This window comes from Typopeltis vanoorti, chromosome 6, assembly GCF_054136105.1.
Source record: "Typopeltis vanoorti isolate ZY-2024b chromosome 6, IOZ_Tvanoo_1.0, whole genome shotgun sequence".
NCBI classification, from domain to species: Eukaryota; Metazoa; Arthropoda; class Arachnida; order Uropygi; family Thelyphonidae; genus Typopeltis; species Typopeltis vanoorti.
In genome coordinates this window covers 95,959,199-96,103,377 of record NC_143554.1, presented here as the reverse complement: position 1 = coordinate 96,103,377, position 144,179 = coordinate 95,959,199, and the positions used below count along the sequence as shown (strand labels likewise).

Here is a 144,179-nt window from a genome sequence, read left to right as displayed (position 1 = left end):
TAAGAACATAACGAAACGAAATTAAGAATCAGACTAGCACCACTAACACATGTAGCATAAATACGTGCAGCAACTACAAAAATTAGACACATCAATGAAACTACTGAAATTATTTTAGCATTAAGAAAAACTGAAGGCATAAACAAAATCCGGAACTCACAAATGAAAGAAAATTATAAATACAGCCAATAAACGATTATATCCAAAAAAGGAAAGAAGAATGGAAAAATCATAGAAAAGATGGTTGATTGATTTTGAAAAAAGCCACTTCAAGCATTTATGCTTAAAAGAAGAAGGAAAAAAAAGCTTTGCATTATTATGATTGAGTATTAAACAACTAAAACATGCGTTTCATTTTAATACTCAATCACAAAGGATAAAGTGCAAATTTGTAATTTTTTTTTGTGTTGATCAAGTGTTTTATTATTATTATTATTATTATTATTATTATTATTATTATTATTATTATTATTATTATTAAATGAAAAGTGAAATGAATGCATTTATCATTATCTATTGCATCTTAATAAAAAAAAGCAATTGTTAATTTGAATTGCGAATAAAAATGAATCGTAAAATTAAAATGTAAATGACAAAATGCAAAAGTAGCTGTTTAACTGTTTTAATGTAAAATTGTACATGTAAATTGTTTTTGTCGGATTACTATTAATTTTAATATTAATTATAATATTACATCGTCCTAATCATAATAATTTTAATAACATGTAACAAAATGTACCCTACACTCGTGTAATTTCTTTGAAAGAAAATAAACTTATGTTAAAAATTATTATTATTATTATTATTACCGCTCTAAACCGGCACACAAAGACAATATCCATGCAATGTCCCACATAAGAAAAGCGACAGAAAATAATAATAGACGAAGAAATAGTCAACCACGAAATAAGAAAAACAGACTGGGAACACCTGGCATCAGATTCAGCAGATATCTTATACAACAACATTAAACTCACACTGGAGGAAATATATAAGAAAGCTACAAAGAAAGTCAGAATTCGTTCAAAAACAACACAAAATCCTTGGATAACACAAAACTTAATCCTAGAAATACACAGAAAGGACGCTTTATGGAAAGAATTAAAGCGATGTCCAAATAACACAGCTTTATAAACTGAATATAAGATGACAAGGAATCGCCTTATAACACAAATCAGAAATGCAAAAAGAAGCTACTACAGAGACAAACTAATCTATGCACAAAATAACATGAAACAAACCTGGCATCTGATCAATGAGATGCTAGATTGTGTTCCCAACACCACCGCCTCCGAAACCATAAAACACAGCTTCATGAGACGCAAAACCTATCGAACAACTAGCAAATGACCTTAACCAATACTTTGCAGACTCCATCCAAGAACTGCACAGAAATATTCACCCAATCACAAAACGTGACCCCTCCACTTGGACCACAATCAAAACAGACATTATGGTTCCCAGCCACAAAAGAAGCAGAACTTCTCTCTTCAATACATCAAATCAAACCAAACAAAGGCCAGGGATTGATGGCATAAGACCTAAGGATATCAAGCAGCATGCAACTAGCTTAAGTCCTATCCTACTAAAATTAATAAATAAAATATTTAAAACAGGACAGATACCAAGTATGCTAAAGACCGCCATAATCACACCCATATACAAACATGGAAAAAGAAATTTAATCAGCAATTACAGACCCATAGCAACATTACCAATTATCAATCAAATTATGGAGCGGATCATACTGAAGAAACTCACAGCATACACAGAGACCTTTCATATTATTCCCAAAACACAATATGGTTTTCAGAAAAATAAGGGGAACAACATCTCTCTTGGAAGACTTTACAGACGTAATTAATACCAACTTAGATAAAAACAAAATTGCCATGGTAATCTTTATTGATCTAACTAAAGCATTCGATACACTCACACATCAAACCTTAGAAAAGCTGAGGCATGTTGGAATAGACGGGCCTCTTCACAGGTGGTTTACAAACTACCTACAAAATAGAAAGCATATCACACGTATCGGTCAAACCGAAGCAGGGAGCTACCAGTAACCTGTGGAGTACCACAGGGAGCTGTACTCTCCCCAACTCTATTCAACATTTACACGCACGATATTAATCAGCTATCTCCCAAAGGTAAGATATTCCAATACGCAGACGATACAGCTATAATATCCATCCATAATAACGCAAGCATAGCCCAAACAAATATGCAACATGACATAAATCTGATGATATTCAGAAATCCACTGACTCGACCAGTTGATAACAAATATATAACCATCCAACATCCACTTTCCAACATAAAAAACACACAGAACAGCAAATCGACTACAATCACTCAGGTTGAAACAATACGATACCTTGGAATTTACTTCGATGCAGATATGAACTGAAACAGACACAAAAACCATCTACACAATAAACACCGAACAATAAGTGGTAAACTCTACAGGTTAGAAGACATAGTTTCCATACGCCTAAAAATACTAATATACAAAGCACTATGCCAAAATATACTAAGATACGCTATAACAACGTATGCTTTCTGTGCACCCTACAAATTAAATAGATTAATGTCGCTACAGTACAAAATGATAAAACTGATCTTTTGGGAACAAAGAGACAATAACGACTTTATATACACTACAATGTCAGAACACAAAATACTGACAGCAAAACATTTATGTCACTATGCAGCTTTGCTAAAACATTATTTCGATGCCAACTACAAGAGAAGCAGAAATACATACCGTATAACAAGATCTCAGACAACTAATTATATCACATATAAATACAATAATCACTACGGAAAGGCCACGCGAAACTTCTACATCCCAGACATGATAAACAAATTACCTTTTGAATACAGAAATCTTACAAACTACAATAGCCTGAAAAGAGCTCTAAGGACATACTATGCACAAGAAACACGCATCCAAAATACCATACAAACGCAATGAAACACAATATATTCGTTCCGGCGTCCAGTTCAGCGATGCATCAAGACATTCCAAGTTGTCGTGTGTTGTGTGTGTGTTCGTGCGCGTGCAAATTTCTCAATCAACGGCTGCAGTGGAAATCAAGCCAATTAAACATAGATTTGATTTCATAGCTTCCCAGCACAGCAAATAAACCAATAAATAATAACTGGTGTCATCCTCAGATAAGTTCACAAATAATATTCGAGGATGAAAGCTGAGATAATACATCTCATCTCATCCAAGATAAAAATAAATAAATAAAAATAAATAAATAAATAAAAATAAATGTATCATATATAATCAAATGCATGTAATGTACATATCACATGTAAACAAATGTATGTAATGTTATATATACCTAAATAAATGTAAGTAATGTTGTTTCATATGTAAACAAATGTATGTAATGTTGTATCATACGTAATCAAAACTATGTAATGTATGTATCATATGTAATAAATTATTATATATATATATATATATATATAAATTACTTGAGACCTCCAGAGAGTTCAAGGACTCATCGAGGAAGGCGATACATCACTCAAACCAGCTGTCATAACTTCCCTTAAATTCATTCATACGAGATGCACTCACTACCCCTAAAGGCACAATATTCCACTCACTCACTGCTCTGTGAGAGAAAAACCCAGCTCTTATCCTTTTCTTGACTATGAGAAACTTAACTCTTAACTTCCATGGATGCTCCCATGTTCTCTCCCTACCTATAACGAAGCATTTCATAAAACAATATCCTATAACTCCCATTTAGAAGTTTAATAGACTCCTGTCATATTACCCCCCCCTCTCTTTCTCCTGTTAATCAGAATCTGTAATCAACATACATGCAATCTGTCCTCATAATCTAAATCCCATAATCCAGGTATAATCTTTGTAACTCTTCTTTGCACCCATTCCACAACGTTTTTATCTCCTTGGAAAACTCGGGAATCCAAATCTGCGCAGAATAATCCGGGTGCGGTCCTATCAAGGCTTTATAAAGAGGTAAAATGACTTCCTTATCCTTACATGTCGTGTCAAGGTTCACCTCAATATCGCAATTATCCTCTGAGTTGTATTTGCAACCTTTGCTATGTGAGCTTTGAACTTCAAATTCCTATCCACCATTGCACAAAGATCCCTAGCCTCATCAGTTTCTTGTAGCATAACCCAGCTAATATAATATGCCGCTAGAAATATTATCACCAAAGTACATAACTTTACATTTACTAGCATTGAATTGACAGCTATTTTCGTTTGCCCAAATTTCCAGAATGTTCAAATCATTTTGTAAGTGCTGGATATCAGTAGCATCCTTGATTGCCCTGCCTATCTTCGCATCATCGGCAAACAATTGCACATCTTCTGTTATACCCTTCCTAATATCATTAATGTATAGATTGAACAATAACGACCCAAGGCCTGAACCCTAAGGTACACAACTGGTCACTTTAAATGTGGAAGATTACACCTGCTTGTACCACTTTTTGATTACAGTCTGTCAACGAACCACTGATCCAAGTCAAGGGTTTCTATTCCAATTCCATAATCGCCAGTTTATGCAATAACTTTTCGTGTGGTACCTATCTGATGCCTTAGATATTCTTATATTATCTTATATCTTGTATTATCATAGTGTATCCATTCATTTTATCCAATTCGGCCGTAAGATTGTTATAAAATATGAGCAAATTGCTAAAACATAACCTTCCTTTAGTAAACCCATGCTGCTCCTTGCAGAGTATAGCTTCTATATGCGCATTCTTACCAACTGCTCTAAAATCTTCACTACCACAGCATAGATTCCTTTAGAAAACGTGCTGATATTCCATTTGAAAAATACTTATCCAGGTTATGCAACAGCTCTTGAACCTCATTTTCCTGTCCCTAACTTTTCATCCAATGCAGCAGTAGCACTGTGCACCATGTTACATATACCTGTTTGATATATCTTAGCGAAGTCAGCACTCATTAATTGAACAATCTCATTAGTTACCTACACTAGAGTACCATCTGCATTCAATAAAGTTATTCTTTCACATTCATTCTTTCTTTTGCTTGCGACATAACGATACAATTCTTTTGGATTGTCTTTATCTTGAATGGCCAATTTCTTTCCGTACAATACTCGTTACTTTTAACGAGTTAACAGGAACTGAAAGATGCACTCTTATAACAACCAAAGACCACTCCAGGAATAGACAAAATAAGACGCACAGACCTTATAATACACTTTGAACAAATAAATCCAATACTTTTGAGACTCGTGAACACAATATTCGACACTGACATTATTCCACAACAACTAAAAACTGCAATAATTACGCCAATTTACAAACATGGTAAAAGAAATGATACTCAGAACTACAGACCAATAACTATCCTACCAGTTATTTCAAACATTCTATAAAAAATAACACACGCCAGACTACAGAATTATAACATCATCTCACAAAACCAATACGGCTTTCAGAAAACAAAAAGCACCATCACTTTATTAGAAGACATCGCCGAAGCAATAAACAAAGCTCTCGACAAAAAATAAGTACGCCATCCTTATACTGCTTGACTTAACCAAAACATTTGATACACTTGAACATGACATACTACTCACCAAACTATACTCAATAGGTATAAGAGGAACACTGCATACATGGTTCAGGAACTACCTCTCAAACAGAACACAAGTAACAAAAATAGGTATATATATCACAGCCGGGGTATACAAATAAAACACGGTGTCCCTCAAGGCGCCATATTATCACCCACTCTATTCAACATATATATTAACGATGTTCATAACATGGCCATAAGAAGTCAAATATTTCAGTACGCAGATGACACCGCACTACTAGCAATCCATACAGACATCAACACGGCTCTCTCCAAAGCACAACAAGACCTAAATGAAATCACAACATACTTCTACCAAAACGCAATTGCAATCAACAGCACCAAAACACAGATGTTGATAATACACAACCCAAGAATCACCCTCCCCGCACCACTATCGATACACTGTCACACATACCGCTGCATTAACAACAAAAAAACCTGCCAATGTCCCGAAATCAAACCTGTAACACATGAAAAATACCTTGGTCTCTACATAGATTGCCACCTTAAATGGACAAAACATATAAAATATCTATATACCAAACTACGGATCATTGCAACAAAACTCTTCCAAGTAAAAGATATTATTCCATCCAAAATAAAAAAAAAACTCCTATATCACGGTATCTGCGAATCCCTACTCAGATACGGTATAACAGTCTATGCAAACACATAACAGCCACCTAACAAAATTAGAAATATTACATAGGAAAATTGTGTCAACAGTGATTGGACACCTTATACGCAACAACCAATATCCGACCAGCACATGGCGACACACAGAATCCTGAGCATTAAAAACCTGAAACACTACATAACATTAATAAGAACTTACTTCAACATCACCTATCGAAACAACGGAGACACATATCGTATAACACGACCAACAACAACAACTCTCTACATCCCTACACCCCTCAACAACTCATACGTTTCTTTTGTGAGATCACATCAGATACCCACGCAACTCAACAACCTACCAAGAAATTTAAAACACATAGATAACTACAGAACATTAAAACACGAACTCTGAAAAATATACCAACAAAGTTAATATACCAACAAAGTTAATATACCATTAACACTAATATACACATCACAAATCACCAGCATCCAATGCCTACATCCCATCCATAAACAGTAACAACAACATAAATACTGAAGGCTAATCCCACTCTCTTCATAAAAGCTAACCCAAGCTTCGAAGTAGGTGGGATTAATATGCCTCACTCATCCACACGTAATCCTCATAATCAAAGACTGCAGATTATGTAACAAAACAGTCAGTAGGGTGTATAACAATAATGAAGATACTGATAACATTAATCAGATGCAATATAGATGCAAAAAAATATTATTATCAAAATTTAATTCAAATGCAAAGTAGAAAAAAAATCGTATATGCAGCACTAAGCGCTGAATTTTGCAAAAATTACATTTTAGAAATCAACATACTTACTGAAAAAATATTTCATTATTATAAAAAAATCTTTTTATCTATTGTAAATACAGCATTGTAAATACATTAGTGGAATTGCAAAAAAATGCAGCATTCATTACAATTTATATATGTTTATATATTTGTACTTAATCTGAATTATATATTTGTAAATACTCTATATATGTATATATGAATGACAATAAACTTATTCTATTATTATTATTATTATTATTATTATTATTATTATTATTATTATTATTATTATTATTATTATTATTATTATTATTATTATTATTATTATTATTATTATTATTATTATTATCTCAGTGTGTTGTTCTAACGATGAAGTATACAAGAGAAAGTTAATGATCGGAACTTGCTTTTCATAGGAGGGATTACGTGTATTTCCACACGCAGGCATGGAAACGCGCTACTGGGTTTTATGTTGTAGATAATTTTGCATATTCTATATCGTGTCAATTTTATGGTACTCACCCTTACACCTTCCAGTACAATAACGTTAATGTTCAAAGCAACGATCGTAAACAAGTGGTTTGAAGAAAATAACATTGAAACATTGTAATGTACAGTACATATACCAGACCTGAACCCAACACTACATTTGTCTGATGAAAACTTGAAATCAGAATTAGGATACAGCCTTTAATACTAATTTAAAAGAGGAATAGCGAGCAATACCATCCCACTATATTGAAAATTATTAGAAAGCTTTCAAGTCTTCCATAACACAGGGAAGCAATTATTAGGACCAAAAGCGGGACAAGACTTCATTAATTTCTATCACTAAACACATTCATTGTTTATATCTTCATGTGTCATGTGACACTTGGATAAGACAGAATAGTGTATTTTGATAGGATGGTGTATTTTTAAATGAAAAGAAGTGAATTTTTATACGGAAAAAACTTAAAGAAGATCATGCATACCGAAATACGTTTTCTAATTTAAAAAATATTAAAATTAAATACAAGCTTATTTCCACATTAGTTACAATTTACATTAAATTACATATTTAATTAATGTAGAATTTATAGTAATTAAATTTATATTAATTAAAACATCGAGATTTTAATTATAAATTGTATTATACAATTTTATTATAATTTTTGTATTGATTAAAAGAAAAAAAACAATTAATATAGCTTCTTCATTGTGCCAATGACATCTTTATGTTTACAAGAAAAACGAAATATGGGGATAAAAACATATAATAAGCATTATCGATAAGCATATAATAATATCCTTATCCACGTTATTATTTAGGTATGTAATAAAATATGTAAAAAAAAAAAGGAATTAGAAGTATCTTAGCATTAGTGTAATCGAGTAACAATATAAAATCAGTAAGAAAGTAACCTAGAGATATAAAAGAGATTTGCGTTGTAATAATAGTGTCGATTAAAAATAATTAAGAAAACTGTATAAGCTAAAGCTTAAAATACAAATGATGCCATATATTAAAGTTTTTACTTCAAGTTTTTAACCCGTCATCAGAAAACAGACAGTTTCTGATGACGGGTTAAAGGGTTAACTGATGACGGGATTTCTGATGACGGGTTAACTCATACATTCTACTTTTATTATTTGAAATATTATATTATTCATCTATCGTGCCTTAAAAGACATGTTTGTCTTACTAAATTTCTAATACACATAAATGATGCAGAAAGGAGTCTTCCAAATATTTAGATCTCTTCTGGAGAGTGCGTAATTTTACTCATACATCACATACACCGATGCGAGTCTTTTTTTTAAGTACATTATTGCATTTGTAATCCTTTAGAGATGAATTCCCATACAACTGCATCACACCCATAATTCCTCACTTGTTTTCTCTTTAATAGCACGGTTCTCAAGTGGCGAGTTTTTTTTTTTTTAAATTGTTCATACTCTATAACGCTTAACGTGCTTCGAATAGACAACATGGACGCTGCAGTTTCGAATGAAACTACCATTATGGATTTATTAGAACAATAAGGATTATCGTCCTATTTTATGGATTTTCAAGATATTATATAAATCGTTTATAATCCATCAAGACAAGAAACAGCTGACTATTCTTTCATAACCAGCTTGGGTTAAATTCCAACTGATGAGATACTGAAACAGGAAACCAACTTAAAAACTTTGCATTGATAGCAAAGACGTGCTGTCCAAACAAGCTTTCACTTGGCTATTGCAGTTTCCGCGTTTATCACGTCAAGATATAATGCTTCTGACCTATGAAAATATTTTATTACCGTATTCAAATAGTAGTTTCAAGGTGTCTGGTATGGCGACTACCATTTGGTGAAGTAACAGTAAAAAATTAATATTAAAAAAAAAGCAAACAGATTTTGTCTCAATGTTCTGAAAACTAGAGAAGATGATCAGGTTGCGGTACATTGTTAATAAAATATTTGATAAGTTTATAAGGAATTATATCTCCTCAGATAGGTGATATGATTCTGTATATACAGTAAACTTGCTTAATTGACACACGTAATTTGTTACGCACTTGCTAAATTGATATTCCTAATTGTTAAATACTTGCTTAATTGATATTCGTATGTGTCAATTGCTTGTTTCATTAATATGCATATCTGTTAAGTAGATCTATATAGTCCCCATCTTCGGGTTTACAAATTTTCTTTCCTACAGATGATTTCCATATTGTCCTGGAGGCAATATAATGATGAATAGGCGGATGATAAATCTAAATATTGCGACAGTATGTTTCACTTGAGGCCAATCTATAGATGAGATGTGAAAAGTATTTCGACTTCTCTCTATCTGTAGACCGAATACTGCAGATGATTTGTGTTCTTGTGTAAAGAAACCGAATCCAGAAGTAATACCTCAATGTCAAGTTCGGAAGACCGCCTAATTTAGTATTAATTGAAAAAGCTGTATGAGAAGTTTTAGCCAAATTAGTAAAAGGAATCAATCTGAAATGATTCCTGCATTTTATCCCTTAACGTCATAGCATTCTTCAAATAATAATTGTATTTACATGAATCCCGAATGAAAAATATGGCATACAAATATGATGGGAACAAAAAAAAATCATAAATTGTATTTATGATTTTGTATGCATATATCATATTGTTAGCAAACAGAATCATTAGTGTATTATTGGCTGCTAATGTAATATTTGTAAAATGTGTGTATTACATAAAACGTAAGTTTGCTTTATATCTAATCAAAGAATTATGCAAACAGAATTGTGAAATTAACAAAATAATTAGAATTCCTGATTTTGAGTAATGTAAATTATTTCACTGAAGATCTATGGACATCCTATTTCCAACTGGATTCACTTTCGACTTCTTTCACATCTCTATCATATATCCTGCGTGCCAGTGTTTTCAACAAAATTATGAATTATTTAAACAGTAATGTAATGTACGTTTTAAATAACAACTTCGGTTTTAAACTTCTGAGTGGTTGAGATAAAGCGATTTGTTTTGCACTATTTAATCAAAAATGCTTTTAAAGAAAAAAAGTCATGTTTCTTTTGATATTCTTTAAAAAGCGCATATGGTCATATATAGATCGGTTTGCTAGTCACGGTTCAGGAGTTTACTTTGCATTAGTATAATGTTAAAAGAATCATCCACAGGGCAAGATTCTTTGAAGCGTAAATAGTTGAATCAATACCACCTGGTCTACATAAAGCATACAGGAGATTATAAATAGAAACGCCGTTAATTAATATGTGTTATCCATATTTTTAACTGTCCAAATTATAACCTGTAGAAAATCCTTGCGAAGAATCAAAGGATAAAATGTACTTTTAAGAAAGAAGGAGGTCAAGAGCAAACTGCGTAGGTAGAAAGCCAAAGTGCCTACAGGTAACAGGATTATTAGAAAGGAGACAGACAACGAGATGAAACCAGAAGGGAGTACGTGGACCTTGTAAACTGTTTATTTTCTGCGCAGAGAAACTAGAAACCATAAACGATTGTTATATGATATTGATAATCATCCCTGTGTTTCTGCGTACTTCTTAAGTTTCCTGCCAAGTAGATTTTACTTTTACTCCCTATGGTTTGTTGTCCTTGTTATTTTTCTATAAAACTCCAAATGATCCAATTTGTTTTATTACTTTTGTAGCTAACGGGGGAGCGGAATTCTCACAGTACACGTGCGCGGAAAAACACGCCTCTGTTCAAATGCTGATAACGTCCTTGTCGGCTGCCTTGAGGAAAGGACACGAGCTTGCAGGCGCCAGAGAGAATGCGACGCGAAAGTGTATAAGTAATTATGACCATTGGGAAATGAATTTAATCTGGGACCCACCCCAAATTCTTACTGTTTCGTGTCAACTTATTAACATAATCTGTAAACATGAGTCAAAGTTTCTTGAGATATCTAATTTATCTCGTAATTGTGTCTATGGCAACTGTGATATAAATTATTACGAAGTACATTTATTCAAAACGTTCATAGTAAAGAAACAGGATTGGAAATGAGTTCGCAAGAACTTATTGAAATCGAAGTAGGCATTATGAAACAATTATCACCATGCAGAATATTAAAGGAGAAAACACACACACACACACACACACACACACACACACACACACACACACACACACACACACACACACACACACACACACACACACACACACACACACACACACACACACACACACCAGACAACCCGGAAGAAAATCAAACCTATAGGTTTAGTTGATGATGCATAGAGCTGAAAATGAGAATTGTTGTCGGAGTTTATACCAAGGATTCGGAATATTTATTTAGTCAAGAGCACGTTAAAATAGCTTTAAAAAATCTGATGGCTACAAATCATGCATTTTAAGAAAAATAAAAGCATAACGTATTTTAAATTTTAAAATTAGGGCTGTTCTGTGCGCCAGTCTCGACGTAAACTCAAAAATGACTAAACTTCATACTTAATGACTTTGCAGTAAATATAACGACTATGAAATGTGCTTGACATCGAATTTATATAGGTGAAGAAAATATCGGAGCAGAAGGAGAAAATTATCCCCTAAAGTGCAGTTGAAACTCAACTAACTCAATGCTGGGGGGGAAATGCACACCAGGTAAGAACCATATACTCGAGTACTAAACACTATGGGTAAACTGACTTGTGTAATTCGAGTTTTACCACTATACTTATAGTTAGCTTTGAATATATTCACACTCAAAGCTTAGCAAAGAGACCAGATAAAGGTTCCTCATATCACTGATGGGAATCGAACTCGGGTCTTCCCGACCAAAGGACTTCGTCTATGCTGATTGAGTTTTGGTGGCTCTGGTCTCAATCAGATCGTGTTTATTCGCAGAATGATTCGAACTGCTATTTATAACTCTACACTGGATGGATGGATGAAATTTAATGTATCATAATTTGTGATTTTTATAAAAATGTCATTTGGGTTTAAACTGGATAATTTTTCTATAGTGAAGAAATCAGGTAAAATGTAAAACCGGTAATCACAGCGTGTTATGGTAGAGTTTTTCCACCAAGGTTGGAGCCTCAGGATTCTATTCTATAACTCCCCCGTCTTAACCCCCCCCTCTCTCTCTCTGTAGTAAAGCCTGTTTCATCCGAGTGCAACAGACGCCTGCTAATTTAGTTAAAGTATATACCTCAATTAAATCTCATTTCCGTTTCCTGATAAATTCAGCAAATTACAACCAACTGATTTTTTATGAATATGATGATACAATCCTTTCATGTCCTTAGTAAATACTTTCTGAATATCTTCGATACCCTTGACATTTAATAAAAGCATAAATGTGTAAAGTTATGCTGTTATGCGTGAATAAAGACTTTAATTAATTACAGTATCGTCATTTCCTTTCTCCTACAAGCGGAGTTTATTTTAATTAAACCTAGTCTTCTGAGTTCTGCTAGGTGCGTTACCAATATAATTACAGAATTTAAATTACCGAGCTACCAAAATGTCCAATGTCCAAATATATATATATATATATGATTTTTTTTTATCTCATCATGGATAACGAAAAATATAACAAAAATGAATAAAAGAAAATCTTCAGCGCCAAAAATATTGTGATACAATACCAATTATGTTCTCAGCTCGCACGTATGCGAAATTTCGGTGGGCCACTTTCTGTGAAACGTACCCATTTCAGACGGCACTAAGTTGAAAGTAGCGAAACTCTACGTTCGATATTTTGTATTTTCTTTTGATTTGTTGTTTTATGATTTTAAGTAACGAAACGAGTAACATTATTATAAAAAAAAAAAAAAAGAATTTATCTATACGTAATATAGTAAATGCTTAGAGCGTGTGTGTATGTATATATATATATATATATATATATATCCGAACAGTGACGATGATCTTCTGCGGATAAATAACTACTGTTTGCTTGAATCTAATAGAATAATCTTTTATCAAATTTTACTTGACTATAGTCTATCAGATATCGTTAGAGGATTAATGCTTGTGCGTGCAATTAAAATAAAAAAAAGGCATTATATATAAAGTCAATATTTACTTAATACCTCAAACACAGCATAATAATACTTATTGCAATCATTATCACATTATGACCAAATCCTTGTATTCAACAACTTTTTCAAAAGCCATTCAACCTGCATTCGTCTAATAGTAACCTTCTTATCAAACAGCATGCAGCTGCATTGTGGAAGTCTAATAATAATAATAATAATAATAATAATAATAATAATAATAATAATTCATTAAACTACAGTAAATCAGTAAATTAATTGGGGATTTTTTCTTGTTCACATTTTTATATGCCGCATTATGTGTAATAGTGAAGTATCTTCAATATTCAAATAATGCCAAGGCTCAATAACTTGCGAGGTTACATACATTCCTGTTATCATGTCCTTTATCTCCTTTTATGTCTCTTATTTGTGTAACTGAACAGTTTGTGAATGAGTATTAGTACTGAGCAAATAACTTCTCTCAATTGTAGGAGAAAGTATTAAAGAGCCTAAAAAGTGTCATTTGTTAAACAGCTGTTTTCTTTCTTTTTTTTCTTTTTTTATTTGTTACTTTCGTGACGCCACATCTGCATCATAAATATTCTCTTGCGCAAATTGTTTGTATGAATTTTAGTCCCTTTAAATCTACTTATTAATTCCTGAATTAGACCTACCCTGGCCTGAAAGCTAAAAGTAATCGACTTAAATAAACAAATTAGGAAATTATTGTTAATACCATAAAATCGCATTTTGCGTTGTATCATAGCATTACTTTAGCCTGACACTAATCATTATCGCAACATAATCATTATGTATTGTAAAACATAATCTTTATGCCTTTTTAAAGCCAAAATCGAAATGATTCGATAAATTTTAGCAAAGCTCCGGTCGTATCACGTCATTCCAATAAAAACATTCAATTATAGTTAAAAAAAAAGTTCATCAACCAGTCTTGAACCTAATGCCAAAAATTGTGGCACTGAAGCGTACAACCAAAATTACACTTTGTGTAAGAAATTTTATAATAGTTTACATGCAATGTAGTTTCCAGTTGTTCACAATTGGAAAAAAAAATTGTAGGGCACGGTTTATGAAACTTCTATCCATTTTTAAGTGCACTTCACAAAATGGGTAAACGCTACGTGAGCACTTATTAGATTCCTTTTGTCCGTCCGTACGACTCTCTCCATACGAGTTATTGGAATCAGAATAAAAATAATTAAATTAAATTTGGCGTTTGATTTTTTTTTCCGGAGCATTTTCAGGGGTATCAGGGCGGGGAGAATGTATCGAAATTATATGATGTCAAATTTCTGGCAACTGGCTAGATGAAAGTTAATAAAATTGATATTTATGATATATGTTATAATATGTACACGTATTATAGTATTTTCAGTTTTGGTCTCAATCCTGGTTTTTCCTTTTAGTCGTTTCTAGCCGTAGGTGACTATGTAGGCATTGCCCACAAAGTATTCTTGGTGAGATTTTTACAGGGTAGTTCACCATTGCTTCCCCCCCCCCCCCAATTTTACCTAGGCTTGGGACCGGCATATAGCTGGGGCGTATTAATGACTGTAATCCATGTGTGTTCACGGGGCCGATTTGCCTGTTCTGTGGGACGAAAAACCCGAGTTTCAGGGTGAAAAAACCTTTACCTCCGTATAAGACCGACTAACTGACCTTTAGTTGAAAGATACCAGATAAATTCCTCGTATCACTGACGGGAATCGAACCCGGGTCTTCCCGACCAAAGGACTTCGTCTATGCTGAGTGAGTTTTGGTGGCTCTGGTCTCAATCAGATCGTGTTTATTCGCAGAATGATTCGAACTGCTATTTATAACTCTACACTGGATGGATGGATGAAATTTAATGTATCATAATTTGTGATTTTTATAAAAATGTCATTTGGGTTTAAACTGGATAATTTTTCTATAGTAAAGAAATCAGGTAAAATGCAAAACCGATAATCACAGCGTGTTATGGTAGAGTTTTTCCACCAAGGTTGGAGCCTCAGGATTCCATTCTATAGCTCTCCCGTCTTAAACCTTCTCTCTCTCTCTCTCACTGACCAATAATTTTATCAAGTTTATCTCGTGCCAGTACACTCCATTTCTCTTCTCATTTGGCAATATATGCAATGCATAAAACAATTCTCCAGTTCACTTTCCCCTTACCGTCAATATTGCACCAATCACCAGAGAGGATCAGATCTCTCTTCTTCAATAGAATGATATCTATTTCTATCCTTTTCTGGCATAAACACGTCACATCAATAGTTTCCTTATCCTCTAAGCATTAGGCAGCCTTCTCAAGCGTTACCTTAGACCCCATCCAGCTACTAATTCTGTGCGAATGTCAAATCACTGCTCAGACTTAGAGAGTTTTTATCATGTTTGGCGTGGAGCACCAAATCCTCTCTAAAATTTTTGATTCCGTCCAGAGGTGGGCAATTCGATTGACAGATGATTCAATGACTGACTTCACCCACTATTTTTTAGAGAATACACAGAGCTGAAACTGATGTTCTGTTTCAACTCTCTCTTTCTCTCTCTTCTGAAAATTTGATTATTACAGATATACCCTATTCATTTACCATCTATTGTTGTAATAGCCATGAAGAGAAGCTACTAAACTGCTAAAAATATTACCCAGCGTAGTGACTCATTGTTTTGAACAACCAATAACAAAACCTTACGAATAGGCAATCCATCTAATAGTGACTTCCGAATGTTGGTCTCTAGAAGACTAATAAAAACAAAGAAAATAATAATAAAAACTTCCCATAAAATATCTGCTGCTTAATTTTGTGATAGTAATTTTCTTGATCAGATATTCATAGCAGCTGTCTTCTAATTGACATCTATAAAATGCTTTAGAGGTCAAAGAACACGCTAGAAAAGAAGACTTTACAGTGATATCGTAATCTTGACAATATTTGTGTGGCACAGTCTTCATTACGTGCTGTTATGCAACTCAATTCGTTTGGCCAAACGAACCCGAGGGGGAACTATTAGATTGGCATGCTTCTGAAGATCGAGAGCTCGTTCTCAGGATTTCCATCATATTTAGCGATCGGCAATAAATCAAAGCAGGAGTCTAAACTATTTTTATGGCCACTTTGTGTCAGTGAAGTCCGATTCCCGATAGGACATCCACTCTCTTTGTTGGCAATTAGGAACGCTTGGCATTCTCGCTGACTTTGTGTTCCAGAGCATTCGTTCTCATTAAATTCCTAAATTTTCATTAATTCTTACTAAGATGGCTTTAATGACACTTGTTGAGAGGCGAATGAAAGAAAGGAAAAAAAAAAAAGAATAACCTACTGGACTTGTAAAATGTTCCCATCTCTCAAGCTTCGCAGTATGTTACTGGTAGATATTCAGCTGATGGAAATACATAAAAAAATCTGGTGAAATAACTTCGCGTGAAACCCAGACTCCATTAATGAATCCGGTTCTGGCTAGAAGCATAGAATTCGTACCACGTCTTGCCACTAGTCTACAATAAGAGATTTTTTTCCTTTATATACAGTATATATATATATATATATATATATATATATATATATAAGTCATCATCATCATCCACAGGAGCCTATAGTAAACCATTAGCTTGGGTAGACTTATGAATGCTAAGAATTAGATAGAAATAAAGTTATTGAACAGTTTCTTGAAGATACGACTGAAGAAGCTACTTTTACGGATGTAGCATGGATTAATGATTAAGAGAATACGTAGTTACTAGGATAAGTATGGAATTTTATGTGAATATTTATGCTAATTGATTGCTATTCACATTTTCACAGTTTCTTAAGAGAATAGAACTACTGTACATGTGCTTGTTTAACTTATGGAAATATATGTCAAAGAGGCAGAAAACGAATATCAGTATTTGTACTCCTGAATGGAAAGTTTGTAAGAGACATTAAATAATAATTAGACTGTTTTCTGTTAAAAGGAGTCTAGAATTTTTAAACAGGTTTAATAGGTTTCGAGGAGCACCTTTACAGACACGGGGAACAATATTCTTTACTAGGACGAGTTTGGTTATCGTAGAGTAAGAAATTGATCAGATAAGACATCCCGTCTGAAGCAGTGAAGAATGCCCAACACTTATAAATGCTGAGAAAGCTATAAAGATGATATGATGTATAAAAAAGAGGAAAGCTTTCACATGAGCAAGGATAATCCATACGTCCTTAAATGTTTTGATTCTATTTTAGACATTAGAGTCATGGACAGAAGCTGACCCATCTCTCTCTCTCTCTCTGCTAGCAGAGACTAGTAATTAGCTCAGCTGATTAAAGGTTGAGTTGGGATGGTTGGAAGTACGTCCAAATCCACTGAGGCTATAACGTCAGTGTATTATAGCTGTTAATTTCATATGTTCTCCAGTCAAATTGACTGTTCTGAGTGATGAAGAGTCCTAGTTGCTGAGAAGCCAAACTCTACTACCACCGTATAAGACTGACTAATTCACCTTCAGATGAAATTCTCTCATAAAGATTCCGCACATCCTCAAGGGGGGATTCCTCAAACCCATCTAAGATGCAAGAAGTGACTGCGCTACAGCGGAGCTCTGATTAAGGACAATGCTTGTATTTAAAATATCTGTGAAAGCCAAGCGACAGCTTTCCCGACTTCAAGTATCTCAAGTGTTTAGAGGGAATGTATATTAATAATATGAGAACATGGTAATATCTATATTTTCATTTGATGAAACTACAAAAAAAAAAAATAAACGTTTTACGAGTAGATGGAAACCTACAGCTCGCAGCACATATTACAACTATTAATTTTGTGGCTATTTCGCATGCTTTCGTTTAGGAGTGCCCCTTTGGATTTTTTTTTCAAATTAATTCTCCCACATTGCCTCAAACCCCCCCCCCGCTGTAAAAATAATAGTTTTTAAGAGGAGTAAAATGGGAATTTTTCCAGAAATAATACTTACATATTACAACTATGGGTGAGTCAGACCAGAGTTTTTTATACTTCTTCGCCAGTAAGAAAGTTGGTGGCCTCACACAATGTGATCTGTACGACACTAATCATTTTCTTGTGTAATTTGATCGACATTCTTTTTTAACTTGTTATATCTCTTATCATTCCATTCTTGTTTCATTCATCTTCTTTCCAAGAAAACATAATTTGTAATCATGTGTTACATGAATATAAATATAATAGCGCGTTGTTGATAATATTTATGCTCCACATTTTGTGCGGCACATATATTATTATGATCCCTTATAATTACAATTCCTAAATTTCAGTCATCTATATTGACTAATTCTACTATCTATCAAATTTATTTTGTAAATTAGATAACAAAATGATATTATGGGGCACATCTATCTGGGATGTTGACCAATGAGCTATTATATTTATAATAATAAAATCAACGTGGTTGATTTCATAACTACAAAATATAAGAGTTGATTAATCAGCTCTTATATTTTTCTGGAGTACAGAAATGCATCAATTGTTTTTATTCATAATACATTTCGACCAATGAAAGTTTATAATTTTGAAATTAACCTTAGGGCATGCTGACCATTCTGAAATTATAGTTTCTTAAAATAATTATTACAAGTTAAGTGAACTATCCTGTATAATCTTTGTCTACCATATTACAGATAACCTGGATGAAAGGATATTTCATCGAAACGTTCATTCGTCTATGACACTGATAGAAATGTTAACGACAAACAAAGACTTCGCATACAAAAACTTATAATATACCCGGAAAGAATACCGTGTTCTTATTCTTTCCAAGAAATTTGTCATTTGTCATTTTAAATGTATTGACGATAAAGACTTTATTTTCTGTAAGTTAATCTCCAATACTAATGATGCTTTCTGCGAACTACTGAACTCTGTGTGTGTGTGTGTGTGTGTGTGTGTGTGTGTGTGTGTGTGTGTGTGTGTGTGTGTGTGTGTGTGTGTGTGTGTGTGTGTGTGTGTGTGTGTGTGTGTGTGTGTGTGTGTGTGTGTGTGTGTGTGTGTGTGTGTCGCAATCAGAATAGACAAACAATAAACTTCCTATAACCAGCTTTGCTCTGTGAGCACAATACACGGAAATGATTACAGCTTTGTCATTTGATTCAAGATGGTCCTTGGCATTGAATTTAAGAATATGAAATATGAACAAGAAAGACATACAACCCCCCCCCCTCGGAAACAAATCGAAATCTTCCGTTGTCATGAATACGCATAATATTTTTTTTAAAGTTAGTTTCTCATCATCAGTGGAGTAGTCGCATTAAGAATTCCAACTGGGAAGTACTATTACAAATCAATCCATCGCTCAGTGTTAACTAACAGCGTGGATAATCGAAAGGCACAATGACAGGACAACTTTAGGTGACAAAAACTGGACGCAGTTGCCATGACGACCTACTGACAGATGTTACTAAAGCTTTAGACAGCCGACGGTTGTTGCGTGAAAGCGAAAAGTAATATGTAAGATGGATGAGACAGGGATTGAAAATAAGACATGGAGAGTCCAGTAGGACAAATTCACGAAGAGAAAAAAAAAAAAAAAAAAAAAAGTCGCATAAATAAGATCGGAAAGCGGAAAAAAATAAGTAAAAAAAAAAAAAAATCAGTAAAAAAAAAAAATCAGTTAAGGAAAATGCAAAAGTACTTTCACAGACTTCGTAGCGTTCTTTGTCTTCTCTCTTTTGCCGGACAAGTGAAGTCACGAGCTACGAGGTGAGCAACAGTGAGCAATGTGAAATGCTCGCTGAACGAATTGAAAGAAAAGAAAATGACAGTGAAACAGGTTGGAGATAATATAAGATGATGGATAAGGAAGAGAGAAGTCATGCTTTAGAAGCGCCTGTTGACCTCGACCAACAACAGAAGGATGACACAGAGTGTAAATTGAGAATTGAATGAACTGACAGAGAAAACAGGATCCTTAAGACCCCCATCACCCCCAACAACAGTCTGCACTCCCAAAATCTACAATACATCAACGAGTCTGAGAATTATCACGCGTGCGCACGCACACACATTCGAGAAAAATGCAGAACCCTAAAAGATTAATTGCACTAGTAATCACTAAGTGAGATGCGTGTGAATAAAAGAAGGAAGAAACAGCCGTACTCAAGTACTAGGTTGTAATTATATATTTACCGTTATAACGGCTTTAAATAGTATTGTTATTTTTTAAGGTTTTCTTATTAACCATCCATAATTACGCTTGTATTCAGTGGTTGACTTAGACAACAATACACGTTGTAGGGCGTGGGTAAATAGAAATATTCCCATAGTCTATTTCTGAGACTAGTAGCGAGTCTCGTAAATAGACGAGAATCTCTAATTCACAGAATATGTATTTGCCATAGTTTTAATTAAGCAGCGCATGCATTATTGATAGTTCGCGTACTTATTTACAATAATCATGTGAACTGCCAATAATGCGTGCACAGTAATATATTTCAAAAAAAAAATAGTGGCATATATTTGAACAAATTATTAAAAAAAATTCCCCCGGGTATAAATATCTATAGTTATTCGCAATCACATTCTTAATCTCATCTCATCTTAAAAATTAGATGTTTAAATGTAGAAAAAAAAAAAAGATTTTCGAGACGTTCGGAGGGATACTGTCCAGACATAACTGATGATTATTATATATGAAATATTTTCTTAAATAGTACTAATATTGCTATATATATATATATATATATATATATATATATATAATAAGTAAAATTTTACTTATTATATATTTTACTTATTATATATATATATATATATATATATATATATATATATATATATATATATATATATATATATATATATATATATATATATATATATATATATATATATATATATATATAATAAGTAAAATACTTTATATATATATATATATATATATATATATATAAAGTATTTTACCCTGGGTATAATAAATATTAAAGATACCAAGCTATTTTAAACCTGATTTTCCTCCATTTTCCCAAGTAAGCAAACACACAAACAAGTCAAGCTTGCACCTGCTGCAAATGTTGCAAGTCTAGCTGATCCTGCACGTAGTGCAAGACCAAGGCAACTGATGGTAAAAGTAGAATAAGCTCTGATCACTAATCTTAATATTTACCCTTAATGCAAAGCACATCTCCTGGAGGAGATGTATGATGCTTTGTATTAAAGGCAAGGGGCCACTACCCAGACCGGTTTCGACCTTATGAATAAGTAAAGCCGTCTCTAAAAATTCGGACGATCCCTAGGCCACTCAATTGTAGGCGAAAGACGTCCATCTCAGCGTTGGCTCCACTCAGTGATGGCCTTCCACCCACCACCACCACCGAGCAGAACCGCTCATATTCCGAAGAAAAGCATTCACCGGCAAAGCCCCTCACCGGGCCGTGCTGGAAAACACTTTCCCCGGAGACTCAAATTGCTCCCTTAATGCAAAAACCTTAAGAGAGCGAACTCATAATAGCCCCCACAGGTTTCGACCTTTATTGAGGTCTCATCAGTGGGAGCCAGGCTAGAAATACCAAGATTTTAGTAATACAGAGCTTATAAGTATTTTACCAGAACAAGTTACCATAAGGTGTTTTAACCTTATTAAATAAAAATTTCAAGAGAAGATATAAATGCAGAAAGTATTTATTTAATAAGGTTAAAACACCTTATGGTAACTTGTTCGGGTAAAATACTTATAAGCTCTGTATTACTAAAATCTTGGTATTTCTAGCCTGGCTCTCACTGATAAGACCTCAATAAAGGTCGAAACCGGTGTCGGTAGTGGCCCCTTGCCTTTAATACAAAGCATCATACATCTCCTCCAGGAGATGTGCTTTACATATATATATATATATATAATAAATAAATAAATAAATAATAAAATAATAAATAAATAAATAAATAAATATATATATATATATATATATTTATTTATTTATTTATATATATATACTTATATATATATATTTCCCAAAGTCAATATATATATATATATATATATATATATATAGTGATTCTATTATAGATCTACGTAGTCATTCTCATCATTTCCCACCACAGAAACTTGGAACTATATCTACCTTAGGACACAGAGCACGCTCTCTTTTGAATGAACCAGATGCACTCCAGAAATAAAAAAATCACCTCTCCCTTATCTTTAAGCAAAATGGATACTCCGAAAAAACGATTACGAAATTTCTTCTGGATCCTCCTAGGCAGTGCACCACAGAAACTATTAATTTTAAAGGTAACATCTCCATTCCTTACATTAGCACAGTCTCTAACAAATTGGCTAAGGTCCTTAAAATATACAACATCAGGACGTTCTTCACCACACTTCCAAAAATCCGTTCACTTATCAGACATCCAAAACCTATTCATCACAACCTAAAATATCCAGGTGTATATAAATTATGGTGCGATTGCAATATCCCTTATTTTGGACAAACCAACAAATCTATTGAACAACGTATAGAGGAGCATAAGAGAGACATCTCCTATAAAAGATCACGTGCAACTGCGTTATCCAGTCATGTTCTTTTTTCAAACAATCCTAGTGATGATCTCCGAAGTCTCTGCATTTGCTGGGATAAATCAGAAAATATTTTTCGCTGTAGTGATGAGTTCGAGAGAAAAATTTTAGAATCAAGGGAAATCATCCTGAATCCTGAACACTTAAACAGCAATTTGAGTTATAACATCCCATATAGCCATACCGCAGTTATTCAATATATTGGCGTTCACCAGAGCCTGCACGCTTACATGCAATAAACAATAGCGCGCCAGTTAGAACAACTTAAAAATACAACGTTTTTTGTTTCAATTATGTGTGGCAATTTTTACCTGTAATTCCCAGTCTTTTAGATACTTCAATGTTTATTACTATACTCTTCATGAATACCTGATGAAGGCTGCTATAAGTCGAAACTAGTTGTATTATTCTCATTAAAACTTTATAAGTTATATCGGTTTAAGTCATTAAATCTTTTTTAATATATATATATATATAGATTAAAAGTTACTGAATCATTCCAATTTTTGGTTTTTACGGAAAATTTAAACTCTTCAAGTGCGACAGCTAATACAGACTAATCATCATTATAACCCCTGATTTTTATGTATTTATTGTTTAAAGTCAGTTTACAGTTTATTGTTTACATTTTAAAGTCAATATCTTAGTTTTTTTTTGTGTGATATAATCTGAATTCAAGTATTTGAAATGTTGTGATTCGTTTTATTCCAAGAGAAGCTACCAGATAAATGACAAGTCATGCGGCACACTACTGTACTCAGTACTCAGTAAAGGAAAACAATTTAAAATCAGTCTGTCTATACGTCCCTATGATAACAAAAGGGGAAAAAAAAACGTTGAAAAAATTGGCACTCTCGTAGAAATATATTATATCTACAAAATCAGTAATTAGTAACTTGCATATTACACATCGCACTGAGTATCAGCATGTCCTGCACAAAAAAACGACATAGACAAAGCGCTTTGGTCGGAAAGACTTGGGTCTTATTCCCGTCAGTGACCTGAGGAACTTTAATCTGGTCTCTTTCGACTAAAGGTGAGTTAGCCGGTGCCGTATGGAGGTAGGGATTTTTTTCACCCAGAACAGGCAAACCGGCCTTGTGAACACATATGAATTATAGTCATGAATATGTTCCAGCCACATGCCGGTCCCGAGCCCAGATAAAATTGGGGGTTTCGGGAAAGCAATGATGAACTACCTGTAAAAATTTCAAAAGGAATACTTTGTGGATAATGCCTACAAAGTCACCTAAGGAAACGACTGAAAGGGAAAATCAGAATTCAATGTAAACTATATGTTTCATAAATGTAAAACCAATCACTGAATATACCCATACTGAAACTCACTATCTACTCATCCAAACAATTTTTTAAATTAAAAAAAAAAGGGTCTATAAATGTCACAGACGCGTGCATCAGACTTTGCAGGCCTGCACAAATGGAGTGTGCCTTCGCTCTCTAACCTTTTGATTGTGGGTTCAATTGCATATGGATGTGTGCAAATGTGTTTGTGTGGTAATAAATTTCATTGTTTGTTGTGGGGAAACACCACTTGGCTTGTTTGAAGTCTGAAGTAATCTGAAAAGGTTCAACGTTTAGTATCTAGAACAGTGCATTCGAATGATCTAATTCAATATGGTCTCTAAAAATGAATTCAGGGGCAATATTTTAATAACATTCCCCATGGACAAATATATAGAGATTATAGAAACAATTTATAGGATAGACTCGTATATATATATAAACAATTCATAGAATTTGTATTCATTAACTAACCGTAACTCGACTATGACGCCAGATTTGAAGCCCATAAGACGGTTTAAAATTATTGTTTTTAAATGACAAGCCCACCCAAAAATGTTACAGCATGTTGGTACCGTGGGTGTGATGAGTGTAAGATAAGCCGAAGAATACTTTTTCAAACTATTTCAGATTTCCAATCTTTTTAACTGAGTTGTAGCTTCACACCGGAGATGAAAATTATCTACCAAGTAAAGACATTCACAAACATCCATGCGAAAGTTCGATTTAACCTTCAGCCTGTTTTTTTGGAAAGTCTTCCAACAAAAAGTCCTCCTCAATGAAAAACTGAAGTCTCCTCTTTAGAGTTCAGTTTCCCACACTGTAACTGAGAAAATAATGAGGACTAATAGCAGCTTCACTGATAAAGAATGCATAAAAAAGGAAGAAGAGATGTTTGTATAATACCACATACATTATAGAATAAAAATACTCCATTGTCGGATCTTTATCGTTCTATGTAATATTTTAAATGATTCTTATAAAATTTGTAACCATTTTTTAACTTCTTCCTTTGGAAGGATGCAACCCACTTTAAGAATCTCTGTAATAAGACTTTATTAAAATGACTACCGTTAACTAATTCATTGAACATTATTAGAACATTATGAATATAGAGCTTATTTTGCCTCTTTGGATAGAAAACCGGTATATTTCAGCAGCTGGTTTGAAGAATTTGAAGAAATTTGAAAAATAACTTGATTAAATTATTTTTGAAGAATAAATTTCTCAGTTTGTTTGGACTGTGACGAGAGTCGAGGAATTCGAAACAATGCTGTCCAATTATTATATATTATTATATATATAATATTATATATATTATATTATATAAATTATATTTTGAAGAATAAACTTTTCAGTTTGTTTGGACTGTGACGAGAGTCAAGGAATTCGAAACAATGCTGTTCAAGTTAATGAAATATTATAAAAAGAAACACTAAACATAATAAATATTCAATCCTCAAGGATCGAAAACACATTCCTTAGGGATTATCTCGTTTATTTAGTACAGTACCAATGTAACTTTTGGCCGAGCACGCTCTATAATACTCACTTTCAGAAACTTTGTTGAGAAGAATGACACATGGCCATAAGTTCAGACGCGACCTGGTTTCGAATAATGTGGGATAGGCAACGCATTCGTAAGAATTTTGCATAAGAATTGAAAATTCTTATGCAAAGATGGGGTAAGGTGTTTCATTTTCAAGGTGTTTCATCTCATAACGTCAAGTTCTTCTCCTTCCTCAGTAAAACTGAAAAACCAGCTAGACTAGAGAAGCATGCAGTTAGCAGACAGTACACTTGTCTCACAGCCTTAGTTGTCTAGCTTAATTGTGAACAGTATTGTCAAAATGTTTAGTTTTTCGAACAATCAGTTTTCAAAATAACATCTTCTGTTTTTGTATAAGCTTTTCTTTTCTATATGTAATTTTAGCGAAAATGAGATTTACCTCTTCTTATAACAATCGGTAGATTATTTAGCTTCACTCTGCTGGGTAAATCATTCAACCACGGTATTTTTTTTTCAACTTATCATACGCTATATATGAATAATATTGCATATAATACTCATAATGTCAGTATTACTAGAACAGTAGATTATATTTTATTACTCACAGTAATGAATAGTGACGCAAGAATTTTTCTGTTGCGATCTAATGCAACAAATCACTGCCATCTAACTACCGCTCTATCTCACTCACTTCAGTTCTATCTAAAATAATGGAGAAAATCATCAACTCTCAACTCCTAATCTACCTTGAAGGTAGCCGGCTATTAAGAGTCCACCAGTACGGATTCCGTCAAAGCCATTCAACAGGAGGTCTACTCTCATAGATCACCCATCACTGGACAAACGCCATGGAAAAATTCGGTGAATCCCAAGTAGTTGCACTTGATATCTCCAAAGCCTTTGACCGAGTCTGGCACAAAGGCTTACTAAGCAAACTCCCATCATTTGAACTGCCCCAGGACTTCTGCAGATGGATTGCCAGCTTCCTGTCTGGACGCACACTATGTGTGATGGTAGACAGCTCCCTATCCTCTCACCATCCAACTAATGCTGGGGTCCCACAAGGTTCAGTTCTCTCACCGACCCTCATCCTTCTATATATCAATGACTTACTTCAGTTGACCTCTAACCCAATATACAGTTTTGCAGATGACAGCACATTACATTCCTCTCTTTCATTTGACAAACCCTACTCTACACAACTCACCTCACCCCACAGAACATCAACCACCACTGCCCTTAATTCCGACCTCCAAGCCATCCGCCAATAGGGGCTCAGAAAACCTTGTCAACTTCAGTGCTAGTAAAATCCAGTTCTGTCTTATTTATCACAAAAAAAAACCATCTCCCCCCCCCCGGCATTGTTTTCGATAACACTCAAATTCTCAAATAAGATGAAATTTCTCTTCTCGGAATTACCTTGACATCAAGCCTCTCCTGGCATAAACACATCACAACCATTGCATCCCCAGCTTCCAAAAACTAGGTTTTCTCTTTCGCTCAAGACGCTACTTCACCTCTAAACAGCTGTTAACAGTATACAATTCTATAAATATTTCCATGAATATTTATAGAATTGTATACTGTTAACAGTATATATACAATTCTATAAATATACTGTCAATAATTCCCCCACCCTGTACTAAGCCAATTGGAACACGTACAGCTGCCGCCCAACATCCTTTCACAGTACACCTCGAAACCCACAGAACAAGTTTCTTTTCCTCCTCATTCATCCCTGCTACTGCAGCACTGTGGAACAGTCTCCCCCCAGACGTATTTACCAAGGAATACAACATACAGGCGTTCAAATCAAATGTAAACAAGTTTCTCCTTTCGCAACCCACCACCCATATACTAACGTATTATAGGTTGACCAGCCAACGTCCTGTATATGGGCCCAACATAAAAAAAAAAAAAAATGCAATTTCACCGTTCTGGGAACTGATTGCCATTAAAATTGTTCATATATTTTACATTTTTAAATATTGATTAAGTTATTCAATTTTTAGTTTCAGAAATTATCCAATTTGTTCCTTTGAACTCTAATAGTCTCAACTAAGCTATCCGAGGTAGAGGGTTTTTTTCTCCCGGAAATTCGGGTTTTTCGTCCCTCAGAACAAGCAAACCGACCATTAGAACACACGCAATTAACATACATAATACATTGTCTGTAGGAAACAGCAGTTGGTCCCCTGCCGAGGGGGCCGTAAAACCAGGAAAGAAAACCAATGGACAAATAGTTCAGCGGCACCCACAGCAGTGTACTGGTTAAGGAACCAGCCCCATCCAGGCACCAGTTAAAGGATATATTAAAAAAAAAAAAAAAAACCGGGAGACGAGCTAATAAGCATATGCTACTTGAATGATATCTTGTGATTCATGTTTTGATCTAGTGGTTAACTGATTTTATCTTTTCTCTCTGATGATGTTCATGTTACACTGGATGAAATACATTGGAGTGCTTAATAAATTGCATATTTTTCTACATATATGTTTGCTGTTTTCTACATAAACATTTTGTTGTTCAACAAAATGTTTATGTATTGAACTAAATACGGAGCGTAGAGTGTTAGTTTTTTGTTTTTTTTTTTCATTCAAAGAATTTATAATAGGTCTGCGGTATGGAATGGAGATCGGCCATCTAACAAGTATCAAAGAGTGATGTGGAAGAGCTGAATCTAAAAGAACGACAGTGACTAGTGAGGTACCACAGGGTTCTTTCCTTGGACCACTCCCCTTTAACTTTTATATTAATGGCATTGGGGATAGTCTGGAAGAAAACATTCAATTATAAGCGGATGATGCAAAGTTTCGGGTGATAAGACGCATATCTGATACGGAATACAGGGATGACTGGAGCAGACTGATTCTAAGGGCAAATGTTAATAAGTTCCAGTTTAATGTTGCTAAGTGCAAGGTTATGCATTGTGGACTAAATACATTGCAGACTGAGTATTATATTAATGAGAATTTGCTACAAGTAGTTGATGAAGCTAGAGACCTAGGGATAATGGTGTTTCGATCTATCCTACAGAAACTCTCTCTCTCTCACGAAGATTACGTCCTGCCTTCTTCACAAGTATCGCTATTATTTTTGCGCACTTTCTCTAGCGATTACTAGATCACAATTGTTTACAGATAAGAATCCCACTCTTGTAGTTCGTGAAATAATCTCACATACTTAGGCGAAATTCTTCTGCTTTTATTCCTCCTCCTCTTAATTCATTTGTCATCTTATAGTATTTGCAGTTTTTCTGTAACTAAAACAGTTAAAATACTCGAATATTTACAAAGGAAAACCTGATTTATAAAATTTATATGTTGATTATCCTAGTTTCTAAGTTATATTATATAACTTAGAAACTAGGAATGTAGCTAGGATTCGGTGAGAGCAACTCACGATTTTTTTTAATAGTTTTTTTTTTTTTTTCATGAAGTTGGAGGAAAGAGTGGTGGATGTTTTTTTTTTTTTTTTTTTTTTTTTTTTTTACAATACTCACATTTTACTGCTTGATTTCGCCTACGAGAAAATAATGGAACCCATGCAGTAGATTTAAGAATATAAGGGGATAACCATTCTCTCCTAAACACTACCACTTATGGCGTCAAAAAGTTTGATTTAAATTAAAATTTTGAACAGAACTTTGATTAAAAAAAAAAAACTAGTTATCAAAGGATAATTATATTTTATGAAATAGAACGGCTTTACAGTTTCCAGTTAACATAGAATTTCATATTTTCTTTTCCTAGTGTATTACAAAATTTTTTAATCTTATAATCAAACAGCCTTCACAAAATCGGTGATAGTATTTTACCAATATGAATGAATCATGATTGGAAGGGATATGTCTGACTTGACGTGACAATTAGGTATATGCACTATTTCAAAACGGGTAGTATTTCAATTTTAAAGATCACTGATATCAGGTCAACATTTAGCAGCAGAAGAAGAACCTAGAATGAAAATTTATAGTTTGAATGAAATAATACTAAACTAATATTGCTTTGATTATTTCTATATCAATCGCGAGAGTAGTCTGGATTTATTTCATGGAAATTACTAAATCAATTTTAGAAAACTTAATGAACCGAAAACACTGAAAAAATTTTAAATAATGTTTGAAACAAATCGGTCTTTGAAAAGTAACCAAGAAATGAATAAACAAAAACACCCTGTGAACCTATATTGACATTACCATTCATTTTAATGGACCAGAAATGGATATGAATAATTTCATTCTGTTTTTCTTATTTTTTCTCTCTTATACTTGGATTTTATGCTTGTTACGACAGATCCCAAACTGTGTGAATAATCAGCCTTTTCATCTTCTCTTGGAGACGATGAGAATGCATTTCAGTGTTAATTAGGCAATCAGTAACCCTGTCTTCTTCTTTCGTCCTTCCCAATCTTTGCTAGGGTAGGCGTGTTAGTTCTTGTACATATGTTAATTCTATCGACTTCCTGGCCTAGCTTATTGCTGGGCACCGTATACTTTATGTATGTAGATGTGTGTCCAGGGCAAAGTTGCCTATCGTGGGATGAAAAAAAAAATAGTATATTATTTTTAAATGCTTCTTTCAGTTTTATTTCATTTACTTATTTTAAGCATTCAGTTTTTATAGACCATGATTCAAGCAGGCAATTGTTTCTTCATGTTACTATTTCTTCAATTCCACAAATCAAATAATAGTCTTAAAAACATATACTGGCTATTTAGTTGATCATTCCTAGTTAGAATCCACGCTTCCAGTATTCAGCACTGCATTACTGACTTGCACATAAAATTGCAGGTTATTATTATTGTTTGTAATAGAATGCAGTCTGTCATTTTACTCTTAAATTCTTGTATTACTGTATTTACGCAAATATTAAATATAGGCCACAATATTACCTAAACTTTGACTTGTTAATTAAAGTGGCTGTGATTGCTCTACCCATTCTTTTTATGAGTAATTCATTTTAATTGTGTATGCTTTTTACTTTATTTATTAACTGGAAAATAAAGTACATTCCTAATGAATTACGCCATAGAGCAATTAGTATAATAAATAACTTTTTCAGTATATGTGGTCATACTGGATCTACTTAACATGAATATATAACCGCATTTCTCCATTTTCCACAGTATTTTGCTGATCAGGTTATCATACAAGCTTCTTATAATCAACATCTTCTTGTATTTTACCTTTTTTAAAAATCACATATCCTGGTTTCAAGTGGTTTTTCTGTTATGTTTTATATAGTTTCAGAAAAATAAAATCGACTTCGAGCAGTACGTGTGTATTTCCAGGTATAAATATAAATTTGGCTAATTCGTTGCCACCCTAAATGGATTTATCCCTTGGTGGAAGGCCGTTAATAACTATAATAATAATAACGTTTAAATGTTACTGATGAAAGGTATGCTGTTTACGCACATTTTGTTTTTTTTTCGTGAGTAACCTTACTCAGTTCTCAGTCTTTGGTATATACTAGTTCCACCTTTTATTCAATAATGAAGCTGTTTATTATTTTATAAAGTTATATATCTCTTCTTCTTCTTTTTCTATATATATTTTTATATAGACTCTACATCAGTTGTCCAACCCGCGGGCCGCGTGTGGCCCTGGACTGTTAGTAATGCGGCCCTATAAGATCTTAAACTTTTAATATTATTATGTGATGCGAAAATATGCTTTCATGGTTTCAAGATTTCAGAAAAAATTATCATTTTTTTTGTATATTTGCGACTCCATTTTCAGTCGACATAAATACATTACCTTCGAATTTTCAAATGGAATGTATAGAGTTGCAATCAGATATTCAACTCAAAGTAAAATTTGATCATTTCTCTTTGTTAGATTTTTTATAAGACCTATCTTTCCAGATAAAAATATCCTTCGCTTGACAATCACGCTTTGTTCATGTCACGACTTTTTGGTAGTACGTACATTTGTGAACAACTATTTTCAAGAATGAAGCATACGAAGAGTAAAATTAGATCAAACATTTCTGACGAGAAACTTGAGAACTCACTACGAATTGCAATCGCTTCCACCGAATCAGATATTGATGCATCTTTTTCACGTAAACAAGGACAAATATCTCACTAGTTTTGTGTTTATGCTGCCCTCTTTTTTCTAATGTTATCATAAAAAATTTTTAAAATAAAGGAAGGTTTGTTACCTATATACATTAACTATGTTATGCATTTTATATGCGGCCCAAGACAATTCCTCGTCATTCAATGTGGCCCAGGCAAGCCAAAAGGTTGAACACCCATGCTCTATATCATTCTAAATTGCTTCTAAAATAGTTTTCCTATTTTAGAAGAAGATACGTGGTGCACTGTATTTTCTACTGTTATTTCTCATCCTGGACTGGAGTATACTAACTGTGCCATACCTTCCTTCATATTATATGAAATTTAGGCTGGCGACGTACTTTTACTTCTAATATTTTAAATGCAAGTCTCTGCGAGACAGTCATATCGCGCTTTCTGATACACAGGTCCTACAATTTACACTGTGTGGCCAGTTTATTAGTATATTCTCATGACTATGGAACTCATCGCGTCATTAGAGGCAGTGCTATACAAAGTCTAGCACTGCTATACAAAGCAGGCACTGAGGGATTTTGTGTGTGTGTGTGTGTGTGTGTGTGTGTGTGTGTGTGTGTGTGTGTGTGTGTGTGTGTGTGTGTGTGTGTGTGTGTGTGTGTGTGTGTGTGTGTGTGTGTGTGTGTGTGTGTGTGTTGTGAGAGAGAGAGAGAGAGAGATTCAGTGCGATAATCGACAACAGCGAGAAGATCTGGGTTTCTCTCTTGTAGGCTAAAAAAACAAGTAGCAGCTACAGGTTACGAGAAAACAGTGGGTATAGGAACACTCAAACTAAATACTTCAGAAGCGGAAAGGGGAGGTATTGTCCGATCCAGTATGTTGAATCTGGCAGTTCCAGTTGTTTCATGATAACACCGATCCAGGTTGTGATGATAGCAGCATGAATTAATTAATCCATATGGTGTGGGGAGTATTTTCGTGGCACCAGTTAGGATCCTGATACATGGAACGATGTTTCAGAGAGATTGTAGGCTAAAACAGCTAAGACTATGAGTCTAGTGTATTAGGTCTGTTAACTATATGTTTCCGGCCGGTAAATATATGTTTTGAGGGATAAAAATAAAACAAAAATTTGGGAAAGAAACCTATGCCACTTCCCAGGAGACTGGTTAGGAGCAAAGTCTGAAAGCTCTAGCCTACTTAAATTTTCCCAAGTGCATCCCTTATGCTCATCCAGCTGGTAACGTTTACTTCCAGCAGTTTAATGGACTAATCAGAATGAAGGACATAATTCAAGAATAGTCCTAGGAAGATGGAGGACGACATGATCATACTTCACTAGCTTGCTCATTCTTCTGAACCTAGTTGAGGATTCATCGAATCAGGTCTTAAGTCGACTGTGGAATGAGATCAAAGTCTCCAGAGGCCAACATTCCTAGTCCGTTTCGGTTCCTTATGAAGCCCTGAAGAGGATGTTACTCGTTATTAGGCAAACGTGTCGAATCAACTGGTCACCTCATGCATATACATACAACAGATACGGTGTGGACCAGTGGTGGCGCACTCAGGATTTAATCTTGGAGGGGGCCGAGCACTCAAGATTTAATCTTTGGGGGGGGCGAGTTGAGTAGACGATTTGAGAATACACACTACGCATTGCATACGAGCTAGACTGAGCATCTGCAGTGATCGCCAATACATGGTACCCGTGATCTCCTCTGGCCCGGCTCGTGCAAAAGAAGTAGCGCCCGAGCACTACTTCGTTCGCCTTGCGTTCACAGCGGCCAGGATTCCCGAGCGCTATAGGGTATTCCCACCTTATGGGACCGCTAATTCATAAGCAGCATAGAAATAGAAGACACGACACAACATAAATTTAAAAATAATAATAATAATTTTAATTAGGAAAAGGTCTTTGGAAATTTTTCTAATTTTTTCCCCTTTTTCTTTTGGAGGGGGCCAGGGCCCCCTTTCCCCCTCCCTGGGTGCACCAATGGTGTGGACAAAATACTAGATAATCCATACCAGCTAAATTAATGCTTGCAATGTTATTTGAAAGTTGTTTACTGTAACTTCTATTAGAAGGCCGACATCCCTGTGGATCCATTTTGGTTCGTTTCTTATGGAGTCCATGCCTTAATGAGTTGGCTGTTTTTAGACCTGGAGATGATATTATATCGAATCAACTAGTCACCTCATGCATATACATAGAACAGATACGGTCTGGGCTATATACTGGATAATCCATACCAGCAAAAAAAAAAAAACAACATGAAATTAAATTTCAAACTTTTTATTTTTCTATTCTTATGATTAATATATTAATAGAATGTTTGAATGAATATGCAAATACAATGTTTGATATATTCAATGATTAGAAGTGACATTCATATTATATCTTTGTTGAACTAGCCCTCTTTCCAATTCCGTTACTTTGGTTCATTATGAAATCACAGTGCTAAGCGATTAAATATGCTTAGTGTTCACACTAAGCATATGTAACACCATGTACAACAGATCGATTGCCTAGATTTAGTTATATATGAAAGAGGGAGTACGTACAGTTAAAGTAAAATATTATATACATTTAGGGCAGTGAATATCCACTATGAAATTGAGTTTTTGCTTCTCCATGAGAGTTTGACACAGATCTCGTGTATCAGCAGGAATCGATGAATGCTCCTTGCACCTTCCTTAAAAATTATAGTATTCGAGTGCAGAGTATCTCTTAGAGAACATGGTCAAATAAATATTAGTAGTATAGTAACCATCATGAGTTAGTACAAGTGCAATGTGAGATAACATCTGATTTTTTTTGATAGATTTTAAAGCTTGAAATGTTGTTTCAAAGACGTTTGCTGTAACTTCTGTTAGAAATGTTTTTTTTGTTTTGTTTTGTTTTGCTTTTGTTTCAGCCAAGACCTTCTCGGGACCGTTCCCTGAGGAAAAGGAAAGCTTCGTTCTTAATTTGGCATTATTTTAGTAATGTAATGTCAGTAACTCAAGCTTTTACGAATGTGTTTATTAACGGAAATTTTAACAATATTTCTCTATTTCTAATGATGTAAAATACAATGAAATTTCACTCTTAAAATTTAAAAATTCTGTTTAAAAGTTAATTTATTTTAATCCACAAAAAAGAAAGGAACGTATTGAGCAGAAAATTGGGAAATGGAGAAAACTTTGAGAAAGTTTTAACCACAAAAGATGATACCTTAGTGTTGGTTTATCACACACACACACACACATATTCAGAAAGTTTGCTGCAAGTGTGACCAACTACCTGCCACCACTCCACACAAGTGTCCCGATAGAGCTAGCTGTTCCCTCAACAGGCGCCACAAGCTAGTAGGCTCGCTCCTCGCCAGCAACAACGTCATAGCTCCGCCCCTTTCCTTGAGTAGCGGCAGGCCATGGCCTCTATTGACATTCGGGTCTAACTTGTCCCGGAGTTTTGAGCGGACTGTTACTTGTAGCCTTCCGCGCGGTGTGTGTGCGTGTGTGCGATAGAGGCAAGTACCTCTTGGGTCTGATATGACCCCTTGATATTTGTTAAAGAAATTACTAATCAAATGCTAGTGAATTTCGTTAGGAAGAAGACGAAGTCAATGTGTTCAGTGCGCGTCAAGAAAGTTCTCAGAAACAGGTAACAGAACAAGGCAAACCAAGTTCACCTGAGAAACGAGCGGCAAGGTCGGCATACTAGAGTGGTATGGTTGCCCCGAGGTGAGCTTCACGGGCTGCAGGCTAGCCCGGTTTCGCCAGTATACAGCGAGGTATAGGTAAGCCCAGTTGTCGGGAGACAGTCGGCAGTGTTCTGTGTGTATGTGTGTGTGTGCGTGTTTTGGGGAACAAAGATTGAAAGAGAACGACACGGATTTTTGTAATTTCGCTCCATTCAAGCAATCTACTCTTTGTCATCGGCAGTAGTTTTTCGTGTTATCTACAGGTGTGAAGATGGAGATACTGAACGCTATAGAGGAATTTCTCAGTGCCCTCGGAGATGCAACAGCACCGGATTGTGACTCAGGTGAGTTTGGCTGTCCTGTGTACAAATGAGCTAACAAACTAGACAAGCCATAAAAGGCTGAGGTTTCTTTTATTATTATTATTATTTTCTTCCTTTTTTTGTGTGTGTGTCCTATGATCTGGGATTACCCTGGTAGAATGTGTAGAATGTGCCACAGGAACGAATACAATAGTGACTTTAGGTTACGGACTTTACAAGAGAGGCTGATAATGCGAATATATAGTGGAGAGGATTATTTATATAAGTCATTGAGAGTCCGATCATTTTCTAGGACACAGTTAATTGTGTTGACTGTCTTGCTTTTTCTCGTGCACTTCACGCAGGGGCAGGGTCCTGGGGCGTATATTGGCGGTGTTGTAATGCGCTCCAGAGAAGCAGATATGCGGGTACAATTTGAACTCCCTGAAGGCCAACCTTCAGGAACCATAGTGGGAACCATTCCTACTAAACCTAATTTTACGTATCGATTCAATGAGCGACCGCCAGAATTTCATTTAAATGGCACCACTGGAGTTATAACTACAGCAATAGAGCTCGACAGAGAAAGTTTATCAAGTGAGCGTTTTGACCTGGTAGTTTTGAGCAGCCAACCTACATATCCCCTGGAGGTAAGGATTGTGGTTCTTGATATCAACGACAATGCTCCCTTATTTCCTGAGCCAAGTATCGAAGTGTCATTTTCAGAAAGTGCCAACGTTGGAACTAGGGTAATCCTTGATACTGCCACCGATGGAGACGTAGGTATTAATGACGTCACAACCGATTACAAAATAGTATCTGGAAATAATGAAGATGGCAAATTTCGTCTGGTAGTCACCACTAACCCTAGTGGAGAAACTCCTTATCTGCATCTGGAAACAACAGGAAGACTTGATCGTGATATCAAGTCTTTCTACCAATTGAATATTTCGGCTCAAGACGGCGGCTCGCCACCTCGATTTGGCTACTTACAAGTTAATATTAGCGTCCTAGATGTTAACGATAATCCACCAATATTTGACCACAGTGACTATTCGGTGAGTCTCAATGAAAGTGTCCCTCCAGGAACTAGTGTTCTCCAGGTGCGTGCCACCGACAATGATATTGGCGATAATTCCAAGATCACATATTTTCTAAGTGATACCGAAACACAATTTTCCGTTGACCCCCAGACAGGAACTATCTCGACTCAAGAATATTTAAAGTGCCAACAGAACTGTCAAACTCCAAATTCTTGTCCAAAGAGTTGTGTGTTTACAGTGTTTGCAAGAGATCATGGTTCTCCAAGGCAAGATGGTCGAGCTTATGTCACCGTCAACTTACTGGATGCCAATGATCACGATCCTATCATTAAGTTTCGGTTCTTTCCACCAACTGCCAGTTATGCCACAGTGGATGAAAATGCCAAAAATGCATCCGTTGTAGCTGTCGTTAGTGTTGTCGATCACGATGAAGGTTTGAATGGTGATACATGGTTAGAAATCCATGGTGGAAACGAACAGGAACATTTTCGTCTTGAATCAGAACCCGGTTTTGAAATTGTACGAGTGAATGGTGTCCTAGACAGGGAGCAAATTAATAAATATAATCTTACTTTAACAGCGACTGACAGAGGAAATCCACCAAGAAGTTCCACAGCGTTTCTAATTATTCACGTGAATGACGTAAACGATCATGAGCCAGTGTTCGAAAAGAATGACTATTCTGCTGTGTTGAGCGAGCTTGTACCAGTGGGATCGTATGTAGCAGGTATTACAGCAACTGATGAGGACACGGGCGTTAACTCGGACATTTACTATGCTATAGTATCGGGAAACGAGAGACGGTGGTTTGGTATTGACAATCAGACAGGACTTGTGACTACAATTCAAACTCTTAATCGAGAAGAACAGGATTACGTGGAATTAAATATATCAGCGAGAGATGGAGGTCCTAATCCTAAATGGGCGCATACATATCTCAGGATACAGCTTCTGGATGAGAATGATGAATCTCCAGAATTTCCGGAGTTTTATATAAACGTATCAATAGCAGAAAATGCTCCAGAGAACACTCAGTTAACCATATTGTCAGCTGTGGATAATGATTTAGGCACCAATGGGAGTGTTAGTTATGATTTGCATCCGGATACTGATCTTGCATATCCTGGTTATTTTTTTGTGGATTCAACTACAGGACAGGTATCTGTAAGAGTGTCTCTTGACAGAGAAACCAAAGATGAATACATAGTGAAGGCCATAGCTATGGATCACGGCCAACCGCGGCTGACTTCAACTGTCAGTATACATGTGACAGTAATAGACATGAATGACAACAAACCTCATTTCTATCCCAAGTATTATTTCTTCACTGTCAAACAAACTGACTCAGCAGGAACAGCAGTTGGTTCTCTATCTGCAGTGGACTACGACCTAGGTGTGAACGCTGATATTAGGTACTCTATAGTGAGTGGGGGTGATGGTAAATTTGAACTGGATGAAATGACTGGCGTACTGAGGACGAATGTACAGCTTGGAAAACAGCTGAAGTCCAAGTTTGAAATCATAGCTACGGCTCGAAACCCCAACGATCACGAACCTTCTGAACAAGCTACAGTTATCGTGTTTGTATCGGGCAGGGGTCATGGAGGTTGGCAATTTGATAAAAGTCAAGGTTATAATTTCATTTTGCAGGAAGATCCTGAAGGCCAAGAACCTAACATTGGACGTGAAGTCGGTCGAGTATCAGTAGGTCGATCAGCAAGAGTTCAAGGTGTTAAATTTGCAATTGTCATGGGGGATCCTCATGAATGGTTCTCTATAGAAGAAACATCGGGAATCATCAGTACTGTGAGCCGAATTGACCGCGAGGTTAGTGCAGAATGCATATTGCAAGTTGTTGCATATGGATCATCTAGCTATCTCGAAACAACGGTTGAAATAACGATCACAGATATCAACGACTATCCTCCAACCTTTATATCACCACCCACCACTGTGGAAGTCATGGAAGACTGGCCAGTTGACCACGAGGTGTTAGTAGTAAAGGCTACCGATCTAGACTACGGGGTGAATGGCAAAGTTGAATACCAACTATCCAGTGAGACGGATGACACTTTTGTGATAGATAGCAACTCTGGCACGATTTACTTAAATAGAGCTGTACGGAATGAGGCAGGGAATCAATACGAAATTCAAGTGATTGCCAGAGATTCAGGAGTGCCGTCACTGTTTTCTCAGCTCCACGTCACAATATTAGTAAAAGATGTGAATGACCGCACCCCCGTGTTCGACCATTTTTCCTATGAAACGTCAGTACCGGAATCTGCTCACGTGAACGATCGATTCTTCATGCTTCGAGCTACAGATGCCGATAAAGGACGAAATGGGATGGTGTCGTATGAAATAGCGCAGGGAAATGATGAATCTAGATTCGGAATATTTCCTGATGGTTATTTATATGTCAAGCGTCCTCTGGACCATGAAACCCGAGATTATTATGCACTGACAGTTTTGGCCAAAGATAATGGAACTCAGCCAAGAAGTTCGGAGGTCACCATGGTGATTCACATCATAGATGAAAATGACAACCAACCTCAGTTCGACAACCGAACTTTCGTATTTCATTTGCCAGAAAATGAACCTCCAGATACATATGTAGGAAGACTGTCGGCGGAGGATGCGGATAAAGGAAGAAACGCAGAGCTTACATATTCCATAATGACAAATCAAAATGACTTTATGGTGAACCCGAAAACCGGTTTCATCCGCACGCTACAGTATTTTGACAGGGAGCAGCTGATCGAGCTCTCTGGCCATGACTATATCGTTATGGAGGCTGCAGTGGTAGACGGAGGAATCACTAGACTGCGAGATGAAACTAAAATCACTATATATATCACTGACATCAACGACAACGCTCCGCAATTCGTACGCACTCCGTATCATACAGCGGTTTCCGAAGGCGCTCTTGTGGGAATGCAAGCGATACGGGTGAGTGCAGTCGATGCCGATGCGGAGTTGAACGGTAATGTGCTATATTTCATAGCGGACGGAAATGCTGACGGCTGCTTCCACATTGACGAATTCTCTGGTCAGATAACCATAATAAAACCTGTAGACAGAGAACGAACTTCCCGCTATTTGCTGACGGTAGTGGCTCGCGATACGGGACAAGATGTGTCTCACTCAGCTACCGCCACAGTGACAGTGGATGTGTTGGACGAAAATGACAATCCTCCCCAATTCGATGTGCCCTACAAGCACATCAACATCTCCGAAAACACTACGGTGGGCTCGCAGGTATTCCAGTTCTCTGCAGTTGACGCTGACCTTGGCCTCAACAGTGAAGTGACTTTCTCCGTGGCAGCAGGTAACATCAAGGAGACGTTCCGGATCGATCCTATATCCGGGATCCTGTACCTGACTCGACCCCTTGACTACGAAGAAAAAAGTACTTACAGCCTGAACGTGACCGCTAGTGACGGCGGAGCTCCGCGACTCTCATCCACATTACAGTTCACTGTACTGGTACAAGACATAAACGACAATCCTCCACGCTTCTCCAGTACGGCTGTGGTTCGACAGATTGACGAGAACATCCCCGTAAAAACTGCCGTTGTCACGTTGAATGCCCAAGACCGCGACTCTGGGATCAATGGAAAAGTTGTGTTTAGGATTTCCGAACAGGATCCACCAGGAAAGCATTTTGCTATCCAACCAGATACTGGTGTCATTTACACCACGCAGCCTATTGATCGTGAATATAGCGACACCTTCCGGATAACAGTTGTAGCCACTGATCAAGCAAATCCGAAAAGTACAAGGCTATCTGCCGAAAAAACAGTGACGATTATTGTCGAAGACATTAATGACAACGCTCCAACATTTGTGTCCATGGATTCCGGTGTATTACCAGCTGGATCAGAAAGAGGATATATCGTCATGACTCTCTCCGCTATTGATCCTGACGCGAATAACAACGGAATGGTGGCCTATGACTTGGAAGGAGAAGAAACAGGGTTATTTGCGGTGGACAGAACTACGGGTGACGTTTACCTTACTCAGGCTGTTGAGAAGCCAGCCGTGGCGTACACATTCACTGTCAAAGCAACTGATCAAGCTGTCGTTTCACTGCGCAAGACCTCAAGAAATAAAGTCACTGTTATTGGTACAGGAGGCGACGGTCCTATGTTTACTGCTCCTGAGTACTCAGGTTCGGTGCTGGAAAACAAACCTGCTGGAACAAACGTATTAAGTGTCCGTGCACAGATCACAAACAGCCAATCAGACAGGCAAGTACATTATTTTTTAACAACTGTGTACTCTGATGGGGCGCTTCAAAATCGCGTATTCGCCATCAATCGTTATAGTGGAGTGATATCAACAACTACGGTACTGGACAGAGAAAATGGTGCACAAGTATATGAAATGGATGTATATGCTGTAGACAGTACGGCTACTTCACCAAAGACGTCGAAAGCAAAGGTAAGGCAGCTTTTTATTATTATTATTATTATTATTATTATTATTATTATTACTAATGCTTATTTCATTTTACGATTCCATACCACAATATAAAGCACTTAATAAAAGTACCATATATTTAACCAATGAGTAATAGGCAAAAGACTGACATAAATAGAATTGACATATTACGACTCTCCTGCAACATGAATTCTTATTATTTAATGCAGTCACGTGGTTTTTGATAGAATGAACATTGTTATAAGTACATGGAGGATGCAAGTTAATTAACTGACTTTCTCTTACTTACACTGGACGAATCAACGTCAAGTAGGAGGTCTAAGGGGATGTGGCCTGCGTTCTTCCCCCCTTTAATCAGATTACTTAAATAATCATACCTGAATGTCTACTACAGCGGGGACGGTGATTATGTTCAGTCTTTTTGGATTTTTTTTTCTTCTTTCTTTCGTTCGCTCTTTCTTGCTTACTTTTCTGAAGTACGAGGAGCTATGAAATCAATTTTGATATTAAGCCTTGAACTTCAGTTCAAGGTTAATATCAAATGATGTATTAATAATATAAATGAGTTGTTTAGACTGCGTTATTTTCTGTTCTAGGAATAATAAAATAAATTGGTTGATATTTACATAGCGTCTGTTAATACGTATTCGTTACTTACGAACTTATAAATACTCGTCATTCTGGACCTACATCTGCTAATATTATGGACGACACGAGATTGTATTTGCTGGGATTTAAGACGTGAAAAGAAGGGGGGGGGGGGCGAAGAGTAAGCGAAGTTCCAATACTCGGTCGCTATACTGCATATAGCCTGTACGATTCTGATATTCGTTATCACAAAATTTACTATATCTCTATAGAATTCTATATAATATGAAACTGGTTATCTAACTCTGCTATACAATTAGCTGGTAGTCACGATTTGAATCCCCACAAATTCTTAATCGTTCTAATTTAATTGGTTATTCTTAAAGGCAGGTTTATAACTTCTAGATACCGATTCTATTTAAGACATTAAAATAGTTAAAAAGAAGAATATTCTGCAAGAATATCAAGAGATGAACTGTGATTAAAAAAACAGTTGTTAATATGTGTGACTCAAAGTTTACTACATTGCAAATAGAGTATATACGAGTATTTTACAAATCAAACTTTCATTCTCTTTTCTCAAGATCATAAAACATACCAGCAAATCGACATCTTTTTCCCGTTGTAAGTTAGTCCCTCCCCACAAAAAATTTATTGAATGAAAGATAAGTGTTCCAAGTAGTTGTTGTGAATTTATATATCCGCCTATTTACTTCGCATCTGAGACGTGGTTTAAAACAGGAGTCAGCTGTGATAAGTTAAAACGACAGAACTGATGTCCTGCGAAAATGGATAATTATTTTCAAAAAACAAAACAAAAAGTTCTTTCGTATTTGAAGCATATTTGACAAAAGTGATAGGCTAGTATGAATGTCATTAGAGTTTCCTCTGGAAGCATTCGGATTGCTTTGAAGTTATGATTCCAGTTACGAATAAATCACTTAGTGACGTAAACGTTTCAAATTCAGTTGTTAGAGTTGACTGCAGAACAGCTGATCCTGAGAGTGATATGCGAAAAATAAACAGAAAAGAAGGGCGGAGACAGAAATATTTCGCTTCGTTTTCCGCCTTTGGAATCAGATTTGTGTAAGGGGGTCAAGGGTGATTATGAAAAATTTGGTTTCTTAGGGATAACAGAGTGACAGCCCACCTTGTGCTCATAGCTGAAGCCTGACCTACATTCCCCCACCTCCACTGTTATCCTAACAACTCACACGATCACGGACCACTTATTAAGCTAAAGTGGAGCGTCTGGTATGTTGTTATACAAACTATTATCTCAGCTTGCCACCGCTACTTTGTTTTCACCTTAATTGACGTATCCCCGAAAGTTATCAAAAAATCAAGGCACTCCAAGGAAATTAGCGCAGTCCTGCCTACCACAAGGCGTGCACTAAGGAAATGCATACTTTAAACAGGACTACATGGAACTTTAAACAGGACTACATGGATAGTCGCGTGCTAGATAAGGTTAAAAGCAGGATACTTCTCTCTCTTTCTGACTGACAACCCGCTACTTTTTTTTTTTATTTATTTCCACAAGCAAGACGATGCAGAAAAAAATATTCAGTGCACTTCTTTTTCTTATATATATATATATAATGTAATATGTGTCTCAACTCGTTATAATATCTTTGGTGAGTATTATTACACTAAAATAAGGTAAGATAAAAAATAATAATAATAAATGATTTACTATTATACAAACAATATTATTCCCCTACAAATTTATATATACTATAAATGTTACCTATGACCTTCAGATATATTTTTATGATTGTGAATCTTTACTGAAACAATAGCTGCACACAGGGACACGCCAAGGGTATTTGCCGCCTGGGTGCAAACTTTTATCGGCCGCCCCTAATACTGCATTGTATAATTTAAATTAGATATTAGCTACATAAAATGTCGCCCTATCAATGTTGTCGCCCGGGTGCGGTGCACCCCTTGCAATCTCGGGTTGGCGCGGCCCTGGCTGCACAGTCTAACAGTTTGATATATGCTGTTGTCATAGACTTGTTCTTTCATGGAATTTAATATACTCTGTGTTGTCTATATATAATGTACTACTATGCAAGTGAAGTACCAGCCTACTAATGATGAGCGGGGAGAAAAACAGTGTTCGGAGAGAGAGAGAGGTGTAATCAGTCTTTCTGCGAATGTTCAGCTGAATTTCCTTATTGTTCAAACAGTCAATAATTAAGCAGCGACAGAGCCATTTGAGATCCAAACAAAAGACTAAATTAAATACTGTGTTATATCACTGTAGACCCAAAACTTTATGTGTCTATACATGGAAGTAATCGAATACAATGTTCCCAATTTTATAACAAGTTCACAGAAAAAAAATTGTTTTATTTTTAAAAAATCATAATTTTGATATTTCGATAGCTATGTAATAGCATTTATAATGATCTACCTACGTTTTAGGAGTTACTGTAATAAAAGGTGCAATTCATCAGAGGAACCCGCATATAGACTTTAATCCCTCCCACGAATTACATCGAAGTTTTCAGACCTAAAACAGTAGCAAAAAAAAGGGATTGCTTTAGAGAGAGATTTTTAGAAACATTTCGTAGAAATCTTGCATGTTGATAAATTCAACATACAAGATTTAGATTCAACATATAAGATTTTAGCCATTGATGACAAGAAATTCTTGTCTTCAATAGCCAAAATGCGTAAAATACCGCAGGTTGACTAGAACAGGTTTTCTTAACAAATGCGCGACTTGCAGGTGTAGGAACAAAATTGCAAAACATATACCCTTTTTATACCGAAAGGTCTTCGTTGCTACTTGATCTAGATCATGCAATACAAAATACAGTATACATGTCACAAAAGACCAATATAATATCCACGAGAAGTTCTTAAGCTAGCCAGGTTGTTTGCAGTGATTTGTTTATTGTTGCATATTTATTTGTGAGTTGAATATATGCATTTCATCTAGATTTAGCTTAGTTCTGATTTATCATGACTATTTTGATTCTTCGTCCTCTTCCTCGTAATTAGTAAGAATCCAAACAGTAAGAATCACATTTATCATTTTTATACAGGCTTATTCAGGGAGGGGAGGTCTCCTCGAGGCAGGAAACGGGCCTTTTACAGATCACACGATGCCTAAACATTTATCATATCTCTCTAGAAAAATATTCACTGACGATACTCTCACAATATCCACTTGTAGCTCATTTCACACTATGAGAAAAACCAGATCTCACATGTTTTCTAACCACACCCTTACTGAGTCCAACGATGACCCTTAGCTGTCATGAGGTATAACATCTAACTTGTGTCTATACTGTAAATCCCATAAACAACCAAATTTTTATCATCCTCTATCTATTACACAAATTTTGAAGACCACATTCCTTCAATCTGTCCTCATATGCGCATGCCAGCTATTATGTTGGTTATCCACCCCTGGATCTTTTCAACTATCTCCCCCATCTCCTCTGAACCCAGATGACAATATTTGAGCATAGCAGTCATGATGTGGTCTTATTACAAGCCAGCCTTGTACAGCGGAAGAATAACCTCCTTACATCTACCAAGTTAGCGTCTTAGTGTCCTTTTCAACAATGATATTATCCCATGTGATGACTTAACCACCTTAGCAATATCGTTAAATTTATGCATCTTTCTTATACATACAGGCATTTGATAACCAATACCATCGATTTTAGAATGATGGTATTATCTTTAATATTGTAGAAACAAACGTTAGCAACAATATGCGCAGCGCAACTTATATCTGAAAAGAGTAATGAATCGAATATAGTGACTATATCTTAAGCTATATTTTATAGGTATACATATATAACAACGAAACTGCTACTGGCAGATTTATCGACAAACAATCTTGGTAAAAGAACAAAATAATCAGGAAATGATATTTCTTTTTATATATACATTTAAAATATTATTAAGGCAATAAGCAGATAATGGATCATACGCAAAGAAATTATGATTACTTTACACCTTCATGGAGTCTCATCTTGGGAGGCCACTTCATCTCCACAATCCGCCCAGCTCCATTCCTTTCATTATACATTTCTCTGTGTTAAATACGCATGTGTTTTCCGGCTAGTTGATCTATTTTTGCCAATGGGAAAAACACCACCGCCTTCATACGAGACCGATTAACTCATTTTCAACTGAAAAATGTCCTTATGTCATGGCGTGATTTCTAAAGTTTCACTAATATGATACAGTTTTTACATTTTCTTTTGAAAGGCAGATTAAATTAATGTGACACCTTTAATGATGACCCTCACACATACGCACACAGAAAACTTCGCTGGACACAATTCATAACTAGTAACAACATATTTAACCCAAAATCCACCAGCAAAAAAGTTATCCAGTATTTTCTTAGTTAATATTTAAAACATTAAATTTTAAAAGTATTCATTAAATTGTTGAACATTACCAAGTTGAATCATTTGGTCAAGTACGGACTAAGGATAATTATATATCAAATGTTACTTTAAAAGTTTATGGTATCCACACATAAAAATTACCTTAGAATGATGTAATAATTGAGACCGATGAAGTTTTAAAATAAAAGTGAAAATAAACAAAATAACTTGAGTAGTAAGCTAAACTTTCAGCATTGATTGATGAAGATAACAGACATAATGATGAGTGAAATATGAAAAAGAAAGGTTGGCTATTTAACAGGTATGAAATATATATTGTGAAATATTGGATTTCATTTCAGTAATTATACAGCCTTAATCAATTAGCTAGACAATCTCGACACATTTCAGATATCGTTACTGAAAAAATACAAGGCGAATTTTTGAAATAAATTTAAACACTTAACTCAATAATCAAGAAGCAGCATCTTTTCTGGTTATAATATCTGTTATATCATAATAAATTTTATACCAATAATTATTGAATCTATAGAGCAATAGCTTGGCTCGCGCTCCAAACACATTTAAGCTACAAAATGCAAAATGAAAGTACTTAATGATTATCAATATAATGACAAAGATATTTTCACACTAATGCCATCGAAACACAGGTCTGCTCAACTGACTTCCTCATTATATTTAGAACTATATTACAGGTTTCGATTTACAATAAGTCTTCTGTACCTATTCTTTACTACTCTCCTTCTATACCTAACGGGCCGTATTACTCAGCTCATTTTTATTAAAGAATTTTACTAACATTTATTTTAAAATTTTCGGGATTTATTTAATTCTATAAATAAGACAGGAGCTCTATAATATACACAAGGAAGCTAGCTGACCTTGTATACCGTATTCAAAAAAAAAAAATCCTTAACATCAAAAACAGAAATATCTACACGGACGCATTTTTGCTTTTCACCACTAATTGGATTAGACAACTAATGTCAGGATGTGGTCTAAGATATAAGGTAAAACATTGAAATAAACTGTCAGAAAAAATAAAGTTATCAACTTAATTACATTATAATTATAACTTTTATAAATATTATTATCTTTTATAAGCGTATATTGGAATATACTAAATATACCATTACTCATGTTAGTAATTATCAGATATTGTCCTATTGAAAATATGAATAATATGCGATGGATTTTCACTGTAAATAATTAATTCAAATCATTACACATATTCGAAATCGAGAAATGTAAAAATGCATAGAATCAGATCTCTAAGATCACTCGAATAATATAGATACAGATATTTCCAAGCTAGAAGAAACTTCTTTCCAAGACGAAGCAACATTTGTGATTCCTAAAAATGCAAATATGTAAATACAAATATTTGCATAATTTAAAAACAACTAGGGATGAGCGCATGATATCTTAGCTTGCCTTCATGTCAAATTCTGAAACGGAAAATATTACAAAAGAAATGAAATTGTGGAAGAACCACTTAAAAAAGTAAAGTAACAGGATGGTATCATACAAATAAAGTTTGAATCAATGCTCTACCTACTTATACTCCTCGCTGTAGCACATAAGGCTGAGATCCATCTTCTCCAATTACCCTGTGTTTCGCACTTAATTCTGCATCTCTCTCTCTCTCTCTCTCTCTCTCTCTCTCTCTCTCTCTCTCTCTCCAGCTTTCTCAACCAGCTATCTTTCATTCTTTCATCTTTCATTCTGATATTCTTTGCCAAGTTAGTTTAAGCCTTCCACTTTTCTTTCCCAGGTCTATGCCAAAGCTACCTTGGTCAGGCAGTGTATTTATTATACTTTCTGACTGAAATAGTAGAAGACTACAGCAAAGTGCTAGAAGAGAAATTTATGCAAAAAATTAGGGAGACATCAAAATGATATTGATTTTTTGTTTCTGCGGGATGTTTTTAAGACCTAAAAGACAACATGCAACAGAAACAAAAAATCAATATCATTTTGATAGGGTAGAATGTTAATAGACAATATACATAACTGGTCCCAATATATAAGAGAAAACTTATATAAATCACCGAAATGTCGATGTTTATCGTCTCATAAAAATGGTTAAAAGATGACGCACTCACTTTCAGTACGAGTGGCGACAATAAACATCCAGAAGAGTTACCACAGAGTTTAAAATATATCACAGAAGAGTGGAAAAGACAAGTGGTCAGCTAAATCCAGAGAGTTATCTTTTCTGCAAAGATAAAGAGGGTCAGAACAAAAGAGAAAGAACTTTTTTTTTTCATCAAAGATCAAAAATCGCGTCAATCTGGCATACTGAACAGGAGAAACCATATGTACAATATTGCATTTTCCCAGAAATGCTTAAGTGCTAAAGCGAATTGGGGGGGATCATTCACCGCATTCCTTCACATCTATTAAAAATAATAAACAAAAATAAGATATATTACCATAATATGAAAGATAAAACCTAAATTATAATTTAATGAAGAAAATTATAAAAATTCAATCAGTATGTATATATATATTTTTTATTTATTTTAATTTTTTTTTCCAGCGTCGTAAAGCAAACATGAAATTTTTTCTTTTGCTGAAAAGCACAAAATCACAACTCTTCCTTAAGTCTTGATTCTTTTTATGACTTTTAATTCAAACCTAATCTTTCAACTCCACATCGCGTGGGATTCTGCTATATACGCGCGCTTGTGTGTGTGTGTGTGTGTGTGTGTGTGTGTGTGTGTGTGTGTGTGTGTGTGTGTGTGTGTGTGTGTGTGTGTGTGTGTGTGTGTGTGTGTGTGTTAAATGAAAAAAAAAAGCAACCCGGAATCCCAGTGGAATCAGAACCATTTTATTTTACTCATTTACTAGACTATATATCCAGCTGGGTGTTTATTTATAATGGCATCAAAATAAGCCGCGGATTCCCCATCTCGAGTGCGAAACTCTTATACACAAGTCACATGAGAATATTATGAATTAGATATACTAACATTTCTGAAGTGAAGACAAAATGATATCACTTATGTAAAATTATTTAATATCACGTAAATCGAAATCCTACAGTATTACATATCTACCTCTGAAAGTGATAGCTGCTTTCAAGTTGATAATGCAGCTGTTTGTCAGTGGTTTGAAAAAAAAAGATGAAGTCAATCGTCTTCCCTGTCAACCCAACTGTAGCACGCATCAGAACCCGGTATAAAGAGTATTGAGTGTGCATCCCTCAGTCACTTTTTCAGGACTTGGAATCTTTGCTACAGGAAAGGCTTCGTTAATTAAAGTCTTTCATTTCAAGAAGAATTTGATTTCCACTTGTTAAGGCCAGTGAAGTGTTACATAAAACTGAAATAGAGTTTATAATTTTCGGACAGTAGTGTATATTCAAAGGATGAATTAATTTCAAATGTATTCATATGCAGCTGCAAAATGTCACTCTTCTTTCTTTTGAGCACAAGAAGAAAAAATATTAAAAGAAATGGCCACATTATTATTTTTCCCTTGTTCTTTCTACCGTTTTCTTTCGAATTACATTGTATTCATTAGTCAATTTCGGAGAATATCAACTACAGAACAAAGTAGTACTAACTGTAAACAAACCAACTAAAAGCAAAGAAAGCAGGGAGTAGTGAATGCACAATAACGAAAATTCTTCATAATCTGACTTCATAAAACAGAATGAGTCAATTTTATAAAGAACTGTTGTCCACTCGTTTAAGTAAGACTCTATTCATTTCTCTCTCTCTCTCTCTCTCTCTCTTTTATTTATATATATATATATATATATATATATATAATATGGATTATTAGTTTTACATCTGGTGCTGGTGGAATTTCTAAAGAACTTTAATTTCTATACTTTTGAATTCTTTTGCTATCTTTGTTCTGAGTTACGTGTTTCGCTTTCAGTTTGATATAATGTTATTTTTGTATGATGGTTAGTTAGTAAGTTTAGTGAATGTAAAGCTACCTAGCATTACCAGCCTGGAAGGCTAATATATCTAGAAATATGGAATACTAAAAATAGCTTTAAAGTAGGGAAAAATAGAATCTACAAATCAACTGTTTACAATAACTTAGTATTTCTGATGAATACGGTTCATGCTAACCAAAAACCATCTTTAAAAAAAAAAGGAACGTTATGCTTCAAAAAGTTGATGATGATTATAATGTTAGGTTAGCTCTATATTCATATGCCTTTCTAACCAAATCATTAAAAAAGGAGCTATTGAATATATGCTTCAGAGATACTAATTTATTTTTGTACATTTTTCTGCACCAGAGAATAGTTTTATTTTTGTTCGGCCATTTTTCATAGTATTTGACATTTGATTGTCAAATGATATATATTTCCATTTTTATAAGACAACGCTTTCAGCACATTCTACATAATGCGAATGTGTTCATTTGGCTTTAATATTTTCTGCCTACTGTAGCATCATAAAGTTTGGTATGATGCAGTCTTTAATACGATATCCTCTAATAGTGACATTTTCTTGCGTCATAATATAGCACCTATAGGACGACCTATGGGAATAGGATAGATTAAAGGAGTAGTAAATTTCTGAAGGAACAAAATGAACAAAAGCTGGGGAAAAAAAAATCTCAGAGAACGCATAAAGTAACTTAGGTTAATGTTATATTAGCATTCGATACCGTATCTGAATAACAAATATGCCGTCGTCCAATATGCTTGTTTTTCAGTAGGTGACGTGTATATTAATTTGTCTCCACTTTTACTAAGTAAAAGTAGAGTCAAAATCAAGAGAGCCAAGAGTCAGTGATGACAAAAGTCAATAAAGTGGACTGATATTCATGATTTGCTCAAAAGAGCTCCTTAATGCTTACTTGCTATATTGTTCTAGATGGATATTCCAAGAAAGGGTAACAATATCCAAAAGAAGAACAATAAAAGAGATATGAGAACATACTTCGTACGTTATTGTGGGCAACGTGCTATTTTTAGTGCAGTGAATTATTCATAAAGATGTCAGCATTATAATGTTTTTTTTTTACCTTTATTTACTAACCAGCACATCTGATCTAAATCAGTGAAGGTGCCAATAAAAAGCACTTGCTGCATTGAAACTTTACATCTTCCAGTTGTTTACATGTTGTCCATATAAGTCAATTTGTCTGAAGTAATTGATCAAACGCCTTGTGGTAGTCAATAAAGACAATGTCTCTTTTTTCGAAATTTTCTTTTTACAGTTATGAATTTTAAAGTGAATACTGGATTTATGCATGATCACTGTTTCTAAAATTCACTCTCTCTTGTTTACATTTTTGTCTACAATTTTATCTAGCTTTTCATTTAGGATTTTTGCATACCATATATAGTAATCCGCTTTCCGTAGGCTTGTTGTGTCCTTCAACTGTAAATTCATCAATATCATTTTTATTTCCTTTTAATTTTTTTTATATAAGCAAGAAAAAAGTTTTTAAATTAATCCTGTTTAAATTAAACAAGAATAAATACTCCTGTTGAGTAATTATCCGTTTTTTTATTATTTCAAATTTTATTAAAGTCTTTCTGAATATTTGAATAATTCTTTATTTAGAGTACTTTGACTTGGAATTGTGCTATTTTCCGACGTTTCCAGACTGACTGTTCATGTTTCATTCCTTAGTTATCAACATTTTCTTACTCATTTTTTAGAATATCCCCCACCCAGACGTTCCAAGCATTCCAATGTTTGCATTTTTTCATAAATGTGCATAACCTCTCCCCCCCCCCCTGTAAAACTAGTTGGCCCGTTCTTAAATTCCACGTACTATATATTGACTCATATTTCTCCACCATGTGGACATCCGTCTTTATTCGTCTTCATTGATGACAAAGTCTATTACCTAATGCGGCCTCGTTTTCGAGACTGTACAGCCCACCCGTCATTTTCATCCATTCATAAGAGATGTGAATAAGTCTATATACGCTCCCTTACCACAAAAGTAGGGGGGAGGACTGCTGTGTCATCTCTGTTCTGTTCATTCAGGGCCAAACAGTGCATCTTGATGCTCTCCAATCCATAAAAGTGTTTCACAAAAATACAGCAATGAATAGCAAACACTTCCTAGTGGGAGGTCAGATTTCCCACAAGAAATTTCTTTTATTCAGGATATGTCTATTGAACTGAATATAGTCAATGAAAGAGTACGACATTGTTAAAAAGAATGAAAAGTCTTTCACTCACTTCACTTAAAATTGGAGAGAAACAGAATATATATTTTTGAATGGACATCTAGTATTCAGTGACGTAACATGATTTTTGGATCTCTCCGCAGAAATTTAAGTTTCTCGATTATCTACCATAAAGTCCATATAAGCTAGTTTTCATTAGGTATAGATATTTCACAGAACTCGCAGTGTGAGAAACAGCGATTTAATATGATATTCTTGCATAATGCGCATTAGGCAATAGAATTTTCATTGTTAGATGTAAAACCTCCTTGCTTGTCGGAGATCTGAAGTGGGGATAATCCATGTTTTATTTACTTTAGAATGAGTTTTCTGGTCTTCTTTTCGCTTTCATATGAGGGTGCAGCAAAAAAAAAGTAGTTCCATCCGCTCGCTGTCAGTGCATGCACCAGACAGAACCTAACAGTAACGCTTCGGTTTTGAACCAGGCAGTGAATATTCTTCTTGAAAAGTTATCAACCACTCTTTCAACATTTTTGGGTGGTCCTGATTGGAGTTCCAAAAGTCATGTGTGTGAGGGACAGGCTTTTATTTAAAAAAAAAAAAAACTCAACTAGATCTTCCGCAAATAAAAAAAAGAAACAAAAAATACCTCAGAAAACTGAATATCCACTTTACCATTATTGCCTAAATTCTAACAATTATTATCTTCAATCCTAAAAATTTCACGCATTGTTACTAACCAACGCTGATATAATCAGCGCTGATATATGTCATTCTGTGCAATTCATTTGCTGCATTCGTCAAGCTTACATAACTTTTTCTTTCTTAACATAAACAAGATCAGCCTGCGATCCAACATGCCGAACGGTGAAGTTATTTCCTCCGCGGCTTTAATCTGCATAACACTGAATCCCTCAATTGTCTTGGTTCCAGCCGTTGTAGATCCAGAAGCATTTTGCTTCTGGAGATCTATAAAATAGTGTGCACGTATCAACCAAATGCTTCTGAACTTGAACACATGTGCAGCCAATATCTCTTTCATTGACGAAATCTTTCCAATTAATTGCTAAGATAAAACTAACTTCTCGGTCACTTTTATCTTTTGAAGAAGCAACAAAATCATTTTCTTTTTTTCTTGCTTCTTTTTTTCCGTCCATCTCACACACTCCTGCGTCAGAAATCAGAGAGAATCTCTTTACACTCTATGAAGTACTTTATCAATCCTCCCTCAACATTTCGTCGGCGATATTTTCGAAAAATTTTAAGCAACCTACTAAAGAAATGCCTGTAATCCTAGAAGTATCCATCCAACTATTTTTCCAAAACTGTGTTGAAAAGCTAACATCTTCTCCAACAACAACAAAAATGGTAGAGAAATATCTGTTATCCAATTATTGATCTAACTGCTTTCCAAAAACCAAGGAGAGACATTCAACAGCTAAATTATGCACGATCTGGAGGTCTTTCACCTAATCAGTAATCGGTAGTGCGAATTCCACTAGTCATGGATAGGGTACGAGAAGCTGGAGGAGCTGTTGTTCATAACATATCAAGTCATTCGATCAGCTGTTTCAAAAGCCTTACACTAAGGTTCCATCCAAAGGTCTTTCCACCCCTGCATTTTGCAACCGGGTATCCACTTGCATTCCCTCCCCCCAAACAAAAAACCTACCATTCTATCCAAATGTAGGGAAGCGAGAAAGATAGAGGGGGGGGGTAAGAAAGAGAGACTTTATCTGTGATGGAACGCCTCAAGGGTCCGTCCCTTCTGTAGATTGCCAATCCTTTACTATTATCAGCTGCTCTTATTCATAACGTTGCTAATGATATCATCCTGTTACCACTTTCTAAACGTGGACAAAAACTAAATGTCAAAATTATCTACACATCCTTAATGCCAATGGGAAAGCCCATGCTTCCAATGGGATGGTAATAGAGTGTAATTAAGGCCCCCTCTAAAATTCATTTCTGTCATTTCGTTTCTCTAAGAAAAAAAAATCTGTTCACTCCAACTCGGTTTACTTTTGATATCGTCTGTATTTTCAATACAGAAGAGATTTTTCTTCTTGAAATAAGAATATTAAGGTTTTCGTGGCATAATGATCTTGCAACTACAGCATTGAAAATGTTTCTCTTCTTTGATATTTGATATTTCATGAAAAATTAATATTTCCCCATAATATTTCCACATTATGGGGAAATATCAAGAATAGTGATCGGAACTTGCTCCACCCTTACCATGAGTTGCCTCAGTGTTGCACTCCCTAAAGGGTCAGTTGTAACACTATCCAGGTATTTGCTTACGCTTGGACTCGCCGAACTTTATATATTTACTATATTCGGCATGAAACTCTTTGAGTTTCTTATTCGGATATGAAACAATATAGGATGTAATATCCCTTAACTTAAACAAGAACAGCTTATCTTCTATGGAATATTTTACCCATATCCGGAAAGCTCTCTCAGAACTTCCTTAAAATTCATTATAAGAATGAATAAATTCTCGCCTATTGGTAAGGGATAAATAATCCCTTACCATTCTGCTATATCCCTTGCCATAACAGGAAGAAATTATTTAGCACCCAGCCTTTAAACTCGAATTTCGATTTTAACATTATACTTATTTTTAAAATTAAATTTTGAATTTAAAATCATCGTATAAGTTAGTTCTACTCATTCATCCTATATTTTCAGTTTTATAATTTTTATAAAATACAACTATATATAGATTTTCTTTTTTAAAAGAGAATATGGGATGTATAATTATTACCCGAATAGGCTGTCCTGAGAACATAGCATTGCTAAATAAGAATTAATATTTCTCATATGCCAAATACTACAGCCGTTATACTTAGTTTACAACTTTCATGGATAAGTCGGAAATAATTACGTGCCTGCATTAAAGTTCTGCTGATTTATTATGCAAACTATACAGTACTGTAAAAATTATATAAGCGCTAATGTTTCATGCATCCTTTATTTTTATAAGCCTCGATTACACGTTGGTCGCAATTACAAATGTTACTCTCCTAGGTTTACCACTAATTGTTGATAAATTGACAGGTATTTTGGTCCCCTCCAAAAAAATAGCAGTCAGTTTCTTGTGAAGTCGAATGTATGGGACCTGTCTTCGATCGACGTTCTACTCCTCCTTTCAAAGGTACCCTATAAGGTTCAGATCTAGACTCGACTCTGCTGGCAAATGTAACCTTGCACTTTTAATTTCTCAAACCATATCATCACATTCCCTTATATATGATAAAGTGCAGTATTATGTTGATACTTAACTGTCGTTTCCACAGAACCGCAGTAGCACAGACGACAACACATTATTCAGAATATTAGCATAACATGTAGCATCTATTTTTCCTGGCACTGTCATAAGAATCTTGGTGTAAACAAGTATACCTACTGATATTTCTGGAATATGAAGTTCTCCTGGCGGTCTACTGTTTTGTCACGGCACAAATGGAATCATAGTTTTTTTTTATTATCATTATTTTTTAAGAATGCTTGACTTGCACCAATTCTGACATGAAAAGAGACTAAGGCTATGGAATTTAGTATTTAGTAAGTAATTTGCTAACCCAAATATCTATGGCTGTTCAGGCTTGTGTCTGAGTTTCTCTGTGAAGATCAGTGGATTCTCACAGAACTCGTATCTCATTTTTTTATTTTAACCATTCTCCATCAGTTTATGTAGTCTTGATAACTGATTTTGTATATGTAGATTTTTTTCACTGCTACATTTCTATTTTTGATAATGACAGAGCCACAGTTGATGTTGTAACTGTGCTGCAATAATACGAACCGATTTTTGAATATGGCAGCCTCTTATAACTCAAAGCTAGAAGTCGTTTAACTATTTGCGCCCCCTTTTCTAGTACCTATACAACTCAGACTCATTTAAAGAGAAATCCTTGCTTTTACTGACTATTTTTCGAATACTGTATATCAGTGTGCTATTGGCATCAATATTCCATAAAATGGGGGGATGGAATATTTTTGCAATGTATATATAATACCAACTACAATAACGAATGATGCAGAAACCAATTAAATTAAAAAAAAAACATATGAGTGAGAACTCATTATATTCATGTTAAATAATGACAAGTTAGTCAGGTAACTACTATTGATTTTTATTTATTTATTTATTTTACTGCTACAGTGTCTAGATGTCTAGGGTGGCACCTCTGATGATAAAATAGAGTAAACATGACTAATGCTATTAAATATATATAATCACTAAAAATAGAAACGAAATCTTAGTCCATCCAGGTACGAATGTATCGTAGGTTTACATATAAATCTTTCGTGGGTGAAAGCCACATAAAAAAAAAAAAAAAAAAAAAAAAAACATTGTTTCGAGCCTTTCAAAATTTAACAGTTAACAGCAGTGTAGATGGAAGCGACTACATCATTAAAGATAAAATTACCAACAATGAGCTGAAATATTAGCTAAAATATCTTAATCCGTAATATGCTAAAAAATTTTAAAAAGTCAGCTTTTCTTTTAAAAAAAAGTCAAATTAAATAGTCTGGATGCTTTAATACTTGTGCTGCCGAAATAAATACAGAATTTGACGGATACATAACAGCAGATATACAAAATAAATCTGTTTGAATGAGTGTAACCCAGTTAGGTGTTATGATATATATAATGTTAGTTTATTAATAAGTAAAAACTATACATATATTATCTAAAAATATGCAGAATTATAATTCATTTAGAACATCATAATAATCGTTTAAAATCTTATAATTAAATCAGAAATTTCCAAACTACAGCTTACAGATTGTATTTATCCAGCACAAAGTGGTAGAGGAAGAATAATTACGTAACACAATTTTGCGAATTTTAATCTTTATAAAAGTTTTTTTTTAATACCAGAAGTTCCGTAATTAGCCCATACGATCCTCGTTATTTTCTAAAGTTTGTTAATACCTACTTTAAATCCAATCCAAACATTAGCTTTCAATGCCCCTCATTATTTCTCCGAACTGTTCATCCGAAGTCAGTCTCCTTATTTGAGGACCCACAAAAATTCCTTATTTGAGGACCCACAAAAATTCCTTCTTTAAGGTTCGCTTCTAAAAGAACAAGGAATTAACTACAATGATACTTGAAACATCTCCTTTTTTCAGGTTTTACGAACTACTTCTTCAGCCCAGTTTTATGTAAATATGACTTTTTTTTTTGAGTATACTAAACTCTCATGTTGAAGTTTTTGGAACTTGGAATTAGTATAATTGTTCATTGCCTTCTATATCCAATGCTCATTGCAAGTTCTTCTATTCCATTTGTGCATACAAGAAGAAAACAGAATAGGGAAGTGCATCATCGCAATATCTGTCCAATGTAGAAAAATGAAAACTTGAAACACCCAGAGATTACAGAGTTTTGCTTCAGCAACATAAATGGTCTTCTTTTATTTCTCCACAAAGCAATCAACCATGTTTTTCTTCATATGAGATCTTATAAGCAGACGTTGGAAATGATTTTTTGCAAACTTTCTTCAAGTGAATAACCGAACGAGCAATCTAAATCGTATATAATGTCTACAAGTTGCTATTATTGAAGGAGGAAATCTCCTTTTAAGACTTCTGCTTCGATCGATAACCACGTATGAAATACTCAGTTATGTAAAAGTAAGCAATTATGAAAAATCCGTATGCGGTAACGAAAACAGATATATCACATTTTTTAGAACTAGCATGCAGAAATTATTATAGAACAGGTAAAATAGTTAATACTTCTCTAAAGTACTGGAGTAGTATCGAAATATTATACAAAAGGAAGTCATAATTTTCAAATTAAACTGGACATGATAAAAAGAAAAGAAATAAAACGAATTCAGATAAAAAAAAAAAAGAAGCGTCATCATTCGATAATTTGTTCAGATTAAATCGATTAAAGTCAATCAAGAATCAAATTAAAGCAATAACTTTAAATAGTTTTTTGTTGTTGTTGCTTTGCCCAGGCTTATAATAGGAGTATCCGCTTTTTTACGATTTTGATATAGTTTTGTAACGTCAGGTTTGGTTTAAGAACCTGACTACTATATATACACCGGGCTTATGAGAAACGGAGGTTCGAATAAACAACTTATGAATCAACTTTGAGAAATTAACCGATTAACAAACTCGGAGAGGCTCTTTGCACTCATGTGTATCCGAGGATAGATTTTATTTTGGTTTAATACGGTTAAATGACCAATCAAATGAGCATTTGCAGCATAATACCGCTAGTACTGAACAATAACTATTTAAAGCGATTAATATGATAGCTAGAAAGATAATATTAATTTCAATTATAAAAAACAATAATAATAAATAAAAACAGCGAAGCTTCGAATTTTTGTTATAGATATCAGTGTTTTATGTATATTAAATCCCATCGTCATGTGGATTACAACTATTGCACACTGGGTGAACTAAACGATTTGTCATCACCAGACTTTAAGGGTACGTGAGCGATCTCCGATATCTTCATCCAATTCAACCACCTAGGCTTAACAGATCACTGATATATAATGATCAGTTTGCTTTAATTAAGTAAACGAATATAATCAGGTTTAAAAAGATTATGAGGTCCCGAAACACCAGCGATGAACATAAATGTCAGTTCCCACACATTACAAACAACAACGTGCGGTGTTTAGTATAAACACTATTTGCATTATTAATCCTGAAGAATAAGATTGGTGCTAAGGAGCAATAAGTGGAGCATCTATCTCACGTCCACAACTGAAAAGGCATCGATTTAAAAAAATCTAATTTAAAAATGCGCTGAATTTTCCTGTATGAGTCAGAAAGCTTAGCGCAAAAGTAGGTCTCAAATTAAAGTTCTTTATATATATATATTATCTATGTTATATTGTTATATGCATCTTCCTTGAAATTTATATGTATATTATTGTTACTTGGATCTTCTATGGATTTCTTTGTCTTGCATATAAGTATATTCATCGATGGGGCGCTGAGTAACTATTTGAACCAAAAATCCAAGGAATTAGAGACATTATATTCATCGTAAACATTATAACCTTGACGAAAGGCAATGATGCAATTATTAAATGTGCTATTATATATCTTTGGATGTGTGTAGACGAATGGGTATATGCCCTAACCTGATTTAAGAATCTACCTTTCCTGTGTATCTAAATATCTTAACTGAATAGTACTGCAGAAAATATTATCTGAATAAGATCAACCTAAGAAAGTTTTAAAAAAATTAGTATATATTATCTGATTCTGCGACCCTTTTTTCTTTGCTGTCTATCAAGAAAAGGAGATTTTCTTGCAATTATAAAACATGTTGCAACCCTAAGAAAACTATTAATAGTAAAATAAAAATGTATTTGATTTGGATGGCTTGAGGAGATTGGGCATTTTGAGTAAGTCAGATTAAAAACCGATCTATTTTCATTTCTATCTGGCCTTTTTTTTCAAAAACAACAAAAAGCTTTTATTTTATTTTCCAAGGATATATTTAATGCAGAAAACAAAATGACAATTCGTTGTACACAGTTAATACTTTAGTTTATTAAAACTTAAAAGCAATGGTATGTTTGGAAAATAAACATCCTAAGTATTTGGTGTAAAATGAGTAGCAAGTGAAAAAATACAAGAAAAATTGTGAAATGTTATTAGTTTTTATGATATGCAAACAGGTAACAAAAATGTATATTCATTTCAAGGCATATAATTGGAATCCTCTAAATAAATAACAATTCCCAATAACATTTAACCCATGAAACACAACCAAATCTCAACAAATTCGTACCCCCCCCCCTCCGTCACATACACACATTTCCCTCTCAAAAACTAGTCTTTCTCACTCACATAACAGTGAACAAAGATATTTCGCCTGATGGAAAGAGCGGCATCCAAGTTCAAGGTCAGCATGAACGTGGAGCATTCTCCAGTCTTTGTTCTAACACTTGAGTGGAGCAAGCTTTGTTTGGGTCCAAAATTATGCAGTATCTGTGACTCGTAAAAATTTCAATTGTTGCCCCAGTCTGCTCATCTTCTTCTTGCCCTGTCTCCGTCCTCCCAACCCTTTTACGACTTTGTCTACATATTCCACATTGAAAGAATCAAAAGTAACACTGAGAGGCTTGAAAATGTAGACTTTAAGGAATGAAACCTGAATAATAATAATAATAATAGAAAAATGCTAGTATAAAACAAAATCCTAAGTAACTTTTTTGTATGTTTTGCTTGTTTCTTATTTGTAACAGAGCGCATTAAAAAATTGTTTCTTCATTAATTTTTGCTGTTTATAATGCGATTAATAAATTCTATACTAGAAAAAATATTTACAAGAACAATCTTCTATTTGTGTAACTTTTTTTCCCATAAAATATTATTTTTCTCTATTTTTTTCCGTATACATTCATGTAATAATCGTTTTGTTATTACAGAGAGACTGTTTTTTCAAAAAAGTAATATTTTATGATAAAAAAATCAGTTAGTCACATTTGTAAAGATAAGGTTTTTTGATTAATTTTCGTTATCTCCGAAAATTGCAGTAATTCTTATAAAGTCTTTAAAACATAATGGAAATCTTTGCATTGTCCTTCTAGAGTAAAATATGTTCGTATTCTCGTGTAAAGTTAAATTATTATTCTTGTAACACAAAAGCCTAATGCATAAGAAAAAAAAAAAAAACTTCATCCTCCAAAATAAACTGAGGCCTAAAAATATTTGTAAAGCATGAAGATTCTTCTATATATTTTTTTAAATATTAAAAAAGCTACATAAATTAATTGTATTTCTGCGTTATTAACTCTTTTGAAGAGCAAAGAATTTAAATTGAAAGATTTCTAAATTATGTTTTCTGTATTATACATTGCTAATTTATTATTTTTTAATTTCTTTTCATCATTTATAAAGTTCAAAAGGAGATTTCGCAAAGATGATGATCCAGTAACATTAACAAAATAATATGCATAATTCAAACTGTAGGGTTTGTTTTTTCTTCTATCCGAAACGGTAGTCCGGATGCTTTAATACTTGTGCTGTATAACTTGCATAGAATAAACAAGTTAATTCTATGCACGTTATGCGTATGTAAAAGTTTCTGACCTATTCTATAAGATATTTCTACTTTCAGGAGAATTTTTCAATTTACCTTTCTGAGACCAAATCTTTAAATTTTAATCCATTTTGCTTTCTACTTCTATTGCCCCTCTCGATTCTTATATCGGTTCCATTTCCATTGATTTTAATGGATGATTTTTAATACATGCAAGCCTCACCAGACATTTCATCAAGCAACTGTTGCAGAAATCAAAAGCAACACTTGCTTTTGATTTCTGGATGTAATTCCTTTACTACTTCCTAATACACTGTTTTTCTTTTAGAGTACCGAGATCTTATTTCAGCTTATTTATGTCCAAGCCTTCTTTCCATAAAAGTAAAAATTTAATCTTTCAAAGTGTAGTATTGCCAAATTACGCTAATTAACATGAGTACTATGAGAAATGCACTATAAAATTATTGCATACAACAAAAAGAGAATGTTAACGATAGAGCACTATTCTGAAATTCGGATGGATGTTCTATCGATTCATTTCTTGAAAACTTCAGAAATAAATATGTAAGTTTCAACTGAAGTAAAATAGCGATGAATATTCATAATTTCATTTTTAATATTCGTGCTTTGCTTCACCTTTTTTTGCAAGAAACATTACTTGCACCAAAACGCAGACATATTTATATTATGATATCGACTCATTCGTTTTTAAATAAGCAAAGTAATTCCCAAGATTCCACTAAAAGTGCTCGTTAAGCTTCATTCTTTGCCATCTGCTGACTTTGAACCACATGAGTGTAGCTCAATCCAGCGGAAGTCACCAAGTTCGATTTTCAAATGTCACTAAATATACGCACAATATATATATAAACCCCAAAGTTTATAGTCTTGCATGAAACAAAAAAGCAGCTAGAGCTAGTCAAAATCACTAATATAGAGACACTGTGGGCGACAATAGCTGCATATTTTATCCACCATGCGTATGAAATGGTACCTCAAAATCTCTTCCAAGGCGAAAGTATATTATTGAACAAACGATTAGTCGAGCACTATTTTCCTAACACGCATGTGAGCCAAATATCGCAAACAAACCTGCAGTTCGTCATTCCATATTAGAAACATAACCACAAAAAGGCTGTAATTATAATATACATGATAAGAATCAAAGTAAACAAAAAATGTACGCTTTTTTTTAATTCTTATACATCTGTGAACCAACACGCAAGGAATTACAAGCTAAATTTGATTGTCATAAACATTGGGCATTTAAAAGGAAATAGAATAATTCCATCATCATGTATACGGAATTTTTAATGTGGTGAAACGGAACTATATCACTCCTGTTTTAGAATGAAACACACAGATATGTGTATATTTCTATCATGAAACGTGGCTACCTCTATATTATGACCGACCTGATTGGCCGAGTTGAATGAGTTTCTGCTCTTCAACTGCGAGTTCGAATCCCGCTGTAGCATAGATGTTTGAGAATATTTTTAGATGGTAATGCTTTTCATCTCCCAGTGTAACACTACTACTCATCTTTCATGGCCTGGCATCAATGGTTTCGTTAAGAACAGAGTTTCCGGACTATCTAATCTTAGTATAAGTTTATAAGTGATATAAGTTTATAACGTTTCGTGGAAGAGGGTTGACAAAAAAAATATGAGGCAAATATATGTACTCTTAGTGTTGACTGTACATTATGTATATGTATATATCAATGGTATGTAAAGGAACTTGAGGGACAAAGAAAGATGGGTTGTCATAGGATGCATATCGTTACATTCGTTATATCACTGAATGCTTAAAGCGGTGAAAGACTGAGTTAATCAAAATTGCATGTAAGCAACATTATGAGCGGAAATATGATGGTGCCACCTCACCCAAGGAAACATTAGGAAACTGAGGAAGGTAACACCAAGGTGCTCAGAAAGGGCGGTAGGAAAATCTCAGTAGTTTGATGTGGAAACGATCAACGAGTTCAAAGGGTCTACAGGGATTCAGTTAGAGGTGAGATACTAAGTGCACAATCTCGGTATTTTCTAAGGAAGCGTGGCTGCACATAACACTGAGCAATGAACTGAAAACTTTTGTTTTGCCTTGAAGCGAAAGTAGACGAATCTAATTAATTTCGGCTGCTGAATTCAAATATATGTTTACAAATGCTCTGTAACTTTACACTTTTTCATGAATTAAAATGAAGTGCTGACACTAATTACATTTCATATGAAAACTGTAGAATGCACAAAAATCTTTCATGGCGGGTATCAATAAACTAACACGGTTTGGTTTTTCACGCTAAATATGCTAAACTGTCTTCATAAGTGTACGAATTTGTAGGCAAAGAAAATGCTTTGATTTTTGCATTGTTTATTCTTGGAAACTTTCTTTTAAATACCGAAACAATTATCACAAGGGTAAGAAGTGAAATGCTTTTCTCCCTTGTCATTGAGCTCTGTAGAACTATTCATTTTTAAACCTCTAATGATGGACATATCTCAACTCTCTCACAGGCGTAAAAAGCTAGAATATTTTGTGAAGGCTATCTGCATACCAATTAATAGTACTATTACTTTGAAATAAGTCACCAGAAAGCCATATTCTCATAGGATTCCTTCATATGGCTAGCAAATGAAATACTGGAATAGAGGAATATTTATTTCCAGTACGTAGAAGCAGTATGGTCTTCAAGCTAAGGTTTGATACATCTATAAATAAATACTATCCATCAAAAACATGTTTTATCCCCGGCATTTCATTTATCTGTTACAAAACATAAGGTGCTCACTGCTCATTTAAAAAAAAACAAAAAAACGCCTAAATTCTGCTGACACTGTCGAAACGAGATGATCTGCGTGCTACTTTGAGGAACTTCTAGCTTTGCAGTCTGAATCACAAGATTTTAGTCTGTGTTCTGGGAGGGTAACTAGTGGTTGAAAATCGGGATCTAGAAGTTGCTTCATTCGTTTAACCTGCTGATTAATCATCGCTTTTCCTTCCTTAAGGAATGAAGTTCATGGGAACATGACACCTCAGTTGTAGGTCATCAATTGTCTTCATTCACAATCTATCCCAGGTGGTTTAGGCACTGGCAATGTGCCATGATATGCTCATAGCTTGTGTACTTCATTACATGTTCGACCTTTGCAGAAGAAGATGGAGATGGAAGTAACAACCATCTCGGAGAACAAATACTATTGACGAATTCTGCGTAAATGCTGCAACATCTATGAGAACAGGTCCTGTCTTGATTTTCTACTTTACACCCAAAGCACAATTCATACATTTTCTTAATCAGAGGAGTGAATGTTTATTTCACTGATTTTAATGTCGCTTCGCCATAAAAATAGCAAAATGAATTTGCATTGCTCATGTGAGGTATTGCGCTAATGTAACTTCAGCAATCAAAACCAGACTGTCCTTTGTGCAACAATAAATAAGCAAGTATACCAATATGCACTCATCAAAGTCAATTTAAACATACAATACAGGTTATCCCACCTGGGATAACACAGATGGGATAACCTTTTTAAAAAAGCAATGACATATTGGTGCAAAATTAGGCATGGCGCTCAGAGTAGTAGCCTGACATCTGTCTGCTCTTGCTCTTCATGGTAATGCAATCAAGGCAAATGAATGAAGTTTCTCATTAGATAGTAACAAAGGAACATTCATGTAATGTGATGACGCGATCCCTGCTCACTTGCATGCTGACTTTGAACTAACCGAATATAATTCAATGTTGTTGAATCTCTACATTATTTAGAAAAACTGTGGGTGATGGATCAATAGGGATATAATTTTTTTTTCCATTCAGAGTATACCATTTGTAAAACTCGCCTGCTTTTGACTTAAAGTAAGCAAAGTTCAGTGTAGTGTTATACCGCTTAAGCCAAATATCAACTATGACCAAAACTGCAGATCAGACTGTAAAGGACATCGTAGTTGGTCAAATGAAGTCCATGGACGATCGGAAACAGATGTAGCAATGAATCGTCCTACACCAATATCATATCCGGGTCTGTTTCACCTAGTATCGCCTGGTATCACCTGGTATCGCTTTATATTTAAGTTAGCAATGTAATACTCCCTATATTGAAAATATAAGTATTTTTCGCCTTAGCCTGGTGTCTAGATGGGGTTGTCCCCCCCCCCTTTAACCAGCACACTCTTGTGGGTGTCGCTGGACTACTTGTCCATTGGTTTCTTGCCTAGTTTTGTGGACCCTCGGCAGGGGACCAACTGCAGTTGCTAGAGGATGTGGTAGAGTCGCAGATGTCCTTTCCACAGAGAGTTGGAAGGACAATTGCAAACATCCATGCCCTAGGCGGGATTCGAGCCTGCAGCCTCTTGGCTGAAGAGCGGTACGCTAACCACTCAGCCAATATGAGTATTATTGTATATGGAAAGTATTACTGTAATACTTCCTACATTAACATCTGCAGCTTACAGAACAGACCCATGTCTTGTTCTAATCAACAATACATTGTCATACTGTGCTACTGTGATACGATCTAGGAAAAAGATGTTGAAAAATTCAACTGACTTGCAAAATATCCCAATCCCAACTCAAAAGTAGCACCTTTGTAAAATGGAAAATAGTGTGCAACTAAAGTAGTGCATCTAATAATGCTAAGTGGACTAGTAGTCATGTGAAAGGAAGTATGATCCAAACTACCTGACTCCTATTATCATAACTGATGCAGAGTATTGCCTAGAAGGATGGAAAGTGTGATCAAGCCCAATGGAAGGCTTATACGCCTAGGTGTATGCAGTTTATATTTCTTTGAATATAGTGCTAGTACAATACTTATTTCAACATACCGTATGTATTAGAAAAACCTTTAGCTCACATAAAAAATTTTAAAAAATCCTGCAAATTCTACATTAAAATCTTGTAACCGCACTCTTTTGCATACGTTTTTCGAATATAATGAGTACTTCATAGGTTGACCTGTGAAACATAAAATTGACTGGCTGAGAACAATAAAGTTTGACAAGTCTTGACAAATGTTTTTCTTTTTTTATTCTACCAATTTTAATGAAATTAACAATCAAGCTAACTATGAAATGAGATGCTATCTTATTTGACTTCTAGAAGTTTACTTATATTGCAAATTGATAAAAAATATTGCGAGTAATATTTAAAGCAATAAAAACTGAGAAAAAAATAGAAAACCTACAAAAATGTGAAGATGATAATTAAAACTTGATATTTCACTTAAATAATTATGAAGCAGATTTTCTTTTATTTCTATTATTAACCTCCAGATTCAATCAGAAAAAGCTTTAAAAATTTAAGAGAAACCTTCCCCCATCCCTTGAACATCCGCCTGTGCACACAATGGTTATTAAGAACCTTCAGGTCCACAGTTTACTTTTGATCATCTAATATCCACAAGAAGCAGATACAGAAAAATTTTACGATCTTGTTTCTCGTTAACATTTCCAAAAGCAATTAGCCTGTATAGTAAACGTCCTTTAAACAAATTTGTTTTCAACATCTACTAGATAGCCTATATATGTATAAGGATAGGTTTTTATGTGGATGTCTCTTTCTTCATTATAAATGTACTAGAGCAGAAAAAAATACCATGAATTTCTATATCCCTAGCACAAAAACTGCATACTACTTTGTAACGGTGAACGTTACTAAGTATTATACTAAGTTTGTATAAAATTGATATTAAATATATAGGAAAAAATTAAAGTAATATAATTATAAATACTCACCTGACAAGAAACATCTGCCGCAAAATAACTTTATCTTATCTCGATAATAACATACAAAGTGATAAAAAAAAATTTCAAAGTGTTCGATTATAATTGCACCGATTAAGTCTAATCGATAAGAAATTATGACAATCAAATATTCTATGTGTATATGGGAAGTCTTCAGAGCAATTCTCTCAAACACAAATATTGAATCATTCAGTTAAATACTAGTTTTCATAGACATAACTTCAACAGCCATTTAAAATGGAATCAACTAAAAAGGTTTAATTTTATAAACACAATAAAAACCTAACACCTTATTCTTATTGTGTTCGATATACAAGAAGGAATGCTGAAAGATAGATAACTTGGGCACATAGATGAGTATACCTATCCCCGTACAGGCTAAATATTTTAGCCTGTACGGGACCTAAGTTTACAAATTAAACCTTACAAAATAAAGGGACTCAACATTACCAGCCTAACAATAATTTTTGGATGACTAGCAACCTGTTCAAATTACGGTAATTCTTTTCCAATCATCGGCGTTTGAAATCCATTGACTCGCATGTCAGCTGGGAAGGAATAATGCTATCTTCAAATACATAAGTGTTATTGTAAAATATATTATTTGAATAATATATCCTATAATAAAGACGTTGTTTATTTTTATCCTCTAAAGCTGCATTTAGAGTGGCCGAATTTAGGTTTCTGGTAAGCATTCATAAAACTAAATTTTTCTCCACTTTTTTAAAAATTTATCTCGCAAATACTTATTTTAGAAAAATAATAAATACTCCTATTTATTTCTAGAATAAACACACACACACACACACACACACACACACACACACACACACACACACACACACACATAGAAAATAGCAATAAATTACATAATTTAATATGAAATTATCTTTTGGAACACTCACTCTGTTATTCATGTAATTTTCGTTCCTGCGTGAATATACCCAGTCCCCTATCAATTTAAATGTAGCTACCAGAAACCATTCCTTGCTGTTACTACTACTAATGCTACTTTTAATTAACATCAAATATTACTTGATAGTCTTCATCAAGTAATATTTATTAAAATATTTAAAAAGCAGCTTGTGCACATAGATGTTTGTTATTTATTATAATTCCTCTAAGGAATAGAAACACATGACTCTTGTGAAAATCATTTATTATTTTTTTTTATTTTATCTTTAGATGATTTAAGTAAAATAGAAATTGTAGTTTATTGGGACCAGTTAATATGGTCAACAACAATGTTATTCATACCGCTACTACCATTACTAAAGTGTTTCATATATTGCAACATTCAGTTTAACAAGCACCTGTCAGTAAGTTTTTAAAAGGTAGTTAACATATATTAATTATGTCACTTTTACAAAACTGATACCAGCTGTTTCTCGTAGCCAGATCAGGTGTTTAGGATGTATGTATATAGAGAAAGAGAAAGGAACACATACATCAAAATGTTGACACGGGGAGAATAGAACGAGGAGGGATGGGGTGGGGTGAAAGAGAGAGATTTAAGCACAAGTAGCCGAGAAGGGGAAGCGAAGGAAAAAAAAAAAACATCAGAAAATAAGGGAATGAAATTCAGAATAAGAACCCGAAGCAAAATAAGAGAATTTAAAAAGTATTTATTTAGAAGAAACTGAAAAGAAAGAGAAGCAGCAAATTTTTAGTCACGCAGTGGAGATGCCGTAAGGGAAGGGCCTGATACTGACATGATTAAATACGTCATGACAACTTGCAGAATTCCTGATAAAATATTAAATTTCACTTCGAATAAGGTTAGCTTTAGTGCTGTTTGACGGCAATGGCAGTTCCTCGTGCACCTGCACATGTCACGTGTTGTGTGCACGATGGTTAACTTGCAGTGTCAGAAGGTTAAATCGTGGACAAGGGGAGTTCATACTGGAATTCGTACTCACCTGTTCACTTTCGTCAGTTATTATGAGTTATGTCCAAGATATTTTCGATTACTTTCATTTGAAAGGGGAAAACCAAATGGTTTGAAAGATTATCATAGCGGGAACAGGGGTATCCTTTGTGAAAGAAGAAAATATGAAAATATAATGGATAGAACTGTTTGAACTAATCAAATATAAATATATTACCTGAATTTATGTTCTCTTTGCATAATTATTCATTTAAAGAATTTTATTCCCATGTTATCTTTAAATATATATATTTTTTTAAAGTGAAATACATGCTTTCAGTTTCTTTAATGTATTAGTTTAAAAATGATTATAGATTATAAAAAGATTTTGTAAAAAATTTCTAAAATATATCGTTCTGCTGCAAAAGATGTATAAAGGCTAAAAGGTCGTGTAAAAGATGCGCAAAAGGTTGGTGTGTAAAATCTTTAACACACCAACGCTCTAAGCCCTTCGTTGGTTCAAAACCTGAAAGCAAACTTGCCACTGCTGTGTGACCATCACGTAAATCTGTGAATAACACCAGAGCACATATGTAGCTTAGGATCCACCCGGTATAATAATGCTCTGTAGCATACAAAACTGTATCTGCATATTTCCCATGATTGTTTTTGTTATTACATCAGTTATCAAACATGCAAGTCATTAAACTCGTTCTAAGGCATATGTCTATGAAGCTATCACTTGCCACTGTTACGTATTTCACGCCTGTTTCCATGGTAACTCACGCGTCAAATAATAATATAATAAAGTAAAACACAATTTCAGTATTTTAGCGTCAGCAAAATTTCGAAGTCATAGTAAGATAAACATCGAGAGTAAAAAAAATAATAAATAATAAAAAATAAAAGAACAAACGGTTTCTTTTGGAGTGGGTGGTCAACAGGGGGCATCGAACTGGATATTGTACATCACTAGGGCTTCTTGGTCAATTACGCGTAATAAACCACGTTTTGCAGCTGCCTAGGTAGAAGCAGGATGGCAGATAAACAACGGGTTTAGGACCATGCTTCTAGCAGGAGTTGCGGAGATAATCAACAGAACAAGAATAGGGAAAACAATCTCGTATCCCCCATGCCTTTCTGTCGGTTCGTGATTCCGTTTCTTCTTCCCACCACCTTTTCCCATTACCTTCAACACGTTGTGGGTTTTTGTTTAGGAAAATCTTTGGATTTCGTCTGGCAGACTTCTTATCCACAATCAGCCATGATGGTGAAGATATCAGGATGACTTAGGGAATATGCAAGTTACAGAAGAAACAGGTTTTTATACCAGTGTTAGCAATATACATAATTTGCATGGGAAGACAAGAAAAGTCTTGCAAAGAACACATTTCTTCTGACATTATGTTCAAAAGTTGTTCAATTTTTGGCATAAAAGTGCCAGAAGGACAAAATCTAATGGTTAAACAAGATTATTTCGTGCAATACGTATTTTGCAAAATAAATAAATAAAAAAACATATAAAAATAAAACAAAAACTATAAATAAAAATATAGCAAAATAGAAATAAATAAAAATAAATAACAATCTATTAAATTGCAGTTAAAAAAAGGACTGGCTTAGGTGGAAGATGAATTTTATCTCCCGGTGCGACACAGGGATTATTGGAGATTTGAATTGGCTTGAAAAAGTTCTGTGTTAGGTCTCCAAAGCAGGATTTCCGGACTATGTAAAAAATCAAATAAAAAGACAAATAATAATTAGACCACTCACTGTACTTATGTACTATATGTTTACTATCTTTCGTGAATGGAATTCACATAGAAAATAATAAAAACAACTGTGCATAAATTCAGCTGTTATTCAAAAAATTGTAAGTTATCCATGATGGAGAAAAACAAGCATATTTTTCCGTATTGTTTATTTTAAATTCAGCTTTTTAATATTTCAAAAATGTCCCCGAGACATAAGCATTAAAAACCTTTGAGTAGAAATTCAAATGTTTAAGGCCCATAACAAATAATGGAAACCGGAAATTAATTTCATATCCTTAAATCACTATAACACTAGTTCACTTTTTTACACTGAAAAAGATATAAACGTAAAAATTGCAAAATATTTAAAATTAGCAGGTGTAATTAACTCTATATTTAAACCAAACCTAGTTCAAAAACAAACCAGACTAAAAGTATACAATACATTAGCCCTACCAGTCTTAATGTATGGAAGTGAAATCTGGACAATAAAACAAAAAGACAAACAAAGATTAACAGCAGAAATGAAGTTTATGAGAAAAACTGCAAAGTATACACTATTTGATCACAAAAGAAATGAAGAAATTATGAAAGAATTAAACCAAGAACCAGTAATAGAAAAAATTAAAAAATATAAACATAAATGGATGGAACACGTTCAAAGAATGAAAACAGAAAGATTACCAAAACAAGCCTTAAAATACAAGCCATTAGGAAAAAGAAAACCAGGACGTCCTCTTAAACGATTCAACGATGAGCCGGAACAGGTCATGCTAGGTCTAAATCCTTGATATGCATGATAATGATGATGCCTTTTTTACATCAAAAACGTTAATAACAAGTGTTTTTGCGTTAATGCTTTAACATATGAATGCATAAATTTCAGAAACAATATTATAATGGGACGGTTTAAAAGAAATAATAAAGTGACAGGCTGTGAATGGCCCTTTTTCCAAATATGCAACTTTATATAAACTCTTTTTAAGACGAAAAGATTTTTCTGTTTGTTATCCATGTCTGAACAAAATTTGAAATGAGATAAGATATTGGATTCCTGCACATGGTTCATTCATGGTCAGGAGGACAATCCATAATTCATTTACGAGTTATAGTAATAATCCTTGTTGCATCGTCCTTGTTTTTCCCTCTCGCTCTTATAGAGCTATACAAATAATGTGCGAAGACGTCATTAATCTTCTGTTCAATTCTAACTTACGTTTTGAAGTGGGAGAGGTCGCAGGATGGCGGGTGGGGGGGGGAGAATATTTCGACCAGCACCTTGTGTAGTTTTTCGCCAGAAATTCCTGCCCATACATATCAGAGTGAGTGAGCGGAAATATTCTCTTTGAGAAACAAATCTACCATGTCCTAATATTCGTTTCATTTCGCTGTACATCCTTCCATATAAGGTGTATGTATACCTTGGGAATGAATTCTTAATGTGCAATTTCATGAATGCCAGGAAAAAAATCAGAATGCACTTCGGAAATGTCACTTCACTTGATTTAACATTATATGTATTCTGCTTAGTATTTCCTCTCCGAAAATGAATTTTAACATATCGAAAGCAGTATTTTGTTTGTTTGTTTGAAACCTAACTTGATACGCAGCTCATGCTCTTTTGAAGTCTGCGATATATATATTTATTTATTTATTTATTTATTTATGGAACGAAACTCGCTGAGGACATAGCATACAATATCGCACATCACCACCGTCACACGTCTCAATAATGCAAGGTGAAATATTGAAAGACCTAGGAGATTCTACCTTACCTACACCTAACAGTAGAGCTTTGTACTAAGTGCTACATTAGTGTCAAGAAATTTTTGAATCACATATCGCGAAAAAAAAATATTACTGAATATTAGTAGTATTTCACTTTATAATAAATCTAAATAGTTTTCTGTTTTGACAGAACTTTCCTCAATATGAAATCAGAGCCTTCATAGTTCAATTGGTATATCGACGATACATACCGTTGGAAAGACAGGGTTCTAATCCCATCTAGAAAACGAAGAACCTTTATAAGGTTTTTTTTTCTTTCTTTCAACTAAAGAAGGTGAATGAGCTTTCTAGAAGAGAGAGAGAGAAACCGGATAAAAGAACCCACAGAATTTACATACAGAATACACTTACCTCAAAGATTGGCTATTTCAAAAATAAAATGTTATCCAAAATAACAACATGAAGTCGCCCACAGCCGGGCACACAGTGCCAAATTATAATCTATGTTTGATGCTCTCGACAGTAATAATGAGACTTGTGAGATAAATTCTTATATGGATTTTCCTATATAGGCACAGAAATGGTTTCCAATAATGCATAAATTAGTTTCATAAGAAAAAAATTCTTTTCACTTTTAGTTACCCATCATTTTTCTATCGTAAAGATATCATGCCTTGAATAGACTGCTAGTCACAATATTTAGGAATTTTCCTTTTACAGTTCTTGAGTAAACAAACATCCACTTTCATCAAAGCTAACCATTGTTTTCTTTAAGATAAGTGGAGCTTTTTGTCAAAATGTGAAAGCCGATACTGGCACTGTCGTCACATAAAGTGCCTTACGTACTCACCTCTGTTTTTATCAGTAACAGCTCCGGTTTCAGAAAGCCTTTTCAATTTCTTCATTACAGTAGAAAGTCCACGTGTCACTTTTGCAGCAATTTGATCTAGGAAATATTCTTCCTACCTTAAATATATTTATTTTGTGCAATTGACTACCAAGGAGGAGAGAAAAAAGAAAGATACCATACTGTAAGCTGCCTAAAATTATCCCTTTACTATATCTGCGGAGTGTATTAGAATATGTAAGACTATTACTCATCTTTTTTTTTTTTCAAATTTAAAACATAACTCCAGATACGCTTACGTGTATTCCTGGAAGGTTTTGCTTTATATCTTTTGTATTACATTACATCATATGCCATTTGAGAAAACAAAAGATTGAAATCAATTGAAATTATAATCATGTAATAATTTATGAGTAGGTATCTCATAATTTTAAAAATATGCATTAAATCAGAATTTCAGTCCAGTAATATCAAATCAATAGTGTTTTTGATGTTTTTAAAACAGACTGCATGGTGGAAGAAAATAAATTAGAAATAATGAAATACAGGGTGCCCATCTACCACGCATGAAATCCACTAGTGAGGAGTTTATATAAGTTGTCTGGAAGTCAATAATACAATTGCTTCTTTATTCCTGTTTTTTTCCTGGTAAATGCTGCTCCACTCTATAAGCGCGCACGCACGCACGCACACACACACACACACACTGATTCAGTATTTACGTTTGTATTGTTGTGAATGATGCTAATATTAATCGTATGTGTGTGTGTGTTCTCTGGCCGATTTACCTGTTGAAAACTCATAGTTTCCTAAACGAAGAAACTAACCACCACCTCAGAAAAAAACACTGCGGATCTTCCTCTATTACATAACTTGCAATTAATTTTTACTCAGTGATCATTTTCAACATTTTATTGCATGCTACTTGATATCTGTTAGCAAGCAAAATTCTAAATGAAATAACAAAATTGCTGTTTTATATATATCTATATATCCTTTTCTCAGTATTCAACAATAACAAACAACACAAGAGAGATCTAGGTGAATCGTTCAGATAGTTATGAGTTTTTGCCAACATAGGATTTTCCACGAGATTATGAATAATTCCAATCACCTGATGTTATATCACTACTAGATACAAACATATACCACAAAGATATACGTTTATGATCGATTATTGTATAACTTAAATACAATAGTTTAGCTAAGAGTCGCAGTATTTCCGGGTGACATTTTTCTCATTGGAAGTTAAAAACAATTTTGATTTATCGGATATAACCATTTTAACACTTTCATTGCCAAGCTGAAAATTGGAATTTCGTGTGGTGGTCAAATTTTTTAAATTTTTTTATTTAGTTAGCGACGTCCACGCGATAACACGTGATTGGCCGTTTGGTGAGAACTCGCATCGCGTGATCGCGCGATATCGTTCATTGCTAAGCTGAAAATTGGAATTTTGTGTGGTGGCTAACTTTTTTTTATTTTTTTATTTAGTTAACGATGTCCACGCGATAACGCGTGATTGGCCGCTTGGTGAGAACTCGCATCGCGCGATATCGCGTGTTTGTCAATGAACATGTTAATCAACATAATGTCCTTCAAAAAATCACTGATTAAAACGGCATAAAATTTTCATGTTTTCACATAAAATATACATCATCATCATCATCAAATTCCTGCCATGTACCCTCAAAGGGTGTACAGGATATGATAGTACTACATGAAAGATTTACATCATTACTAACTTCCTATCTACAATTTTCCTCCAAATCAGTCTGTTACTTGTCAAGACTCCAACATTATCATATCTTATATTTCTATCGTCTAAGGCACTTTTACCGTCCACCTATATCTTGGTCTTCCTCTGGGTTGTTTTGCTGCCAACCTGGCAGAGAACACTTGCTTTGCTAATCTTTCCTCTCCCATTCTGTTTAAGTGACCATGCCACCTCAGATTAGCTCTGGTAACGCATTCCTGGATGCTGGCAATGTCAAGTTCTTTCCTAATATCCTCGTTTTTAATATGATATTGCCATTAACGCCATCTGTTCGTGCCCCTAATCTTTCTCAGGACTCTTATATCTGCAGTCTCTAGTGTTTGGTCAAGTGTTTTACTTCTGACCCAGCTCTCAGATCTATAAGTAAAAACTGGTTTGAACGCTGTCTTGTATACAGCTAATTTAGTGTTCCGACTAATTTCCCTCTTATTCCATATGCATTTATTCAAGTGGTATCCTACCATACCAGCTTTGTTGATTCTGTTGTGTATTTCCATATTTAATTTACCATCTTCACTAAAAATCGTGCCTAAGTAGCTGAAATGTTTTACTTGTTCTATAGTTCTCCATTCAAAATACAGTTGATATTTTCAGTGCTTCTGCCTATTTTCATTGTCTTTGTCTTGTTATTGCTGACCTTCATACCATATCTATTACAACAGTTATTCAATTTAATCAGAGAATCTTGCAGACTTGTAGCGGATTTATTTAGAAGTATAAAATCGTCCGCATAAAGCAAAGAGTTGAGGTTAGCATCTCAAATTTTGATATCCTGTTTGATATCACTTTCCTTCATAATGTGATCCATATAGATAATGAATAACAGAGAGAATAATGTACATCCTTGTCTGACACCAGATTTAACATTAAACCATCTTCCTGTACTTCCTTCAATTCTAACTGCTGAGCTGACTTACAACTCAAATAAAGACAGTAAAGCAGAAAAGCTTTACTTCTTCCACAGGTTCTCCATTCACAACACAGTTGACATTTCCAATCATTCTGCCTATTTTCATTGTCTTTGTCTTTTTATTGCTGACCTTCATACCATATCTATTACAACAGTTATTCAATTTAGTCAGAGAATCTTGCAGACTTGTAGCGGATTTATTAAGAAGTATAACATCATCCGCATAAAGCAAAGAACTGACATTAACATTTCCAATTTTGATATCATGTTTAATACCACTTTCCTTCATAATGTGATCTATATAGATAATGAATAACAGAGGGTATAATGTACATCCTTGTCTCACACCAGATTTAACATTAAACCATCTTCCTGTACTTCCTTCAATTCTAACTACTGACTGACAACTCAAATAAAGACTAAGTATTGCTTGATATAATGCCCCACTGACACCATATGACTGTAGCGTATTGAATAGCTTCTCTCTTGGTACCTTGTCATATGAATTCTCCAGATCTACAAAACTTAAATATAGATCTGTGTTATATTCCCATGATTTCTCAACTATTTGTCAGAAAGAGTGAAGATCTGATCCTGACAGCCTCTATTTAGCCTGAATCCAGCTTGTTCTTCACTAAGCTTTTCTTCCACAATTCTTCTCAACCGTTTCTCAAGTATACTTGCATAAATCTTACCAGGAACACTCAATAGGTGTTCTGAATAAAACTGAATGTGTAATTCTCACATTCAGTTTTATTTCCCTTTTTATATATGGGTACTATAACCGCTCTACTTTACTCATCTGGAATTTGTCCCTCTGTCCAGACCTTCTGAACTATGCAGTGCAGCCACTGTAAGACTTTTATACCTCCATACTTCAGCAATTCTGGTCGAATATCATCTACTCCTGCTGCCTTTCCACATTTCAAGCCTTTGATGGCTTTTTCTACTTAAATTATGAACACGTGTTCCTGACTGTATGCCTGTTGTGTGTTTTTTTACCACTGTACTATCACTACTTGTTTCATTTAGCAATTTTTCCAAGTAATTACTCCATACTTCAAGGATATGTTTTTCTCCAGTTTTCATGTCACTTTTATCATCTCTAATTCCTTTTACAGAACTCTTTCCTCCATTTCTGAGCTTCTTCAACAACCTCCAGAATATCTTACCACCTTCTTGATATTTATTTTCTATGTTCTTACCAAAGTCTTCCCATGACTTCTGTTTAGCTAATTTTACACTGTGTTTAGCTTTCTTACATTTGTCTCTGTATTCTCTAAGAGTACAAGCTGACTTATTTGCCAGGAACTTTTGATATGCTTTCTTCTTTTCCTTCACCACCTCTTTAACTTCCTGTGCCCACCATGGAGTTCTGATTTTCCTATCCTTGCAGACAACCTCACCACATGCTTCTCTGGCTGAATCAATCATGGTTTTCTTCAAGGCTTGCCACTGAATCTCCAAGGTTTGGTTCTTGTTCTCAAACTCTTTCATTTTTTCTTCAATAATCTTTGTGTATTTTAACCTACAGTTCACATCTGAGAGCTGCTCAACTTTTATTCGCTTTAAAACTTTCTTACATGTTCTTCTTTTTCAGTATGAAATTCAATTTTATCCTGCTCAAGACTAAATGGTGATCACTTCCAATTTCAAAATCCTCTGTACACTCTGGTGTCCTGCACCAGGGAGAAATTATCACTATCGACAATAACATAGTCAATGAGAATTTTCTTATTCCTTGTTTCTTCTCTCCATGTGAATTTGTGCACATTTTTATGTTGGAACATGGTGTTAGTAATAACCAGTCCATGTCCTGAACAGACATCCAACAAATATTTGCCATTATTATTAGCTTTGCTCTTTTTCTCCAAATTTTCCAATATATTTTTGTATGTCTGACAATCATTTCCTACTCTGCTATTTAGATCCCCAACAAGGACCAACTTTTCCTTTTTCATTGTGTCAGTTGCTTTCTCTAAAGCCTCAAAAAATTCCTCCACTTCTACCTTAGTAGAACCTTCTGTGAGACAACAGGCACAAATAAGTCTCATTGTCCAGTTCCCCCATTCTGATATTTGCCCACATCACTCTACTTGAGACCACCTGCCATTCAAGAAGAGTAGCCTTGCATTTAGTGTTGAATACTATGGCTTCTTCTTCTTTTACTTGACTGTCATTGCTTGAATATAACATTTTGTATTTATTGCTCAGAAAGATCTCACCAGTTTTTGTCTTTTTTGTTTCCGTTACCCCTATTATGTCGATCTTATACTTATCTAATTCCTCAGCTAGCTCCATTTCTTTGCCATTCAAGCTTCTTATGTTAATAGTTCCGATCTTTAACTCTAGTGATGTTGAGTTGGGGTGTGTTTTCAGATTGGTTCAGATAGAGCTGACTTTTCGCTGTTTGCCCTGGTTCCCTTGTCGAAAAAACGGGGGCCTTGTTTATCCGGGCTACGCCCCAGTCGGCATGAAATTCTGTCATGTTGTACCATCACTTCTATCATTTGGTTTAAGCCAATAAGAATACAATTTGGTCGGCTAAATCGCAAATTTCCACCCCATCCTCTTCGTTCAGTATCCAGGTTGATACCTAACAGGGGTGCACCACGAGAAGGTGACGATTGGACATTAGGTCAGAAGCCTGGTCGGTTCTCCGCATTCCTTTAAAGGCTATGTGGAGGTCTCCTCTCAGTTATACAGCTTTGACCCTTAAGCATCCCCATAAAATATGCTGGTGCATCTAAATTATTTTGATGAATAATGACTCCAAGTTTATTTATGTTAAAATCAAAGCCTAATCAAAGCTTTTTTATTTATAGGATATGGTTATATCCTATAAATAAAAAAAGGTTTTAAACAAATTAGAAGTTTTTCAAGCGCATGCTTAATTCGTTTTCATCCATTCATATCAGTGTATGTACGGAATTCTGTGTTAAAATGCTATTTCATAAAGATGTTTATAAAAAAATCACAGGAAAGCGTTTTTCAAGCACTAATGGACGCGAAGAAACATTAGTGCTAACCGACACTAAAAACAAAACAGTCACATGACTTGGCGAACCGAAGAAAGTATTACTTGAAACTAAGATAGTAAAATACATTCTGTAAGGCGTTCCTCATAGTACAAACTATGAAAATTCATTTTTGAAAGTTTGATATATTTTTTGCATTCTAAACTTGCCTTGTATAATTCAAATTTAACTGCGAAAAGTTAGTACACCAGTTCTCAAAATAGTCCCACTCTGAACATAAAGTTCAACAGATTCCCAGAAGATCATCATTTTCATAATATCTAAATACAAAACACTTTCGTAAGTGAGTTTTAAAAATTAATTAATGGTCATTACATCATTTTCACTTAATTAAATTAAATCTAGGAGTTATATTTTAGTTATCATCATCTATACAAAATATCATCAAAAGCTTGTTGAGGAAATTACAAGGTGAAAGCGATGTACACCGCACTCGACAGAAGATACAATGTTCCCATAAATCTTTCTGTGATCACCACCTTTGTTCACTAAGAACATATATTAGATACTGTAAACTAAACAGTTATGATCAATTTTAATCGCTGTTCTCGCAAGTGAAGATTATCTTTCTGTCGTGATATTTCAATATAACTATATAAATGAAGCTTATAAAAAAAATCTTAAAGACTGTTTTTTCCTGATAAAAATGTCAGTTGTGACAACAGCAAGCGTTGATTTCAGTGTATATACGGAATTCTGGGAAATAAAGAATAGAACGTTTTCACATGAAAATAGAGCTTAATTCGAAAGGCATCACGAGTTTCTACAAGAATGGACAGTAGTGATCTAATCACAAGTAGTGATCTAATCACAGGAACGCCTATGCAATTCTATCCACAAAACAGACTAACACTAATTATCAAACAACTGAATATTTCAGTATGATAATGATTCCAGCGCAGATATAATTATTTTGTTTTGTTTAATGGGAATCTCATCAAAGGCAGGGTGCTAACTTTTCGCACATTTTGTATCGAGAGTAGACTAAGTCTTTAAATAATCCCGAAATCCACGATAGAGATCAAATACTTTTCAAGCAACTTCAGTCGTCCGTTAAATAAGGTGCTTGTCTCACAGTAGGCATTTACAAACATATATGCCACAGTTGGATTCGAATCCATAATCTGTTGGGTTGCAGAGCTGAGACGCTGTCTAATCTGAAAATCAGTCTTTATATTTGTGCCAGATATTCCCTAAAAAAAAAAGACTTTCCTAAAATGAAGTCTTTAGATCAAAGGAGGATAATTTTCATCAATCGAAGACGCCAAAGGTTTACAAATGTGATTTTCAAAATTATTTTGAGCTCCATTTGAGTTGGTAAATATGTGTGATTAACATAGCGGAAGAGGAGAGGAGAGAAAATAAGAGGTTTCTTTAGTCTATAAACTTGTTAATATGTCTTCAGTCTATAAACATGATTGAATATATAAAATACGTAAATTTAAGCAGACAAAAAAATTTAACCCGTAGCTGTTGATTAAATGGTTTTATATTGCCCCGATTAACATAAACGTTCTCACGTACTAAAATAAAATTGTTTAGGCTATAACGCTATCGTAAACTGCCATGGTACAACTGGCAAATAAATGAAGCTTTGGTATTTGTATTACACTTGCTGCACAGTGGTTTGCTGTTATTTTTTCAGAGGACCGAGATTCTACAAAAAGGGGATATCGTAAACCGGCAGTGAGTCAAATTACTACTCAATGCTTTCATAAAAAATGGCTAAAATTTTGATTTATCCTATGAAAACGGTTTACCTAGACCAAAATAAACCAGACTATATTCCTCGGATGTTTTATTTGAGGATGACTGCTCTTGAGCTGCAGTCTTCCAAACAACTGTTAAGTTTTCTATAAATAATTGTCATAAATATTAAACTCATCAATATTAAACACGTTTCAACAATGTCTTTATATTAAAAAAAAAGAAAGAAAGAAAGAAAGAAAACGACAACAATTTACTATTATTTGATATTTGAGGCTAAAAACATTATCATGTGTAATTGACATGCTATTTAACGCTGGTCATTTGTTGCATATGTTTTTATTATCAGTTATATACACACTGACATTTTACTATGTCGCATTTCTAATTATTGCTAATATTGAGTGTGTAGTTCATACAGACTTTCGTTCAACCAGCGAAGTTATCTTTGCTCTGGTTGTATGGACGCTAATAACATTAGTAAGATTGCTAAAATTTGTAGTCATTGAATAAACTTAGTCTTGATTTCGATAGGTCCATCATTATAGCATATAATTCTGTATCAAAACGATACAGAATTATGCTATAAATGACAAAAAAGAACTTAACTACAGAAACATAAACTAAAAAAATGGCATTAGGTTCAATTATGGAGATAATGAATTACATCATTATTACAGCATATTTAAAAATGCTGTGAAATGACCTTTTGTGATGTTTCGGATCATTTCCCCATTTTTTCCCCTTTTGAAATGAACTTCATAATCTAAAGCGTCACGAATTATCTGATAATGAAGACGATATCAATATAATTTTGAAATAAATCTACCTTCTGCTTGAATGTTGGTGAAGTAATAGTATGTTAATTACATCATTTTTCTGGAATACTAGAATAGTCACTTCCCTAAAAGCATTGAATTTTAGCAAGTAGACTGAAATCTAATGAGGTCTGTTTCCCAGTTTCATATATACATTATGAAACTTGCTGCTTCGGTGTTCATCAGGCAAGTTAATTTATGATGAAATTGTAAAATAAAACTTTTCAACAGTAGTGCAGTCTCTAAAAATTATTTACAATCATTGAAAACAGTTCAAGCATATGTGGGGGGGGGGGTAAATAATTCCATCAGCAAACAAATTTTATAAATTGAAATCGGTGATTCGCTAGAATTACAGCCAAAGCAACTAAAGGTACGAGTCCAGTATATTACGTTTATTAACCGCGAGTAATCTCTGGCATTTTGTCTATTTTGTGGGAGAAAAAGCCTTTTTACCTCTATATAAGATCTGCTAAATTAACCGCCGGTTGAAAAGCCCTTTCTGGAGTCCTAGTGGAATTCTAAGATCTTCCCACTTTAATCACAAATATTTCGTCTTTCTCGCGACTGCAACACAGAGATTCTTTATGAGTCGGCTTAGCGAGTGGCACTGTTTAACAGAAAAAACAAAATGGTATTTCTCCTGAAAAAAAGTTAAACATTTTTGGCCCTCTTGTAGTGATGCACAAACCTATATATTTTTAAAGTAGCGAGTTTTAACAAAAAAAAACAAAAAAACTCTTGAGTGATCAGTTATGGCTTGTTCCTTTTCATGTACAATATGTATTTCACAATATGTATATGATAACGATCCAACTACGTCATTGACTAAACAATGTAAATATAATTGTCAACATCTGAATCAAACTTATGAGGAACCTTTTGAGAAAGTATTTATATATTTATAAATATATAAATCGTTTACAGATCGTTAAGCTGATGTGACAATTTCCACATAAGAAATGGGAACTTATCGAATCAAAGTATTCCAGTAATAAGGTATTTAATTATCATTCTGATATCCAACAGATGTCATATGCAATTAATGCACATCCAAATATAGGAGAAACGTAAATGTTAAATCTTCATGAAAGTTTCCTACGGAATCAGCCAGTTATATTAACTACTCTCGAGTTCAATAAGGAGAGTACGGAAAATTTTACTATTACAAAGAATTTTCATATTATTGAACTGAAAAAAGCAAATCTGTTACAAGTGCATATAGAAATTTATGTGCATTGTCTTGTAAGATATGAAACATAAAAGGCATTTCATGCTTTAAATTTTACCGTCTTTGTTTACAAACGAGAAAATTACTGCAAACTGCAAAGAATGATAATGGATCAACTACTTTAGAGGCATAAATGACTTCCTTACTCTCTTTCCCTCACACTTCCTTCATCATATCTCCCGAAGAGCACGAAATCTGGAAGAACGGCATGTAAGGCCATTGTGTGGCTATCTGCAACCCCATTGTGTGGGCAACAGACTTGCGATAAAGTGTTCGCTGTGCCAGCTTGGCAAATGGAACCATTATGTAGCTTAGTGCGTGCGCACGTGTATGTGTGTGTGTGTCAGAACAGGTTCAACACTCTTAGGGTTCGCTATATGGAATTACTGCCATTCAGGTAGGCATTAAACGCGCAGTTACAAAAACTAAATATTTACCTCTCTCTCTCTCTCTCTCTCTTGAACATTTCCGGTTGGAAAGTTATATTAGTTTCGTACAACTCACTAGTTCTGTCAGGTGTCGGGTTATAACAGAGCTCTTTATTAAGGTTCAACACAAATAGAAAAATATGGGCGCTTGTATAATCATTTACCACTTCCTGGAATAGATTTCCTAAAGAATGTTGGGCTTGTGTTCGCATGTATTGTAGTGTTGGTTTGGGGTACCTGCGAAGTCAAAAACATTCATCTCTTTCGGACAATGACAAGTCTTACATAACTTGTCAGTGTTAAAAGCTACCTGTTCTGGTTCCTTTTATGTGCTAGGTTTGTTATTATTATTATTATTATATTTTGGAGGAATGCTAAAGGCGAATGACCTCAATCAATAGTGCATCACCACCATCACATGCACCAATTGCTAACCTTTACAGATTTAATAACAGAACTCCTCTGCTAAACTGATTTTGAATCACATTCAGAGATCAGCTTAGGCTTTCTAAATGGTATAAACCATTAAAAAGCCTATTTAGATTGTGTAAAATATTCTAAATGTTTTATGCACTTGAATTTACTTTCAAGCACACAGATAGATAGCAATCGAAAACAATTCACTGCTATCATTTCAAGATGTAACTTATTAACAAAAACCCATAGAGATCTCCAATATATTATTAAAGTGCAATTTCTAAAGTCAAAAATATTAAATTATGTATTGTTTGAACTGTCTGAAAGTTTATATGTGCGTGTGCAAACCCACCAACATGGCATAACATAAAAGTGACCGTATGATCATATCCCGTAGGGCTGCCTGGTCAACGGAATTAGGTTCCCCCCCCCCTCCTGTTCTTTCCTTGTTTCCGTTCTGGTGTAGGTTGAGAGTACTTGCCGCAGGGGGGCGCAATCAATCAATCAATTACAGCAAGATTACGTTTTTGATGAGCATTAACAAACTTACCTTCCACGAGATGAGAAATAATAGGCTTCAAACAGAGCAGTGTGGCTGCAGATGCCTTCAATCACCGCCCATCCCCGGAGACGGTGGAAAGATTAGATAAATGAGTTGCGGTATATAAAAATATCCCCGCTTCCATCCCACCAACCCCTATTTTTCCTTGGTGAGAAAGGTATAACACGCGGAGTTTATGCTTGAGTATGAAGGATGTTTCGTGTGCGTGTCACTTACTTAATGTAGAGGAAGAACAAACGGACTACATAATGATGCAATTTGAATAACCAGCCTGCTTATCACGCTTTTTTTTTTCTTTTATCAACATACTGGTAAAGACAATTACCTTAAGCATACGTGAATAGTCTTAAACTGTCTCTTTCTCTCTTTTAGTAGTGTAATATAGCATAGAAAGTAGGCAGGTAGAGATGAACTTCTTCATAACATTTTGAAATACAATTATCCATTTCAGTGTTAATTATAAGATATCGACTGCTCTCCAAATACTAAAAACAACCTCTCTGTTGCTTAATATTTCTATTATCCAATTTATTTAGAAGTTAAAATCGTTCGTCTATTCCCTCACCGTATACCACCAACTGTTTTTCAAGATTCCAACTGTTGAAAAGTCAGACTAATTAATCTTTCGCGTAAAACCATTTGTAAGAATGTTACGTTATACAGTATATTCCTTTGTCTATAAATGAGACTAATTCAGATTTATCTATGAAATCATACTAACTAGCTTAACTAACTACTTATAGAAGTCCTGAAGGAGCTTAAAAAAATTTTCATGTTTGGTCCAAAGGTTTCCGGATTATGTGATTGATAAATAAAATCCTTATCTTGTTCCTGGGAGGGTTTTATTATTTTATTTATAATACTGATCTCTGGTATTATAGAGGTGTTATGCCTTTATTTTAATTCAAGTGCATTTAATTTAATTTGCAAAAAATTCGTAGAAATTTTCAAAAAACATTCTCTCTTGAAAGAAAAGAATTATTGAAAATGTACTAAAAAGCCATTTCTTATGGTGAATTCAACAATTCTCAATATTGTCTAAATATAATTTCCGTGAGAAAAAAACGATGTCTGCTTGTTGAATTCAGATCTTTCTCACAGAGGAGAATTGGGAGAATGCAACTCATCCGGGCAAAGATTTTATAATAATCGTCAGGAAAGGAAGCGAGCCGTACTCTTTAATATGTAGATTTTTATACGAAGGTGCTTATCGAACAAGGGAAGAATATTCTCGTTCTCCGGTTTCAACACTGATCTGTTTTTTTCAAATGATGAGAAAAATCTGTTTTTCTCTAATGTGAAAAGTGGAAGCTTGGGGGGGGGGGATGAATACAAAGATGAAAAGATCCATGTTGCAAACGATATCGAAATAGATTATCTAAGACCTAAAATTTAGATGCTTAGTAACTAAAATATGCTGCTACTGCTTGTCATGCCCACTGTTCAATTAAATACAAGCACTAACACACTTTATTTTTATTGTGTTGTCATTTTGCTATCTTGCCTATTTTCAATGTTTTAGAAGTCTAATAAAAGTGTATATTCCATTAATTCTGGTTTAAACAAAAGCTTCCTGCTGGAATAATTTAGCATAATGTATTTCATTTGAGATTTTACAATCTTTCATTAATATATTCGGGTGTTACTTTGAATGCAAATACGCGATTTGAAGGAGACAAAAATCTCCATGTTTGATTCCAAAAACAGGGCTTTCGGATAATCTTACCATTTTGCTCACCCTCGCTATTAATGTACTGTATGTATTGCACATTCAGTGTATGGGATTATTAACGTAAATAATGCCAAGTAAAATAATCGAAGCAGTAATACCGCTACCGCTTTATTTTGCTTTACACTTCTGCATCTAAAGTAAAAGCTGGACATGTTCACAAAGACTACAGGATCTTAAATGTATTATATATCGATTTTGCTTAAGGAATATTGGACATTTTGTAGAAACCAACTTTCTTTAAGAAGTCACGCTATGTGCGTAGTTAAAAATTTATTTTAATATCCTCTTAATTTTATTCAGATTTAATATAGTATTCCTTAATTAATCCACACAGATTATGAACAAACCAGAAGTAGCATACAACTAACTGTCTTGCACTGGATTTAATACACTTAGTACGTTATCTCCATGTACAATCATGAAACTTAATTATCAATCACAATTAAAGTATGAGCATAAGTCACATAATTGCTCTGTATACGGCTTCACTAAAACTATCGAATTTTACCATTTTAAGCATCGCTTATCATTTCCCTTTTATAGGGATACAAGCGTCTAAAGATCGTTTTTTTTTGCTTTTCGGCCTTACCCTTAAAGTATTAGGCCCAGTCGTGGTCAAGTAACTTGACTTTATATGCTGTGATAGAGTAGTTAATTCCTATCTGCATTTTATACCATGCGAGTCAAATGCGTGTATTTTCACTCTCGTTTGTTTTGTGGAATGAAAAACCTACATAAGAAAAACTTACACATGAAAGCGGTAGCTGACCTTCAGATGAAAAGACATTATAAAGATTCGAATCCAAACCCAAGTGTTTTCAGCCAAAAAGCATCGTCGCTACCTACTAAGCCAAGAAGGATGTCCTCGTTTTTCCCCTCAATAAATTTTCATTTATTTGTCTTTAAAAAATTCCTGAATATAGTTTTATCATTACGTCTGCTCTTAGTGATTTTTTAACCGTTTCTCAAGAATGCTCACATAAATCTTTCTTGCAAGCATTCTGAATTATGTTCTATAATACAGTAAAAGTTCGTTCTACCATATTTAAGCAATGTGGATGAAGGCAATCATTTTTTTATTTAAAATATCAAATATTCAGATATAAGCAACATAAGTTTTTTAATTCCATTTTGAATTTTATATGGCTTTCACTCATACTTAAGTAGTCATATTCCAAACCTGAGATATGTTATAAGAACTTGAGCAGATGCTCTTCTGTTGTTGTTATTATTAATGAAACGTGGACATAAAAATCATTAACGAGGCACAGTACTGCTTTCTGGAAATACCTTTTAAGACCACAGTAAAATAAGGTTAGGTTTAAAATTATTTTGAAAACGTAGAACTAAATCTGGTTTTTTCTTTCATTTTTATTTACCACTTAAAAAATGCGAATATGTGTTTACATTAGGTAACCGTTCAAATTCCTGTTAACTAAGTCATTTATAAAATTACTGACAACTAGTAGAACTTTAATGGATAAAATATTGACATCGCAGATAAATGTATATTTTTAAACAAAATGCTGTATCCTAGCAATAGAAATCTTCGGATGAAGACAAAATTTCATTTATATTTTTTCTGACAATACACAATAAACGTATTGTCATCACAATTCAACTGTCAGGTCCATAACTCACTTTGTGTTCTATGATCATAATGGTATTTTTGGCGCTAATGGACTCTCTCGTGTCACTCCCTATAATTACCGAAAACGATACGAGTGGGAAAAGTGGAGGGAAGCAAATTAGGTCTATTACCAGTCTTATCGCTACCTTTTCTACAATTACTTGCAAAGCGTTAAGTGGCTACCAGTAAATACAAGTTGGAACACATTTGGACTTGAAATGGTAGCAGCATAGGAGTTGTGAACACCCACATGCAGCGTGAACACCTTTTACCTACTCGTTACTTGTTATTTCTTCTACAGGAGCGTTTACAATTGCTCTGGGCTAATAAGGCAAACAGCTTTGTGGTTAGGTACAAACTATCTTTATGTGTGTGTCATACTCTTTCGGGTTACATTTTAGTTGCATATTGTACGACGACTATTATACTATCTTTACTCTCCGTAGTTATAATAGGCCATCGTAGGTATTCAACAAGTTCGTACAATCTTTAACCATAAAATCGGCTCTACTAATTTTAAACTTCGGTTTTCATACTTGTTATACGCCCTTTTCACAACTACATACAACTCCAGAATGCGTTTATTCAATAGACTTTAACTGCTAGTGACTTGTTTATTAATGATTTCTAAAAACTCTAAAATTTAATGATATATATATATATATATATATATATATATATATATATATATATATGTATATGTGTGTGTGTGTGTGTGAAAAGTAAAAAGTAAGTAAATACTCAAGTGAAAAGTAAGGTCGCTTCATGATAAGTATTCATGTGGATTTCACTATTTTTCGATCCCCTTTTCTTTGTTTTATGCTCGCACTTAAGCCAATGAAACACAACAACAAGAACAAGTTATACATCTGCTGGATTGCCCTATTTAATAGTATAAACCCTGCATTGCGTAATAATTTTTTATAGTTTAGGAAGTAAAAAGTAGCATTGTCTTAGAGTACGAGATGGTACAACAGAGTTGTACGGCCATTTACTAATATGACGTACTCGTTTTCCTGGTGAAACCTTTACCGAATTGTACATGCTAGAATAAATGAACTACTGGCAAAATATCGTGACTTAGGGCCACGATCTCCAAAAGCCAATCAACAAGAGTTGAGCATTCAAAAGAGAAATAAGGCGATGCGAAGAGTGATAACAGCGGCTTTCTGAACATTAAGATTTTATTGTTTTTAAATTGTATTGATAGAAACTGAGTCACATATGAATCGCTATTTTAATCTGATACTGAACACTACAAGAGAAATGAAATTCGATACATTTCAAATCAGTTCTCAACCGATTCTCTTTGTTTAATGAGCCCTTAGTATTACCCCCTGAGCAATAATTAAGGTAGACATGTTACGAAATAGGGAGGTGATGCTAGAAGACTCCCCAAAGGCAGATTTATACTAGTCATCACTATACTGGGAGGGGTTCTTCGACAGATTATTCACCAGAGAGAGAGAGAGAGAGAGAGGACATGAAAAAAAAAATGGTATTTCGTACAAAGTATTAGATGTTGTTATGGATCGAAGATTCATAGACTATAGTAGCTTTCCAATTTCTGAGAGAGAAATTTAGATAAACTTAAAGATAAACTTCAAACTTTATCCCTCTTACCTATACTTTTATGCTTTACTTTCATTTGTATATTTTTAATCATCTGTGCCAGTTCAGTAATTTTTATCTGGTTAATTAAACTAATAAAAAATTATCATAATAGCCACCGATATTGCTAAATATAGGTAGACAGATGCTAAATGCAAGCCTAATCCGCCGAGTGTTAGTATATCCGCTCTCTGATCGATAGACTGTATGTGCGAATCTCGTTATGAACATGGATAATTTTATTGTTCCGTGTGAGATCATCACCCTGCTTATTGGAGGCCGGGAGTGGGTTGAAACAGTTCCATGGTTTCCACAGCAGGGTTTCAGATTATCCCGCCCACAATTCTAATACAACTGTGCTATAGACGCACAGCAGTTCGTGGGTAGTATTCAAATAAAAAGAAAGAAATTAACATTTTAAAGTTCACCTGATATTTAATTTGTATTTTTCTATTTAATGGTCCATCCAAACATAGACTATCACTTATTTAATGGTAATTCCATCCGCGAAAAGTTGCAAACCCTTAGCCGAGCCAGGTTCTTACTATGCTATAGGTTTACGACTAAAACCTTTCGTGGCTGAGATTGTTTGGTTTCCATGCCTTAATCGGAGAAATCTACTTTAAACACCAAACGCTATATTTTTTCCAAGCCCAATCCTCCGTATAAAATGATGAAAATTATCTACCACCAATATCTTTAGGAACACATAAATATATGCCATGGTCTGTTTTGAACCCACAACCTTTTGTAAACTGGAATGTGGAGATGGTATTCGTTGCCATCCTGTCGGCATGAATGGAGATCTATGGGATTCCATTCCACTAAAGAAAAATTTTTTAAAAAATAATTGTTTTACTATTTTCTCTATATGTTATCCAGCTGTAATTAAAAATCCGATAGAGTAATGAAATTTACCAATATACAAGAGGGATAAATCATTTTGATGTAGTTTTGACACTCTCTGATGGCATTAGATTTATACCTTCTATGTGCTGCCATAAGTAACTTAGTTCTCAAACAAGCATGTCACAAATATTTAACACTAAAATGAAAATGTGAGTATAATTCGCTGAAACTGTAAAATTAATTGGGTTACTTTCAACGGTTAAAATTATTTGAAAAAAATAGAAAAAAGTTTCTTAGAGAGGTCTTTCTTTGTTTCTTTTTTTTTTTTTTCATTTTGAACATTCGTTTTTTTTATTTTTTAAATTGAACTGATCGCAATATCAGCAAACTAATTAATTAAATAATAGTAACAAAAAAGTTTTAGAATAAATATGTTTTATTTATTTATATATATTATTGTTATTTTTTAATTTGAAGGATGACCTCTTTTTCTTTGAGTGAAATGGTTAAAAAGTGTTCGTATTGCTTTTAAAATTTCAGTACTTTATTAAAGTGGGAACTGAAAGCAAAGATTAAACACTAAATAATGTTTATGTTAAAAAGATCATACACATAGCACACACTACTCAATCTCTTAAGTATATAATATGAGACGTAAGTGAAGCAGTGATTGGAATACGGCCAAAGTCCAAGGCTATAATGGCCATTATTTATATTTGTTAATTGTGCCTGTTCTCTGATCGGTTTTGTCTGTTTTGAGGGGATAAACCAAAATTTCAGGAAGAAAAGCCCAGCCACCTCCGTATAAAGCAGGCTAGTTCGATTTCAGTTGGATACCCTTTTTAAAGGTTCCTCGAGTTGCAAACGGAAATAGAAAACCAGGGTCTTTCCAACAAGGAGCAAATGTGACGTGCTCTCACTGCGTTATGGAATCGAAACAAGATAGCATCTTGAAAGAAAAAGCATTATGAAAGTTCCGCACCAAAAATAGATAAATAAACAAATAAAGATTAAAAAATAAAATAAATTGAGATTTACGGAAACTAGAACTGCTTCCTATCAATTGCTATCGAAAGTTATTTCAAAAATGTGTGACACTCCATTGACATAAAACTAGCTTCTAGTTTTATGTCAATGGAGAACATTCGAATGGAACGTTGGCAAGTGAAATTCTCAACATCACACCTTACCTGAGAGCTTGGATTCCAACTGGGACTCCGGTCAGTTCAAAATCATATTGCTATGATTTTGAACTGACCAATAAAATAAGTCGTGTTAATTACATGTTGGAGTAGATCACATCACCAGTAGTCGCAATGGTTTCTTGGTTCTCAGTATTCAGAGTTGTGATACTACATGAACGACCAATCGTATATATATATATTCTTAATTTTTATCTCTCAAAAAAAAAAATATCTAGCTTACTACGCTAAATTATTTGATAGGAATCATATTTTACATTGTTCAGTTTCCAATTCGGAAATAAATTTCATCTTTGAATTCCAAGTGGTACAAAGCTGAAGCTTTACAGTAACTTATTCCAGAATATTAAATAGTCTTTCTTTGTATTGGGACACTATTTCACTTTTATTAAGAGAGGATTCTTAGTACATTCCGTGGAACAACTGAAAATAATCAATTCAGACAAAAGGAACGCCTGTGATGCCCAATATAAAATATTAAGACTAATCCAAATCATTCAAATAACGCTTACTTTTGATTAATTTACTTTAAACTTTACCTACTTCATTAGCATATCTTTTATGGTATACTAGGTATAGGTTGAAAGGTATTTTGCATTAATTAGGCAGAAGAAATTCGTGTGTAAAATAAACTTTAAGAAGCAGCAAATCCTTGGGTAACAGTTCTGAAACTCATTTATCGCTGAAATCAGACAAACTGCGGGTACGGCAATGTTTTAGTTCATATCGAATCTTTCTCTTCTATGACTTTTGCGCTGCAATGAGTCCTTCTCAATATCCCCCTTCTGTTCCATCCCCCTTCCCAGCCTTCTCAAACATTTCCCCACTCCACCCTTAAAGTCTAGTTCCGTCAGAGGAGCGGAGCTCTGCAGGCTTTGACTATTCCGAGCTTGATGACGACCAGGGGAGGTAAACCCAAAATCTCGTATGGAAATCCAACAGGGCCTCGCCGGCGTATCTGGCCGCGGGCTATGGTAGTGGCTATTGAAAATCGTCGAGCAAGGGGACGAGCTAGGTTTCCAACCCGACGCCTAGCCATCAAGCCAAAAAATAGCAGTCTAGTCATGCGATCGGTGTGCCCCCTAGGGCCGTTGGGCGGACTAGCCTCCTGACAGCATAAGGCCGAACCAGCAGTGGTAGAAGATAAATGCACTATCGTGTGACACTGGCATTCAAGTCTGGTATTTCGTGCTCCTACCTCGCCTTTAACGCATTAAATGCACTGTACACCCGTAGAAAGCCAACAAGTAGTTCACAGACATCTTTGGACAGAAAACTGGCGAGACTGGTATCTCTCTCTTATTACATTCCTCGAATTATCTTTTCTCCTGACTCTTTCACAAATCATACCGTGATCTTCGATCTCTTAACAGACACAAACAATGTGTACACAATCTCTGCAAATCAACCTTACACCCACGACTTCGCTCTCTTCTGGCACACTGCGTCACCTAAGCACAACAAAAATTGCTTATTGCGTAATAAAAAACTCTCGTTTAAATTCACAGGATTTATTTTTGTTACGAAGCGGTTCTACGAGAGAATTTTACATTGTTCAAAGAATATAAAGATCAGAACTTCATTTTATGTGTAAGGCATTCGTAAGTTCGAATTCCGCCTTTTATTCTAACTAACAAGATTTTTTAGAGCGATTAGCAATTTTTTGTTTTTTATTAAACTGGCAGGGAGGAAGAGAAGATACGTAAATATATTTTGAAAATTAAAAATATATATAATCTTGAGAATATTTATTAAACAAAATTATAGTTTTATTATAGTACTAAACGTACAAATTAGTTTTAGATAGTTTGTCGCTTTCACGACTTTCCAGTTTTCTTTATTCGATTCATTTGCTTCACTCAGGAGAGGGGGGGAGTTACACATCGAATTCCTTTCCCCCTCCCATTTTGTTGAAATCAACGAATAAGCATAAAATGCTGAGCAACACAAAAACAATAAAATGAAACTGAACAGCGGCTAGTGATGAAGCCATGTGCGATTATTAAGATACATATGAGAACAAGCCTCATGAGCTTAATGACATAAATATTACTAATGTTTTTCATTTTTATTCATTAATAAATCGAGTTGTTTTCGAAAGTGAAATGTGTTCCATGTAAACTGTTTATTAATTTATATACTAAAGTTATGAAAAAATCGATCAAGATTTCGCTTTCTCTCTCTTTCTCTATATAGCTTTCTCTTTTGGTTGCTTTGGTCTGATTTGAACGTTAACGTATGCTTTCGTCCAAGGCTCTCTCTCTCTCTCGCACACACAAACGCGCGCGCGTTTGTGTGAGAGAGTGTTATTACAAAAATGTATTTTTGTAATAAAAAGTTATAGTACCTATAGTTAATGTTTTAAAGTCAAAATTAATTATTAAAATGGCCTTCTACAAAGCCGAAAACTGGATCCCACATTTTTCATATCTGTTTATAACTCTCCGGTTTGCGATTTCCTTGAATCGTACTTCTGTACAGTATGTTACTTAATTCTTTTTATGACGCCAGCAAGTAGTCCCACTACTAGCTAGTGGATATAATACTTCAGGAATATATGAAGATATAAGCATATATCTTCATATATCTTCATATGCTTATATCTGTGAACTGCAGAAAAAAAAAATATATATATATATATAAATATAATGCTGCACTAAAGAGTTGCGATTATACAGATAATTTGGAATTACGAATGATAGTGCGCATACACACGCGAGAGCACACACACACACACACACACACACACACACACATTAAGAAGGGATGAATCAAAACTGTTCGCACCAGGTCTCATAAATGCCTAAATGCTTCACTTTCTTATCAACAAATATATTATACTTTTTTTGTCATTCATCGTTGATATTCTTGTAAGCCTTGCAGAAAAAACAAAATAAAATAAAATAAAAAGCTTGGTGTTCCTTATACATCTATGTGTTGCAAATGGAGAAAAAGGATGGTGGTTGTCTAACGAACTATAAACGTAATCTTGGATATATATTATTTTTTATAACATATCCAAATTTAAGTCTCGTATTACGTCACATTCGTATTTAAACGAATATGATAATACTTCTGTAATCAAGTAATGGAATATCTCCCTGACATCTAAAGTAAATGAAATAAACATAACATGAAGAGGAAGGAACATTCTGAAGGGAAGGGATTAACTCTTTCTGCATTCTAGAACAACTTTTTATATCCCCCCCCCCACAAAAGTTAGAAATCTATACCACGTTTAATATTTAATGCCGTGGATGTGATAATTAGGTAATCCGAGAGACGGCACTAGAGAGACCAAACGTAGTACTTTCTTAAGCCCCCCCCCCCCCTTTAGGTCTCTATTAAGCAGATGTTCTCACACAAGACGACAAAAATCTGTCCTCTACCACCTATTGATTTTTAGAAACATCCTTAATATTCCTTAATACAGCAGATTCCAACTCACAGTCTGTTGGTTGGAGATCGAGATACTATCCATTTGGCCAACTAGGCTGGCAAATAGGTAATTTATGTGTTTTGTTTTTATATTAATCCCACATACGAAAGGTTGTTGTTATGGCTGTCCCTGATTGAGTCCTTTTGGCATCAGTCAGGAGGATACCACACGGCGACAGTCTGCGTTCATCCTTCAAGAATCTGCTATGTTTGTACACTACGTGTGTTCTCTGGTTGGTTAGCATGTATTTTCGTAGAATGAAAAACTGCCTCCATATGTGACTGTCTAACTCACTTTGGTTGAACAGCCCTATTAATGTTTCTTGCGTCATCGACATTCCTGCTTCGATGACGTGAAGAACTTTCGTAGGAGTTCCTCAGCCGTTATCTCCTCGTGACCGAGCTGCGGAAGATATTAAAGGCTGTAGAGCCTATAGCACATTAGTGTCGTGTGTTGGGACATGTAGGCATCAAAAGCTGTAGAATTATTTTAACAGAAGGAAACTAAGAGAGGGGAATAAGCAAACATGGGGGGGGGATGAAGTACGAAACAGTCAGGAAACGTAACTTCCTAGTTATATAAGCTTTTTTTTGCAGGAAACCTCAATTTTAGGTGAAGAATCCCGAAATGTTCTCGGCTACTATTTTCTAAGTTGCTACTCTCTTATTAATTATAGTAGGCCAAAATAGATTAGTTATCATTTTTTTTTGTATTTTATTCATATATATATATATATATATTTATATATATATATGTCTCAGTCGGCTGGCCTGGATGGCCGAGTGGTTAGCGTATTTGCTCTCCAGCCAAAAGGCTGCTACCTAGCATGGATGTTTGTGACTGTCTTTGTACCTTCATATATTCATTCATACAAATATATATATATATTCCCAATATGGAATAGGTCACCATGGGAGAAGTTGATCCAACCCTTCCGCAATAGGAGAGGCCTTCACCCAGAAAAATTATCTATCTACTATAAAGTTTGATAACGGATTTCCTACAAAAAATATAAAACAATAAATATAAAATAGAAAGATATTCGTGAACGACACAGAGCTACCAATACTGGTATTATTATCACATTTATATTATTATTAAATGACCATGAGTATGTTCGTGCAGCAAAGAGCTTCATGGTTATTGAGGAGATATTCTTTCATGAATATCCAGTGAACACCAAGCGATACAAACTGTTCGTATTGCTCGGTGTTCGTGGGGGGATGTGCATATCTCAAAAATCTGTATAGTTCGAAAGTGGTTATGTTATCGAAAGGTGTTCTGCACAGTTATAAAGAATGCGATTCTTTTCGAAGCATACTTTACTAAAGCCGTATAATAATTTATTGCCTTGCCATTATCCTATACAAATAAATTAATCATTCAAGATTTTGTATCGTTTAAGAATCTCCGGGTTTTATTACTGTGACATTTATGACAGATATAAATCGGACAAATTGAGCAAGAGCTCGGCGGAAGAGAATTTTATGTCCATAAAATCTGTTTTCTGTCTTTCGTAGTGCGTATCAGTCACTTCTGTTAACATCCCCCTTTGAAATACTTAAGGCATTGTTGCTATGATATAAATATTTCAAACCACAGGACCAGAGTCGAATATTGGGAATTATATGAACTACATTAGGAACTTCGAGACTTTGAAAAAAAAAATGTGAACCAGCTAAATATTAATATTTCATGTGGATGCAAATTTAAACTTGTATTCAGAACACGAATAATTAATGTTAGGCGAGACTGATTAATTTATTTCGTCTATAATATCCGTACTTGTCTGTTTACTAGATAATACTACACGAAAGATTCTTTATTTTTAACTTATTTCTTGTTTTATTAAACAACAGCCTCTTTTATGCGATCAGATTGATTTGAGAACAGCTATTCTCACAAGTACTTCAGTCTCGAACATTATCATTTTATTGAAAGAAAATTGAGACCGTGATTTCTTTAAAACAATGTAAAACTTTATATACATAAACTTATATTGTTTTGTTTCATCCTTCAAAATACAACGCATACTGGAATACCGAATATGAAAGAAAAAAAAAATGTAATACTAAATCTAATTAACGCCTTTTCTTGCGAAGAGCATATAACAGTCGAGCACTTCACGAGGCCCGCTGCTTTGCAACTGTGCCCCACTGTAAAATAATATTTAAACCACTAGTACTTCCGCTGCTGGCGACAAGAACAATAACATTAGCTAGTATTACTACAAACAGAAAAAAAGCATATAGATTATCTAATTGTCTATTTATATCATTCAATTGAATTTTTAAGGGTTAGGGTTTCTATATTTTTACTTGGAAGTGTGTCATTCATACTTCAGTAATAAAACCTAACAGAAGAAAGGGGGGAAAAAGCTCGTCTGTGTAAAATTATGATTTGCCACATTTATTTGAAATAAATAAAGTTTGTTTTTGTAGTCGCCATCACTTTGTTTTCACACCAACGCATTTCTTATTTGCATGTGCGGTTAAAGTTTACTTTTCAACTACTAACAAAAGCTAGGCGAGAAAGTGGTCTCGTAGGCTTTATTCGGTGAACGGACATAAATTCTCCTGTCTTCTATGTACGCTCGCAGGAGACCGTTTCCTCTGTCTTCGTACGAGCTTTTTACATTCCTTTCTATCTTTCTGGGCGGTCTTGAATAACCTCCCCTCTCTTTCTCGTCCCATGTGCACTCAACACAAACACACAGAAGACCACGCGCCGTCACTGGACTTCACATTTCCCCTACAGAGCATTCGAAATTTGTTTGCTTAAGAAATACAGAGACAGCAGAACTCTCGCACTGGAAGTTGGACTGGTTACATTTTTGCACTAAGAGGGACACTAGATGTACAGAAGAACATGCTGAGGACTTCTCATAGCGGCTACCACACTCTCCATTATATTTTGGATAGTTGAACGTTTCATAAACACTGGCATTTTCACTTTTATTGTTAAACTGATATTGGAATTTTAAATGCAGTAGGTCGAATGAATTTGCGTTCGGTCAATTAATATGCTTAACGTACCGTACTTAATTTTAATAAAATGGTATGTGTTTAAACGATTCTTCAGAACATTCGATAGAAAAACAAAATAAAACAATTTCCCCAACAAAAAAAAAATCTGGTTAGAGATTATGATTTTGAGAGGGGAAATAATTTTAGAAAGAAAAAATAAGCGAAACAAACATATTTTAAAAAGAAAGCATAAATATAAAGGAAATTCGTTTCTCCTTATGTTTAATGAATATTGAACATTAATAACATAAATGATGCATCAAATATAAGTTGAACGTGTTTGATTTTTGGCAAAATGCAGGTCATCTGATGCCGAGCATGATTCATAACGACATGCAAACCTTATGTAATTTGCAGAGGTTGTTCCATTTACTCACAGAGCACAGGCAACTGAGCTCTATGAGTTAAATATATAATTAATTAAATATACTAATTAATTATATTTTAATATTAAAATAATTTAAAAAGAACAATTCGAAAATATTATAAATGAATAATAAACTCTAAATTAATATTTTAATTATATGTGAGAATATTGCGCTTCAGGCCTCCATAAGGAGGCCTGAAGTGCAAAGGACGAACTACATTTTTACCTATATAGGAAGACATTTTCATTATTACAGTGAAATGTGGAAAATAAATTTACTGCCAGCATACTAATAAATTATATTACACAAAAATATGTTCTAAATTTCATATAAATTAAACTGCAATACGTTTTTTGGCAAAAGTTACAAATGTCCCAAGGAAGTAGTTAAGTAATTAATATACAGTGTTTACAGAAAATTATACACCTAATCTGTTTGCCTGGTATTATATTTAATAATATACAGAGAGACATTCATATGGAATATGCCCATCCTGAAGTCTCCAGAAGTATCTTCACTGCTAGTGTACGATGTGGTGTGGCATCGTCATCCATAAAAATGAATTATTGGCCTACAGCACCACGAAACAATCGAATGTGATGTTGAAGAACTTTGTTGCAATATCGATCACTAGTCATAGTCCCTTTTTCCAGCACTTGTATCACTGTTCGTCCATTAAACATAATGCCACCCCACACCATGACTACAGCATCGCTGTATCTATCCCTTTCAAAAACATTCTCCCGATGGTAAGCAGTACCGCATTCACGCCAAGTCAAGTGTCATCTATCATCGGAGGAAAGACTAAAACAACTCTCATCTGTAAAGAGTACATTAGCTTTTTTGGTGTCTTGTCCGAATTTTAAGGATACAACATCGCTGAAAACGTGCTGTACGATGAGCTGTGGATAAAGGGACGTAGAATCTTGCCTATTCGCGTACCTGTACTTGAATGGAACCGATTTGCAAGCTGATCTACTGTGGTGCATCGATTACGTTTTGCTATTATAACCAAAAATCTGTCTTCATGCTCCGTGGTAGAACGAGGGTGAACTTCTTAGTAAACGTCTGGAACACATTCCATTGGTTTGAAACGCTGCCCAGAGCCTGGATACAATGCTATGTGAGATTCCAAACTCTCTCGCAATATCAGTAATTCTGCATTCTTCTTCAAGCTTTCCAATAATTCTTCCCCGAAACGTTTAATCATCTAGATGTCTTTGAGACACTACAGAAATCCAATATTGCAACTTTATTCCTTCACGAAAAGAGCTTTCTTCAAACACAGTTCGCTTAGCGCAGCCTTTTGCCTTTTATCCTGTTAAGTGCTACCACATGACCCTTTTACGCGGGATATGTGTACCCGCTTTCTACTGGAAATCGTTACCACAAGCTGATTCATCTGGATTTGGATTGTAATCTTCAGAAACAGTGTTCCTCCTTAGGTTTTGGACACCAGTGTATTTGCAAATCAGAAAAGATGCATCGAAATATAGCGATGAATATTTCTGCAGCAACCGTCATCAAATGATGTCTGTACTAAGCAGAAAAACAAAACGAATTCCAGGATTTATTTTGCCATTCTCTTTATAAGATATACCTTTTTCAATCTTGTAAATTACTGAATTACATAATAAACTGATTCCGAAGGAAATATGTTTTAGGTCCTTTATCTGATTAAACAGCATGGTCGTGCACATTTTACCTATATTAGAAAATAATATAAGACAGAAAGCTAAATATTCTCTTCTAATTTCCGAATATTCAGAAAGGTGAATATAAATTGTGTCAAGTGTTTTGTTCCAATTTCACTCATTTATTTTCAGTTAGTTCAATTTAAATACTATAAAGTATATTAGAATTCTATAGTATTTAAAATAACAATAATGTCAATTTCTATAAACGAGGATTATAAATATTTATAAGATAGCTTCAGAATATGTTACAGTTTATAGATCTTCAAAGCCAAAGTAGATTGATTGGAATATAGTTTATAACTTTGAAAATCCAGGACAACAACAACAACAACAAAAAAAAAACGATTTTCACTCTGCACATGATGCTATGCTCGACTTTCTCTACCGATGTTCCACAAAACCACAAATTAAGTCCACCTAATCTGTTTGCCTGGCATTATGTTTAATAATATCTCATTTTATGATCAGAATGTTTGAAATATATTTTGTGTATGAGGGCAAATCTTTCAGAGACTTAAACACAAATACTGATGGAAGCCGAAGCCTTTTCTCCATTTCAAGCATTCTAAATGCATGTAAATTATCGAAATATCCACAAATGATAATAAAATTAAGGGAGTTAAATGCTATATGTACAGTATTTTACTGTCGCGCGCGCGCGCGCGCGCGCGCGCGTGTGTGTGTGTGTGTGTGTGTGTGTGTGTGTGTGTGTGTGTGTGTGTGTGTGTGTGTGTGTGTGTGTGTGTGTGTGCTTATTAATGATCTTTCTTTACACATAAATATCGTCCATTCATTAATATGGATGATAACAATAATAAAACTACTAATTCTGAAAATATATAAGCTTTTTCTATGCGTTTATCCATTTTTAACTCCTCAGCTTTTCCTCTTTTGCAAGGACCTCCATAATTCCGCATGGCTGCATGTCTTCAATTATTGCGTCCATTTGTCCCTTTATTTACCACAATATTTTTCTTGCTATCTCCATATCTACTACTTTACAGACAATCGATCGTCTTTACATGTCCACATCATCTCATTCTACCAGTTTCTATTATTTGATGGGTTAAAACTCCTAGACTTCCGCTAACATGTTAATTCAGGATCTTTCTTTTCTTGTCATACCACTTATCCACCTCAATAATCTCATTTCAGCATTCTCACCTGGATAATATTCTGTGATTTCTTCATTGTCTGACAGTTCTTAACATATATATGATATGCTAAATATCATGCGATAGTAACTTATGAAGCGACAACAATTTTTGTTTCGAGTTACCGTTTCAAAAAACGAACGAACTCGAACAAAAATTGTTGTCCCTTCATATATTAATATAGTATGCTACATTGTGATATGAAGGTGAGTTAGCCGGTTTCACAGGGAGGTAGAACAGTCACCCCTATGAAACCGTTTTACCTCCTGCAAACTCGAGTTTTTCCCACAAAACATGCAAATCCGGCTGAAGAACGCAGGAAATTAACAGATATAACACACCAACCTTATTGTGTCCGTATTTGTAAAAACTTCTACCTACAGAGAGTTCTAAGATTCAATAACTATATCTGCTGTAATCAAATAATAACACCTAATACTACTTCCAGTTTAAAGAGCTCTTCCGAAAATTCTGTATAAATTATGTTGGAATTTGTTTATACAATTCGAGTTAGATAGTGGATGATAAGTTTTATCGTTCGGTGCGAGAGACCATAACTCTAATTACTACAAGTCTGATGTAGTTAGAAAAAGTACTGTGTTTGGTTTCTAGAACGAACTTCCGGATAAACTAACCCTTATCTCAAGTAAGATACGAATAACTATAAGTTTACTGTCTCTGTGGATGTGATGCGCATTAAATAATAAAAAAACTCCATAAACATATAGAATTTCTTCGGTAATAATTTCAATGCATTATTAACTCGAACAGATGTCTGTGTTTTATTACTTTGAAAGAAGTGGTTGACTGAAGCCCTAGATGCCATTATATCGTACGACTTCTTATTGATCAGTCATACAAATTCATCAAACTTTCAAGAGACTCAAATGAGCATTCAATATTTCGCTTTTCTGGATGCAATGTGACTTGAATTTGATGTTGTTATTTTTGTCATCAATAGAAATAAATAAGTTTTTTCCGCATATATTTATCAAACTGACTATGCATAATGGGGAATGAAAATAAAAATAAAATTACTTAGCTCATCAAGAGCCGATATTAGTTCTATTTAATGTTTTCAGTCTTGATGTAATGGTGCATAGAAGATACCTAACAGTTTAGCTGAAATTTTGTAGGTGGTTTTACTTTTATTTAACAGCTGTGATTCTGCCTCCCTCATTAGTTTTCTCAGGCACTTACTCATTAGGAGAGGGCATTCCTACTACTACTACCACACACACACACACACACACACACACACACACACACACACACACACACACACACACACACACAGAGAGAGAGAGAGAGAGAGAAGGAGGGGGAGAGGCTATGATTGACATAGCATTCCCCTATTACTGTAATGCCTACCAGAACCGAGGAGCCCTACTCTATCACTTCTGTCCCTCCCGGGGTCAGCTTCTTAAACGGCAAGCTTACCTGCGGTGCTTCAGCTCTGTGCACACAGAGAAAATGAAGGCTACTGACTGAATGGAATCCGGAGGGAGTTGTGAGGTAGAATGATGGGAAAGAATAGGGGAAAAGGGGGGGAGGGCGAGTTGAGATAGGCTCTACAAAAACAAAGCTACAAGTTTCAGGTTGATAGAGGAAACAGGTAAATGGGTACTGAATGTCGTCCCTTAAATGGAAGTTTGACACGTTTTGGGGTGTGTTTTGTTCCCGCCACAGTCTATACTACGCGTTCCTTTGATTTGTTTTGTTTTCGTTTTAGAAACACTAAGCGTGATTTTTTGTTCCCAGAGAGGGAAGGTATTTTATTATGTTTGGTGAACGCTGTCAATTAACATATATATTAACTGTGGCTGAGATAAATAAATGCATCAAAGAATTAAGTCATAATTCATCCTGTAACTTAAGCTTTTATACCCACTCTTTCTGGTTTTCTTTCATTAATATTTGACAGTTTCTACTGCTCTGTTTTCTTTATAGAAATAAACATCTGATTTATTTTAAGTTGAATTTATTTTTGAACTTGAAATGAATCAAGTTTATTTCTTTAGGTTTCGTTAATGTTAAGTTTCATTTGAGTCCAGTTGTCGCAAGTGAAAGTGGTATATAGAACTTTGCTTAATTTAGAGAGGTCTAGAATCCCCACCCTTTTTTTTATACTGAAAATAAATCCAATAAAAAATCCAATAAAAAACACAAGTGATTATACATATCATGGAATGCATATACAGTATCATTATTTCTGAAGTATATCATTTCTATGAGTAAACTAAATTCACTAGAAGTTTGTTTAAAATAGAAGTTAAAGCTCTCTCAGACGAGCAATGATAAAAGTTTTATTTGTTGGTTTGACCGTCTAAGATGAGACGTTGTGCTTCACTATGGTAACAATAAGTCCTGCTTGCGCCTACTGATCCGTTGCCTAGTAGTTAACAGCACATGTTGCTCAGTAGTAAGAATGAAGAATGTAACTTAGTAGTAAGATGCTCGCCACTTCTTCCAAACGTTCTGCATTCGAACTCATTTTATGCTGCAAGTATGTATATTGCACACTTTCAACTAGTGGGCACACGATCAGAATGAATGGGAAGAAACAGAAATTGTAAACATACAGGTCTGCTGTTAAAATTCAATTCTTTTGAATTAAAAGGTGTGTGTGTGTGTGTGTGTGTGTGTGTGTGTGTGTGTGTGTGTGTGTGTGTGTGTGTGTGTGTGTGTGTGTGTGTGTGTGTGTGTGTGTGTGTGTGTGTGTGTGTTTGAGAGAGAGAGAGAGAGAAGAAAGATAGACCTTAAAACAGTTTAAATATTAACATTACCATAGGAAGCGTGACAGAGACATTGATGTAATGCAATTAGAAATTCTCGCAATGCACATTTGATATCAATACAAAATAGTATCCAATTTTTTTTAAAAAATGTACTGTATACTGTAATATGCAACTATAATATGATAAAAATCACTAATAATATATATATTTCATATTTTAGTTTATAGTGATATACTTTCACTTTTTCACTTTCCATCAATAAAGCTACTTGAATATGAAAGCCACTTAAACTTTCAGAAAATGTATTCAGAGGGCGACGATGTTTAATACTTTTCTTATGATGTTTAATACTTTTCACTATTTTTTTTTTTGCAAAAATACAGTTTCTCAGCAAACAATTAAATGTGGATTCTCTAAGAATAATTAAATACAATCTGCTAAAAAATAAAAATAAATAAATAAATAAATTAGCCGGCAGCATTTAATTATCATGTATAGAGAGAGAGCATCAAGTTAAAAACCGGACACTTAGCTAGTACAAGAAAGTTGTCATGGTGGCTCGTCCATCCTGATATACAAGCCATAAAATTCAACACTCTTGCTTGGCGAGTGGCCACAAGATCCAACATATCACAAATGAAAACAAATAATCCAGATAATAAATAAATATCACGAAACAATTCCGAAACAAAGTGAAGCTTAGGAGGCTATTATCACCTCAGATGATACAATCATTCATAGAGGTCTTACCGTATTACAATAAATTGCAGGTGTTAACTTTGTCTAAATTACTATAAAAACTAACCAGAGTTGGGCGAATAATAATTAAATTACCCACCCATCCTTCCTCTCAACTTATTACTCATATTTCTGTCTCCTAAAATCTTGCATTTAAAGACTTTTCTGATGGTTGACAGCTGCAAACTTACCTGTCATCCATCAACAGCGGAGTAAAAAATACACACACACACATATATATAATAAAAAAAATCAATTTTTAAATTTTTTTTCTGGTTCAGAGGGTAGTGGAGTAAATTCGGTGATGACCCCAGCATCGGAAGGAGTGTTTAGAAAACGGGTCGTTAATTGGCGATTCCGCGAAAACTGAAGGTCAGTAATGAGGACAAGGAGACCACCATGTAATAATCGGGTGACCTGTTGCCCGGCCAACGTGATCACGAAATACGTCATGAAACTGTAATCGCATGAACACCAGCCATCTTAACCACCTTTTAATCACTTACTTAAGTGTGCGATCATTGAGAGCTGGTTCTCCTCCGTAGAAAATGTGCAGGCGAAATTGGTCTAGGGATAGTACGGTGGTGAGTAAATGAGAATAAGCCCTTAATTGTTAAATAAATAAATAAATTTTAAAATAAACTATATCAAAAACATCATTTTCAGATTAAATGAATCTTAAAGAATCAAAGGAAGATGAAAAAAACTTTTATTTTCCCATTTTCTATGGCACTTCAGATATGTAGAATCTCGAAACATATAAGGTACTGGTCGCATAAGGTACTATTTCTGGCAATATGACAATAAAAGCATCTGAATCCAAAGGTCATTTAAAAAAGAACAAAACAAAGTCTGTATGTAACAATCACTTCTGTTCCATTTATTTCTATTTCTGTTCGCTTCGTCTCCTCTCATGCATACTACTTCATTTGAGATGGGACTTGATTCGAACTTTCCAACGGAGATGCTGCTAAGTTTGGCCTTCTGGGCCGAAGAGCAACAGTTATTCTATTTGTTTCCTAGTAAAATGATACTGAATAGAGATTCATTTGATAGACTGGATCCATATTCCCAAAATCTCTCTCTCTCTCTCTCTCTCTCTACATATATTTGGAATGGCTGCGCTCACAGCAACTATTCGTGAAAGGGAAAATATCAAGACCTCTAATTCGGATTACAGGTGTAATGTTGGCTAGCTACTGAAGATGCATATCTAATACATATGATTCGAAAGTAACGGTGTGTGTGTGTGTGTGTGTGTGTGTGTGTGTGTGTGTGTGTGCGCCCTCTCTAATCTGAATATTTTAAGTATTATTATTAATTCGCTAACTGAGGATGACCCATCACATAAAAAATAATTATATTTTCTTTATGCTTAGTCACCGGAATTAGCTTTTTGTTCAAATATCAGTGATAAACTATCTGTGATTATTATCCAATTGTGTTGATTCGTGGCTTATCTTTAACAAGTAGGTAGTAGTTTCTAGTTATATCGTTTACAAACATTTGAGTTAATATAGCAGTTTATACTTTATGATCAATGAACCACAGTGTTAAAGTGAGGTTAATAGCAGTGCCCTGCAGCGGCTGACTGCGGATTCATGCGAAGGATTTCCTTTGAAAATCGAGTATAAATATAAGTCACATGGACCTTAACTAAATACACCAAGCATATTCCTTTTTAATAATTTTCTTTAAGATATTAAGATTCCACTGCCTCCAAAATGGCACTGTGCATATTCCTTTTTAAGAGAAGCATCACTAAATTATATTTCCAATTTATTTTCTTACTGGGTCTACTTCAGATCTAATAAATTATAGAAACTGAACAGCAATTTAACATTTCAACAGCACATTTTTTTCACACAACAGCACATATTTATGCATATTTTGAAATGTCTTATTGATAGCTCATGATTCTATCAGAGGTACAATACACTGGAAAATACAATATTTAGAATATAATTATTACATCCGATTTTCGTTTCGTGTTAAGTTCAATGGCCGCTCACGGCGAAGTAACTTGGCATCTTAGAAAGGCGCTTATGATATGGCTGTTAATCCTATCGCTATGTCTGTCTGTAAACTGTGTGTGTTCCTGTTTGGGTTGCTTGTTTTGTTGGATAAAAAATACGATTTTCCAAGAGAGAAAACCCTACCACTCCACATGAGACTAACTTGCCTTCAGCTGAAAAGCCTATTAAAGGATTTTTGCATCTTAGACGGATTCGAACCATTTTCCAACCAAAGGGCATCGTCAAAACCGACTGAGCTACGGAAACTCTAATTATAATAATTATAATTCTTCTGAGGTATAAAAATCGAGACATATACCTTAATCATACAGAAATGGAAACAAATTACAGTTTGTTTATAGTTGTAATTAAAAGCCTTCCAGGCATATAATTCCATAAGTAAAGTGAACTTTTTAATTAGCAAAATTTTAAAATTGAAAAAAAAAATTAAAAGAACCGTCTACTTAGTGGATAATTCGGCACTTTCAAGATTTAACATTTTTTTAACTTCCCTCTTTTCATTAAATACAGCTGCAAAATCCATGAAATTTTGCAGATTATAGTTTCCTACAAAAGAAACTTGCCTTCTGTGGCAAGTCTAGCATATATTATCCTTCTGAGATCGTTATAACTAAATTTCTCAGCAATATTTTAAAATCTGTAATTAACTACAGATCTGTAGTTTGAGAAACCGTCAATTCTGTGAGGCCGCGAATATTATTAAAATTTAACGAAAAATCAGAGAAAACTTTTCGTATCCGACATCAGGTAATCCGAGATTTAGGACAAAATGGCCAAACATGGATTAGGTAGTGACCATTAGAAGCTGCGATAACTCAAGCCACTATGGGTAAGAGAAATGCTCCCTAAGATTTTACGGAGATAGCTACCTACATATGTTTACAATTTTATTTCAAAACATAAAACAAAACTGTTAATACAGTTTCGTATACTGAGAAGGTCCGCGCGGTGAGCCTAGTGGCTGTGATCTTCGCAACCATATGCCTGGGGAAGGAGTGTCCTAGGTTCGATTCCCGTCGGAGACGTGAGCAGTTCAAGGATCTTCCTCAGCCATAGTCAAGTTAGCCGGTCTTGGGCGCGGGCAGTAGGGTTTTTCTCCCCAGTCTAGGGTTTTTCATCCCGCATGCAGGCAAACCGGTCTCGTGAACACACACACGGACTACAGTCGTAAATACCTCCATTACGGATGCAGCATAGAACTGGCGTGCCGACTGCATTATTTCGCCGTGACTCCTCATTAGGAGTAGACCCAACCCGTCTGAATCAGATGGAAGGGAGAAATAGATACTAAAAAGTGCTACAAAAAAAAAAAGTAAATAAAACCAAAGAAATTCACTGGAAGATGAAGATTAATAAATCTTGCATTTTTTTTCCCCTTTTCGTATCGGGAGAGGATAATTTCCAATAAGAAAATAGAAATATTTACCTAGGTTTTATTGGCGAAAAAATTCAGCTCATTGGAGTGGTGTAAATAGAAAAATTGGTGAATTTTCTAGGCTAGTTAAGAAGCACAACTTTTCAAAATATTTACAATTGTGACGAACTATAGTGATTTTCACTCTAGTTCATTGCAATTGTAAATATTCATAATAATTATGCTGCCCAAACTACTTCCTTTACAAATTTGTATTGTTTAATATTATATAAAACGCTACGAAGATGAAACAGCAGAAGAATTTCATTAAGAGCTACTTCACAATAGGTTTTATAAAGTATTTATATTATTGTATAACTGCAAAATCTCTCTTGTCATCTCTTTTCTTATCCGAATAACACAAGACAGACAGTAAAGCGGGTAAATCACGAATGCTGATAATTAAAAGAGCCTTAACACTCGAACTTGCTGATAAATGTAATGAGTAGAAATAGAAATTTCATGAATATTTTATAAACAAACAGGACATATATACGGAGGTGATTTCTCAGAAGACATTAACTATATCTGAGAAATTAACTCCGAAGCTTAGTCGTTTAGTTGATGCCCTTTGGTTAGAAAGACCTGGGTTTGAATTCTAAGAAACAAAGAGCCATTATTGGGGCTTTTCATTTGAAGGTGAGATAACGGGTCTCATACTTCGGTGGAAAAGTTTTTCCTTCCCAAAACAGCGAATCTGGCCATTAAAACACACGCAATTAACACAGACATAATAACAACTGTCCTCAGTTGCTTCGTTATATTTACTCTTACGTTTCGTGAGGTTTTACCTCGGATACTATTTACTTAGTTAACTGAGAGTTAGATAATCTAGGTTGTCTGCATATCATAGAATTAAAGCATTTAAAGTATAATAATCGTATATAACAGTATTTAAAGTTTTCAGTAACTGTAATAAAAAAGGCAATAAGACCAGAACTTTTATGTTTAAAACAACATGTTTCAGATAGGGATTACATTTCCTGTCTTATATTTTTTGAAAACGGTATTTGCATGTCTCATCCGTCCACTCAAATAAGTTCTGTCATAAAAGACTTCATACAGCGGTCGAGTTTGTTTAGGAATACATCAAAACAACGAAGACCATGAGGGTAATATCCTCGAGCTGGTTTCTTTGATTCACGGAAATAAAAATCAAAGTTTTTGAGGAGAAAGAACCCCATCGTCTACGTATACATTTGATAAGATCAGGTCTACTACCTCCCATATCCGAAAGAATTATCTATTCTTGAAAATGAGTAAGTGAATTGTATATCGTAAAGATGAATTAGAGAATTAATTTACTTAAGAAACATCGTTTCAAGCGCAGCTCACTTCTTTGTCTCATTTTATTTGCCCGTGCAATTCTATGGAAGAAAAAATATTTTTATTTTTGATAACTTGATGGGAAAATCATAAGTTCATTAAGACGAATTCCTCTTGAATTCGATTAGCATATCCCTCTTAAGTGAAAGCTCTTTAATAACTATCTATTCATATACATATGCAATAAGGTATATCGAAATGAAATACCCTAATTCACAAACGAACAAACAAATAAATAAAGATAAAAAAAAACTGTCTTCACAGGAGATGATTGTCTTTTGAAGTCGGTGATTTTATTCGGTTAAAATCAACATTATGGTGTTCCCCATAGTGCATTATGGCTATGGGTTAGATAATCCGAAAGCTCTGCTCTGGAAACCAAGGTATATTTCAAGCAGTTTCAGACCTCCAATAAAAGATAGTGATAATCATCTCACGCCTAACGATGAAAATTATCAACTATCTAAAGCCATTCACAGTTATTTGCTATATGTGAGATTCAAATCCACAGCCACAACATGTTGGTTGGAGACCGAAGATGCTGTGTACTCGGTCAAAAAGATGGTATTAAGGACTTTACATTTACGTTATAGTTAAGGAAAGCATTTACATCTCCAATACAGAAATAACTATACTACAAAATGAACTATAGTCGTTACACGATTATTCCGTTCAAAATGGACATCTGAACTGCGAATTCAGAATCTTTGAAAAAAAATCCAACCTATACAAAATTATGAAAACTAATGAAAATAAGTTACTTCGAAACGAACCATGCAGCAGAAAAATGAAATAGTTATGCAAAGGAACTCATAAGTGCTGACATGCTTTGGATGACAAAGCAGTGAGTACGCATGTAAGACACATGCAAGCGATGTGTGCTTACATGCTGTAGCTATACAAAATTGAAGGGTTCAGTTGAATCACCTATCACTAATTTTCAGGTAGAATGTTTAGTATTTTTTGAAGAAATAGGTAATTACTCGAATGATATGAATGATATTTTTTATATGGCATTTTATATCATGTAGTCCCTGTGCAGCACTATTTCAGCCATTTATAAATTTAGAAACTGGCCATACTTCAAAGCAAAATGTAATAATTTTATGAAAATTAAAAAAATAACAGTGATAAATGAAACTAATGAACAGAAAATGCAATAAATGCATATAAATATCGGAATTAACTTACAGTTCGAACTAATACTGAACATTATTTGGCCAGATCGCTGTTATCTATTTATAATATTTATACGGTCATCATAATAAGTATTTATTATGACGAATTTATTATGACGTTTTAAGATTTCAACATCTTGTTGGAACCTTGGTATCCGATTTTATTTTTCAATTTTCCTTGACTCCTCCTCCTTTCTCAACTCTGGATTAAGACAAGGATACGGCAGAATTAATTACCTTGTACATTTATAATTAATAATTTACAGAATAATTTATCTGTAGATTTTATTTCGATTATATAACGAGTATATAACTCTTAGAACTTCTCGCTCTCTCCAGGGGTTGCATTAAAATTCAAAATTAAATTTAAATTAATAAGTCAAATAATCAATAGTTAATTAATTTAAACTAATACGTTACTTAATTAATAGTTTATCAATTAAATAATTTAAATTAATAAGATATTGAGTTTATCATGTGCAAATTGTTGTTTAAATTTAAGACGAGACAGCTCAGGTCATGACGCGATCGAATTATGTTTGTTAACTGCATTCGGGAGTAAACCCCAGCTAATTGGCCAACCGGTTGAAAAGCTCTTATAATTTCTCACGCCCTAAATGAGATTCGAATCTAGCCATTTCCAATCAAAGACGCGGTCATTCGTTCCGCAGCACTACGGAGATGCCCAATAATTCAAACAAATTTAGCAACAATATTCATCTTTGTTAAACTACAGATTAATGAGATGTAAACTTTAGCCCCGTGAATTCTGTGTACGTATATTCACTCTATCGAGATGTCATTATCACCCTGTTATTTATGACGCTCCCATGATTTTATTTTTGCTTTAAATTATTTTCAACTTACTTTTAGGGATCTTTTAATATTTTATATATGACAGTTGCTTTCATATTATCTAATAGTTGATTAAAGTTTGACTCAAATACAATGTTCTAGATTAAATGTTCTGTTTCAAAAGTAGTAGAAAGCCTAGAAAATTTATCTCTCATATATTTAAGATTTCCAGATAAGAGGAAAAACAGAAAACAGATTTATTACAGAAAAACAATGAAATATCTGAATATCTAAAAATTGCACGGTCTCAAAAAGTAGGAATGTTTTCCAAACAGAATTTGCATTTCAGATGATATCAATATTTGTGACGATCGACCTCTTCAAAGTCTGGGTCCGTGTTGTCATCTGTATTTCTGAGGTCATTTTCAATTTCTTCTAACCACATTTTTATTTTCTCGAAATCGGAATCACTAAACTGTACTGTAAATGAATAAACAGCTAGTTATTATACATGGAGTTATCATCGTGATGCCAATAAAATGCGTATCGAAATCTACGTGTCCACAGTTGAAGTAATGCTGAAGCGAAAACAGCCAACGCTGCAGTGTCGTCGAATACGCGACGCTGGCTAGAAGCTATATGGATTCACAAGAGAAGCACAACCACTTTACAAAAGCTATATTATCTTTCGAATTACGCTTGGGTAACTGGGATTCAATATAACAGCATGGTTTATTAATACTCTTATAATCAGATAAATAATCTGAGTATGAATTAATACTCAGAAAAAAATCATATTTTTTTTTTTTTTACTCAGACTGAAATAAAAAGTATACTGAATAATAATTACCCAGAAAATAGGTCTGAAGCAAGATACGACGGTTGCTAACAATAATTTCTCTGGTTATTTTGTTATATACAGATATAAGGGTATTAAATTACGATTACTTAGATAATAATGTTAAATATTTACAATACAACAATTGACATATTATTATTATGTCAATATGCGAATTGCGCGCAATTATATCAGACTGTAACTTTTTGTTTTATTAAGGGGCGACAAAAATTTTTGTACTCAATGTGTACGCAACGGATGAGTGGTTCGAAATAGACTTTCCAGTGGCATTAGATTACAGCATTACACACACACACACACACACACACACACATATATATATATATATATATATATATGTGTGTGTTATATATATATATATATATATATATATATATATATATATATATATATATATATATATATATATATATATATATATATATATATATATATAATGCCTTTCCCATTGCTGGAGGCATTCACCCTGCAGTGGGTAGAAAAATAGGCTGTTCCAGAAAGCAATTCCAGAAAGCAAAACTTGGAATTTAGATAAATGAACTGGTATCCAAGCTGATCTTCCAATCACCAGCCTATTCGATTCTCACTGAATGCCCTCTACATCGCCTCGACAGCAGTAACTTTTACTATAATTGCATTGTAGCTGGGTAACCAGGCTTAACGTTGGTATAATTTGTAATATTTATTTAGGATTTAAATTAAAGTAATGGACAACAAGGCTCTTTAGCTATTTTATGCTTCTAATAAACACTCAACAATACACTCCCAAGTATATAAATAAAACAGAGAACGCATGTAGAAGCTAGAATAAACAAAGCAAATAGAAAATGCATAATAAGTTTTGTAGAGCTTAGAAGGCACAATATGTTTATACTTAAGTTGTAATCGACAGTTAGAATGTAAGAAGTAGAAGGAAGATGAATTTTATATAAAATCAGGTGTAAAGCAAATTTGAACAGTATCTCCACTGTTATTCATCATCTACATGGGTCGCATTATGAATAATAGTGGTATTAAATATGATATCTAATCCCGAGATAATAAACTCGTTTCTTTACTTCATGTAAATGATGTCGCACTCCTAAATAAATCCAGTATAAGTCTTTAGAACTATTTAAATGAACTGAATAACTGCTGTAAAAAATTTGATGTGAATCGGCAATAAAAAGATGAAAGCTAAAAAAGCAGGTACTGCATTCATAATAGTGAACCTATCGAAATATTTCAGTAAAATAAACAAGTAAAATATTTCAGTTATTTATAGTAGATAAGACAGTAACGTAAATATGGAAACAAATAATAGAACAAATAAATCTAGTACAGTGGGAAGCCTGTTGAATACATTTATATGGAATAAGAGAGAATTAGCTAAAATACCAAATGATCAGTATACAAGACTGTGTTCAAACCTGTTTTAACTGATAGCTGTGGGAGTTGGTTTACAAATACAACAGTCGTCCAAGACTCAGAGCTCTAATTTCTATTAGATATAATAAAAATTAACGAATAGAGGTAATGAAAATTATGGTAAACAGATGTCATTGTGTCAGAATCATACCAGGAAACATATTAAGGAGGTATCTGAAGGAACCTTTCCTCTTTTGTTTGATTACATTCCGTTTGGTTTTTTGAAGAAATAAATTTTGTACGACTATATGAAGTATTACGGAGGCAAATAAAAATACGTTATGCTTGTCTCTTGTTACGTGTCAAGTATATACTCTGTAAACTTCAGCTGTTTTTCAACTGTGAGCAATCGAGTCATCAGTTGAAACATATTATGTCATGGGGAGAGAAACGCATTACTCTCTCCCCATGGCACACACACACACACACACGCACGCACGCACGCACGCACGCACGCACACACACACACACACACACACCTCTATGTGTATGTGTTTGTTATGGCGAGAGAGAGGGGGGGGAATTAACATTACTAACATTAACAGTGCATAAACCCACATAAGAACTACACAATCTTTGTAATTAGCTTCAAAAACAAACTTAGTGCTATAAAATCAAGTTGAAATTATATGTTTATTTCATAGTGGACTTTTATAAACACCCATTCCTTATACAGGATTTAAAAATCGCAGCCTTTTCAGTGAATCAGTAAATTCATTGTATTTAATGAAAGATGTTTCAAAATTAAAATACTGTGAGTCGACTGAAGAATTCGATTTGATACTGAACTGATCATTGTCTCATTCTAATTATCGCTGTTTACTTCTTGTTATAACTCATCTAAATATGCCATCCATCGCAATAAGCTCGCGTTCTACACTTTGTGATGAAAGGGGAGAAACAGGAAACAACAACAAAAGAGAGATGCTGACAGACATTTTTGTGCAGAATGTGTCAATTCAATCACTTTCTCATAAATCCACATAGAAATCTCCAGCCGATTATCTATTTCTCCTATATATTTTTAGTGTATAACCGCTGTTTGCAGTGTATATCTCCTATCTGTCAGTGTATAACAGTCTGTTTGTGGTAGTTTTTTTTTTTATTTGAGCTATAATTTAATTTCAATATATAATTGAAAACTTGAATATATAATTGCTAAAATTAACTTGAAAATTGAGAGTTACAACTAAATTACAGGCGCAATGAAAATTTTTAATTTCTTTTCTCCACTTTCGAATACAAAAACTTATCCAATTCATATGTCAATTTCGTCCTCTGTGGTTCGATTTTCTTTCGCGTCAGGTTTAAAACAAAAATCGTAAGACTAACGATGTTCCAGTGTTTAAAACTGTTTCTGAAATATGTATTTCCGTCTCCAAATATTACATGTTAGGTTGCTAAATCATTTCAAATAAGGATGCTATAAGTTGTTTTATTGAAATATTTCCAAGTTTAGCAGACGCTATTTAACTTAACCTCAGTTACCCAATTAAAGAACCTAATTACATAAGTTTGCGAAATAATTTCATTAAGTGAAATTATTTTGTGAAATTTCATTAATGTGACTGTAAAAATTATGGTGCTAGTCATAATTTTTTTAAGAAGTCGCATTAGGGTTTTTATTGAAATCCAAATGTAATGTATTTTAAAAATAATTTGAAAATTTGTTCCATAACTAAAAACGACGGAAATGTGGCAACGTAAGAACAATAGAATAAAGAACTGGTACTCAGTTCTTATTCAAAGTGTGTGTGTGTGTGTGTGTGTGTGTGTGTGTGTGTGTGTGTGTGTGTGTGTGTGTGTGTGTGTGTGTGTGTGTGTGTGTGTTTCTTGTTGTCCAATAATATTCTAAATTTATTTCTGTAGAAGATATATGTTTAAGGGTGCGGTGCTGTTTTTGAAGGACGAAGAATCCGAATTTCCGGGAGAAAAACCATCTATCCTCGTATGAGACCAGCTAACTCACCCCTTTGAAAAGTCTCGATAAAAGGTTCTTCGTATCATAGACGGAAATTGAACCCAAGTCATCGAAACCAGCTCAGCTACGGGAGTTTATAACTGAAAGATATTTCTGTAATGAAATGCTTTTTAGACGTTAAGCTCTTAAAAAGAATAGGAAAAAATGCTTAAAAATTTAGCAAAAGAAATTTATTTTCACCTGTGGAATAGCTATTAAGCATCGTCGATATTTCGAAAGTGATACCTGAAGAATAAACACTCAGAATTTGCTAATACCCGTTTCATGCTAAAGATAGACTAAAAATGACCCCGCCATCCACAGTTGCTATGTAGGCAAAGACATCACTTTAGCATCAACACGCTATTGGACAAAATGTTACAAGGCATAATTGCTTTTTGAAATTGAAAATTAATTTGATACTGCGTGTTTCATGCAAATTTAGACTCTAGACTAACCTCATAACAGAATTCATGCACTCGTATATATGTAAAGGTGGTACCGGTCGTAGTGCTAAAACTACACGAAACTGACATGAAAGCGAACTCGGCATCTGTAGTGTTATATGAAATTATACGTAAAACAAATTCGTAGTACTATTAAAAAAATGCCACGTATAATTTTGCAGTATTTGTCATACAGACAAATATCAGTGTGGAAACTAAAAGATAAATGAAACCATTAACAAATAATATTGTTTCTGGTGGCGATGAAAAGCAACATGCAGATTTTTCTCTTTAAGATGCTGTGGGTGATGTACATTTTACCATCCAAGGAAAGACAATTGTTGACATTTTAAAACATTAATTTGCAAATGCTTTTTAACAATACATACATTTTCTGAAATATTACTGTAATGTAGTTAAACATATTGTAACGACTAATAGACAGTCTTTCTTTTCGCCTAAGTTCTTTCTCTCAAACAAAAACAGTCCTTCTTTTTCTCCTTTCTTTCTTTCTTTCTTCCCAAATTTAACGATTAATGTAATAACAAACTACAAAGGTTGTTCGAATGAAAAATAGACAAAGTCGGAAATAAAGCACAAAACAGTTTCTGTTATACATACAGAATCTATCACATTCCCTGAGATATTATTTTAAAAGAAGTTAGTACAGGTTATTCAGTTCATGGAATGTCTTTGACTGTTGCATGAGAAAGACCGTGAATCGCCAACCAAAACTAGTAGTGAATTATAGCTTTCACTGCTAGTCTTGCTTAAAGATCCTAAAATGTGAAAATCACATGTGAAGAGGTCAGAAGGCATTCCAAAACCCAACCAAAATCAATTAAAGAACAGTTCAAGCTTTAGAATAACTTCTTCGGACTGCAAACAAATACTAGATAACAGAATGAGGCGCGGAAGTGCGACATTAGTAAAATTCTGAAATGATGAATGCTAAACATTGGTTTAAAAAAACATTGCAAAATACTTCATTTAATTAAAGGAAATGTGGAAATGTGCTTGAAATGTTATTTCTTATATGAAAACAAAAGTAAATAGAAAATAATAATAATAATAATAATAATAATAATAATAATAATAATAATAATAATAATAATAATAATAATAATAATAATTATTATTATTATTATTATTATTATTATTATTATTATTATTATTATTCACACAATTGAAAAACAGTGTAAACAAGATATCATTTGACTGGTAAAATAAATAAATTCCGTGTGATGATACAGCGTTCCCCCTTTATACGTGAACTCCTGTATAAAGGGGGAACCATCTAGTCCCCCCAAATTTTATCCGGGCTCCGGAACCAGCATAGGCTGACGAATCAGACCTATGGCTGGGTTAGTATTCCTGCCTGTAGTCCGTGTGTGTCCTCGGACCGGTTTGCCTGCTTGCGGGATGAAAAACACCAGATAAACTGGCGTAAAAAACCCTGCTGTCCTCGCCCAAGACCGGCTAACTTGGCTATGGCTGAGGAAGATCCTTGAGCTCCTCACCTCGTTGACGGGAATCGAATCTAGGACACTCCTTCCCCAGGTATATGGTTGCGAAGCGCAAAGCCACTAGGCTAACCGCGCGGACTATTTGACTGGTGATACAGAGCAATTCAGATTCTACCCAAGACTCGAAGAATAGTCTGTCGGGTAGCGTCGTAAAATATGGACTGTTCCAAGTAATGCCGTTTTTTGTAGATCATATGTGGTCACTTCGTTGACGTTCAATTCTTGTAAATAGTTTAGCTTCTTTGAAATTACACTAAGTGCCTCGATAACAATTGGGATGACTTTGGTGTGTTTAAGCTATAGCCGGCCAACTTCGATTGCCAGATCGCGATATTTAGTGATTTTTTTTCAATTATTTCTTTGTTTGTTTGTTTTTTGTTGTCATCGGTGGGTACTGCGATGTCGATAATCCAAACGTGTCGATGTTCATTAATTGTGATGTCATTTTTATTGCGTTTCAAGTGCCAATCAGTTTGTATTCTGGAATCCCACAGAATTTTTGTTGTCTCGTTTTTCGATGTTGTCTCTATTTTATGCTACCACCAGTTATTAGAAGGTGGGACTATCTTGCTGCAGGAACTAATTAGATGTTCTACAGTCTTGTTGGAAGAAACCTTTATCAAATGGACAAATTATGAGCATGAAGGAATAATCTTATTCGGCAAGAGTGTAACGGAGGCGGGGTATTCAGATGTAATTTTTCTGGTATTAGTGAAATTGTGTCTGACATAACATGTACCAAGAAGATACCTGGTACATGTTATGTCATGGTATATTGAAAACTTGCCATCAATGGGTCCGTTCATCCCAGCTGCTGCTATACCCTATATTCCGTTGTCTTAGGCTGATGGCATAGGACAACGGAAACTAGGATTTCAATGAGAGAGCTGGAGAACTTTCTCCGCTTCAGTGCCAAGATACACTATTGTCGATAAAAACCGAGCTGCAATGGATACAGTGGGTGCAATGAGTACAGGAAGATCAACAGCAGCTCGGTTTTTATCGACAACAGTGTATCTTGGCACTGCTGTCAACCTGCTACTATATCTAAAAAGTCTGATGCGCTCCATGTTCCGACATGTTCCTTTGATCACTACTATTGATACTTCTATATGACCCATTGTATCCTATGATTGTATCTTACGATTGCGCTATAAGATCATTTGATCTTTATTCGCCCTATTATATTATTATATATTAGCTAACGAACTATGTTAGTTACAGGATTGCCATAGGCCGAATGTTTTCTGGTCGTTACTCTCCAGAACTTTGAACATTCCAGTAGAATAGCAGTTTCTATGATACTTGCACCGACATATCATGTGCCAGCTATCATTCCATGTGCAAAGTCACTTCGGTGATATTGTTGGCCTATTATCGGGTTGACTTAGGTACGCGCGCGCGCGCACACACACACACACACACACACACACACACACACACACACACACACACACACACACACACACACACACACACACACACACACACACACACACACACATTCCTTCGATATTGCTTGTCTGCTTAATATAATCTGAAATGGACACATCACACTGTCTCATGAAGCGGTTAATTCTAGTTCACAGGAGTGTACCTAATAATAAACTGACTTTAAATTTCAATCTTTAAATGACTTGCATCGTAGAAATTGTGACGAGACAAGTGAAGCCGAGAAATTGATTGGCCTTAACAACGAGTAAATAAATCAGCAGATATGCATTTTTAATGCTAATCACGACTTTATGGATAATATGGATCAAGCAAAGCAATAAATTTCGCTTTTTTTCATTCTTATCAACTGCTTTGAGTTCGATATTAAAATTTATTATTTTAATAATATCAGTAATTCCTTTCTTAATAATTTATTACTAAATTGGCATACATATTATCCTCCATCTCGGAAAAACGAGTAATCTCAACGAGTATCAATTTAAAAAAGTGCCTTAAATTTAATATCACAAATGATCCATTGTGTATCGTTTGAGAAGAATGCAAACGTTTTAACTCGAATTTTAATATATTTTAAGCGTTTCCAGAATTTTTTTCCAGATTGTGACATTAGTATTTTTCATAATCAACTGGGTCCCTTATACTTATGTGTGAGTGTGTGTGTGTGTGTGGGCGGAGGGATATTTAGTTTTTATTTTAAAATAATAATTTAGAGCTTATTAAATTGTAATTTTTTAAAAAAAGTGGCACTGATAATTTGTTGGTGTGCACTTATTATGGTATTAATTTATTAATTAAAAACCACTCCGAATAACCAAATTTACCCTTCACACAACTTTTACATTTAATCTACATATTCTTGATGTCCATCAGGTCATCTTATATTTTCCTGTACATTTCATAGGGTTTCCCGTTTAACCCAAAGAAAGGCTTTTTGCACATCTAGAAAAGCCATAAATGGACTTTTCCAAATTATGCCTCTCCATCATTTCTATTACAACAAAAATCGGATCAACAGTTGATCTTCCTTTTCTAAAATCAACCTGCCCTTCTCTTAGATCTTCCTCTTTTTTATCCTTTATCCTTGTTGTCATTATCCTTTCATAAACATCTTGGTAGAAGGATTTATTATTTTTAATTGGCCAGTGTATTTACGTAGAAGTCTTTCTCTACATCTTATATTTTATTAATTAATTATTGAGAATTAAATGCATGATCTACACCAGTGCTTCCCAAACTTCTGGATGTCAGGGCCCCCTTTGCAAAAATTAAAATATTTCACGGCCCCCCCTCGAAAAAAAATCGTAATATAGAGAGATATATATTATTATAATATTTATTGTATTTATATTCAATACAAAACATACACAGCGAATATTGCAAAAATCAAATGCATATATTACATTACATTTTTTTCCTCTTACCGTTTGGTACTGAAGACGGTGTGGCTGTTCTATTAAAATATGAAATACTCTCCTTTTTTATTAGTCTGTTTCTGCTTCTTCTGGTTGTTCGCGGGAATTTTTTTTATTTTTTATCAGCCACTTATCCATCTCAGGGTTAAATTTTTTAACGTAGAATAGATCAAATAATATCACCACTTACCGATACTGGCACACCACAGACTGATAACATGAAATTAGTGAATATTACCCGGACCAGGAACATTTTTCTCTTTTGTGACTTTATTCCCTTTACGGTAATTAAGCCTAACGCGAAACAGACAGCAAAGGCAGGTTATTAAAACGTGCATATGATTGGTGCGGTATTAACAAAAGATCGCGCAACCGAAAGATAAAAGCATAGCTGACAATTCAGTTGAAATGCTAACTCTCTTCAACCGAATTCCATATGTGAAACTGCCATAACATTCATTATATATATATATTACTTAGTTTTAACACTTTTACGAATTTTAACACGTTCGGTTGAATTTTATTGCTGCCTTGGGAAATCGAACTCACACACATCTAATTAGTAACAATAGTTTTTAGTTAGATACTGTGTTTGCCCATGCAACATATGGTTTTGTTTCAGTCTATACAGCATAGTTTCTGTATGAGGGGACATGTGATTCATTAATTAGTGTGCTTTTATCCCAGTTGTCTCTAATTGTACTGTTTGTTGAGAAATATATTACACAGACTCCTCATACCTTATTCACTGGCATAATAAAAGTACTTGTTTTTATTGCCTCTACAGTATAGTGGCTGTTAGGGAGGACGTGTTGTTTACCACTGCAAGCGAGTTACTATCTCCCCACATGAACTTATTTAAGCTTTTTTTCATGTGTGAAGTACAGGGTGTTCGGGATAAATTTGACATATTTATAATTAATTATATTTTTCCGTAAGTTACATGTATTAACACACACTTCTCTTCATTTAAAAGTTTGGACCCTTCTTCATTCATATACAAGATGTCAGAAAGGATGGATAGCTGGAACCCACCTGAATCATGGAAGAGAATAACTTGTATCATGATGATTCGTGCCCGCCATCAAAATAAGGATATTACGACTGCTGCCCAATGCTCCCTGAATACAGTAAAAACAATCAGGCATGAACTAGAGACTTGCAATGGTGACTACGAGGATGTAGCAAGAAGAAAGATCCCTAGCAGACGATCTGATTGCGTTCGTACAGCAGAATTCCTCGCAAATCTGCAGGAACAGGTGTTGAAGAACCCTGGCATTGGAATTCGGGCTTTGTTCGTGGAGTTGCTAACTGTAGTCAAGCCCTGGATAACAAGGGTAGCCAATGGTAGGCCGTATGTATGGCAGCAGGATTCGGCCCCTTGCCACACCTCTGGGAAAAGTCAAAAATGGTTGTCTGAAAATTTCTACGACTTCACCAGTCCAAATGTTTGGCCTCCAAACTCCCCAGACCTTAACCCCATGGATTATTTTGTATGGGGCGCAGTTGAAAAAGACACCAATCGCACTTCCAGTAATACAAAAGCCCAGTTAATGGATAAAATTAAAACAGTTTTTGCGGCCCTTCCCAGGGAGACTGTAGCATCAGCTTGTTCGAGGTTCCGAAGCAGAATTGAAGCTGTGATCGATGCTAATGGTGGTTATTTTGAGTAAATCTTGTTGATAGTATTGTAATTAACTCTGCCTGTAATGTTTTTTGTCAATTCATTACATTTAATAGATACAAAGAAGATTTTCTTTTTCCTTACGAAACTGTCAAATTTATCCCGAACACCCTGTATATGCGAAGCTTTTATTGGTAACAGAAAACTAGCTCGGATATAAAACGAGTTTTGATATGGATATAAAGTCAATATCAACAGTCCCTGATTACGAACGCGTGATGAAAGGGACAGGAAGATTTGGAGCTTCCCTGGAGCGCATTCGAAGTAAATACAATTAACCACTGCTTTGAAATGAAATATATGAATAAGCAATATTTACTAATATTCATTAAGCGCCGAAATACGCAGGAAGCAAAGTTTGTGAACCAACACCAATGTGTGAATTTTTCCATTAAAATATAAAAAATAACAAAAAAGAAATAATAAATAATAAAAGTTAAATACGTTTCTTTTAAAATAAAAAAGATCTATTTAGTCTTAAAACATTTTAAATTTGTTTTCTTCGTTATTTCACGGCCCCCCTCAACAAAACCTACGGCCCCCAAGGGGGCCGCGGCTCACAGTTTGGGAAGCGCTGATCTACACAGATGTGCAACATATCGTTGATCATTATTATGTAAAAAAATGACACTTTTGAATTAACTATGATTCGAAAATAGTAATCAGATATTGTTTAATGCAATGGGAGGGGATTTTATTCCTAGTTTACATGTGAATGTTAATTTTTAAGAATTCTATTACTTTTCAATAGGTAACTTTATCAGAGATAGGTTTCACACAACTAAAGTTATGCATTTTTATTGTGGACATATCAACAATACTAGTTTTATAGTAAGCTTTATATTAAAAACAGCTCATGATTTCATTCACTAACAAAAATTAAATATTATGAAAACGTTTATTCAGTAGAAAACAACGTATTGATCGTTTCACTGAATTTTAGTTTTAGTTTTTAAATTGCTACTTTATTGCCTCTGAATGGCAGCTTTTACTTTTTTATATATGAATAGTTTCTTGACTTCAAATTCTTATATTTACCTTTTTTGTAGACAAATATTTTCCATGTTTCCTGTTACCGAATCTTATGGATATGTTTCCGATTTTTCCAGTCAATTTCTAAACATTATTTTTAAACTATTTTCATCTCATGGATGTTTGTATATTAGAACCTGAAGTCGACGACTGAGGAGCATTCAACTTTCATTCTCTTTTAAAAACTTATGACAACTTTTTCTTTCAGTTATGCTATTTTTTACTTTGCTCATAACTTATCTTGGAAAGTGATCACCTCTTATTTCAACTCATATGTGATTTTTTTTTTCTTGGATCAATTTGAAGATGTCCCTGTCCACAATCCAAAAGCATTTATTTTTCATAATGCATTTCTTAGACGTGAAGCTATAAATCCTCATTTTGTATTCTACATTATAATTCCCCAACAAGAACTACGTTGTCTTTATTTCAGTTAACCTTCCAAATTTCTCAAAAATTCCTGTTTCCTTAATGCAGCATCAAAACAGCTCTGCTTGAAATTCTTTTGCATTAATTCCTCTGCTTGTGTTTATTATTATTATTATTATTATTATTATTATTATTATTATTATTATTATTATTAACTGTACTGTATAGTACATTTTCCCCTTTTTTCACTACTTCAATGAAAAAGGTTTATGTATAAGAAGAAATAATGATGTTACACTTATTTAGAAGACTTTCGGCAGTTTTGTTCGGCACCACCAGCTACGAGATCCACTTCATTGAGTAACTATATATTTGTACTCTGCTAGCTCCACTTTCACTGGAGCTGCGTACACGAATACTTAACTCCATTAAGAATTTTCTGGTAGCCTAGCCGAGATCAACGTCAAGAAATTGTCTTTAATGCTGCTTCTAATAGTAGATACTTTTTTTTAAAAAAAAAACGATTACATCTCAGTTAGCAAGAATTTTCGTTCTTTTGTATTAAAATAATGAACTTATTTTACAACCGGCATAAAAATAAATCTGGTCAACTAATTCATAAGCATTTAGTCCATCTTCACTAAAAATGGACACTTACTTACGGAATGCATCATGACCAGGTGAAAATTGAAAGTTAGTCAAAAGTCCGATAACAGCACATCATTATTTGTAACCGAGCATGAAATTTACATTTCATATTAGGTGCTTGAAAACAAAATTTACACAAAATGTAAATGCAGTTATTTATATTAAATATAACCACTTTCACACTCAAGGGAATGACTTCCCAAAAATTGCTATAAAATTGAATTATAACTAAAAAGTATACTTGACTTTAAGACAAAAAAACTTTTACCAGATTAGGTTAGCCTACTCAAATCCCATATGAATCATCTACAATCCTAAGTGGACTGTGACCCATAGATTCAAAAGCGAAATAAAAACATAATAACAATAAAGTAAAAAAACTTGCTAACTAGGCAGGGAAAGCTTTGATAAGTGGAAGAACAATAGGTTCGCAATACGTTTTTTTTTAGTGAAACTTTTTTGTAGCTTTTCCCCCTTTCAATATGAATTAGTCAATCCCGGCCGGTAGCATTTTTTTTTTTTTTTTCAGCTACTCCGGTTTTTCATCTGACAAACTAGTCTTTAACACAAGGGCACACACGACGAATCTCAGTGAGTGTCAGGCCTGGCTAGCCAATTAGTGGTTAAACAAAAATAAAAAATAAATTTGGTAATCATCCCGTATTGCTTGTTGTGACCTGAAATTTCGTATGGTTAAATTTTATTTGAGCATCAAGTAAAAAAATTACTTTGTGTATATAATTTGATAAAAACGATGTAGAGTAATATTAACGACCACAAGTTATTAACCACTATACTGTATAGTGATTTGAAGCTCTTTTTTATTTCTTCCCTTTTCGTCGATTCTATGCTAGCAATTATTTAATCGTCATCTCATTGAGTTCTGAATATTATTTTTCTATTTCTTCCCATAATACTTATAGTAAACATTTTTGTGAATATCTAGAACATAAGATGTTTCTTTTTAAGATGTTTTCGCCAAGGAAGAGTGTTATAACAGTCCGATGAATGGCGTCGAATTCGCGTATTGAAGGAAATGTTACTAAGGTTAGCTCATTGACTCGTTAAAAAAAAAAAAAAAAAAAAAAAAAAAGGAAATAGCTGAATATGAAAATAATTCTAATCAACACTTAATCAGAATTTATACGTTTTAAATGCATATATTCTAAATCAATATGACATAAAAACGTTATAAAAACTCATTTGCTCGCATAAATATTTTGATTTAAGTTGATTATTTACAAAACGTACAAGATTGTTATCCAGTGAGCGTCCAGTCGAACATGAGTAAATATAAAAAAAGAGGAAAAAAAAACTAAAAAGCGTCATTTGATATCAAAAATTAGTAAAAGAACAGATAATACATATCCATCATTTTATAATCAAGTAACAAAACAATACCTGCTTTTGAAAACCTTTCGAGTTTCGTGTTTTTAAAGAGTGATTGAAAGCCGAAGGATGGACACAATCTTAGGCATGAGAGATGCCTTACTTGCCAAAGGTTGCATTATTTTAAGCTAATACGGTTATCTTCGTTACAAGAGGTAAATATTGTTTTGCTACTTGGTTATAAAACAATATTGAATGTTTTATTTACCCTTAATGCTTTGCATTAAGGGTAAATATTAGGGTAAGTGCTTTGGGTAAATGCTTTGCATTAAGAGTAAGTGCTTTGCATTAAGGGTAAATATTAAGATTAGTGATCAGAGCTTATTCTACTTTTACCATGAGTTGCCTTGGTCTTGCACTACGTGCAGGGGTCAGCTAGACTTGCAACACTTGCAGTCGCAAACTTGACTTGTTTGTCTGTTTGCTTACTTGGGAAATGGAGTAAAACCAGGTTTAAAATAGCTTGGTATCTTTAACACGCATATATATATATATATATATATATATATATATATATATATTGAAGCAAATTAATGAAAAAAAAATTATCCAGGTATATTAAAAATACAGCGTATTCACATTGGACCTCCCTAGTTTCAAAGAACGGTAAAAAATCGAAATTTGGAAACATTACGTAAGGTTTGGGTTGTTCAAACGCTTCAGAGAATCTACAAGTTTCATCTAGAATTTTTTTACAAAAACTTGGTGAATGTTCCTTCTCATTTGTAATATTTCGACACCATGGTCAGGACACTTTAGTTGCAGTAACACGTTGAAACTAGAGAGGTCCAATGTGGATACCCTGTATTACTAAAGCATTTTTCGCGAGGCGAGATACGCATTTGGAGCTCACAATAATTTGGAATTATAATGATACAAATAACCTGACACACATATATTCGTGCTTAAAAGATCTTAAGGCTCTCAACCTACTCAGAATTGGCATTAGTGTTTACTGTTATGAATAAATATATTTTTTGGGGCGTAAACTTCGTGTGTTCTGGTTGGTTTGTGTGGTTGCGTGATTAAAAACCCGAGTTTCTTAAAGAAAAATCCCTCTACTGAAATGAAAAGTCCTGATATTAAAACCGTTTGGTTTGCTTTTCAAATCAAACGGTTTCGTCGAAATCGACTGAGCTACAAGGGCTTTAATCTGAAATTAGAAACTCCGGAAGGTTCGCAGTGTTTTATTTTTGTGTGATGTTGCCATGATTTTCATAGACACAAAACCACGATGCGAAGTGGTTTTATGCTGCGCTAAGTTTCCAACAGCCACAGCACATTATTAATAGTGTTTGTTTACTTTTTTACATGAAATTGCACAATTAAATATTTTTATAACTCTCAGTAACTTTTGTCAGATCACTATATACTAAAATTCCAAGAAGAAACTAGCCGCATATTTGTGTTATTATAGACTTGAAAGCAGAACATTTGGAAGAAGTAAGGACGAGCATGTATATATTTCGTTCTTGATGAGGTAATTTATTCTGTCATACTACTTGGAAACACAGAAGCATAATAGCACATTCGAATGTTTTTTTGCCGTTAATACGATTCGAACACACTGTACATTAGAAAGTAGTATTACACTGAGTATATTTTTTTCTCGTATTCTGCCATTCCATCTGGTAATGCAAGTACAATCCACTATTCCCAGGTATAACTTCTCATTTATTTTGAGACAGGAAGTAACACACGCAATTAATTTACCACATATAATCAGACAGCGAGCCGAAATAAAATATTGACATTCTTTTTTTTTCTTTTTTTTTTTCCTCGCATCAAAAGAACATTTGTGGTATAAATTGGACTCGAACCTTCAGAGTAGGGATACGCAGACCGCGGCTTGCGGCGCGCATGCGGCCCTCCGTTGATTTGCTGGCGGCCCGCCTCACCGTGTATTATTTTAACTTTAACAAGTTACATGATAGGTAATTTTTAAAAATGGTACATGCGCAAAGCAAAGTAGCTTTGATGTCACGATTGCCTGTCTACTTACGATAATCGGTTAGTAATAATGTTAACAAATTTTATAATTCGTCTATTTGTCATATGAGTATTTTGTTTTCGTACGTGCGGTTGCTACAATTAATTATCACCCCTAGGAAACGGTAAAAAATAAATTCAACAATGGATAAAGCAGGGCCAAGTAGGAAACGCAAACTACAGGATGAAAAACTGCAGTTTCAGGATAGCTGGACCGAAAAATATGGTTTTGTGCAGTCGTTTAATAACATCGTGTGCTTGATTTGCAAAAGTGCTGTAGCCATACCAAAAGAATACAATATAAGGAGACACTATGAAAGTCTGCATTCTACATTTTCAAATCTACCCAAAGAACTACGTAAACAAAAGATTTCATTTTTGAAACGAGAATTGACAGGTCAGCAAGTGATGTTTACAAAACCTATTCAAGATTCGGAAATCGCAACAGAAATAAGTTTTGAAATATCTCGCCTTATAGCAAAAAAAGGTGCGGACCATTTACAGACGGAGATTTCGTTAAAGATTGCCTTAAGATAGCTGCTAAAAATTTTTTTCCTGAATCAGCCAAAAATGTTGAGAAAATTCAGTTAAACAGGGTGACTGTGCAAAGAAGAATTACTGCAATGTCGGAAAATGTAAAGGACACCAATTAACATCTTATTCAAAGAAATTTGCCTATTTTTCATTAGCTATTGATGAATCAACTGACATTACTTCCACAGCCCAGTTGTTAATATTTGCACGTGGAATAACACAAGAGTTTGAGGTAAGTGAGGAGCTGATTGGAATGAGTTCATTGTCAGATCAAACGAAAGGTAATGACATGTTCACTGGGCTTTTGGAACAGTGTTCCAAAATTGATTTAGATCTGACAAAATTATTAGGTATCAGCTGTTATCATGGAAGGAGCTCCACTAATGGAGCTCCTTCCATGATAACAGCTAATTCTGGATTGGTAACATTATTGAAACGGCATTTGGGACAGCACGACGATGATTTGATACAATTCCACTGTATAATCCGCCAGGAGAGCTTTTGCCCTAAGAGACTTGGATTTGAACATGTCATGAAAGTTGTGGTTTCAACGATTAATTTTATAAAATCCCATGGCCTTAATCACCGACAATTTAAAAAGTTTCTTGAAGACATTGAAAGTGAATATGATGACTTAATTTTTTACACAGAAGTGAGGTGGCTAAGTCGTGGACAAACAAGGGAGCGGTTCCTAAATTTAATTGATAAAATTGAAATCTTCATGACTGAAAAAAACAAAAACGTCTCTGACATAAAACATCCGGATTGGTTATGTGACTTAGCCTTTCTGGTTGACATCACTAATCATTTAAATACGTTAAATACGCGATTTCAGGGCAAAGATCAATTAGTTACTCAACTTTACAGCCACATTTTGTCTTTTCAGTGCAAGTTAAATCTATTTCAAATCCAACTGAAGTCAGGGAATTACATCCATTTCCTAATTATAAGAAAGTTTCTGAAAAGTTCAATGTCAACTTCAAAACTGTGTATGTTGAAAAGATTGATAACTTAATATCAGCCGGTTTTCTTCACGGATCGATTTTCTGATTTTAAAAAAAAATGAAACCGTTGCTAGATTTATTTAGCAATCCTTTTGCCATTTTGCCCGAAAATGCACCCGAAACAACACAGCTTGAACTCATTGACATTCAAAACGATGAGAGCCTGCGAATTAAATTTAACGAAGGCAATTTATTAAACTTCTATCGTTGTGTCGATAAAAACAATTATGAATGGTTGCTAGATAATGCATTAAAATATGCAAGCCTCTTTGGCTCAACATATATTTGTGAACAAACTTTTTCAGTCATGAATATTAACAAATCGAAAAATAGGAACCGCTTGACTAATGAAAATTTAGAATCAATTTTGCGGTTGGCTACAACAAAACTCGAACCAAATATCAAAACAATTGTCAAATCAATGCAATGTCACGTATCAAATTAAATTCACTTACTTTTTATTACCTTTCTTGTAACAATTATGATAGGTATAAATAAAATAAACAATATATGGTAGATAACTTTCAAGTTTTTTTTGGCGGCCCTCCCATAAGTAACAGTGGAACTATGCGGCATTCGGCCTTAACAAGTTTGTGCACCCCTGCTTTAGAGGTAGTAACGCTCTTATTATCACTGATTTACTAAAAACGGAAGCCCCACCTACTCCATATAAGGGAATAAAAGGCGTTAGCTGATGATGATTATGGAATCTATTGTTGTAATTAAAATGTTATGTCACATTCAGTGAATTAAACACAATTCTGTCTAATTTCCCGGAAGAAAGCCCATACGCTTTTGATATAATTTCGCTCGCAACGAAGATCAGTTTGCTTTTCTTGGGCTGACTTTCACATTTAGTCAATCTGGCATAAGCACATCACGTCGCGTCGCAGCCTCTTCAGCCTCCAAAAAAGCTTGGTAAATATCAGTAAAAGAAAAACGTAAACTTTACAATGGTCTGGTTTTCTCTGTTTTTGCATTAAAGCCGAGACGTACATTGTGAAAGGGTACTAATCAGGGATTTGATACTTGATATTTAATACTTAGCACTCTCTTGTGCAAGGAAAGACTACGATAGTTCCGGAATGTTGTCAGAATGCAGTCCATTCGCTTGGTTAGCTAGACTATGGTAAGTAATCCAGAAGGTGTTAGGAAAAGATGTACGGTCTCGAATGAGATGGATTGACGATATCAGACCTCAACAGAACTGGCGTTTAGTGGCATAAAACAGCGGTTAACATTCAGCACAGGCACGGTAATAGTTATAAACCCTAAATTAGTTTTTCTGACAACTGTTGCTCAAGTTGACCAAGTTGGTCAATTGGTTGTTTGAAATTACGGGATGGAAGGTAGTGTATTATGTCTGTAAATTGTCGTGTATTCTTCTGCCCTTCTATTTTGCAGAAATTCTTAATTTTCTGAAAGATCGTTATATTTTGCCCAACTTACAACGCGGATGTACTCGCATCACTCGCTGGGAATCAATCTTGGTCTTTTTAAATTTTTTTATTTGATTATTTCATGAACAATTTGGCAACCAGAATATTTTATCTACAGTATTTCATATATTCATCAGCATAAAAGTATACATCGTATTATCAGAGAAGTTCAAACAGTCATTATTTGAATACCGTATATATAATATATATAATATCCTACATTTAAACTAATCTGCAAAAAAAGTGATTTTTAGGTAGACGAAAAGTCTCTTTTTCAAATCCGAGAACAAAGAAGATATCAAAAACAAATACATCTCTAGAATATATTTTATAACAGTTTTGTGTTTCGAGTAATATCCTAAAAGTAACAGCCGTAATCACCAAACAAAATATGGTTGTTTTTGGTAGTACAATGTTGGTAGCACGTATGTTTGTTCCATAGGCGACGCTAGGTTATACAGCCAGTTGCAAAAATAAAATGAAACATTTTAATTACCAGTGATTATGAATCGAAAATAAAACTGGAATATTTTTAAAGCAAATAAAGTAATGTATATATATATATATATATATATATATATATAGTGGACAAGGATAATTAAACAAGACGATTATTTGGATCCACCTTAGATATACTAAACTAGAATAGTATGCCAAGAGTTGTATATAAAACCGCCGATGCTTTACAGCAAAAAAAAAAAAAAAAACGATCAGGAAACAATCTAACATTTAAAGTACGTTCATTAGAAAGTGTTTCGCATAGTCGCATGCATGAGATATATACAATATAATATACTCTGTGTGTGTGTGTGTGTGTGTGTGTGTGTGTGTGTGTGTGTGTGTGTGTGTGTGTGTGTGTGTGTGTGTGTGTGTGTGTGTGTGTGTGTGTGTGTGTGTGTGTGTGTGTGTGTGTGCAAAATACAAAAGCCAATTCAATAGCAGGTATATAAATTTTAGGTTAAGCTATCAACGCTGCCCCATTAAAAAGAAAATATGTTAGTGGACCTGTTCGTGAGATTAGCAGATAGATAAATTGTAACCAATAGATTTAATTGCTGTTCATCACTAATAATCCTAGGTCCGTATAATTTTATTAGTATACATGAATCTTGATGTCTAATCAATTGCTGTATATTAACAGTGACCGTTGAATAGATAAACAAATGTGTCAGTAAGGTAGATCTAGCGTTCCATTGCGTGGGAAGCTTCTGTTTCATTCTAGAAATGTAAGAGACGCATGGATCGAACATTGCATATCGATCAATACCACTCCCCAGGCTGGTACGAATTGACTGACTTTATCAGAAGTTGTATAATTAGGCAGTGGGAGGGTGGATGTAGTCTGCAATAGATTTCAAGGAGACGCAGTATCCTGGTGTCCATAATCAATAAGACAATTGTCCATTTCCAAAACCAGCCGAAGACAACGCCCGCAGTAAGACTAGAAATGCCCCAAGGCTTTAAGAATGCTACTCTGGACGTCAGCGAAGAGTGAGGTAAGATTCCTTTCAACTAGCTGTCATTCTTGCAAGAAACACAGGTGGTCAGGGCAGGATCGTGCAACAGTCTCTGAGTGATCTCGAGTGCAAATTGACCACGTGGGAGCTTCTTATCGATAGAATTTTAGTTAAAAGTATCTAGATTGACAGCAAAGGCAACCCAAGGGCTATTATTTATCTACTTCTTTGCTTGTATTGCACTTAAAAATCGTTCATTACGCGTTACGTTTATTAAACTAGTAAAACTACTTGTCAATATTATTATTATTTTTATTTTTATCGCGTGGTATCCCCCATGGAGCCAAAAGGGGACACCAAAATTTTTATTTAAAGAAAATTAACTATCTCATCATTTTAAGAATCGGGAGAAGATAATAGCCCCCTAAAGAAAAACCGCATTCATTAACCTTTATTCTTGGAAGGACACTGTTATATTAATTTTATATATTTGAATTATAATTTTATATTTAATAAAAAAAACTGTTAAGTGTTCTATCTTCTGGGAACTCTCTCCTTTTTCCAAAGTTATCGGATATTCTCCTTACGCTACATACACGAAGTACATACACAGTAGAGCATTTATTAAAGAATAAAGGTTAATGAAAGCGGTTATTCTTTAGGGGGCTGTTATCTTCTCCAGATTCTTAAAATTATGAGATTGTTAATTTTCTTTAAATAAAATTTTTTATTTTTATTTAAAGAAAACAGAATCTACAGAGTTAAGTACATTTTGTAGATGGCATGCTTGTTGTAGCGGGACAGTAGAGCCAATTCTACTTAGCAGAAGCATTTATACCTATTTATTTGAAGGTGCAATGAAAGCGAATGAGAACTATTTCATCTTTTGAGTGTGCCAATTTTTTTGATTATATATTTATTATATATTTGTATGTGTGTGTGTATATATATATATATATACCTTGCCATCTCCGTATAATACCGGCTAACTCAATTTCAGTTGAAAAATCGTTATGATGAGTCTTTAGTCCAGATGTGATTCGAATCTCTCTTTCCAACCAAATGGCATTGTCGATATGGACTGAGCAACGAAAGCTCTTAAATATGATATATAATAATCAAAAATGGAAAAACAACATTTCCACAAAAGAATGCCGGTATGGTAAATGCAATGATTTATTTTCAAATTTGAGCACGTTGTTCGCCGATTCAGTTTTATGACCATGCGTGTATATCATTTTGTAATCAGTAGATGCCAAGATTGCGATAGTCCAACAAAAAATCTCGCTGCTTTTGCATATTGTACGCCCACATGTCATAGATCCGGGGATGGCAGATTGCCAAGAATAGTCAATTCATGTTGAAAGGGAGAAAGAAATAAGGCGATGAACAAATTCATCGCCAACACGCGAAATCACGTGCATTATAGTAAATTTTTAAAACTGTTATGAAAGCAAAATAGTTACCACTTTAAGAACTAGAATTTTAATCAAAGAAAAGCTAATTTTCCGACGTACTAGAATAAACACTCATCCCACGAAATGTGTCTATTACCCTATTATCGGAATGGATTGTCCTTCTTCTGACATGCGCAGAAGTGTCTCTCATCTGTGGGAGTACAGTACCACAAAACACGCATATACAGCCAGTTAGCAATGCAGAAAACATATAATGCTCATATACATGTAGTCAAAAGGTGTATCACCTTATTATTAAATTACTCTGGATCAGATGATGAAAGTTTTCCCACTTGATTATACTACTGATTAAGCCTTGATACACGATGTCTAGAGTAACTATGGTTAGAGCATTTCTACTTTTGTTTCGTAATTCTTGCAGTACAGTTACTTTATCTTTTATTCCACAGCAAAAATAAATAAAATTACCTACATAAGAAATTCTATAGAAATAGAGCTAATGGGCCTTCGCGAGGGCCAGGAAATTGGCTATTTTCTATGTAAGCACATATTCGGGAAATATACATCCAAAGATTTCTTGAAAAGTTCTTAGGTATCTTGCAGTCTTAGTTTTTCATATCACCAATAATCTGATTATGCTATTGCTTAATGCATTTGTCATCAGATAAATTAGTCTGATAGATATTCGCCTAAATTCATTGTACGCGCATCACTGACTCAAATTACTAACTTGCTGAAAGTTTTTCCACTTGGTTATACTATAAATTAAAGATGGCAAGAAATTATATTCTTGGTTTAATCCCTTATCCAAGCGTAAGCAAACAAGGTTTGCAGGTGAAGCATCTTCAGGACCATATACAACTTTTCATTACTTGTATATGGGAAATATATGACTTCTGCAGTACTTCAACCTTGGTATCCTTCTGGGTCTAGTTTCCGCTGATGGTAGCTTACAGAGTAGAGAATTTCTCCTCGATGGTTGGTTTTGCCTGTCAGTGGTTGGAACCACCGCTGATTCTCTCCTGTCCTGAAGTGATTCAGGTCAGGAGTCACGAGTTTATTAGTGATCCTTTAGGGTCGTTCAGTGAGATTTAGAATGATCTTGTAGATCACTCAGTGTTTTTGGAGAGGTATCCCCGGATTTTAACATACATCAATCAAAGTCGTATGGGTAGTGGCCCAAATACATATCATTATACACACCCGACCGGATGTGTGCTTTGCATTATGGGATACTAAGGCAATTATTGTGATGTCATTAGATTCTGTATACAAGTAGCCCAGTCGCGAAGATGCTTCACGTGCAAACCTTATTTGCTTACACTTGAATAAAGAATAATTTCTTGACATCTTTAAGTGCTGGATGGAACTCATTTTGGAGACTAAAACAACATTAAGAAAGAATTAAAACTGTTTACTTCTTCCAATATTTCGTTTCAGTCATAGAGACATCTTCAAGGAGTACATATAAACAATATAGACTATTATTATTATTATTATTATTATTATTATTATTATTATTATTCGTGACACCTCCAAGGAGCCCGAAGACTCATCGCGGGAGGACACCTACTATACAGCTGTTTCCACCACTACACCGAACCTCTACCAAACAACGCCATCTACCCCCCCCCCCACCACCACCATGACCACAACTAGTATTTTTTGTCTGTAAATCGCATGTGTTCTGAAAGGCCGATTTGTCTGTGTGCAGGATGAAAAACCCGAGTTTCCGGGAGAAAAACCCTGCTACCTCCATATGAGATCGGCTAGCTTACCTTCGATTGAAAAAGTCCACATAAAGATTCCTTCCGTCGCGACGAGAAAAGGGCGCAATGTACCGTCGTTCTTCGAACTGCGCCTCCGTAGCACAATTGGAAGAACTATAACTCCATGTAGGCATTACTATAGAGACTATAGCCCCGATTACATGAAGCGCTCTCTGTGAGCGGCCGCCAGAGTCATTGGTTGTAAACCATGATCTCTGAGAATTAAGGTGTTCATATTTTGAGAAGCTTATGCATTCATATTTATTCAGATTAGGTTGGCTTTTGAGGCTTCTCAAGATCTCAAAAAAAAAAAAAAAGTCTTTTAATTTTAAACTTGTTGCAATGAGGCATGGTGGATTTTTCCTATTTGTTTGCTGAATGATTAGATTTTCGATAAAGATCGTGCTATTTCAACTGGATTTTTGCTGTGGAATAATTTTAGATTCATTTGATTATATAATAAAATATAAATAAAAATAATAAATCAGCTAACGCCTTTTTATTTCCTTATAGGGAATAGGCAAGGCCTTTATACCCTATCTAGCTTTTGGAGACTAAGTGGACAGTTCGATCTCCACCAGTAGCCAATCAGAGATAGCTGGCCCATGTCTATCACTAATTATAGGCAACCACTGATGAAGAGGATGGCAAATAAGTGCTGCCATCTCTTGGTACCTAACCCTAACAAGATATGTTACTGTCTGAAATAATGTGGGCACTACGGTCGATTTTTTTGAGTTTATGGAATACAAAACCCGAGTTTCTGGGAGGAAAAACCCGCTTGCCCGTGCCAGAGATCGATTAACTCGGGAATCGGTCGAAGAAAGGCTTAGAAAAAGTTCCTCCAGTTGGCGACTAGACTTAAACTTAAGCCTGACTTCGAGCGACCAAGCACAGAGGATGCAAGCGCCACTTCCACTGAGCTACACAGGCCTTAGTTAAAATAATAAATCAGCTAACGCCTTTTTGTTCCCTTATTCATTTGATCAATAAGTGAATAATGATAGTTTGCCGATTTCAGTTAGCAAATGCTCTAACACAAACGGTCTGCAAGGGTTGTGTTACTGTTCATTGTGCTATATCTGTAGGATGGTTGGGTTAGGGGCATAACCTGTAAACAAAGAAAATAATACTTCCGTGTCCCGTAGATTCATAGGGGTCCACAAAGCCAAAAAAAAAAGAAAAAAAAAAAAGCCAGGCACCTCAATAATGTGTTTGCTCCAGGCTTCAAATCTCAACTTACGCAACAGGACATCATTTTAATAAACGTGACGATGGAAGATCATTAACTGTCAATTACTGTCAGTCAACCCCCCCCCCCCCCCCTATGCGGAGTCTTTTGTTCGGGATCACAAACACCTCTGGCTGATCCTCACTTACTTTCTATAGATAGTGGTTCTAGGAAGAAGAAGATGATGATGACGATGCAACTGCGGATACAGCTCCAGTGACAATTCGCATGATCAATCACTTCTAAAATTGCATTATCTCTCGATGGTACAGAATTCCTGTATTCCTTTCATTCTCCAGATCTTATGACACTGACTTGACTGACGCTTACTTCTGAAGTAAACTGATATTGTACTACTCACACAATAATTACTGCGAATCTTTAATAGTTCTGAAGATCGATTGAAGATTCGCAGGAAGTATGCAAGCCTCAACAACAGCCAATATCTTGAACAATTAGATGATGTTCAAGACGCAGTTAAAGCATACTTTAATCATAATTTAACATCGTAGAAACATGAAATCGCATTATTAAAGCACGCACATATTAACCCCATACAGGAGAAGATGTAAAACCTCTAGCACATTAAGTACCGCGTGTTGACAAGTGGTTAAGAAGAAAGACAGAAGAAGTCTACTAATGTTTTTATTGAAATACTAGAGCTTATACTCCTTGGGGAAGAACACATTTAGTCCTTGCTAAAAAATATTGATGAATAGCTTTATTAAAACGTAACTGATAACTCTTATAAAGCACTTTTTGATAATACCTGTCGAGCACTAGCTAAAATAGAAAATAGGTTTGACTGTAATTAGCGTGTACTTTCAAGGGAACTAGGTTATCCAACACTTTGTCCAACACTGCAAGAGTCTTCGCCACAGGTTCATGCCATCGATATTTCTGGAAACGCCAAATAATGATAATGAAAATGTAATTGAATATTCAGCAAAATATAACTGCATCTATGTGACTATATGGTGTTTATTTCTCGTGTGTGTGGGGAGGGGAGGGGTAGTAAATAAACATGTCAACATTTTAGAACTGGAATCTCTAAATTACCTTTTCATTCAACATGCATACCTCATTTTTTTTTGTAATAAAAACCGCCTATATCTAAAATGCAGTGAAATAAATAAATGCACAAATCGCACAATTTAAGTTACTTTACCCAATTACGAAGTGAAGGTGTTAGCGTAACTTCAGTAATGAAGTTATCTTTAATAGCCCATCAATAGCCAATGACAGCACGTAAATAAATGTGAAGAACATTGCCAAAGAGATATTTGTCAAATTTTTTCATAACGTAGGTATTGGAAACTTAGAATCTGCCACTACCAAGTTAAGCGAGACTTCAAAATGGCAACCATCAACGTAGCGCCTGTTGGTTCATCTACCTGTCTGCCCTTTTCAAAAATGGCCCTAGCCTTGCAGCTCACGTGAGAGCGGGACAGTCCGCCAGATAGGGTGAACTCTGGTTTTCATTTTACTTCCCCGCATTTCGATGGTATGTGCATGATTTAGTAGCGGAACCAAGGCTACGGGCGGCACCTGCCGTCGAGACTCCCGCGGGCTGTCGTCCCAAACGACCACCGGTAAAAGAATTTTTCACTGTCCGAGACTAAAGTTAAATGTGGACATCAAATTGTGGCTGGTCTGCCACCTGTAACGAGTACACGTTCAATTAGAAAAACAGCTATTTCTTGAAATCGTAGTGGATGAAAAAGTTGAGTAAAAAATAAAATAAAATAAAAAAGTATCTCTTTAAAGACTACGAATACGAAAGTATGGCAAATCCAACGATAAGAAGCAACTTCGAGCTTGAGAACGCACAGCATACTAAAAAATTAAAAAAATTACATAAAATTCGTGATAAAAATAATAAATAACTTATAATCGTCAAATAATAAGTACAAAATTATAATTTGCATGAACAGTACCATTAAAATTCAGTATGCAATACAAAGTAAGTTAACAAAAACATAATCGATTTATGAGTGATATAATAATAATAATAATAATAATAATGCGCGAAATTACTAGAACACAATCTTGTTATCCTCGTAATATAATAGTTTTGTTATGGATGACATATTTATCCATAACAAAAATAAAGCGATGAACCTCATTAAGGAGACACTAAACGTTTTAGATTTCAGGATGTTGGTGAATAAATAATTTAAGCCAGGGGGTTCTCAACCTTTTCCAGTGGCGTACCACTATATTTAATTCAAGATATTAGATGTACCAGTAAGGCAGTGGCTCGCGTACCATAGGTTGAGAATCCCTGATTTAAACCATAATGGAATTTCTCCAACGTGTGAGGTGCATTCAGTAAGTTATCAAGTGGAAATCTATTTTTATTTATACCACGAATGATCGGCAAACAAGATAATGGCAGAAAATATGGTAATATGGTGTATTTACGGCAGTTTACTTGTGAAATGTTATAAAATGCGTTTCGTAATCATAAAACGCAACTTTGAAATGTATAAGCAGCATAAAAAGTACATCTAAAATAGAATAAATAATAAATGAATAAACCGAGCAGAAAAGTGATATTCATAGAACAGAAAAGTAGAAAGGATACTAGAAATCCAGCTATTTCCAAATCACTAATTACTAAATTATTTCCAATTTTTATTGGATTCCCACCCAACACTATATTAATATACTATAGGTTTATAAGTTTATAACCCTTTGAAAGGTGGGATTCACAATATCTTTACCTGGTTGTGAAAGACAATTGGCGAACAGAGAAATACGGACGGAAGGCAACCAATATATGGTATGAAGTAAAAATAAATTCCAAAGTACATAACATGGCAATTATACCAACGATATTATATAGTTAAAATCAATTCTCGATCATAGGTGTGGAAAAACATGTTTGTGAAAAACAATGTTGCCATCTGGTGTGAGACTACTATCCTGCTTATTGAGTATAAAATGACGTGAAAATGTGCAAGGGGTAGACTAAATTCCCAATTTTCTAAATTCTTATCAGCCCACAGTACTAAAATACACTATAGTTTATAAGCTTCCATTGATAAAATTTGCATCTAAAAAAAATAATAAAGACGTTACAGTTTTATAAAGCTCCACTGAGATGATAAAATTGCTGCTTCATCAAGTACCCATACATTTATTGTCACTATTCAATAAAGAATATTGCAGACATAAGGCCAGTTTTGATTAAATGTAAATCAAAGGAATAGCGTGAATTCAACGATATGTTTATGATAATAATTGTTATTAAAATACTCATTAAAATAAAGAACAATTAAAATAGTTTTAGTGAGATTATTTTGGGTACGAACACTGCACCATCATTTCGCACTCTTCTTCAACTGCGAGTTAAATTAGAAATGTCGTTACTAATCGAAAGATAGGGATTATTAAGGCAAAATTATTACATTGTATATTAAGAAAGCTATGCAAGTGCTTTATTTTTATTAATTTCATCTTGCAGACGTTCGCCCCCATGCTATTTAAAAAACAGTTCTTTATTGCAATGTATTTCGTGCTCAGCTGGGAAAACCTCTATTTGTTATTCAAAATTATTTGTGTCCACTTTCCTCACCAAGAAAGTGTACATTCGACCACATAAATGTCACTTTTTACATTTGCCAACCTCCCATTTTGTTAATAAATCAGAACACCAACGTTGGATTTAACTAGCGATTAGAACTGAATCTTTAAGACCACCGCACTAAGAAAGGTCAGTGTGGTTGAACCCTCCAAATGTCAACGGATAATGAATGACTGTTCTATCCCCCGCCTTCTGACCCCTACACAAACGCTGTAAATCTATCAGCGCTGCAATTATCATTGAAAAAGGTTGCCAACCTACCCACTGGGCAGTGTCGTGGTATTTGAGCTGCAGGTGGCGACAGTTGTGTGACAATTTACGCATTGGAATCTATTTAAGAATAACCCCAATCAGTTTTTCCATTTTTACTCAGGTGAATAATCTCTCTCTCTCTCTGTATGTGTGTGTTGCAGTTATATATCTTGTTTTTCTTTATTGCTGAAATTGCTTGATGTTCAATATTATATTAACACTTGAACGAACAATCAACTTTGCATTTTTTATATTGCCATTTTACATGGTAATGCTAATTTATTTACTCGCAGTCTTCTCCGGTAATGTAATTAATTATCTTACTAATCAGAACAATAAGGATATTTTATCCTTAGGTTCAGCGTTGGGTAGGATTGAATTGTAGGCAGTAAAATATATAGCGGCAAAGTTAAGTAGATTTCGATAACTTTTTTTTTTTCTTATATTTTGCAGATCAAGTGAAATAAATGAATATGAGATATAATTATTAGCTCACGCTTATTATTACGTTTGGAATTATTGAAATCATTCACTAATCCAAATCCAAAATTTTCTACAAGAAAAAAGAAAATCAGCGTTTATATTTTTGCCATTTCCAGTGTCCATCTTCAACATCTGGCCAATGAATTTTAGAGAAAAATAATATATATATATATATATATTTCACGCTAAACGCTGTATGCAAATCTATGAACTCAATTTAAATTCCATCTCTAAAATGTAAAAAAAAAATATGATTCATTGTGTATAATTGAAATATCCCTTATGAAATTGTTCTATTTATAAATGTTTTAATAAAAATCCGTATATGAAACAGCAGCAAGCATTACAGATGTTTGAAGTGAACTTTTGAGTTGTTCACTTGATAAAAATCTATATTTTAATATTTTTTAGTGCTTGGTAGAATTATAGAGATTGTGAAAAATTCGTGAAAAGGATTTATTTTGCTATCTCAACATCATCTTCGTATTCTTATTATTAAACGAAATTGTGAGAAAACAGAATTCAAGAATAAAATGAAAAACAAACTTTCCAATTTTTTTAAACTCCTATTTTCCAATATTGCACAGTCCTTCTGTATCTTAAATCGATTTTATTCTACTTCATCTTACTATCCTGCATGAATAAACCACGAGTTATCAGAATAACAAAAAAAGACAGACTTGATAACAACCACCCACGTCTGCTATGTTTATAAATACACGAAAGCCTTTTAAAATCCTCAGCCCAGTCATAACCCCATCCTCCACGACCAGTTTCCCCTTACCCGCGCACAATACAGTTGGGGCTTGATAGGTTATGAGCGGGAATTCATTCGTGACTTGTTATGACACAACCACTGGCCCTTGTGATTAATGACCACTACGAAAGGGGTAGTGTATGTCCTGCCGGTGATTAGGTAGACCTGATTTGTTTAGGGAGTCTTCATAGGTCTTATAAAGGGTAGGTGAAAAGAGACACATTGGTAATAATCGTTTCTTGTCCTTGGTAAATGCGGGCCATAATTTTTCGCGTGGAAGTAAGAGCCGCCATCATTTGGACTAGTCAAACTTTGGATCGCAATGAATGAAGAAGGAACCTTTAACACCGCTGTGAGACGGCTGCAACACGCCATACGTATCGCTACCACGTCGCTATCTGTGAATATTTGTGTCCTATCAGTACGGAGAAAATTAATTGGTGTGTGGAAGTGTTGTCTGAGATCAACCGAACAGGCGACCTGCTCTCTGCATGTAATCTTCTTATGTTCTTAAAACCAGTTCAGTAAATTTGAGCAGTGAATAACTGGGCGATCTACCTGCGCACATCAATCAGAAAAATAACTAATTAAATCATGACCAAACAGTTTAAATAAATTCGATTAATTTTAAATTAATTAAACGTGGTTAAGAAGTGACAAAATAATGTTTGCAACTTAAAATCTTTAGCAAGCATAATGTAGACTTTGTTACTAAAAATGATTCAACGTGACAAAAGTGGTTATAATTTTACTTGCTTTTGCAGAAATAATATTCACATTTTACGGGAATAATAACAGTGACTAAACACTTCTTTACTTTGCGCTCGAGAAGAGTCAAATGTTTCGCACAGCTTAAATGAATATTCACGAATAACAGAACAATTAAGAAACATCGTTTCAGATGATGGTTACTTACAGACGACAATATCGCTTAAATTTTAAGAGCAACGATTTCATCAGTTCTGTGCTACGTGATCACGCTCGCAAAAGACGGCGAATATACCAGTTAAGGGAAGAACTTTTATCGAGCAAGAATCAGTTATAACAGGACAATGTAACAAGTTTCACAGGTAGTAAGGTTAAAAAAAAAGTCTTAAAAAGTAAATATTTCGTATGAGTTGAGAGATGGTCAGCGAAATGCTCGTGAGTGCTGCGGTCTCTTCAACATATGAGACTAAACCGGTCCCGCTTCTACACTCAGAGTAGGAGGCTGACACCCGGGAAAAGATGCTTATTACTGGATTCCTTTGAACAGCAGTCGTGCAACAGTAAGACGAAACATTTCTACGGTCGTCGTCTGCGTCTTCTTTTCTCTTTATTCTTTTGGAGTCAATAACGCTAACCTGTCTAAACTGGTGGCAGCACTCCACAGAACACCTTCACACAGTCTGCTATGACCTCCTCGCGGAAAAACTGAGCGAACAAATTTAAAAACCAAATGACGGAATTTAATTTTTGCTTTATATAAATGAAATCAAGATAGAACTTTTTAAATATGCAGTGTAACGGAAATATACTAATTTTGCAAAATTTGAATTTTAGATTGCAGAAATACAAGAGACATGAAAGGTAGAAATATTTAATCAGATTAAGAGGTGCAAATAAAAGAAAAATTTAATATTTAATAACATTGATGAAAAGCCAAACGGCTATTTTTCATGCCGACGCGTCGGCATGAAACGTTTAGATCGTAGTTTTCGATCTTAGTTTCGCATACTGGCTGAAAAACAATAAGGGATTTTTATCCCCTTTATTTAATAACATTTTAATATTTACTCACTGACTCATCAGACCAGTCAAAGAGAACAAGATGTGCAGAGATGTGCATAATTTCGGCTATTAAAAGCTCAAGAATTTGTAGTACAATGCACTCCTTCCCGAATAAGTTGGTTGGTCGAGTGGTAAGCGTATCGGCTCTATCAAGTTGTGGGTTCGAATCCCGACATGGATGTTTATGACCGTGTTTATATGGTTAGATGAACTTGGTAGCCTGTTGCAAGACAAACCTTTCAGCTTACAAACTGAAAGGTGGTGGAGGCCTGAAATGGCTTGCAAAAGTTCCATAATGTCTCTAGCAGAGTTTCCGGACTATGTAAATTAAAAAAAATATATATATATCTACCCTATAATATAAAATGCTAAGCCTTTTTCTGTAGCGTTTTTGTGTCGCGTTTTTGTGTCACGTTTTTTGTCAAGTTATTTGAAACGTTTTGAAACTCAGGGGCTACCCTCAGTGTCGAGTCTTCAAAATTCGAGTCATCAGAATTCAAGGAGAACTGGCCTACTAGTCCGGAACTCTGGGGGGGGGGGGCGCCGCAGGTGCCAGAGGGGTGGAACTCCCCTTTCGAGTCTTCAAAATTCGAGTAATCAGAATTCAAGGAGAACCGGCCTACCAGTCCAGAACACTGGGAAAGGGGGGGGGGGTAGGCGTCGGGGAGGGTGAGGAGTGCTCCCTAGTGTATATATATATATATATATATATATATATATATATGTTAAAGATACCAAGCAATTTTATAAGCTAGGTTTTAATTATTACTTATATATATATATATATATATATATATATATATATATATATAGAAAAAAATCCTTAAGGAAAACAATCGATGTTACTAATGTTCTGTAGAGGTTTATAATCATTCGTAGGTGGGAGTTACATGAAAAATAATTCCTGTTCAGTGGGGTTCAGACAATGACTTAAAAATGAAATATGCGTTGTTTTCTGACGCCAACCAAAGCAACTATAGAACGACTCATCTTATGTTTGTATATCTGCATGTAAACTATGCAATAACAATGTCTGAAATAC

At 34.4% G+C, this 144,179-nt stretch overlaps 1 protein-coding gene across 1 annotated transcript; it reads left to right on the top strand.

Moving 5' to 3' along the window:
* Positions 1-36,124: 36,124 nt before the first annotated feature.
* LOC150105726 (cadherin-related tumor suppressor-like) lies at positions 36,125-111,390 on the top strand. The gene is made up of 2 exons (XM_090394541.1): positions 36,125-41,359; positions 111,337-111,390. Exons 1-2 carry the CDS (start codon positions 36,125-36,127, stop codon positions 111,388-111,390), a joined length of 5,289 nt encoding a protein of 1,762 aa, XP_090250667.1.
* Positions 111,391-144,179: the final 32,789 nt, after the last annotated feature.

Excerpts from the sequence above, each read along its gene's own strand:
- LOC150105726 (XM_090394541.1), top strand. The coding sequence starts at position 36,125 with ATGCGAATATATAGTGGAGAGGATTATTTATATAAGTCATTGAGAGTC. Across the intron at positions 41,360-111,336 it reads CAAAGACGTCGAAAGCAAAG|GGATCTTTTAATATTTTATA; the intron begins GTAAGGCAGCTT and ends ACTTACTTTTAG.